The sequence below is a fragment of the Euprymna scolopes genome, chromosome 25 (assembly GCF_053919585.1).
Source record: "Euprymna scolopes isolate OS-2025 chromosome 25, ASM5391958v1, whole genome shotgun sequence".
NCBI lineage: Eukaryota > Metazoa > Mollusca > Cephalopoda > Sepiida > Sepiolidae > Euprymna > Euprymna scolopes.
Window position 1 is genome coordinate 79,344,859 of NC_136506.1, and position 144,179 is coordinate 79,489,037.

The window sequence follows — 144,179 nt, forward strand, 5'->3', positions numbered from 1 at the left end:
AGTATTTCTTCAAAACTTTGCAGATTAACGACTCACCTCTATTTGTGTTTCCTTTCCGAATAATAAATGTGTGTTGAACTCTTGCTAAAGTGTTTCTCGATATACTTTATTAAACTATATATATGTATATATATATGTGTGTGTGTGTGTGTGTGTGTGTGTGGTAGAATGGTAAAAGTTTCACCCTAAAGAAAACAACACTACAGCTTTATTTTAAAACTTTTATTGAAAAAATTAGTTCAGGTAACTTGGTTATGTAGTAGAACTGACATCTATTCAATGTAGCCGCCTTCAGACTCAATCACCATCTCGATACGGGTCCGGAACTAGGAGCATGCCTTTTCCACAAATACCAGAGGGAGCAATCAGGTCGGCTTTAGTGTTGTGGAAGTCGTGTTGGTGATGTTCTCAATGTATGACCAAACAAAGTTGTCCAGTGGGTTCAGGTGGAGGTAGGAGGGGGGCAGTGAGAGAAGGGTACAAAGTCGTAGCACTCCTTCTGAATCGAAGCCTGAGTCTCTTTGGACGTAGGCTGGCACCGAGTCCTGCTGCAATACCTAGAGTCTGCCAGCGGCCACCTGATTGCACCAGTGGATCATCCACTTTGGTGTTGACTTTCAAGCTGACTTTAAAGATGTGAGGTGGCATGATGTGGCCTTCACTTAAAACCACACCAAAGACCGTGACCAGAAACTTTGTTTTCATCACCCTGAGCACGTCCCTGTTACTCATGGCAATCCAGCGATGCATTTTGAGGGTGCTGGCAATGGTCCTGTTGTCGTAACTTGGATTGGTAGAAAGCATAAGTTGTACAGTGGTGCATCTCCGATATCGCTTGTTGAGCATTGCGTCACTTTCAGACATGATAGAAGGCTTCTATAGCTTTATCGTTCTACCCATACATATATATATATATATATATATATATATATATATATATATATCTATATAAAGCAAAAGTAAAGTTGAATACTTCATTATAATCAAATGTTTAAACAAGGAATAGAATATGAGAAAATCCTTTAAGCCATGGATTTTCAAAGAAATAAGTCTTATACTTAAAAAAAAAAACTATTTAAAGATTAAAGCTGACTACAACATGGTCGTCTTCAATTCCAATGTAAACAAATTCTTGCTGAGCCTTCTTTAATCAAATTCTACCCACTTTCCAACATTAACGTTTACTATACTGTTGTCCAGGTGGCTTCTGTAATCTCATTAATCCTTATCCACAAGTGGCCTTCGGGCCTTCATAAGTGATGACTATCATGTAATATATATATATATATATATATATATATATATATAACTTTTACACCGGCTTGATATCTAGGGTTTTTAATTGGTATCAACCAAATATCTTTCAATCTCTGGCCCCCCCCCCTTCGCCAATCTTTTACGAAAAACACCCATCTAGCTGAATCCACTGTCAAAAACTTTCCCCACTCTTTATCTATGCCTAAATCAAAACGTAGATTCCATGAACAAAGCTTCTTTCTTAGAACTGCACGCCTGTGGAACTCTGTTCCGTCTGCCTGCTTCCCTCCTGACTGCAACTTGGATGTCTTCAAGTCCAACGTAAACAAATTCCTGATAAACCGCCCCCTTAAGTAGACACTCTAAAATATCCACACTAACGTACTGTACTTACAATAACCCTTATCCATGAGTGGCTTCCGGGCCTTGATAAGTGGTGATCACCTTGCAAAAAAAAAAAAAAAAATGATAAGAATAATAATTCTTTAATGACCAATTTCTTTTTTCTTTTTTTTTTTCAGGACCCTCCTTCCAAAACGGTGGTTAATGGAGCAGAGAAAACAAATCATACAACGGCAGTGAAATCAGGAAGCAAAAACTATGGCGGAATTACAGCTGGCATCATTATTCCGTTGTTAATCATCTTTGTCATAGGAATGTCAATCTATATTTGGTACCGCAAAAAATATCCCGTCAGAATGATTGTGGGTAAAGAGTTCTCTAATTTTACCAACCCGCTTTATATCAAGAATTCAAACACAGTGTCTGTCGATATGAGCCCCAAACTTAAAAAGTCGAAACCTTCGTTGGCGCTTGTGATAGACAAACCGAATCCCCTACGACACAGCGGGAAGGACAATTTTGGCTTTGAAAACGAAACGGACGTTAAGGTTCCAGAAAATAAAGATGCGGATATATGTCCACCAGAAAGCGAACATATACCGCTAGAACTTGTGAAATCTTTAGACAAAAACGAGAAAAATGCTTCAGAAATGTCCGAAGAAAGCGAACGCAGAAATAGTACAAAGGATGACACGGTAGATATCGCGAAAACGAATGAAGCTGACCAAGTGTTAAGCACGAATGTTGAGGCAAATGAAGTCCCCGAGGCAGGGGTCGACAAAGAGCAGAGCAAAGAGGTCAAAGATGACAAAACGGACTGTGAAGTTGACGGTAAATTGAAAGGTGAAATGGATGAAAAAAATGGGGTATTACAAGTCGCAGATGACAAAATGGACGCCATGAATGATAATGTACAAAGTGATGTCAAGTCAGTAACAAAGAAAGACGATGTAGCGCAAAGCTGATGATCAAACAACGATCATGAAGCATAACTGGATGCAATTAACAAGAATCAGAACCCAATCGAGTCTCTAACTCAAAATCTGCAGCAAACGGTGTTGAATCAGATTTAGTTCCACAGACTTCCCGTTTTTGTTACTTTTCACGCTTGCCACGTTTTGTACTAGTTTTTATTTAATTAGTCTAATTGTCAGGTGCAAGTACAGAATAGGTAACAAAGCCACTCATTCTCCCTCCCCATGTTCAAGAATAGCTGTCTAAATAATCTTTGGCAGTTTACAGACCGTGCTGAAATAATAACGTATTTAGAAAGCCATTCTTAACATATGGAGGGCGTGAGTTTTATTAACTACTAGTAGAGAACAATACGCTTAAAAATAATATTTTAATTTATGCAGATTTAATATATATTATTATAGTGTCAATTCTCTACCGATTATTATATATCATATTGTACCCAATATATAATATTGATTAAAAAAAAAAAAAAAATGACTTGGATGCCATCAGCTAGAATTGAAGCTGAAACCAAAACTTATGAAGAATTTTTGGTAAAATTATTTATTACAAGATTCAAGCAAGCAAAAAAGGATGCCCGGACGGTTTTATGATTATTAAGATTCTGTACTTTCACCTAACAACTTACTGAATAAATTAAGAAATTTGTGAAACCGACTCTCTTGCCATAAGTTATATTACAAATGAAGGAACAGTATCTGACCGAACACTGTTTGCTGCTGAATTTGAGTCGGGTAATCTTTTAGTTTGCTGACAAAGCCTTATAACAAAAACTATTAGAGAAGAAAGAAAAAAAAACGTTTGTGTATTTTTTTTTTAAATGAATAAATATATATAAAAAAAGAAAAACCTAAATTGCAAATAAAACTCATATTTTGAATTATTTGGATTATTCAAACTGCTGTTCTCATCTTGAGTTTTATTTTCAAAATGTAATTTCCGAGGTTCTTTAGATGTATTTTGTTGAAATGTTTTTGTTAAACTCGAAAATCTGTTATGGACCCTTTATTTAATTCATATGGGTAGTTCCATCAGCCATGACCAGGCAGAAGTCATACATAATGCACAATTGCCTTTCTTAGTCATATTATTTGGACTCTTCGAACTGCTGTTTTCATCTTGAGTGTCATTTTCACAAAGTTTCAGTCGATGTAACCTTTGTCCTTCTTTAGGTGTACCTTGTTGAACTCGAGAATTTGGGCAAAATTTCCAACTGAACCTTTTATTTACTTCATGAGGGTAGCATGCTCTCAGCCAGGACTGGGTGGAAGTATTAAGTATCCAATCATGGCTGACAGAACGAGACTACTACTTTTGTAAAGTAAATAAAGGATTCCGTTTGAAATTCCATCCAAATTCCCGAGTTCAACAGTATTATGACTTACTCTATGAATTAAGTCTTTTATTTGTAAGCCGGAAAATATTCTTAAGTTTATACGTATAATTTAGTTTTCAGTCCGATTGTCTACTGGTGGCATGCGATGCCGCTGTTCTCCCAAGATGGCTGCTCAAGTGTGGTTTCATCTCGTGTGAAGACGTGATAACTTATCTCAGAGTTAAAGCAAGGGAGGCAACTTTGCCTTTACAGAAGAGAAAGTTATTTCCCTTTGACCATGTTAACGTCTTAACCGTACCAAGACCAAGTTACCGATGTACCGGTAATTTCCAAAAATGTTATATAACGAGTAACCACTAAACCGGTATTTTTCCAATCATGTGGTTTTGTGTTTTAAGGGAGCTAAAAATAGCTACCCAATCACTGCTTAGCCTCGATTTAGCGCAAGCCTAACGTTCTACAAATGGCTTTCTTTGTTTTGGCGATGTTGTGAGTTGTTTTGTAGACTAAAGTAGCCATGAAGCGAGCTAGTGACGAACCAAGCATTTCGACAGGTAAAAGAGCGAGACCAAGAAGTTTCACGGTGCAACAAGTGTTGGATAAAGTGACAAATTCTGATTCAGACGAAGGCGAATTTGAATGAGAGTATGTTTCTGAAACAACGCTAGTGATGATGAATATATCGATGAAGGTGAAAGTGATGATAATTCTGATGATGCAAGTAGCCTGTGCATCAAGGAGGGCTCCACCTGTTGGGTGGATTGGTACACAAAGGCTGAATGCTGGCGGCAAAAAATTACTAGCGCGTTTAAATTTTTTTTCACAATTTTGCCCAGGTGGTCAGGGCAAATTAGGTTCAGTAGCTCAGGTCTGGTGGGGTTAAGAGACAGAAACATTCCTGAGTTTGCTAAAGTACACCTGAAGAAGGTTGGAGGTTACATCAACCGAAACCTTGTGAAAATGACACTTAAGATTAGAACAGAAGCCAAATAATACGAATAACTGATCCTCATCTAAAAAATTCAGAAAAGAAATGCATTTTTTAGTATCGCCTACGTATAGGATTCATCCTTTGATAAGTGTTACTTAGAAATGTATTTTACTTAGTTTTTTTTATATGTTATGCTGTTGACACTCAAGATGAGAACAGTAGCCTGAATAATCCAGATAATACTATCGTACTAGAAGACTACTCACACCTGAGAGTATCCCGCACCTCTACCAGGCCACCATTCGCCCATGCATGGAATATTGTTGCCACATCTGTTGGTGCATCTACAACTAGCCTCTCCTTCTTGAATAGGATCCAAAAAAGAGTCTTCAATCTAATATATCCCACTTTGTTAACTAAGCTCCAATTGTTGTCCCATCGCCACAATGTTGCATCTCTGTGCCTGTTTTACAAGTATTTTAATGAAATGTGCTCTGATGAACTCGTTGCACTTGTGCCCCCTCGATCTACAAATCCCCGACAAACCCATTTAGCAACAAAACCACACCCCTTCACTGTTGAGATCCCTAAATGCCAGAAAGCTTTCTATTCTGATAGTTTCTTCCCTCGAACAGCTAGACTTTGGAATTCCTTCCCTGCTACCTGCTTCTCTGGCTGTACTGATATGCAGAAGTTTAAATGTAATGTAAACCAACATCATGTTATTCTTTCTTAGGCACGGCCCCAATTAGTAGTCCTTTACATCCAAGCGGCGATATGCCTTGTTAGGGGTGAACGTGAGTAAAAAAAAAAATCCTCATCTAAAAACTCAGAACGATAAAACGTTATTTAGATTGTTTGGACTACAATTCTTTTTTTGGTTACAATGTTTTTGCTGATGTAACCTTTGACCTTCTTCAAGCGCATCTTGTTAAACTCAGGAATATTCATGTATGGAATTTCAAATGGAATCCTTTATTTAATCCACAGGGGTAGTTCCATCTTGTTCCTTCAGCCATAACCAGGTATCAAATCTTAAATAATTAGTAATTGTATTCTCAGCATCGCCTGCACTGAGAATTGGACCTTCAACTTCCAGAAGATTGTCATTTAGAACTGAGTAGCCTGGGTGCCTGGTTTTGCCCGGCATTTCCCGAGTGTTTGGAGGTGTGTGTTGAGCAAAAAAAATAAAAATAAGTGGTAGTAAGCAGGCTGGCTCAAACTCGTTCCACAAAGGAGGAAAAGAACGTGAAAAAAAAAAAGTGACACATAAGCTGTTGTGCCCATCGCCAAACCGGAAGTGACATAGGTTTAAATTAAGGCTAAACAATAGAAAAAGGCGATGAGCTTCGAAAATATCGGCGAAAAAAAAAATGACCCGCATCCTATAGAAAAGTGCCAAGTTGAGAGTGAAGGAATTAATGTTTTTGGCCAATTTTTCAATACATGTCATCTGAAGAGTCGAGCTTCAAAATAATACCAATCTCGTGAAAATCCGTCACCTCTGTCAAAAGTTTTTGTGAGACATACATACATACATACATTTAAACAGACAGCTGAGATTTATATTATAATATTATAGACTAGCGGGGGTACCTGGCGTTGCCCAGGTGTTTGGAGGTGTGTGTGTTTTTGGGTAAATCAAAACAAAAGAATCGTTGCCCGGGTGTTTGTGTCGGGGGGGGGGGTTAAAAAAAGTTTTGGTAGGTAAGTAGGAAGGATCGAACCCGAAGCCTTGAGGCGAAGTTGGAAAATAAAGTGTGAAAAAAAACAACGTGCGACGCTAACAAGCTCATGATTCCATCTACCCACCTTCTGGTCCACACTCTCCGTCTTTAGCTGGGCGCACATATATGAGGCAGTAAAGAAAGAAACAGAAAATAAAAGCTTTTATATTTTGATACGAAGTGTACAAGTATTTTCTGGCTGATGAGAAATCGAGTGCACAACATACGTTTCAATCTTCCTAAACATATCCAAGTAACAATATGCCTTGTTTGGCATGAACATGAAACAATTAAAAATAACGTAAAATTCTATTCTGTCGTGTCTGATGGAACAAGAACGATCTACTCTAACTTTTCATTGGCACTTATCCTTGAGTGACTCTTGGCCTTGATAAGTGGTGATCCTCATAGTATATAAAAAACATGACTCATAGATTAAGTTAAGATTTCAATTCGAAATTCTGCATAGGTTTCTGGTTGATTTTTCAAAATAGGCAACAAAATAGGGGGGGGGGAGGTAAAAAAATAAATATACAACAAATAAATGTTACCAAAGGCAAGATAAGTTACTCTTCTACCTACAGGGATAATATTTTTGTCTTTTAACTTATTTTAAAGTATTTTTTTTTATTTGAAAATAAAAATAGTGTAAAGCCTGTTGAATTAGAACAAAAAAAAAAATACATTTGTGGTCTCATTCGAGCCATAGCAGAGCCTCGATAATTGCTTAAAAATCAAAAATTAAAACACTGAGAGAAACACATCCAACAAATGTCACCAATTGTGGAAAAAAATTTAATGTTCTACAAGTATTTTGTTTATGTTTTGATTTTTGAGCAATTATCGAGGCTTGACTATGGCTCTAAAGAGACCACAAATTTATTTTCCATTCTAGCTCAACAGGCTTTATATTATCTTTAGTTTTAATTAAAAAAAAACACTTTAAAATAAGTTAAAAAACAAAACAAACTTATTTAGGTAGGTAGAAAATAACTTAGCTTGCCTTTGGTAACATTTATTTATTGGGTATTTATTTATTTATTTTTTGTTGGATTTTCTGGAATATTACAGGTTTTTGAGTTCAACAAAAATAAGTTCCATATTCGAAAATATGTAACTGCAGAAGGTTGGAGATTGCATCGGCCGGAATGTTGTAGAAATAACATCCAAGATGAGAATAGTAGTCTGAATAATGAAAATAATCATCATCTAAAAAATTCTAAAGAAAAAAAAATTCTAAAGGGGGAAAAAAAAAAATTCCAATTCTTTCAAACTAAACATGTCAAAAATGACCCCCCCCTGCTTATCTATGGACATTATTGGGTGTTTTCAGGTGAGATTTTTTTTATAAAGAATCTGAACTTATACGAAGTTATACAAATGTGCTAATGAAAAGAGAGGTAAAAATGAAATAAAAATAAAAAATCGAAATAAATAAAACGAAACGATTCTTGTCCAGAATTTCACCTATATATATATAAAAAAAAAAAAAAATGAAAGAAAAATCTGTATAATGTACGATCTCATGAAGAAACGAAAACGTCATATTCCAAAAATCACATAAATTGATTAGGGTAGTTTAATTTTTATAAACAAAATCATTTTCAAGTGATTAATGGGAATTTGTAGGCATTACAACATAAATATCACAAGTTTGAATTATTGTTGAGTTATCTTTCTTTTTGTTTTTATAGATTGTCTTCTAAATGGTGGACGAGACACATGCTCTTCGGTTACTCATAAAATTTGATTTTCGTATTTAAAAATAAAACTACTTAACGTAAATTTTGGAATATGATAATTTCGTTTCATCATGGGTATGTACACTATACAAATTTTTCGTTATTTTTGTTTTTTAATATAGGGGCGATTCTGGACAGGAACCAATAAAACAAACCTTTTTAAGTATTGAAATTCGATTGTATGTTTCTTTTTTGCTTGATTTTTTTTTTTTTTTTAAATTTATTGAGATAGTAATGGAACTGTAAATATGTTGCATGTTTATAATGGATATGAATAATAACCTTGCTATGAGTGGGAGATATTTGACCGAGAGAAGAGATACCATGCCAAAAATTGGGAATATGTCTGATCTGGAGGTTCTGACCACCAAGAATTTTTTTTTTTTTTTTACACACGTTCACTCCTAACAAGGCATATCACCACTTGGACGTAAGGGGCTACTATTTGGAAACATTCCAAGGAAAGATTAAGAAGATGTTGGTTTACATTACATTTAAATTTCTGCATATCAGTACAGCCAGGAGAGCAGGTATCAGGAAGGGAATTCCAAAGTTTAGCTGTTCGAGGGAAGAAACTATTAGAGTAGAAAGCTTTCTGCCATTTAGGGATTTCAACAGTGATTTTGTTGCTAAGCGAGTTTGTTGGGGGTATGTACATCAAGGGGAGACTAGTGCACCAAGTTCATCAGAGCACATTCCATTAAAGAATTTGTAAAATAGATACAGAGATGCAACATTGCGGCAATAGGTCAGGGGTTGGAGCTTAGTTGACAAAGTGGGACCTATTAGATTGAAAACTCTTTATTGAACCCTATCGAAGAGGGAGAGACTAGTGATAAATACACCAGGAATTTCTGCTGATTTTCTTTTTCAAAAACAATGGCGGCCAGACATTGGATCTCTTAGGCATTAGGTTTTTTTATGTCCAAAGATTGGCAGCAGATTAGCCTTTTTAAATGAATATCTGGGTGTTTTTTCTGATGTTGTCTAAATGATCTATATTATATTTCTCTTTATTTGTCTGTCCATTTCATTTTGCTTGTAAACTAATAGGCTAAAATTTTGTATGGACCTTTGTTATCATAAGGTGCAGCAAACTATATGTTATGGTATCTTTTCGATGCACAGTTAGTGATTGAAAGGGATTAGTATTTGTCTTTTAACTTATTTTAAAGTATTTATAAGTTTCATATTCGAAAATATGTAACTGCAGAAGATTGGAGATTGCATCGGCCGGAATGTTGTAGAAATAACATCCAAGATGAGAATAGTAGTCTGAATAATGAAAATAATTGCATCACAATAAATCTCACCAATTTAAACTATGGTTGATTTACTTCCCTTTATTGTTAGATTGTTTTCAAAATGGTGGTCAAGCCAAATAAGTTTACTGCTTACTGTTTAAGGCGCACCTACTGGTGAATGCAGATGGGACACATATCTGTAGTCAGAGATTCAAATTTTACATTAAACCATCAATTTGGCATAAAGCACTAAAGACATTTGTTAAATGTAGCGATTTAGTGGTTTCAAAATCTAACGATTTGAATTGGAGAGTTAACAGGAGAGGTAATTAAGTTTTCAATTTCTCCCTAATTCAATAAGTTATTTCTTTTATTAAAAAATAAAATAAATAAAAATTCAAACAGTTAAAAAAAGTTATTTAAAAAAAAAAAACATTCACAAAGTATGTATGTTTTGTTTATTTTTGTTTTCTGAATAAATTCTGTCTTCTAGGTATTGTTCCAATGGAGTAACTTCCCCTTTTGCTTATGTCACATGACCCAAAGTGTCTTTCCAAGCGTCTAACCTTATCAGACTGTTTTTACTCTTATTGGAACATTTTTTTTTTATGGAAATTATTTTTCTACCTTATCATTTTTTGTAATTTTAGGATATGTTACTATTTGCGACATGACAATTACATAGGTACCATTCGTTCTACTTGAAATTCAATATTTTTTCCGTTATTATAATATTGAAGCACTGATTGTGGACTAGACTTTAGTAAAAGTAATAATGGACAATCTTATCCGTTTTAATGTATGTGATAACATACAAAATGGCTTACCATATTATGTATGGATATTTTATAGCTGTTAACTATGTCCTTTCCTGAGTAAGATATATTCATGTGATTTGATGACATGTCTTTGGCACAGTTTGACAGAGTCTTGGGCATTTTTAAGTAGAGAATGACCTAGCATCTGTCGGGCTTGGAGTATGGTTCTGTCTTTCAGATGGGGGGAAAAAATATCATGTTCCAAAAATGATGTAAATTGATCAAATAATTTTATTTTGAAATAAGAAAACTAAATTTTTTTTGAGTAACCAAAGACCGACTGTCTTCCATCACCATTTTGAAAAAGTTTTATTTTTATAAAGAAAATCATTAAGCGGTTAATGGGAATTGCAACACAATAAATCTCACCAGTTTAAACTATGGTTGAGTTACTTCTCTTTGTTTTTTAGATTGTTTTCAAAATGGTGGTCAAGCCAAATAAGTTTACTGCTTACTGCCTAAGGCACACCTACTGGGGAATGCAGATGGGACTCATATCTGTAGTCAGAGATTCAAAGAGTTCTTTTGTCTTTTTTTTTTTAATCTGATGAAGAATATGATATCTGAATTAAAAGAAATATTTCAATTTAACAAAAAGGAAAAAAATAATTTGTTTTTGCATCTTAACATGTTTCTAAAACAGTTTGTTAACTCAAAGATTTAAATTTAAATTCAAAGACGCTTCAAAGAGCTTACAAATTTCAATTTTATTACCATAGAGCATACAAGCGCCTTATAAATCCCACGGGAGAGCTCTCAAAAAATCTGTAGGCATCACCACAGCCACAACCTAGATAGAACAACACGAGGACAGGCATTTTTATAGCAAGAATTCTTTCAATCTCTAATGAAGAATAGGACATCCAAAATTAATAAGAAATATTTCAATTTGAAGAAAAAAAACAAAAAAACTTTTGCATTTGAACATATTTCTAAAACAGTTTGTTCAAAGATTTAACCTTAATTTAAAGATGCTTTAAATTAAAGAACTTGCAAATTTCAATTATATATATATATATATATATATATATATATATATATATATATATTCAGTAATGTGATTGATAATTTAAAATTCAAATATATATATATATGATTGAATAATTTTTTATACCTAAAGACAGTAGTCTTTCATTCTTTATATACACTTGTGCCCGATATTATTCATACCCCCTCTTGAAAATTGAGTTTATTAGGTGTAACTTTGTAAGAATTTATTGTTTACGTCCATATTGATACATATTCTTAATAAACCTCTTCTGATCATTTTCGTCATTTTAAAATCTCGGGATACTTGTAATAAAAGAAATATACAGCTATTTATAAAATCTGCAATGTTCAAAAATAATCATACCCCCTTATTTTTTCAGTATTAATCGAGTTTCTGACTGTTTGTTTCCTGTTTGATTCTTATTTTGAATGCTTTTATACAACCTTTGATTAATTTCATTTCGTTTTTTGCATTTTTCAGAAATTAAAATGATATCAACTGAAAACCAAAAAAAGAATAAAAATTATTAGAATGGGGAAGAAAAAAGAGCTTAGTAATGATCTTAGGACTAAAATTGTGAATTCACATAAGGATGGTTTAGGTTACAAGTCAATTTCCAAGAAATTTGAGGTCCCTACAGCAACAGTACAGAGCATCATCAAAAAATTCCAGAGCCACCACACAACAAACAACTTGATTGGTAGAGGAAGGAAAAGGAAACTGTCTGCTAGAGCCACCAGGAATATTGTAAGAAGTGTTAATGCAAATCCAACCACCACTACTAAGGACATTTTAGAAAATCTGGAGTCTTCTGGCATAAAAATATCAAGGCAAACATTGCAAAGGACTCTGCATGAAAATGGTCTGAAAGGAAGAAGACCAAGAAGGACTCCATTGCACACCGGAAAACGCCTTGCAGCACGTCTAAAGTTTGCTAGGACCCATGTGAATTCTCCAGAGTCCGTTTTCTCAAGTATTTTGTGGACTGACGAAACAAAAATTGAATTGTTTGGCCATATGGATGCTTCTTACGTTTGGAGGAAGAAAGGAGAAGCTTACAACCCAAAGAACACCATACCCACGGTGAAACATGGTGGTGGTAGCCTAATGTTTTGGGGCTCCTTTTCGGCTAGTGGTCCAGGTAGTTTGGTCAAGATAGATGGAACCATGAAGAAGGAGCAATATTTGGAGATACTCCAGAAAAACATTAGACAGGATGCGGAGAAGCTCCATTTAGGACCAAACTGGGTCCTTCAACAGGATAATGATCCAAAACATACTGCCAAAATAGTCAAGAAATGGTTTGAGGATAATCACATTAATGTTTTGGAATGGCCTAGCCAGAGTCCTGACCTGAACCCTATCGAAAACCTCTGGCACATATTGAAAACTGAGGTTAAAAAGCGGAAACCTAGAAATTTGAGGGATTAAGAGAACTACTGCATTGAAGAATGGTCAAAAATCAGTGTTGATGCTTGTAAAAACCTTGTTGATAAATATCCAAAACGGTTACAGGTAGTTATTAAGAATAAAGGGCATGCTATTGACTATTAGTAAGAGAGGTATGAATAATTTTGAACTAGTGCCATTATTGTTTTTCTTAGTATAATGCTTCAAACTTGCATAATTTATTTATTTGTTGAGTTTAAATTAAATGCTTATGCTTGATTTATTGTTTGAAATCCCTTTAATATTGTCTATCTTCTGGTTTGAGCAATATTCTTATAGAAATCTCAAAGATCCGAGGGGTATGAATAATATCGGGCACAAGTGTATATATTAGTATTAGGACGATTAATCAGAATCGGAAATGTTAGGGGAATTGGAAACATTTGTACCTATTTTCTGATGCCAAAAACGATTCTTTTAATTGTATTTTTTTATTTAATTTTGTTAAAAGCAAAATTTTCCACTGCTGGTAGTAATGATAAAATAATAAACATCCATTGATTTTTAACTAAACTCTATAGATCATCTCTTACAAGTGTATTTTTTTTTACGTTTGAGAAAATATCTCCACAATTAAAATGTATTTCGACAATAATTGGAAAAATAACTTCATAGTTAAATATTTAGAGATTTATAAAGAATCAGAATCGGTAATTGTATCGGAATCAGGAAAGATATTGGAATCGTCCCATCGCTAACATATATATACTTTATTTAATTTTATCATTTCAACGAAATCATTACAGTTGGCAAAGCATTTAAATATAAACGGTGCAATTTAAAGTAATGCTTATCTAAGGGAGATAACTGTTGTATTTAGTTACATCCTGATAAACGAGAGAAATTAATTCGATCGTTTGCAATCTTCGAAAAAAAAAAAAAAAAATCTAATAATAGTCATTAAAAACCTTATTGTACTTGGTACAGTTTTATTAAGACATAAAAAATTAAGATATCGAAAAAAAGTTATATTGTACGTATTGGTCATGGAACGAAGTTCTCCGGGGGGGGGGGAATCACTTAATTTCATCAAGTAGTTTTTTTTATTTTACAGCAAAAAACAATTTGTTATGATACCGAGCAAAAGGTTCGATATTTAGAAAGAAAAGCTAGTAATAAAGATGGGGAGGGAGTGTCGGCGCTTTAACTGGAGTTATCTCCCCATGGCGTGTTCAACAAATTTCATAATGGCTGACTTCAATGCGCTCTCATAAAAACGTGTTTTCCTGCTGTAAAATAAAAACTACTTGATCAAATTAAATGAAATTTTTTTTTTTTTCGGAGATCTTCAGTCTAAAACGGATACATAAAATATAACCTTTTTTTTTTTTTTTTTTCGATATTTTCATTTTGGAACGTCTTGATTAAACTGTACAAGTACCTAAATAAATTATTTAGTTTTTAACGAAAGATGAGCATCTAACCTTTTTTGTGTGTGAATTTAAATTTTTAAAAAGTATTCTACTTATTTCCTCCTTTTGTATTATTTCATTAAAAAATAAAAAAAATAATCTACAAAAAAGATTTTAATAACTGCATAACAAATAATGCTTTTTAGCAATTTGTTTTTCAAATACATAAGCGGTTTGAAGAGTAAAAATTTCATCTCCTTTTATCAGGTTTTGTTATCAAATACAAAAGTTATCTCCCTTAGATGAAGAATGTCAGTATAAATTGTGCTTCATTTACAAGTATTCAAATTTTTATTTATATTGTCATTATTACTCCGATTCATGATTTATCGGGAGAGAACTTTAATGCCTACTAGACATTATCCTCGAGTGTCTAAGGTCTCTCTGTACAGGGATTTGCCAGAACAACCTAGCATAAAAAATTTCCGATTCTGATTTCAATAGCCCCAAAAGTTATGATTTTTCTCTACCACCAATAGCAATGGCCAAAGACTCTTTATCTGAAAGTACATGTTTTAAACTCCTCAGCCTAACGTTCACAGAAAACATGAGTTGGAAAAATTACATTGAGAGCATTGCCAGGACCGCTGCGAAAAAGGTAGGTTCTCTCTACTATGCTAGAAAGCTAATAACACCCGAAAGTATCCTGTACCTCTATAAGGCCACCATTCGCCCATGTATGGAGTATTGTTGTCCTATTTTGGCTGGTGCATCTGCTACTAGTCTCTCACTCCTAGACAAGGTTCAAAAGAAAGTCATCAACCTGATAGGTCCTGAACTGTCATCTAAGTTTCAGCCTCTGTCCCATCGACGAAATGTAGCATCCCTCTGCCTGTTTTACAAGTACTTTAACGGTGAATGCTCCGACGAACTGCAAGCACTTGTACCCTCTCGGCGTAAATACCCCCAACAAACAGCAAAATCCCACCCCTTCACAGTTGAGATCCCAAGATGTAGTTTATTCCCCAGAACCTCTAGACTTTGGAATTCCCTTCTGGGTTCCTGCTTCCCCAACTGTACTGACATGCAGAAGTTCAAGTGTAACGTGAACCGACATCTTGCTGCCCAACTCCCCACATAGTAACCCTGTAGCTTATGTCCCTGATAGTAGCTCCCTACATCAAATTGGCAATGTGCCTTGTTTGGGGTGAAAATGTAAGAAAAAAAAGAGAAAGTCCTCATTCCAATTAATTTTCTCAACGCTAATAATAAGGCTTCAGATGCAAAGGTAACATTAAGAGGCGTTCTCGACACACTTATTCAGCAAATACAGCACACCATTGGTGGTAATCCTAGAAAATCTATGAGATCAATTGCCAAAAACACTGTCAGAAGAAATAATCTGAAATGTCCACAAGTTTTTGTGAGGAGTAAAAATCCCAATTTATTTGTCTCTCCCCACGAGGGCAGAATTAGACACAATATCGGTTTTACATGCAGAGAAAATCTAGTCTCCAAAACAGAATACTCTAGATTGGGAGAAAAATAAAAATGACCCCAGTCTAGAAGGATATCTCATTTACTGCCTGTCCTACGTTCCTATTCCTTTGCACTCTCTTCTGTCACATTCCGGTTCTTGTTCAGGATACCCCCCGCCTTATATTATAAAAACAAAGATAAAGAAAAATCTGTATGATGTAAATATCCATGATGAAATAAAACTATCATATTCCAAAAATCACATAAATTGATCATGTAATTTTTTTAAAATAAGAAATGAAAATTTTATGAGTAACTAAAGACCAGCTGCCACTATTTGGAAAACAACCTAAAAATCAGAAACAAAGGGAGATAACTCAACCCTAGTTTTAAACTGGTGAGATTCATTGTGTTGCAATTCCAATTAATCGCTTAATGATTTTCTTTATAAAAATAAAACTTTTTCAAAATGGCGGTGTAAGACCGTCGATCTTTTGGTTACTCTAAAAATTTAGTTTTCTTATTTCAAAATAAAATCATGGGATCAATTTACCTCATTTTTGGAACATGATATTTTCGTTGGTTCATGGGTAAACACATCATACAGATTTTTCATAATTTCTTTTTTTATTTTTAACTAGCGAGGGGTACCCGACGTTGCCCGGGTGTTTGTAGGTGTGTGTGAAAAAAACCCGAAGCCTAAAATGTGAAAAAAAAAAACAGGTGCCCGTGAAAAAAAAAAAACGAAGCCTTGACGACGCGCAGTTGGAAAATAGTAAAGTGTGAAAAAAAAAACAAAACAGGTGCGCGTTTTTGATTGACGTGACGGCGATAGGTATTCAGCAGTTAGCATTTTGTGCGGGACAGTTTCTAATGAGGTGAATAGATCGGTTTGTTTGTTTTTAAAAATCCGCTCCCTGTTTATTAGGGGGAGTGTCTCGTCTCGAAATGAAAGCTACCGTCAGATATGACGAAGTCGACATTGAACAAACGTTACTTAGCTCTCTAGAGACCACTGGCTTTCGGCCAGTGATTATAGTCGAGTTTCGCTTTTTTTTATACCGAAAACCGAATGTAACGCGTGCCGATGCGGGAAATGTGGAATAATTAACGTTTGGAAATCAATAAAATTAAATAGACAGGCGATCTCCGTGGTTAAGTGTGAGATATTACAATTTATAGATGATATAAAAAGTTTTAAGAAGTTGTGAAGCGAGCGAGCGCTTCTCTGAAAGAAGCCTTTTGTGGACATTGAGGAAAAGCGTACATACATACATACATACATACATTTTCGCTTTTATATATATAGATATAATAGGAATTCTGGACAAGGAAAAAAAAAAGTAATCACGTATGGACAACTGATAATATGGAAACATTTTTCATTGAAGAATGTAAAAATAGTTTTCTTCCTTACAACTAAAATTTTATTTCTTTTTTTTTTTTTTATACAAGTTTAAAAAATATACAAGCAAATACAAATTTTATGAATAACCGAAGTGTGGCTGATTGAGTTTTTCGTGTTTAAGATAAGAGTTGACAGATCGATTTTTTTTTTTTAAATATGTGGTTTTAAGCAAAAACAACAATATTAATTATCATGTCGAAAATTGTAATATATCCAAAAATAATGAAGTTTCATACCACAGCGATAGACTTTTTACTAAAAGCACGATAGCAGTTGTTCTACTCAATGGATTTGGGTAATTTTTGGATATATTACTATTTTCAACATGACAAGTAAGTACTGTTATTTTCGCTTAAAACCACATATTTAAAAAAAAAGAATCGATCTGTCAACTATCTTAACAAGCACTGAGTTTTGCAAAAAGATAAACTTTTAATGCAGTCATTTGAGTCAGGAAGCAGATATCTTCAGGCAGCCTGATCTGATAACACAACTAAAGGAGACGTTAATGAACAAAATTATAAAATATATTTTGAATCTCAAAAGAGTTTTCCAATAATAAAACATTATCTCTTTCTAGGAGTTATTTTCATGTAAATATGATTACAACAAACTGGTAATACCTAGTGTGGTAGTTAGTCCTTGTTGGATTAAGCCAGCTTCCTTCAAAGGATGGAAGTTTTAAGGGAATATCAAATTCACTAGCAGTCCGTGGTCAGATGTATATCCAGGAGATATGAAGATGACATACATTGCCTATCATTACTAATCACCCATCTGGTATAAGCCAGGATCTACATTGCTTAACTTTAACAAGAATCAATATATCAACATGATTATGTCATGGACATATAAATCTGTCGGTAAATTTTTACTTTAACAGCAACTCAACACTCACCTTTAAAATGACGTTTAATGAATTTCGGGTATGCTGAAAACGAATATCACATTCAAATTTGGGATAAACGAGTAATTTTCTGGATCCCATGTATTACTTAACAAATGTCAGTGGCCTTCACCATTCTTAACATGGTAAGGATGGAGTGTTTTGTAACACGTATGCATATTAGTACTTATTCAATTGGGAAAGAAACATGTTCGCTAATGAAAACATAAGGGATTACATTAGATAATAAGTCTTAATATTCAGAAAATTACTTGTCTGGACCAAATTTAAATATGATACTCGTTTTCAGCATACTTGAAAACCTATAAAAGTTGTCAATTTAACAACGAATGCTGATTTGCCATTAAGTTAAAAATACCAATCTGTCTTCAAATATGTTATGCATACTGTAATCTTTTTTTTTCTTTTACATAGGCGTCACCACTTATCAAGGCCGATAGGCCACTCAAGGATAAGGGTTAAAGAGTGTAGAGTAGTCAAAAAGACAATATAGTAATCGATAGTAATGGAAGTTCGGTAAATTTGTTAACTTAAGTGGAACGGCTCATCAGAAACTTGTTCACGTTGGACTTGAAGACAACCATATTATAGACAGCTGGAAAGCAGGAAAACGGAAGACAATTCCACAGGCGTGCAGTTCTAAGAAAGAAGCTTTGTTCATGGAATCTATGTTTAGGTTTAGGCACAGATAAAGAGTGGGGGGAATTATTGATAGTGTTTTCAGCTAGTCGAGTGTTTCTTGTGAAAGTTTGGCGAGGGGGGACCATAGATTGAAGCTCAGTCGAACACTTTCCATGAAAATAACGATAAAGCAGAGATAAACTCGCAACATCTCTTCTGTGAGATAGAGGTTGAAGGGAAGAGAAAAGGACATCTTCAAATATGTTATGCATACTGTAATAACTACTTAGTGTAATTTGAATATTTTTTATTTTTGTATCAGAGATTAGACCACACTATATTTTGCAAGTCATCAATTTTGAAAGATGTCCTTGGACAATTTTGGTGAAAATTAAAGTGAAATGGTTGGCAGGAGACAGAAAAATGTCTTTGATGGAGGTTTACACTTTCTCAGTGATCTTGTTAAATATGAAAACGATTTACAAATGGATTTCTTCTATGAGAAAAAACAAAAACAAATCAGAGAATGGAGTGACAAAAGAAAAAAAAAGTTTAATGAAATGATGGGAGCCAAATTGTCACATTATCAGCCGGATTGTCCGCTTCATAAAATTTCTAAGCCTTCAGAGTTGTCAGTTTGTCTGAAATAAGAATAAAAAATATGGTTAAGAAAATCTATTTTAATAATTAGCTCAATTTTATTTTTTGTTGTAATAGAATCATTTTAATTTTTCTTTTTTGAAATATTATTTAAAGTTGATTTATTTCATTTATTTTATCTTCAAATACTAGCAGTTCATCCCAGCTTTGCTTGGGCCCTATGTACTGTTCATAACTTTATGTGCATATATATATATATATATATATATATATACATACACACACGAGCAAACAGTTAATAAAACATGTTAAAAACACTTTGAAATGAGTTAAAAACATATTTAATCTGAAAAGGAAGCACTAGTAAGTGGATAGTCCTTAATCCGTGGAGTTTCGAAGAAATACTTTCCTTCTCATCAGAGGGTAGGAATTAGCAAAATGCGGGATCGGATTTTGCATGCAGAAGTATTTGATGAAACAACAAGTAAGTCAAAGATCTTACTTGATAACAAAAAAAGTGAAGCAGAGGGAATATGGTGAAGAAAAAAGTGATTACATATGAATGGATAGTCTGGTGGAAGATAAATAATCCAATGACGTTAAATCCAAATATATAACTTCAAGAAAGTTAATTGAATTTCCATTAGCACAAGTAAAATCCAAGGAAATCCCATAATTGGAAGAAGATGGTTCATAATAATCCAAAGGTAGAAATCCATGGTATAATTCACAAAAATGTGTATAAGGAAAAAATTCCAATAATATTAATAAAAGAAAAATAAGATATGCTTTTCACTCTATTGCCGAGACATAAATATAAATAAGAAAGACCAGAGAAGAAAAAGAGGAGAAAAAAAAATGCTGATAGAGTTAAATATAAAATAGAGAAACAAATGTCAAAATGACCCAGACAAGAAATGTTAAAGGCGCGAAAAAAATATATAGGACAAAATAATATAGGTCAACTGAAATGTACGAGTCATCACTTAAAAAAAAGGTCAGCAAGAGTTGTTAGAAGACACTAAATGGAAAATAAATTAATAAATTAATAGAAAATAAATAATAAATAAACAATAAATAAACAATAAATAAAAAAATAAAATAAAAAATAAAGAATAAAAAAAAATAAATAAAAATAAATAAAAAAATAAATAAATAATAAATAAATAAAAAATAAATAAATAAATAAAAAATAAATAAATGAATAAATAAAAAATAAATAAATAAAAAAAGATAAATAAAAAATAAATAAAAAATAAATAAAAATTAAGGGGAGATGATGGCCGGTATCTGCAAATTCAGGAAGAAGCAAGAAAAAAAGTAAATGAAAAAAAGTAAATGCATATAGTAAAATATAAGTAAATATACATACAAGATATGAAAGTGTGGGGAGATTGATGTATTAGATAGATAGGAAAGTTTTAAAATAAAGCAGAAAATGCAGATAAATAACCGGCCATGCAAAGAAGAGATAAACAATTAAAATAAAGGATTATTAAATTATAAAGTATTAAGAAGTATGTAGAAAAACGATAAAGTTAATTTTTTTTTATATCTGTATAAAAGGTAAAAGTAATAACTATATAATTTCAAAATTGCCATAATTAAATTTGGACTTATGTTTACAGAAAGAGATCAGTTCATTTTTAGAATTTATTATATTGTTACTTTGAGGGGAAGTAATTATAGTTATAGCTTCGGTTGTGCAGAGGCGACATGACTTAGAGCCTGGAGTATAAGACTTAATATATATATATATATATATATATATATATATATATATATATATAAAAAGTTTGACTCATGTCCAGGTAACCTACATCTAAAATTTCAAGTGTTTAGCCCCAAAATTGGTGGAGGAGTTTGGTAGAGTCTATAAAGGTCAACTCTTTCAACTTGGAAAACCAAATTTTTGACCCAAAACCGATTAAAAAGCTTGCCTTATGTCTGAATACATTTTATGTAAAAATTCAAATGTTTAGACCAAAAATTGTCCCTAATTTTAACCCCTTAACATTTATCGTTTTGGGCTCAAATCAAGTTAAAATGTTTGATCCATGTCCAAGGAACCTACATCTAAAATTTCAAGTGTTTAGACCCAAAATTGGCGAAGGAGTTTCGTAGAGTTGAACTTTGACCTCTTGAAAGCCACATTTCTGGCCGAAAACCAATTAAAAAGATTTTCCCAAATCTCAATACCCCTTATGTCTAATATTGAGTCTGTAGACTGAAAATTGACAGAGTAATTTGGTAGGGAAATGTACACACACATACAATTTCACTTTTATAGATATATAGATCAATAGCTGACAACAGAGTAATTAAGTTTATTTAAGCTATGAGAGTTACTTCATGTTTTCTATTGATGAATGTGTTTTATGCTTCTCTAAATCCAACATATGGTCACATTTTGTAACGAGTTAGAATATTTGATGTAGTTTAAATAGTATGCACTCCACCCGGCAATATGTTTCAACTTTGCAACACCGGGTATATACAGCTAGTTCTAAAATAAAAACAATTAATGAATTAGAAAGAAAAAAAAAAAAGAAAAAAAGACGAATAATGAATTAATAAGATGTCTTCTTTTGTTTTATGGAAATTGCTCCAGATAGGGCATAATGCCACTTGATGTAAGGACATAAACAAACAAACATTAAACTAAAATAAAAACATTAAGCTAAAATAAAAACATTAAGCTAAAAAAAAACATTAAGCTAAAAAAACATTAAGCTAAAATAAAAATATTAAACTAAAAAAAAACACTAAGCTAAAAAAAACATTAAATTAAAAAACACTAAACAAAAAGAAACAATGCTAAGCTTAATCTAAAATAAACAAAGCAAACACTAAGCTAAAAAACAGAAATACTAAAAACAACACAAAGCTAAAAAACAAAGAACACTAAACTAAAAAACACTAAGCTAAAAGACAAAGAAAAAACACACTAAGTTAAAACAACAAACAACAACAAAAAAACAACAAATAACAAAAAAAAAAAAAACAGGAAAAAACACTTCAAGATAAAAAAAACTAACAATGAAGGTTATATGGATAAATTCAAACCTGAAAAACAGCAATTTTTCCCTCTTTGTCAGAAATGTTACTCATGGAATGTGAGGACTGAAGGACAAAATAAGGAAAGCAAAAGTTACAGGTCTGCTGAAAGCAAACTCATGGTCCACTTTCTAATCTCCTGCACTTTCTTTGCTAAGTAACATGCAAATTAGTTAACTATAAAGTTAACGAATAGTGAATTAATAAAATGTCATTTTGCAAAGTAGTATGCAAATTAGCTAACTAGAAAGCTAAAGTAGATTTGGTGTTTATTCAGATTGACACTTATGGCGGCAATTAAAAGTAAAGAAAATCCATAGAAGTCTGTATGATGTATGTAGTAGTTATGGAACAAAGATGAAATATTCCAAAAATCACGTAATTTGATCAAATAGTTTTTTTTTTAATCATGACAATCTAGTTTTATTCTATGTCAATGTGGGGGGAAAAACAACGTTCACGAAGGAATCAATGGCAATGGCAGATGACTGGCTTTCATTTCAGGTTTTTGTTTTTGGATAATGTCAGAAAGACGACCAAAACATACGATTTAAAAACAAAACAGTAATTTATAAACATAATATGCATTGTTTTAAAAATTTACTTTTCAGAAAATAAAATTGTCAATTAATGAAAATATTTTAGAAAGGTCATTTTATATGATTTCAAAACAAAATTTGAAAAATATTAAAATGGCTTCAGCCTTCACTTATTGATAACAAACAGCAAATTTATTTTTTCTTTAAAATAAAAAAGAAAAAACTACTTGATCAATTTTTATTGATTTTTGGAATATGCAATCTTCATTTTGTGACAAGTATGTACACTATAAAAGTTTTTCTTCATTTTTTGTTTATTGCTATAAGTGCCAAATTTAAATAACCACTGTTTATTTTTACAAAATGTGAATTTGGCATTTTGATCTAACTGCAAGTATGCTAAACAACTCATTTTATGAACAAAAAAATAAAAAGTCTAAAGAGAAAAACAAAATTTTAATTTAAAAAAAATTTCTGACTCACAGTGAATATTCTGTTTGTCCATTTTGATTAGACTCGGGCATTTTCCGTTTTTTCTTCAGACTGGGTTCATAATCTTCATCAAGAAATTCCAAATTGGTGTATGTTAAATTCTCTTGAGGTATGCATCCTAGTGGACATTTTCTCCAATCGATGGCATCTTTTAGATAAAAATGTAACAAAAATAAATAAATAAATAAAAATGTAACAAAAAATAAATAAAAATGTAAAAATAAATAAATAAAATAAAAATGTAACAAAAAAAAATAAATAAAAATGTAATGAAAAAAAAAATAAATAAAAATGTAACAAAAAAAATTAAAAAAAATAAAAATGTAAATATTAAAAATAAAAAAAGGCAAAAATCACTTTAGCAAAATTGCTATAATTAATTTTTAAAAAAAGTGGATTATGCATTATAATTGGTTGGTTGGTTGTTTTACGGCATATCAACCCTTTTCGGGTTATTTAATGCCGAATCCAAAGATTTTGAAGAAAATTTTTTTTAATAGAATGTATTTGTTGTTTTCACGTTGGTTTCTATTTAACCCATAGTTGGGACCCTAACAGGTACTACCACTCCGGGTCAGAGTGGACCTGGGAGCAATGGTAATTAAAGGGTGGCTCTACACTCCCCAAAGCCCACAAGCTGGGGCCTCACCATTGGATATAGTTTAAGGTCATATCCAGGACCCCCATTGAGGGACTTTTACCCTCTGCAGGGGGGCAGTCGGCATATTCTAATGCCCCACCAACAGGGCTACATTATAACTGGATATAAAAAAATTATATATATATATATATATATATATATATATATATATATATATATATAAAAATATGGATGTTGAGTAAAAGTACTATTACGTGTGATGTTAAAATTAGTCCAAATTCCAAAAATCTTGAATAAATGACAGCATAGAAAAATAATTACAAATAAAATTTATTGAAATTTTATTTCATTTTTACTTGTAATTAATTTTCTATGCAATCATTTTTCATAATTTTGAGAATTTTAACTAATTTTAGTTAATTTTTAAATTTGAATAGCAGTTTTAGTGATTTAGTCTATTGCGACCAATTCTGTATGATAAAGTGACTTATCTCCCTTGTTTTCACTTAACTTTTGCTATTTCACATTAGAAAATGGTGAATCAATAATGCTTTTTTTTTGTAAACAATAGATCTAGCAGATGTTCTACTTGATAATTTTTTGTAATTTTTATAATATAATATATAAAAGGTTATATGTCTGTCTGTCTGTCTCCATATTTTCAAACTCTATCTCCTCTGAAACGAAAATGTGTCAAAATTGAAAAAATCGTTATACATTTTGTACATTCATCTTTGTTTATTTTTAATTTTTAATCAGTTCATATGTGTGTCACGTTGGTACAGTGGTAACGTCACCATCTTTGAATGCTGCAGTTTTGCTTTCGGTTTCGATTCTAGCTGATAGCCCCCCCAAATACATTTTTTCTTTTTTTACTTTTGAAATCATGAGTCTATAATACATACATACAAAATTTCAACAAATTAAAATATATTTAAACATTTTATGCCTGGGCAAATCTGCCCTTTTGCCTAATACATTTAAACAGCCTTTAAAAATGTATTCTTTATGACCTCAACAAGCGTAGTATAAACACCTCCAAACTCCGCATGTTAAGAATGGCTTTCTGGGTTAGGACGTAAAAAAATACCGCCTTTCCTTTTTTTTCCCGTCCGCTCACTCGCATCTTTTTTTTTTTTTTTTTGCTCATTCAGTATAATCCAGTGGTTTTCGTCGTTCACCGGGCATTGTTGAGCAAGATTCATGGAAAAACAGAATTTAAACTGTAGAAGTACTTTTAAACTAGACCCCTTTAATTCACAGTTGTAGAGTTTTCTCATTTTCACCAGCAATAACCAAGTCGATACATTAATGATGTTAGAGAATGGATCGAGAGAGAGAGAAGGAGGGAGGGAGGGAGGGAGGGAGGTGTGTAAATTATATTGAGACACGTTGACCGGAAGTCAGGATCAGCTGATCGGATTGCATGTGAGTAACGTGATCAGGTTAGCTGAATCGTGGAGATTTGGTTTGGACGTAGAAGGTGACGGACGGCTTTAGATGTCTCCTCCCCTTCACTGGGGGAGGGGCACTGACGTGTGTAGAAACGAGACCAAGAGTACCACACAGGCCAGAGATTCACTTTCCATCTTCTGCGAGACATCTGGGAAGTGAAATAAAAACTATAAAACAAATTATGTTGGAGTGAATGAACCGTCATCCAAAACAGGTATCGTCTCCCCTCCAAGACAAGAGATGTTTCCAGATGGACCAGCATCCAAGACGCAGAAGGTATGTTGAAAAATACATGTACCACACACACACACACAACGGCATATGAACATATCATTTAATAGACTGGACCACTAGACGATCACATGACATTAACTCTGACTAGACGATCACACATGATCCCCTTTATGATACGACAATGTAACAATGGTAGTGTTGAGAAGTATTAATCGGAATTGGTATCAGAAAATTTTTTTAGCCTAATTTCTGATTACAAAAACAATATTTTTAATCTATTTTTGGTTGAAAACTTAATGTTCTATTGTTGGTACAAGTAAAAAATATTGAAAAAATCAGCGCCAATTTATCGTCTCCACAGAATGCAACAGCAGATGCACCATTTTTTCTTAACTGAAAAAAAAAAAAAAAAAAGGCAGCTTTCTCTGTCTGCGTTTCTACTCCTGGAACAATCTCTAACAGACTGCTGATGTGCGTATAGCAGCAGCAGCTGTATGACAGCCAATGTATGCTAATACTGAGCCATGTGTGAGGTAACATCACGGGAAAGAAGAAGGAAAAAAAAGATAGAAATAGACATGTTAAACTGAGAGCAACAAGAAAAGACGTGTCTTAAATATGACGGGACAAAGAATATCACGTATTCAACATGGCAGAGTCCTGTTAAGCAAATTGGAGTACGAGAAGACTTGAACATGAGACAAAGTGTAATTCTGGAAGTACCCGTAAATAAATGTCTTTAAAAACAAAATCAACAAAAAAAAAGTGAGCCGAATTCTTTCACTGTCTTTGTCTCCTTGCACCTGTCTGCATACAATGTGTGAGTCTCAAAATTGACAGAGTAGTTTGGTAGGGAAATGTACAGACACAGAGACAGACAATTTCACTTTGTTTATTCTGTGCTAAGCATCACATTGACACACCGATTCCCGCTGGATCAGCGAAGTTAAGCAACATTGAACCTGGTCAGTACTAAATGGGTGACCATTTGAGACTTTCAGGTGCTGTATGTGCTCTCCGCTTATCTCGGCATTGTTTCCAGTCGTCCTGGTCTTCTCCTTGCCACTTGACTCAAACAGTGCCGATTCAGGAGAGGTTTGGTTGTGGATTGCGCAACCCTTGCCTCACAATTACATGTGCTACTGCCCCTAAGGGGTATCCTTTGTCTTTCAAGACTAAACGGGAGCATGGGGCTAAGCATCATCACTACGTCATGTGGTAGGCCTGTATCGTAGTTATCACATGTCAACATGTTGCAAAATGAAGAGACAAGAAAACGGAACATAATGAGAAGCAGTTAAACGGATGCTTCATAAAAAATGGTTCACGGAAACACACAAATATGTCGATGGAAAGGACACTGAATCAGAGAAATACAATATCTAATAACAGCGAGATGAAACAATGCGATCATAATGAACTATAGAAAAGCCAAGGTAGTGTCAAGACCTAGAAAAACAATAATTATAGACAAAGATAAAACAGTAAACCGCAGTATAAGTGAATGCAGGAACCAAGCCTGAAAAAAGTTCTTACCTGTGGAAATGTGCCAGGATTTGGGGAGAAATGAAGAGTTGTCTTTCTTTGGAGATTGCAGCTGTAGAATTTCTGGAAGAAGAAAAAATGTTTGTGGTAGTCAAAAAGAAAAATGTTTAGAAAAAGAGAGAGAGAGAGAGAGAGAGGGGGAGGGGCGGGGGAAGGAAAAAAAAAAGAAAAAGAAAGAGTATGTGACAACAGTCATAGAAACAAGCATCCAACAGTGGCGTGTGTTTATTGTAAAAAGTCACACTCGAACTCGAAACCTGACCGATAGGAAACGAAAAGGTGACATATGCACATTAAGACGCGGTCAAATTCTGGCGAATATAAAAAGCCGGTATATTTCTTTCATTGGCTAGAAGATTGTTTGTTGACTTAGAGTTGTTTGAACGTACGCTTAATTTGCGTGTCAGTGCGAAGACAGAAAGACGGATTTTCTACGAACGTCGAAACAGGAAGAGAAAAACAACTTTTTTTTTGTGTGTGCAGAAAACATTGCAAGCTGAAAAAACTTTTCTACATGAACATTTAACGGTATTTGGCAGTTAAAAGGAAAACTTGAATTTCAGCACTTCAGAGTAGTAAAAAGAGAAAATAAAGAAAAAATGAAAATAAAATAAAATATCACAAATAAAATAAAAGAAAGAAAAAAAAGAAAAACTGAGAAAAATAAAATAAAAACTAAAATCGATGAAAAAAGCAAAAAGTAAACAAAAAAAAAGAAAATTAAAAAACAAGGAAATGAAATAAAATAAAAATAAAATGAATAAAAAAGATAAAATAAAGATGAATAAAAAGAAGAAAGAAAAAGTAAACAAGAAAATAAAATAAAAATGAATTAAAAAGAAAAACTAAAAAAAATGAAATAAAGAAAATACAAAATGAAAATAAACAAAAATGAAAGAGACAAAAAGAGAAATTAAAACGTCAAAGGTAAAAAAAAAACAAAGAAAAAGAAAGTGTAAAAAAACAAAAAAAAAAAAAAATAAACAAAAAAGAACCAAAGAAAAAGAAAGCAAAAAAAAAAAAAACTCTAGAAAAAAAAATTGTGAGAGCTCCATTACCTTCAACTGTGTGAAATTTTATATTATTTTCATTTTGTTTTGTTTTGTCTTTGGAAAGACAATTTTCAAAAGAAGAATCTTGGGCTAAATAAATTGTGATTAAATCCTGCAAATTGTTCCGCTGAAGATCCATCAAATTGTCATTTTGTTCATTCAGCATCCTAAAATAGATACAAACAAAAACAAACATTAAAACCAATTATTTTACTAAAAAAGGAGTTAATCAACATTTGCTTCCTTAAGACATTTTTTGTATCATTCAAACATGATAGTGGCAGTTTTAGTTATTTTGAACTGTTTTGAAGCTTCACCGCTCACTCATTTTTCAACCAAATTTCAAACAATTATTACACCTCAGCTACATTGTGAAAAAATTTTTTAACAAAAAAAAAAAACAAAAAAAAAAAACAGTAAAATAAAAATTATGATGATTTTTCTGGTTTTTTAAAATCGTCAAAATATGTAAGGCCGTTAGCGACGCTTTTTATGACTGGTTTCCATAGCAACATCATCGCTTCAGCGACTACATTCACAAAAAGAGAAATAACTTGTGAAACTGAAAGCATGAAAGGGAGATAATTAGGGGGATTTTATTGAAAGCAGACGAGTGCCATACATTGTTATTACATGTGTTTATGGGAGCAAAAAAAATAACACTGAAATTAAACAAAGAACAAGTGAATTTATCGGAAACCTGAAAACCCATGGATTAATAATAAAAAATGCAAGTATGAAAAGTAATATGGTTAAGCTTAAACATGGAAATGTAAAGGAAATGTAAAGGACTAGTTGTTAAAACTGGGAAAGGAAAAGGTATTTTAGTAAAAAATATAATAAATTTATAACTTAAAATATTGCAGCATTAAGATTTTTTTTTTTTTTAATTTATAACATTATATAACCAATTCTTAATGCTGCGATATTTTAAGTTATAAATTTATTATATTTTTTACTAGAATATCTTGTCCTTTTCTTTTCCAGTTTTAACAACTAATCCTTTACTTTTCCATGTTTAAGCTTAACCATATTTTTCACGCTCACATTTTTCTATCAATATTTGGTAACACAAAATACATCTATACCATATCAGTAGAATCGATCGAATGTTATCTTGGATTTAATAAGGATCAATGTTTCACCCTCTCATATTTTATTGCCATTGAAATTGGCAAAATCTCCTATTTTTAAAATGCAAAAGTCAAGTATCAGGCTTCAACTGTGCTCTAAACAGAAATATTCATTTTGAATGCATCCCTGTCATATCAAAGAACCTACAGTATATTTTATATGCCTGGCCATTCTACTTCTGTGGTGATAATAGCTTAAATTAAAGTTTAAAATGCAATAATCAAGTACAATGGTTTAATTGTGCTCTAAACAGAAGCATTCATTTCTTGTGTGCCACTGTTATATAAAAGAACCTACTGTTGATTTTATACGTCGGACACATTTGTTTGTGCGGTGATAAAATTTCTCAGATGCACTTTTGATGTTAGACTGTGAAAAAGTGGTAACTTTGGTCCAAATCGGACTGTTCGATTTTTAATGTTTTTTTTTTCTTTTGATTTTCGATAATCATCAGAGGCATTCCGGTACAAAACTATCTAAGAACACTCCCAGACACATGAGGTATATTTGTGTGAAATTAAAAAAAAAAAAAATCGGCCCAGCAGTTTTGAAATCCATAGGGAACGAAGTCACAGACAAAGTTCCTTTTATGTATTAGTAGAGATTCTTTTGTCTGTCCATTCCACCTTTTCTCAAACTGTTTTTAACTGGGTTAAAAAGTCTAATGTTAAAATATTTAGTGTTTGGTTATGGTTAGACTACAGCAGTATTTTTTTTAAAATATGTCCTTTCAAGCAAAAACTATATCACTTAATTGTCATCTCCAAAATAACAATATATAAAAAAGATTAAAAGAAAAACAAAAAAACCCCAAAAAAAACAAAAAACAACCGAAGCATGCATGGTCCCCTGTGAGTGGACAGTGAACGAGGCAGAAAAAAATGACTAAGTTCAGCATTTTTTTTTAATAAGCACAAAAGTGTCAATTTTAGCTATTTTAACCTGAAAGGCACCTCGGGGAGGGGGGCGGGAACCAGAGTTTCCCCAGAAAATCCGTTCTGTTACTTTTTTTACTCATATCATGTTTAATGTTTGTGCAAAATTTCAAAAAATTCCAAGGCGTAGTTATTGAGAAAAGTGCGAACGGACGAGGGTGAATTTACAGATCTACCCTCTTTTTGTCGGGGGGGGAGGGACCAATAAATACAGGAAATATATTTCTGTGGATGAGATCAACCGAGAAACTACATTAAAAGATTTCAAACTGTCACATTGAACTTTCTCTGACTATATTCCTACTTTCTATGGTGTACCAGCTCTCAATCAACTATTTCCTATTTCAGGAAGAAACAACACCATGGCCCTGCTAACCATCTCCCATTCTCTCACTACAACTGTTACATAATCACTGTGGCCAGTTGTTCAAAATGCCTTTGTCCAGTCTATATAATGTTTACGTGTACTTTTGTGGCTGGCACAAAGTATATATACACACACACTGACAGTGAAGTAAAAATCACAACACAGCTGATCTACAAAAATATATTGATTTTATTTCATTAACAATCAGCTTTTCTGTGACAAATTATTATTCTTGTTTTGAAGTTTACTGAAAGGCACGGAATGTGGGTGTGTGCGTGGGGTTAGACAGTTGTCTGGTGGTGAGGAAATGTTGACGTGCTGCAGCTCTAGCAGTGTCAGAAATTTCGTGAAAATAGCGAATAATTCCACCCCATCTTTCCAAGCTTATAACTCCTCGAAAAATGCAATTCAAGCCCTAATTTTTTTTTCAATTAAAGGAGCAAGGACCAAGATTTCATTAAAAAAAAAAAAAAAAAAAAAAACATGTTTTTTTTTAAAAAGGGTTTAAACTTCGGACTTTACAGGTAAAATTCTACAAGAACAATATGTTTTTTTTTGTTTTAAATTTGAATATATTATGTATTGACCTTTTCTCTTCAATTTGTGAGTAAATAATTATGTACTTATGGGGGTCTAAATTAATTATTATTAGACATTTACAAAATGGGAGGCGTGAATTATTCGACCCCCTGTCTTTCCAAGCTTATAACTCCTCGAAAAATGTAATTCAAGCCCCAATTTTTTTTTCAATTAAAGGAGCAAGGACCAAGGTTCCATTAAAAAAAAAAAAAAAAGAAAAAACAAATAACGTGGTTTAAAAAAAAGGTTTTAAACTTCAAACTTTACAGGTAAAATTCTAAAAGAACACTATGTCTTTTTTTTTTTAAATTTGAATATATTATGTATTGACCTTTTCTCTTCAATTTGTGAGTAAATTAATTATTTACTTTCGGTTTACTAAATTAAGTATTTACTTTTTAATAGACACTTAAAAATTGGGATGGGGGGGGGGGTCGTGAATTTAAAAAAAAAAAAAAACGTTTGTCTACAATATTATATTCGATTTATTGGAAAGAACATAAAATTTCACACTGACCCTGAAAATATCGTAAAAATAGAATAAAAAAAAAAAAAAAAATATTGAGTTCGGAAAATTCATTACTGTTTAAAAAAAAAAAAAAAAAATATTTCTATTACTTTTAAAACAACTGTAATAGTTTATTTTGGAAGTATAATCCATAAAGAAAATAAATAACCCACTTTTAACAGAGAAATTCCGAGATTTTTATATTGTATTCGCAGTTTCGTGTTAGGGGTGTCAAAAATTCCTACAAAAATTCTGATACACCTACTGCAGCTCTCTCTGATCTGACTTTTCTCCGTGACGATTTTATTTATAAACACATTCTTTCCATTGGAATCTCTAATAATTCTTTTGTCTATCGTCTCAACCATTCACCGATATCTGCTCAAATATTTCCGGGTCGAATTATGCATTCTGTTAGACAATAGGTGGAAAGACCAAATTCTTAACATTTGAATCCATTTTGCGTGTGTGCAACCCATTGAATGGGTTTCTTTACGCTGCTGCCTGCCACACAACTACCACTATATGGTGACTTTGCAATTAAGTTTGAATTCTTCTACCTGCAGTAACTATCATTTCCTACACTGATGGTTGCATAAGCATGAAACACTAGTCTATGTAAGTATAGAAATAATTGTTAAAATAAAAAAAAACAAAAACATTCTTCTACAAGGATTGAGCTTGGCCTTCGTGTCAAGATCAAAGCGTAGTATCTGTTCTTCAGATCTACATTTCAATTTCTTGTTCTGTCAGTGGAGGAGAAATCCTTCACGACTGAGACAATTTTTATTTTTGTTCCTTTTCTCCACATTAAAAAACGACCCTAACTCTGTCCAGTGGGGAGGCATTGTAAACAGGAACAAGGATTGAGCCTCTATGGGAATATATAATAAGTTGTCAACTCACATGTAATGCAATACTCCAGCTGTTGCTTTTAGAAACGATGACTAAGCTTACTGTATATGTCCACCGATTTGACATAATGTAGAATTTAAAATTTCATTCAACTCATATTAGTTGACGATGGCCTAGGGATTGAATAACAAGCGCCAGAGGTGTATTTGCAACTGGGTTCCTTTCATCAGAAAAAATAACATTTACTACTAAACATTGCATAAACATGAAACACTAGTGTTTGTTGGTAAAAATATTTAAAATAAAAATTTATATATATATATGTATAATAGGACAACAAGAGTATGAAATGAAGACACAAAACTATATACTATTAGATACAGAATGGATCATTTATTGAATAATGGAATACAGGCAAAATTTGGGGGATAGAAGGGACTCTTTATGCCAGGGCATTTCGAAGCCTAATGCTTCTCATCAGAAGAGTAGAGAAGGTGCTAGGTAGCATGGGGAAGATGCGGCGTCTAGCGTAAGGTTCATTAGGGATGAAAAAGAAGCTATATATATATATATATATATATAGTCATTCACAGACAAATTGTTTTGCCGTATCACAACTCGACAGTGTGGCTAGACAAACAACTACCTCAAACCAGAATTGAAACTCAACTATTTGGCTGCTGCTAAGATGGGTATGCAAAATTATAATAATTAAACATTGTCCATAAAGAAGCTGTCATGTGAACGATTCGCGTATGCGCAGTCATGAAACAGTTTACAAATAGATAAAAATCTGATGACCTCTAAGTACAAAATTTTCAAATTTAACCCCTTAGTGGCCCCTTTTTTGCCGGATGAAAACTGATTTAAATTTTTTCCATATGTCTGAACACCCTATATACCAAATTTCAAGTATGTAGATAAAAAATTTGTTGTATATAATTTGTGAGTTGGCCTTAGTCACACACATTCTCACTTTTATAAATAGATAAGCAATAAGATCAGTGTTTTGTGCATTTTAGGTCAGGAAGCTGATGGGATATATCTTCAGGCAACCAGATCTAATAGCACCAGACAGAGTTCAACTTAAACGGTTGTTTCTGTTACTTACCATAAAACCAAGTTGAGGGTATATGCTTTAGGCACTTTGATTGCCTGTTCAATGAGCGTCTGCCATGGCATTGTGCAAGGTTTGTCATACAAAAGATCTTTATCAAATTTCATTTGATCTACAAAGAAATTTAAAGAGAAAAATCTTATAAGAAACTTAAAGATTATTTAGCAGATTTTAGCCAATTTTATATATGAAAAAAAAAAAAAAAACAGAAAAAAAAAAAAAAAACAGAAACAAAAAAAAACAAAAAAAACAAAACAAAAAACAAGCCGAGCATGAGGAGTCCTCCTCCACAAGCGAAAAATTTACTTTCACCATGACTAATGCTTGCGCAAAATTAAAGAAAAAAATCCAAGGCATGGTTATTGAGAAAAGTATGAATTAACGAATGGACGAATAATTTGGGGGTAATTTTACCCCTATAATGATTTCTAGGGGGCAACCAGAGTTATCCCGGAAAATCTGTTCTTGCAAAAATTTACTTTCATCACGACTAAAGTTTGTGCAAAATTTCCAAAAAATTCAAGGTGTGTTTATTGGAAAAAGTGCGAACAAACTAACGGATGAACAGGGGTGAATTACTAGGTTCTTTGTCGGGGGGACCAAAAATAAAGAAAAATCTATTTGATACACATACTTGTGATGGAAAGAAAACATTGTACATCAAAAATTATGTAAATTGTTTAAATAGTTTTATTTTTAAAAGAAGAAAATCAAAATTTTGTGGCCAAACAAAATGAGACGCCATCTTGAAAACAAGGGAAATAACTCCAAGCAATTCAAACTTGTGAGATTGTTTTAGAAAAACTCAAATTTGCTTAAAAATGATTTTCTTATATATGAAAATAAATCGACTTGATCAATTTATGTGATTTTTTTGGAATACAATATTTTCTTTCCATCACGGATACATACAAAAATTGTGTAACTTGATTTAGTTATATTTTTAAATAAGTAAATAACATTTTATGAGGATGTGTATTCATTTTATTGCGGACTGTTATCCTCATCTTCATAGTTGTTGTGTGATTAACTGCGATAGGATAGGAATGTTGAGTCTTGTAACTTGAACTGGCATCTAAGCTTCAGCCTCTGTCCCATTGACGAAACGCTGAATCCCTCTGGCTGTTCTACAAGTATTTTAATGGTGAATGCTCTGACGAACTGCAGACACTTGTGCCCCCACGACGTAGACACCCTCGACAAACCCGACAGGCAGCTTAATCCCACCCTCACACAGTAGAGATCCCTAGATGTAAAAGATCTTTCTACTCCAGTAGTTTCTTCCCCAAAACCGCTAGACTCTGGAATTCCATTCCAGGTCCCTGCTTCCCTAACTGCACTGACATGCAGAAGTTCAAGTGTAACATGAACCGACAGCTTGCTGCCCAAATCCCAACATAGTGCCCCAGTAGTTGCTGCCCCTGATAGTAGCCCCCTACACCAAAGTGGCAATATGTCTTGTTTGGGGGTGAAAATGTAATTAAAAAAAAAAAAATAATAAAAATATATATATCCCCAGTAATTACTGCCTTCCATAGTTGTTGTTTTCTCACCACGTTTTTGGCCCCTCTAGCTTGCTTTGGGTAGGATTGACACCGACAATGTGAGACCCGTGGCGCAGTGGATAGAGGCGTTGAGGGTATGGTTCCAGGTAAGCATTGTCTGAAGATGGTTTCAATCTTACCCAGAAGATTAGTTGGCCAAAAACGTGGTGAGACGACAACTATGGACAGCAGTAATTACTGGGGATACAGTTACAAGATTCAGCATTCTTATCCCGTCGCGGTTAACCATCTGAAAAAGGCTGGAGGATGAGTTAGCCGAAACGTGGTGAAAAAACAACTATGAAGATGAGGATAACAGTTTGCAAAAAAAAAAAAAAAATGAATACACAAATTATGAAGCTCCATCTCAAAGGATTCCAAGAAATAAAAATATATAATTTTATGAATTTTTCGCCCGGCTATTTTGAAAATAATCTTTAAAAAGGGGTGTGTGTGAAAAAGATAACAATAATTGGTGCTTTTTTGTTATTACAGCGAAATTCGAAATATTGAATTTCAAGCAAAACCATTTGCATCCACTTAATTGTTATGTCACAGTAATGAACATATCCAAAAATTAAGAAAAACTATAAAATAGAAACTTAATTATTAATGAAAATAGATTTTGAAGACAATTAGTGAAAATTAAGTTTTGCCTTTAAAAGAAAGAGTAGAGATTGAAGGCAGGTAATTTTGTTTTTGAAAACTTTGAAAATCTTGGGCCAATTTAGTAAAACTCAGTTTTCGCTAATTGTCTCTGAAAACTATTTTCATTAATAATTAATTTTCTGCTGTATCGTTTTTCATAATTTTTTTTTTATTACATTTTCACCCCAAACAAGGCAAATTGCCACTTTGGTGTAGGGGGCTACTATCAGGGGCAACAACTACTGGGGTACTATGTAGGGATTTGGGCAGCAAGGTGTCGGTTCACGTTACACTTGAACTTCTGCACGTCAGTACTGTTGGGGAAGCAGGGACCTTGGATGGAATTCCAGAGTCTAGCGGTTCTGGGGAAGAAACTATTGGAGTAAAAAGATCTTTTACATCTAGGGATCTCTACAGTGTGGGGGTGGGATTTAGTAGCCTGTCGGGTTTGTCGAGGGTGCACACGTCGTGGGGGCACAAGTGATTGCAGTTTGTCAGAGCATTCACCACTAAAATACTTGTAGAAAAGGCAGAGGGATGCAACATTTCGTCGATGGGACAGAGGCTGAAGCTTAGATGCCAGTTCAGGGCCTATCAGGTTTGCGACTCTCTTTTGAACCTTGTCAAGGAGCGAGAGACTAGTAGCAGATGCACCAGCCCAGATGTGGCAGCAATACTCCATACATGGGCGAATGGTGGCCTTATAGAGGTACAGGATTCTTTCGGGTGTTAGTAGATTTCTAGCATGGAAGAGAGAGCCCACCTTTCTTGCAGCGGCCCTGGCAATGCCTTCAATGTAATTGTTCCAACTCATGTTTCCTGTGAACGTTAGGCCAAGGAGTTTGAAAGATGGACTCTCAGATAAAGAGTCGTTGGCCATTGCTATGGGTGGTAGAGAGGGTTTCTTGTAATTATCGAATGAAACTAGTTTAGTCTTGGCAGCATTGAACGCGACCAACCACTTTTGTCCCCATTCCACTACAGATTGGAGGTCTTCCTCTAGTGTTTCTGCCATTTCTTTAGAAATGTGTTCATTCGTCTTCCTGTCGTGCCTGCCATAGAGTGTAGTGTCATCAGCATATATACCCATCTCAGAGGCAATGTTGTCGAGGAGGTCATTTATGAATATCAGGAACAATAGAGGTCCAAGGATAGAACCCTGGGGCACCCCCGCATTTATATCATATTGTTTAGATGTACGACCGTCGAGGACAACCTGGATTTTTCTCTTATCTAAGAAGGATTTAATTATGTTAAGTATTCTACCAGTGATACTGTATGATCTGATTTTACTGAGGAGACCCTCATGCCATACCCTGTCAAAAGCCTTAGATATATCTAGAGCTACCGCTCTGCCCTCCCCCGCGTTGTCCAGTGAATGGTATATACGTTCAGAGATCACAGTTAGGATGTCTGCTGTGGAACGGGCTTGTCTAAATCCATATTGTTTGTCAGTCAGTAGTTTAGCATCTGTAAGATGATGGACTAGAGCATGGTTAATTATGGTCTCAAATATTTTGGCAAAAAGTGGGAGGAGGCTAATGGGGCGATAATTTGATGGGTCTGTCCTTTCGCCAGAATTCTTGAATACTGGTACAACAGAAGCAGTTTTCCAACAGACCGGAAAGCAAGCTTCATTAAGGCATTTGTTGTAGAGTTTGGAGAGAACTGAAGCTACTTCGGCTGAGCACTTTTTTAATAGCACAGCTGGGATAAGATCAGGTCCACATGCTTTTGAGGTATCAAGGTTTTTTATGATAGCATGCACCTGAGCAGGGGTAGTTTTCAGATCGTCTAGTGTGGCGTCTGTCCGCTTAGGAAAGTCAGGTAATTTTTGGATATGTTCATTACTGCAACATGATAATTAAGTAGGTACGATTGGTTTTACGTGAAATTCAATATTTTGATTTTTTGAATTTCACTCTAGTAACAAAGAAGCACCCAATAATTCATACTAGATTCATATTGTAATTCTTATGAATTCTCATTAATCGCTTAAAAATGAATTTCTTTTGTAAAAATGAAACTACATGATCAATTTACATAATTTTTGGAATATGGTATTTTCATTGTGTCGCAGATATGTATGATGCAGATTTTTCTACTCGATCAATTTACACAATTTTTGTACGTATCCGTGATGGAAAGAAAATATTGTATCCCAAAAATCAAATTAATTAATCAAGATGATTTATTTTCATATAAGAAAATCATTTTTAAGCGAATTTGAGTTTTTCTAAAATCTCACAAGTTTGGAGTTATTTCCCTTGTTTTCAAGGTGGTGTCATCTTTGTTTTTTTTCTTTTGTTTTTCTTTTTACATGGGCATCACACCACTTATGAAGGCCTTGAGGTAACTCGAGGATAAGGGTTAAATAGTGTACAGTAGAAATTGGACAATATAGTAATCGTTAGTAATGGAAATTTGGTAAATTTGTTATATGGAACGGCTCATCAAAAACTTGTTTACGTTAGACTTGAAGACAAGCATATTGTAATCAGCTGGAAAGCAGGAAAACGGAAGACAATTCCACAGGTGTGCAATTCTAAGAAAGAAACTTTGCTCATGGAATCTACGTTTAGGTTTAGGTACAGATAAAGAGTGGGGGAAATTATTGACAGTGATTTCTGCTAGACGGGTGTTTCTTGTGAAAGTTTGGCGAGGGGGGACCATAGATTGGAGCTCAGCCGAGCACTTGCCATGAAAATAACGATAAAGCAGAGACAAACTCGCAAAATTTCTTCTGTGAGAAAGAGGTTGCAGGGAAGAGAAAAGGACATCCCCTACGAGGCTACGAAGTCTATTTTGAACTATCAAGGCAGGATAAGTCCTTTCTAGCAGCTCCTGCCCAGATGTGGCAACAGTACTCCATCCTTGGACGTATCTGGCTCTTATATAGATAGAGAATTGCATCAGCAGTGAGATATCTACTGGATCGATAGAAGGATTCCACCATTTTTCCAGCGGCCTTGGCAACAGATTTGATGTACGAGTTCCATTTAAGATCAGGAGTAAAATGCAAGCCCAGAAGCTTGTCAAAACATGAGGCCTCCCCAAGACGTGTGCCAATCATTTCAATTGATGCCAGATGGGGATCAGAGCGTTGATAATGTAAAGATAAAAGCTTGGTTTTAGATGCATTAAAAGTAACAAGCCACTCCTTTCCTCATTGTAGCAAATGCTCAAGATCAGAGGAGAGAGAATCAGAGAGAACTTGATCATTTACGGTCTTAGATGTGCTACCATAGATAGTAGTGTCATCAGCATAAATGTCTACGAATGATGTAAGGATGTGATTTGGAAGATCATTAATGTAGATCAGGAAGAGAGTTGGGCCAAGGATGGACCCTTGAGGGACTCGAGCATTAATACTGAGAGCTTCTGATTTCTGCCCATCAACCACTACTCTCATGAACCTATCAGAGAGAAATGATTTAATAATTGAGAAGACATTTCCAGCTATACTGTAGCTGGAGATCTTGTGAAGTAAACCTTTATGCCTCCAAATTTTGTTTTCTAATACAGAAAAAAATTCTTGAAAAAAAAAAAAACAACAAAAAACAACAGTTCTTACTTGCTTGATGAGCATTGAAAAGTATCGTCATTAACCATCCGGCAATCAAGCGAGCGGTTAAAGGGGTGAAGTCGTCACTGCATACGCAGTCCATCAAATGTGTAGCAAGAACAGGAGTAAAGTTCAGTCTATGTACGACTTGCAAAAACGGCATCCAAAATGTCACCAAATTCTCAGGTAACCATAAGCCATTCTGGGATAGCAGATCTGAAAAAAAAATCATAGAAAGAATTTAAGAAATATTTGTATTCTTCAAACTACTGTTCTCATCTGGAGTCTCATCTTCACGTTTCGGTTCGTGTAACCTCCGACCTTCTTCAGGTGTATCTTGTTGAACTCGGCATTCTATCTGTCGAACTTGGAATTTTGAACTGAACTGTTTATTTAATCCATGGGGGTAGCAAGCTCTTGCTCTGTCAGCCATTATTGGGTAGGAATCCTAATTCGCAGTTGTATTTGGAGTGTTGCCAGCACTTCTACCCAGTCATGGCTTACAGAACGAAAACATGTTACCCCCATGAATTAAGTAAAGGTTCTGTTAGAAATTCTGTGTAAATTTTGGAGTTCAACAAGATAAACTTGAAGGTCAGAGGTTACATCGACTAAAACGTGAAAATAACACTCAAAATGAGAACAGTAATCCAAATAATAAATCATCATCTAAAAAATTCAGAAATCTAAGGCGACACTAATTTTTTTTTATCAAAGTTAAAAACCATTCAAAGATAAGCATTACTAACTGATGAGGACATTTTATGACAAGGTTTTACTAAAATATCCAATACGGTTAATAAGCAGCTTTACATGTTGCGTGTCCTGAGTTACCAAATTCCTCATGAATGGCATTTGCTGACTAGGCTTTACAGGACAATGATTTATCCCCACTTGTGTTATATTAGTAATACCACACCATTTTTTTTTCTTTGGATTGAATAAACTAAAATCAAGCATTATTGAAAAGATACTGAAGCACAAGGAAATAATATCTTTAGTTTTTTTTAATCAGCCCTTTCGAACTGGAGTTATGACCATTCAAAGTAACAAAAAAAATGTGTGATCCACTGGACATTTTGCCTTAAGTCAATCCTATTCAAATGCATATAAACTTGTGACTGAAAATGGTAGGAAATTTGCACAATTTACAGACTAACCCATCTTTAAAAAGCTGTATCTTCAGATCTTTTTAAGATATTATGATGAAATTTTGAACATATTATAATACCATGCCTTTTTTACTGAATGTGATGTGTAAAAACAATCTACCACTGTATTACGACTTCAAATGTCTGCATTCACTAACTAATTTCAGGCCATTAGTCCAAGGAACAATAAATTTGGTAAGATCATCGAATCATTTTTGTTAAGGGAAACCATTTTAGTTAAAAATGAAGACAACGAAAGGAAGTCTTATTTTAACATTTAAAAAACAATTTTATTTGTCATCTTCGTTAGCAACGTGTACACAAGAGAAACGAGTTAGTATCTGGAAGTGTTAGATGGATTTAATACATTTCCGCTCAGTCCACACGTGCCTGCAGCCAGCAATTGTCGGGACAAAGGAGACAGAAAGAGTAAAGTCTTCAGTGTATTTGTGTTGTAGTGTGTGTGTATCGATGAGAGCAGTTCTGTAGCATGCTAAAGAATGTTCATGTGGATATACCCTCCCCCACCATAAAATCTTCAAACAGCTTTTTCATTAACTATTGGCCGTTCCAAGAAATTCAGCTATATGTAACAAGATAACGTTTTACGACATTTCGATTTCCTTAAAATAACCTCGATGCTTTTAAGGGATTTTTAGTTAATAATGAAGACAACGAAAGGCAGTCTCATTTTAAAATTTAATAAATAACTTTATTTGTTATTTTCGTTAGTAGATGAGTACAGAAGAGAAACGGGTTAGTAGGTTGAAATGTTCTTGTGTAGAGATAGATTTAATGTAATGCTGGCTTGTTGAAGGAGAGAATAGTTCAGTCCACGCCTGTTTATAGCTAGTATGAATATTAATACACACAAAAGAAAAAAGAATTCAGAGGAGTATATATAGATTGCTTTTCTGTGTTGCTGATGCTGTTGTTCTTGTTGAACATGATTCAAGATGTGGATTTTGCTGGCATTCATTTCCCTGATATCCTCGTTAGCAACGTGTACACGAGAGAAACAGGTTAGTAGGTCGAAATGCTCTTGTTTAAAGATAGATTTAATATATTTCCGGTTTGTTGAGGAGAGAACAGCTCAGTCTACACGTGCCTGCAGCCAGCAGTTGTCGGGACAAAGGAGGCTGGTTAAAGGAGAAAGAAAGAGCAAAGTCTTTAGTGTATTTACGTGCTGTAGTGTGTGTGTGTCAGTGAGAGCAGTTCTGCAGCATGATATAGTATGTTCATGTGGATACCACACGTGAAATTAGTGGGAGTTTAAAGAGAGCCATTGTTGGCTTGTTGTACTCATGTTAGGCCTAGGCAAAATCTGCTGCCCAGGAGGAAAGAGGAAGAAGGTTTGTGATTTCGCCTTTTATGTACTCGGTCACGTGATTGAGAGCTGGCTTGTGATTGGACAAGCCCGGGAGAAAATGGATTTCAAATCTCGAGCGTCCTTGTGTAAAGATAGATTTAATATAAAACGACCTTGTGTCACATTTTGCTCTCATGGGGAAACAAATAAATAGCTATAAATGTGACTTAGGACCTCTTGTGAATTTAATAACCTTAGAAACTTCCTTCTTTGAAGGGAGACGATTCAATTTATTATTAAGGCTTTGTAAATTATTGAATAAACAGAACAGAAAAAAAAAAATATCTTCTTCATACTCACCGTCTGGATTAATATCCAATGCTTTCAGTTGCTCGACATTCGAGATAAGGTAGCCTTCCTCCAAGAGTACTGATAAAATAACAGGGCTAAAAAATATTAAAAATAATGTTGTTGCTTTTATAGATGACAGGGAGACCCGATGTTGCCTGGAAATGAATGAGGATCAACGAATGTTTCATCCTCCCATATTTTATTGCCATCAAAATCTGTACAAATCACCCATTTTTCAATCCTCACCGAAGTCACTTAGTTCACAATACTTTGTAGACGACATTGCACATTAATCTGCTGTCTATTTTATCAAATTATTTTTATATATAAAGTCTTGGATTAAAGTTTAAAATGCAAATATCATATCATAGTTCAACTGTACTCTAAACAGAAACATTTATTTCGAATGTGCCTCTGTCATATCAAAGAACCTACTGTTGATTTTGTATGTCTGGTCTTTCTGCTTGTGCGGTAATAAAACTTTTCAAATGCATCTGTGATGTTAGGTTGTATAAGCCGTTAACTTTATTCAAAATCGCCTGTTCTTTCTTTCATTGAAATTTTTCGATTATCGATACTTACCAAAAAAGGTTCTGATACAAAACACTGCCAGACTCGTAAATTATGTTTGCGTGAAATTTAAAAAAAAAAAAATCAGCCTGATTGGATTGGATTGGATTGAATGGATCTAACGACTTTTTCAGCCCTTTTTTTTTGGCCATTAAAAGCCTGAAGAGTTTTTCAGAAGAGATTAATTGTGTGCATATTTCAGATGTTGTATTTAAACAGTTTAGGAGTCCATAGGGAACAAACTAACACACACACACACACAAAATTTCTTTTATGTAATAGTAGATATGACCACATCAATCTTCTATATAATAAAAGTTTACAATACATCATCAATTTATGGATTGATTATTTGGATCATTTGCACTACTGGTCTCATCTTGAGTGTTCTTTGTCTAATGTTTTGGCTGATGCAACCTCCGATCTTATTCTAGTGTATCTTGTCAAACTTGAGAATCTACACAGAATTTCAAATGGAACCTTTATTTAATAACTAGCCTGGGTGCCCGGTGTTGCCCGGGTGTTTGGAGGTGTGTGTTGAGCAAAAAAAAAAAAGTGGTACTAGGCAGGCGGGCTTGAACCCGTACCGCGAAGGAGGAAAAGAAAAAAAACAAAAAAAAAAAAAACATGACATCTTTGCTAGAAGTGCAGAAGGTTTAAATTAAGGCTAGTCAATCAAAACGACGAGGGGATGACTTTCAAAAATATCAGCGAAAAATTGAGGGTGAAGGAATTAATGTTTTTAGCCAATTTTTCGATATTTGTCGTCCGAAGGGGCGAGCTTCAAAACGATACAGATCTCGTGAAAATCTGTCGCCTCTGTCAAAAGTTTTAGGCAGACATACATACATACATACATACATTTAAACAGACAGGTGAGATTTATATAATAAAAGGGGGTGGCATTTTTTTTTTTTTTTACACTGATCACCACTTATCAAGGCCCGGAAGCCACTCAGGGATAAGGGTTATTGCAAGTACATTACGTTAGTGTGGAGATTTGATGAAGTGTTTACTTAAGGAGGCGGTTCATTAGGAATTTGTTAACATTGGACTTGAAGACATCCAAGTTGTAGTCCGGTGGGAAGCAGGCAGACGGAACAGAGTTCCACAGGCGTGCAGTTCTAAGAAAGAAGCTCTGTTCATGGAATCCGCGTTTTGATTTAGGCACAGATATAGAGTGGGGGAAATTTTTCACAGTGGATTCAGCTAGACGTGTGTTTTTCGTGAAAGATTGGCGAGGAGGGACCAGAGATTGGAGTTCAGACGAGCACCTGCCATGGAAATAACGATAAAACAAGGATAGGCTCGCAACGTCTCTTCTGTGGGAGAGAGGTTGCAGGGTAGAGAAAAGGGCATCCCCCACTAAGCCACGAAGTCTATTTTGTACTCTGTCAAGGCAGGATAGGCTGTTTTTAGCAGCTCCTGCCCAGATATGGCAACAGTATTCCATCCTTGGACGTACTTGGCTTTTATATAGATAGAGAATTGCACCAGTAGTGAGATATCTTCTGGAGCGGTAGAAGGATCCCACCATCTTTCCAGCGACCCTGGCAACAGACTTGATGTACGTGTTCCATTTCAGATCAGGAGTAAAGGTCAAACCCAGAAGCTTGTCAAAACACGGAGACTCATCCAGACGAGAGCCATCCATCACAATTGATGCCAGATGGCATGCTTGTGTTCCGTCAGTCATGCCCAGGCGGAAGTCTTAATTCGCAATGTATTTTTAGTATCGTCTGCATCGAAAATTGAACCTTCAACTTGCAGAAGAAGTCACTTATATAACTGAATTTTACTTACTCCTTTATCCATTATGCTACGAGTTTTTGGAGACAATTCTAGTATGAATTTTGGAAGCCTACTCTTGTTTTTTTAATTTCATCTTTAAAAATATTTAGATTCAGAGTTTAACAGAAGAAACATTCGTGAGTTTGGCGAAAGACGCATGAAGATCAGAGGTTCCAGTGGGCAAAACCTATTGAAAAAACATAAAAAACAAACCCAAGATGAGAACAGCAGTTCAAAGAATACAAATTATCAATCCTCATCTCAAAAATTCAAAAGCATAAAAAAAGAAACAATGTTGTTATTATAGATCTTTTCAAGATTAACTGATAGAAATGCTGAGTCTTAACTGTATCCTCAGAAATTACATGAATACACAAATTATAAAGCCTTGTCTCATAGGATTCCGAAAAAAAAAAAAAAAAATGGAAAAAAAAAAAAAAAAGAAGAAAAAGAAAAAATACACCAATTTATCGTCCCTTATTTACAGTAGAACCCCACGATACAATGACCCTAGGATATGTTTTTTTTTTCAGGTTATGATGTGGAATATGTTTTACCTGCCCCTGGTTACAGTATTTGCCCCACCTTACAATGTTATTTATAATGTCATTTGTTTATATACATGTGTATTATATACTGTACTGTATTTTGTTACTAATTTTTAATGCCGTATCCTGGGGCTCTACTGTATTTTGTTTATTCAAACATATCAAAGGAATATCTAACCATGCACTTCGTGCGATTAAAATATATAAGGATAGAAAAGCTTTAAGGAAACAAACGTTGATTAACTCAACTTTAATAGAATAATAAGCACAGACTTAATAGAAAGGACAAATATTGTTTTAAAATCATTTTTTCACAGTTTTTAAACATTAAACATTCCGAAAATATCGGCCACATTTCAGGCTATGTAATTTGAAGACCTGACCAGAGATCGGTTATTTATTTAGAAAAAAAACCTATTTCTAAAAGCTGTCAAATTGTTATTATTATGATGATGATGATGATGATAGGAAAGAAAAATTATTCTAAAGTCAGTGTTTTATTGCTTTTGGTCTAATACTATTATTTTAGCATTGGTGCAAGACCATATTTATGTTGCTTAAAAAAGACTAAGTCAGTGAGTATGTAATTAATAAAACATTACAAGGTGAAATGATAAAATTGTTGCCCTAGAAAAGACAACATGATTCCATATCCATTTGACGAAAACCGGGTTTCTTCTTTTGTTGCAGACCATCTACTAGTTGGCCAGTTGTGTACAAATCCCAAGAGCGATAGGAGCGTTCTATCAGAATGTGTTGATCCCTTGATACAATCAGGTGGCCGCTTGTAGACTCTGAATGTCACTGCAGAACTTGTTGCTGGCCTACAAATCCAAAGAGATCCAGGCTTATACCCTTCTCTCACTGACTCCCCTCCTCCCCAAGCTAAACCCGCTGGATTTCTTCATTTGGTCATAAATATCACCAACATGACCTCCCACAACACCAAATCTGATCACTGCTATCCAGTGGATACCCTATCCACTAACCTTGTGGAAAAGACATGCTCCCGATTCTGGACCCACATCGAGAGTGATTGAGGCTGAAGGCGGCTACATTGAATAGATGTCAGCTCTACTATATAGTCAAGTTACTTGAACTGATTGTTGTTGTTTTTCCACCCTGTAGTAAAACCAAATTATTTCCCCTTGATTAAGGAATTTTTTTAAGGTCGTTAAATCGAAGATTAATACAACAGTTATTTCCCTTTGATTTTAGAGGTGATTAAATTAATTCAATGAATATTCAATAAAAAAAATATTAGTAAAATCTAAAATTACAGAAAATTATTAACTAGAATTTTTACAAATAAAAAAAATGATTAAAATATATATATATATATATATATATATATATATATATATATATATGTCCGATTCTAGGTTGTCTACAAAATTAAATTTGTTAACGTATATTTTAGGAGAAATTAAAAGTATGATGAAAATGACAGACGGATTTATCTCCCCTCTTTTCCGATTTTTAAGTAACTCGTCTATAAAAACTAAGTGAGTTTGGTCCAAACTAAAATCGGACATATACGAGGGGGGGATGTACCCGTAATGAAATAAAAATATCATATTTAAAAAATCACGTAAAACTTATAAAACTCAAAAGATTCGCTTCGTTTTTTTTTGTTTTTTTTAGATTGTTTTCAAAATAGCGGAAAAAACAGTTGCTCTTCAAAATTTAATTTTCTAATAAAAAAAAAAAAAAAAAGAACTTTTTTTACAGGGGGAAGATCACCCCATTATCAAGGCCTGAAGGCCATTCGAGGGTTAATGGTGTTCGGTAGTCATTAAGACAACAGTTTAGTAATCGTTAATAGTGGATATTTGTTATGATTGGATTATTTAAGGGCACGCAGCAGAAAGTTGTTTACATTTTGTCAACTACTCAGACAGATTCACTTTTTTGATGGTTGATTGGTTGTTTTTGTTTTACGGCATATCAACCCTTTTCAGGTTATTTAATGCCGAATCCAAAGATTTTGAAGAAAATTTTTTTAATAGAATATATTTGTTGTTTTCAAGTCGGTTTCTATTTAACCCATAGTTGAGACCCTAACAGGTACTACCACTCCGGGATCAGAGTGGACCTGGGAGCAATGGTAATTAAAGGGTGGCTCCATACTCCCCAAAGCTCTCAAGCTGGGGCCTCACCATCGGATATAGTTTAAGGTCATATCCAGGACCTCACTTTTTTGAGTTTTTAGTTTAGACATGAGAAGAGTGCATGATAGAAGACAAATGCAATTTCAAGACCAAATCAAAATAATATTTTTTTTTAATACTTTTTTTTTTTGAGAAAGTTTTTTTAAAAATAAATACAAGAAACTTATAACAACACAAAATAGAGATTTTTTTTTTTTTTTTTTTTAAACAAAAAAGAAATTTTTAAAAATTTTTAATAAAACATAAACAAAAAGTTTTTGTAACACATTTCTGGAATTAAAACTTAGTTTTGTGTAACAAGTTTCTTAAATTTATTTCAATTCCAGAAATGTGTTACGAAAACTTTATGTTCATATTTTATTAAAAAAAAAATGTCTATTTTGTGTTATTATAAGTTTCTTATATTTGAAAAAAAAAAATTACCCCCCCCCAAAAAAAAACCCCAAACAAACCCAAAAATACATTAATAAAAAAAAAGGAAAATATTTTTGATGCGGTCCCCTGCTATGTACTCTTCCCATGTTCAAACCGAAAACCCCAAAAAGTGAATCCGTCCAAGCAGTGCACAAGCACCGAATATTTTTCACATAAATCAACATTTTCTGTGTTCAATATTTAGTATTGAAATCGGTTCTGTATTATTCAGTTTCGATGCTGAGTCCCAACACTTTAAAAACTCCTGATATTGCGATTCATAGTTCGATCAATAATATTAATATAAACCATAAGAAAAACTTGCCAATTAGTATGCATGAAATATTTAGATTTCATGAATTCAGCAATTTTCTAGTTGAGCAGTGTCATCATGACTAAGAATTTTTTTTTTTTTTTTTTTTATACAGGAATCACCACTTACGAAGGCCTGGAAGCCACTCGAGGATAAGGGTGAATGGGTACACATCAGACAATATGATTATAGCGCAGTAAACATTAGTAGCTTTTTTTTTTTTTTTTTTTTTTTTACATGGAAGTCACCATTTATCAAGGCTCGGAAGATAAGGGTTATTGCGTGTACAGTAATCAATGGGATAGTATCGTAGTAATCGTTAGTATTGGAGATTTGGTAGAGTGTCTTACTTAAGGGGGCGGTTCATCAGGAATTTGTTTATGTTGGACTTGAAGACATCTAGGTTGTAGTCAGGTGGGAAACAGGCAAACGGAAGAGAGTTCCACTGGCGTGCAATTCTAAGAAAGAAACTTTGTTCATGGAATCCACGTTTTGGTTTAGGCACAGTTAAAGAGTGGGGAAAATTTTTGACAGTGGTTTTAGCTAGACGTGTGTTAATCGTGAAAGATTGGAGAGGGGGACCAGGGATTTGAGCTCAGATGAGCACTTGTCATGGAAGTAATGATAAAATAAAGACAGGCTCGCAACGTCTCTCCTGTGGGTTGGTTGGTTGGTTGTTTTTGTTTTACGGCATATCAACCCTTTTCGGGTTATTTAATGCCGAATCCAAAGATTTTGAAGAAAAAATTTTTTTAATAGAATATATTTGTTGTTTTCACGTCGGTTTCTATTTAACCCATAGTTGGGACCCTAACAGGTACTACCACTCCGGGTCAGAGTGGACCTGGGAGCAATGGTAATTAAAGGGTGGCTCTACACTCCCCAAAGCCCATGAGCTGGGGCCTCACCACTGGATATAGTTTAAGGTCATATCCAGGACCCCCATTGAGGGACTTTTACCCTCTGCAGGGGGGCAATCAGCATATTCTAATGCCCCACCGACAGGGCCCTCCTGTGGGAGAGAGGTTGCAAGGAAGAGAAAAGAGCATCCCCCACTAAGCCATGAAGTCTATTTTGTACTCTGTCAAGGCAGGATAGGTTGTTTTTAGCAGCTCCTGCCCAGATGTGGCAGCAGTGTCTTTATTAAATAAAATAGGCTTCTATTATTTCTTTGCAGTATAACGTTGCCGTTACAAACAAGAGGAAAGAAATAAAAATCATTTTTTCCTTTTTAACAAAAGCATTTTTTACCGTTACTTCCCACATCTCGACACCACTTTAAAGTCTCTCGTCATCGTCCATCTTGCCCGACGTACACTTCTCTTCTTCCTCCGACTGCATAACTGCCCATTTTCGCCCTCAACTTTACACGTCCATTTTCTTCGACGTCTAATTTCTTTCCTCAAATCATGTGGTGCATTTTTGTCTTTTTCTTTTTGTGCACACTTCCTAATTTGCATATGTGCATTTTTCGGCTGCTGCTGTTAATCTCTTTGCAAGCCAGCCATCCTTCACTGCTGCTGCTATTTTCCCACGCGCTCAGATGCACTATGTTACAGCAGCACAGTGGTAATCGTGCCGCGGCACAATGATTGGAAACCACTTTATTATACAATACCCGTCACTCGTTTTTATTACTCTCTCTTTCTCTCCGAGTTTATCAACACTCAAAAGTAATAAAAGTAGCTATGGTGTTTTTAAAAATTAGTCTTGTTATGGCTACAATACACTATTAATAGGGAAAAATCATAAAAAAATGATTCTTTTTATCTAAAAAAAAAAAAAAAAAAAAAAAAAAAAAAAAAAAAAAAAAAACTTTATGAATTAATGTGACTTTTGGAATATGACATTTATATTCCGTTACATCAAAGATTTTTCTGAATTTTTGTTTTCTTTTAATAAGGTTGAATTCTGAATAAGAACCTTCGTATTACTTGGATTCTTCAGACTACTGTTCTTATTTTGAGTGTTATTTTAATGTTTCAGCTGATGTAACCTCTGACCTTCAGGTGTGCCCTGTTGAACTTAGGGAATCTGCAAGGAATTTCGAACGGAATCCATAATTTAATTCATGGAGGTAGCATGCTCTTGTTCTGTCACCCATGACTGGATAAAAGTCCTAAGTCATTTGCAATTGTATTTTCAGTCGCCCACCCTGAGGATTGAATCTTCAACCTTCAGAAGGTAATTTTGGTAACTGAATTTTCAAGTACTCACAAATACAGGGTGGAATGATGAAATTGTCGCCCTAAAGAAAACAACACTACAGATTTATTTTTAAACTTTTATTGAAAAAAAATCAATTCAGGTAACTTGTTTATGTAATAGAGCTAACATCTATTCAATGTAGCCGCTTTCAGCCTCAATCACTGCCTCGATACAGGTCTGGAACTGGGATCATGCCTTTTCCACAAGCGCCGGCGGGAGCTTGGCAAATACTCGGCGGATGGTGGTGATCAGGCGTGCTTGGGTGTTGTGGGAGGTCATGTTGGTGATGTTCTTGAGATATGACCAAACGAAGTAGTCCTGCAGGTTCAGGTTGGAGGAGGAGGGGGGGGGGCAATGAGATAAGGATACAAAGTCATAGCACTCCTTCTGAAGCCGTGTCTGGGTCTCTTTGGACTTGTGGGTTGGTGCTGAGTTCTGCTGCTACACCCAGGGTTTGCCAGCAGCCACCTGATTGCACTAGGGGATCAGCATACTCTTCAGCACATCCAGATACACTTTGGTGTTGACTTTTAAGCTGACTTTGAAGATTTGAGGTGGCATGATATAGCCCTCACTTGAAACCACATTAAAGACCATAACCGTAGTTGGAAATATTTTATTTCGCTCCTAATGAAACTATCGCTAGACGGCGCATCCCCATTATGTTTCCTAGCATCTTTTCTACTGTTTTGATGAGAAGCATTAGGATTCGAAATACCATGGCATAAAGAGTTCCATTTTACCCAACATCCCTAATTGATGTATACGCTTATGAAACAAATGTATAAATCCATATACATTACTATATAGTTTTTATACCTTCATTTTCTCTCTTTATTGATTTCTATATAAGCTCCAAAACAATTCGTTGGGCTTTATATTATCTCGATGAGTCTCCTCTTGGGCATGTCCTTGTTATTCGTGGCAATCCAGCGATGCATTTGAGGGTGCTGGCAATGGTCCTGTTGTCATAACTTGGATCGGTAGAGAGTATGCGTTGTACAGTGGTGTATCTCTGATTTAGCTTGTTGAACATTGTGTCACTTTCAGACATGATAGAAGGCTCCTATCGCTCTGGGGATTTGTACTGGCCAACTAGTAGGTGGTCTGCAACAAAAAAAAGAAACGTTGTGAAAATAACACTCAAGATGAGAATAGTAGTCCGACGAATCCAAATAAGAAAAACCAATCCTCATCTAAAAATTCAGAAACTGAGTCCCTACCTTAATCCAGTAATCCTTAACGTCTTATCCAATGATTCTAATACCATATTTTTATTTCTCTTATTTGATTTTGATGCTGCCGACATCTGTAACACCTGTCAACGAAAAAGAAAACGAAATTGAAAATCATATGTATTAACATTTGTTTGTTGTTTGTTCTACCAGAAAACACTGGAAAGTCGATTATTATAAGTCTTATAATGGTCGATTATTATAAGTCTTATAATGGTCGATTATTATAAGTCTTATAATGGTCGATTATTATAAGTCTTATAATGGTCGATTATTATAAGTATTATAATGGTCAATTATTATAAGTATTATAATGGTCGATTATTATAAGTATTATAATGGTCAATTATTATGATTGTAATTGTTAAATCAGAACAAGTGAAGCATGCATGGTCCCCCGTGACTGCACAGTGAAAGAGGCATAAAAACAATGAAAAAAGTTCTGCATTACCCCCCCCCCCCCCATTTTGCCCCAAAAGTCCCCAGGGACGTCAAATCCTGGTGAAAATGAACAAATGGTGCAGTTTAAAGCTTTTTAACATATGTAAAAAAGAAAAAAAAAAAAAAAAATGATCCGAAAAGTTAGGTTTGTTATGGAGAGGCAAAGTGCGAACGAACTCAAAATCCGGGCCGACAAAGACGTAACCCGGGAATTGTGATGACCTGGTCCTATGACGCAAATTGTTTTATGGGCCAGGCCGTTTTATGGAGCAAGGTGCGAATGAATTCATGTCCAGGCTACACAAAAATGTAACCCGAGAATTATGATAACATAATTCGGGTGGGGGTCAGACAAAAAGCAAATGCCAGGCTGGTCAAAATATGGATCAATGACGTCAATTGGTTTATGGGTTACCAGGTCGAAAGTCCATAAAAATGAGATGGTAAACATAAACAAAGCAGAGACGCGGAGACGGGGAAACGAGACACAGGCGACGAGGAACTGCCTGTCACGTTCGCAACCTACACCTCTCTCCACCGCCAATTGTGTATATATGAATGTTTGTTAAATAAACCAAGTTTGTTTATAACAAGTGTCTCGTTATTCATTGATAAATGAACAGCGGTCATTCCAATCACTAGACGATTTACAACAAACATATATGTATAAATGTCAAACACACTATCTCTCAGTCTATCTATCGATATATTCAAAAATCTCTTATAGTTGAATTACAGGTCGTGCTCATGCAGTAGAAGGTACCCTGTCTCTAGATGAAACACTAAGACTCTTCCTAAAACGAACAACAACAACACTACAGAATATACGTCATCTTAATACCACCAGTATATAACATGTTAAGTTGAAATATTTTCATTTAATAGTTCTCAGGAACAAACAACATTGTTCAAACATAAGAAATGGCATCAGGTGATCTTAATGTTATGTGGAGAAGTTTGGAATCAAGTCTCCCCTTGCTTTTATTTCCGATCATTTGAAACCATAGCAGCAAGTTTTAATCTTCCCTCCATCAAGGCAAGAGGTTTGGGGGAAATATCAGGTATTTTGTAATTCATATTCCAAACTAGGAAAACAAATGCCTATGATTAAAACATTAGTAAAGGTGCAGTATCTTTCCACCCTCAAAAAATCCTTTAAAATAACCACTATTAAAGGTTTTCTGGGGTGCTGAAAACGAAAATAACATTTAAAATTCCAGGAAACAGACAGTTTCCAAGATATGAAGAAATTATAGTTTTAAAAAAGTGGGGGATCACTTTTCTATATTAAATTAATGTAAAATAAACACCCACTTTATAGCCATCTATATGATTATAAGACTGTGGACCGTCATACCACCCTTGCTTGCATCTTGTCCATCAAAAACATTGTTGCCATGGAAACCAGCTTGTATTTAATAAAATTCACACTCCTTTCCGCAGTTCAACCCTATTAAATACAAATAAACCTCAGTCTTTGCTTAACTTGTAGACATATACTTTCAATCATGAAACTATGTTTGATTATGTTTTCGTTTTGGTTTCAGTTCTAGCTGATGGCACTAAAATCATTTTTTTTTAATTTTTAAAATCATGACTACATATTGGGTACAATATAATATGAAATAGTTGATTCTATAATAATAAATACAATATCTGTGTAAATTAAAATATCATATTTAAGCATATTTTACAACCGGGCAATGACGGGTTTCCCCGCTAGTATGTATTTTTATTAATATAAAGAAATTTACATGGACTTTCTAATGTTTTGGACAAATGGTCAGTTAAAACTAAAAGTCCTTGTTAGACGACTTAATAAATGGTTACTTTTGCACAGAAAAAAGTCCTCAAATAATATATATGAACAATTCAATATGGCGTAATGGAAAAATTTAAATGTAATTGCAGTTTCTCTTCCAATTTTCGGATTTTCACCATGTCAAATCACATTTTAATTCCTTTTGACGGATTGATTGTTGCTATTTCTTCTGATGAGTTAAGTGCATAATAGATTCACTGATTGATATAATAATTAAGTGATTGATTTTGCGCTACAAAACAGATATTGTCAAGGATTGTATAAATCAACTGATTTAAAGGAATAAATTATAAGATGGTCAACATCATGAATTTTGGAATATAACATTTTGTCATTTATTATATATATATATATATATATATATATATATATATATATATATATATGTGTCAGTTAGAAAGATATCCAAAAATTAAGAATTGAATTTCAACAAAGGTCGTTGATAGTGTTCAATCAAAGAGAGCAAATTATATATTTTTTTTATTATTATTTAAAAATTTTATATATATTTTTTTTTTTATTATTCTTTGTGTAAATACAGTCATATCTTGCTACGGTGTGCAGACCGTTTCAATCAAATTTGATCACATCAGGCAAGAAGAGTTAAAATACAAAAATTAAAAAGGTTCCAGACTTTTTCAAATTTTGAGGAGAGAAAATATGCCATGACTGGCGTGATGTAGTTAAACTTTAACTTTGTTTCACACCATCTCCCAGGCATTACAACCACCGTTCTAAAACACATTTCTAAGTATCTTGTCTCGACCCACTTTCTTGGTTGTTTTGGAAAACTCAATCTTCTCTCGTTGGCTCAAAAAAGTTTAGACTAAACTAAAACTGACCGCATATCCTCCTAAGATACACGTCAGATTGTTAAGCTATTATTAAATTGTTGGTATTTCAAAACCTATTGTTTATATTACTTATGTAAACATTGACTCTCCTAGTTTATTCCAATATAAACATATATCTCAACAACAATTTTTAATCTTAAACTAATCTATCCTAACTTGCATGGTCATCAGGCATTGTCCAGGATCGCTTTATGCAACACTATTTATTTTTTACATAGGCGCCATCACTTATCAAGACCAAGAGGCCACTCGAGGATAGGGGGTTAAGAGTGTACAGTATCAAAATCCTAGTAATTGTTAATAATGGAAATTAGTCAACTTAAGTAGAACGGCTCATCAAGAACTTGTTTACTTTGGACTTGAAGACGATCATATTGTAGTCAGCTGGGAAGCAGCCAAACAGAAGACAGTTCCACAGGTGTGCAATTCTAAGAAAGAAACTTTGTTCATGGAATCTATGTTTAGGTTTAGGCACAGATAAAGAGTAAGGGAAATTATTGATAGTGTTTTCAGTTAGATGAGTTTTTCTCGTGAAAGTTTGGCGAGGGGGACCATAGATTGGAGCTCAGATGAGCACTTGCCATGAAAATAACGATAAAGCAGAGACAAACTGGCAACATCTCTTCTGTGAGAAAGAGGTTGCAGGGAAGAGAAAAGGACATCCACTGCTATGCTATGAAGTCTATTTTGAACTCTATCAAGGCAGGATAATGTCTTTCTAGCAGCTCCTACCCAGATGTGGCAACAGTAATCCATTCTTGGATGTACCTGGTTCTTATATAGGTAGAGAATTGCATCGGCAGTGAGATATCTACTGGATCGATAGAAGGATCCCACCATTTTTCCAGTGAACTTGACAACGGATTTGATGTAGGTGTTCCATTTCAGATCGGGAGTAAAGGTCAAGCCCAGAATCTTGTCAAAACATGAAGCCTCCCCAAGATGAGAGCCATTCATTTCAATTAATGCTTCCAGATGGAGATCAGAGCGTTGATGATGTAAAGATAGAAGCTTGGTTTTAGATGCATTAAAAGTAACCAGCCACCTTTTTCTCCATTGTACAACATGCTCAAGATCAGAGGACAGAGAATCAGAGAGAACTTGGTCATTTACGGTATTTGATGTGCTGCCATAGATGGTAGCGTCGTTAGCATAAATATCTATGAATGATGTAAGGATGTGATTTGGAAGGTCACTGATGTAGATCAGGAAAAGAGTTTAGGCCCAAGATGGAACTCTGAGGGACTCCAGCATTAATACTGTGAGCTTCGGATTTCTGCCCATCAACCACTACCTTATGAATCTATCAGAGAGAAATGATTTAATAATTAAGACATTTCCAGCTACACTATAGGTGGAGATCTTGTGAAATAGACCTTTATGTCATACCCTATCAAAAACCTTTGATGTGTCAAGAGCAATTGTCCTAGAAAGGAAGCCTTCGCCGAGAGATTCACTAATCCTATGAGATATAACTGTAAGCACATCTGCTGTAGATCTAGCAATGGAAACCATATTGCATATCACTAAGGTTATTTTTCTGAGATGGTTAACTACTTTTCTATTTAACACAGATTCCAGCAACTTACTCATGATGCAGAGGAGACTTATTGACCTGTACTGAGAGGAAGATGACCCATCACCTGAAGTCTTAAATACAGGGCATACTGATGAGATTTTCCAAGGTGTTGGGAAGCATTTCTCCTTAAGACAACACTTAAATAGTTTTGTAAGTATGCGCACTATAATTGGAATGCCGTCAGGGCCAATTGCTTTACTGGAATCAAGGTTTTTGATTATGCCAACATCACGTACAAATATTTGTATGTCGCATGGCGTATTTTCTGATACAGGAGGAAATGGGTGTTGGCGTCCTTGGTCGCAAAGGGTAGAATTAGCTGCAAAGTTCTTGGCAGAGTTTGGCTTTGTCTGATGCTGACAAGATTATCTCGGGTCCATTGATGATAGTTGGGACAGAGCACATGCTTCTGTTTAGGATTCTGTTTGCTATTTGCCAAAACTGGTGGAAACCGAGCCACTGCTCAGTTACTTTGGACTTGACAGACTGAGCACACAACTCTCTTGCATTCTTTATTACTTTTTTTACAGCGGTTGTTGGCAGTCCAGAAAGCGGCTTTAGTCTCAGTACATCTATTACGTTGGAAGCAATGAAAAAAGTGATTTCTGTGTGCAATAGCAGCAGCACATTCTGGAGAGAACCATGGCTGGCTGTTAGGTTTTTGTTGGAACTTTTTTGAGGGTACGAAATGGCTATATCTACAATTAACCATTCTGTCAGGTCTGATACTGTAGAGGACACATTCTTTTTAAACATGAAATGCAGATGTAGCTCTGATATTAATGTACAGAAGCTACCCTAGTCAGCCATAGAGTATCAATATACTGCACGGTATGTCTGAGGACTTATTACATTTTGTTTTTATCTTAACTGATACAACAGTGGTTGGAAGATCCCAGTGGAGACAGAACAGAAGATGACCGTAGCTCAGGGAAAGTTGTGAGAAAAAGGTCTAGGAGACTTGCATACTGGCCATCAGTATTGGGCACACAGGTGGGTTTGTGAACAATCTGATTTAGGTCATAAGCAATGGAGAAATCGTGACAGAACCTCCCCTCATCATCGGTCTTGCTTAAGTGGGTTAACCATTCCACATTGTGAACATTGAAGTCTCCACATGTGAATGTTAGCTGAAGGATAAGCAGACAAGACGTGGTTAATTTTCTCAGATATGCTTTTAAAGACAGTAACTCCACTGTTGTGGGGGCGATAGAGAGAAAATATAAATGCAATAGTGTGAGCAAGTGCAACCCAGAAGCACATATAGGGTAAGTTAGGATCTTCTCTGGAGATGTCTCTGCCACATGGAAAGCTATATTTAATATAGGCACAAATTCCATGCCCATGGTGATCTTGGGGGTCAGATTTAGAAGTTAGTGTATCTTTTAATTATGAACTCATCTAGGGAAATAGTTGGTCCAATGTTAGTTTCGCTTAGGAATAATAGATCTGTTTTAGTTGTTGTAATTGAGTTTGAACCTCTGGAAGGTTGGAACATAGACCCCTGATGTTGGAGAAGGAGACATGGTAGTAGGGGTCTACGTTGGAAGTTGGAGATCTAGGTTTATTCGTGTATTTTTTCTGGAAACTTTTCATGATTGAGTTTTGGGATTTGTGGAATAGGTCGACGGACTTGCTTAGAGTAGGGCAGAGAGGGAAAGTAATAAAGAAAAAGAAAAGAAATATATTTTTTTGTAGCAAATGATAAGGTAAAGCCGTAACAATTACCCACTAATATGGCATCGAGAGGCCCCACCAGAAGCTACTGCATGGTATAGAATCCATTTACCAAATGGCAATACAGCAGCCCCAGTACTTTCCACCTACTGATAGGACCGGTTCCTTTGTGGTTAATCCCAGGTTTGGGTCTCTAACTATCAGACTGATTATCTTACTGCACTTGTATGACCTGAACCACCTAACAAGCAACAGAATCCCACCTCTTCACTGTAGACATCTCCAATTGCTCCTTTCCTTGGAATGCATGATTTCGAAAATTACCTTCTTACTCCATGTTTTTCAGACTGCATACAAATGCATAAATTTAAAGGTAATGTGAACAAATACCTTGCTTCACAACTTTCCACTTATGTCCTTAATCACAGTAGCTCCTTCACATTTTAGTGGCAATTTAGTGGCCTTGTTTAGGATTGAATTAAAGTAAAAAAAAATTATTACCATAACGTTTCTGTCATCAACATTAATAACAAAAAAAAAACAAACAAAATAAAACAAAAAAAGAAAGGTTCTTGTCCAGAATCCCCCCTATATTAAAAACAAAAATAAAGAAAAGTTAGTATGATGCACATATGTACATACCTGTGGCAAATATCACGTAAATTGATCAAATAGTTTTATTTTGAAATAAGAAAATCAAATTTTATGAGTATCCCAGAAACGATAATCTTACTCGCCACTTTGAAGAAAAAATAAATAAATAAAAAATAACAGAACAAAAACAAACGCAAAATACAAAGGGAGATAACTCAACAATAATTCATACTTAATAGATTCATGTTGTAATGCCCACAAATTCCCATTAATCGCTTAAAGATGATTTTCTTAATGAAAATCAAACTACTTGATCAAATTATATGATTTTCGGAATACAATATTTTCATTTCATCACAGCCACGTAAATCATACAGATTTTATTTTTAATATAGGGAAAATTCTGAACAAGAACCCAAACAAAATAATAAAAAACATAAATGAAATAAAAAAAAAAAAAAACATGACAAACCATGAATTGTTTTTGTTGATATTCAATTAGAGTTCTTCGAAAATACTTTGGAGAGTGTTGGTAGAAATCTGGGTTATCACAATTAAGTTGCTTCTCCCAACAATGTTCCTGTAAATAAAAGACAAAAAAAAAAAAATTCACTGGTTATGATCAGTAAGAACAGGTCAATTGTGTTGCAACAGAGTGCATATAGGTGAGTGCGAGAAAAGCTAGCAAAAATATTAGCAGCAGCAGCATCTGCCATTAAAGCATATATGCAAATTAGCAAGTGTGCACAGGCTTGCATCACGAGAAAAGGAGAAAAAAAAAACACACACAACGTAGTCAAGAAGAGAAGCAAGTTGCGTGCCAAACAAGATGGACGAGTAAATATGAAGGTGAGAAAGTGCTGGCTAACAACCAGTGCGAGGTATCGAGGAAAAAGACTTGAAAATCATGTGTGTGCGAAAAGACTTCTGAAAAGACACATAATTTACACGAATGATTTTACTGTGTGATTTTTAGACTGTGCATCATTTAATTAATTTGAGAGAACAAGATTATTCACATACAAGATTATGTTTAGCATGTGATATCTCATACGCTTCAATAAATGTGATTTATCATCTTTTCATTTTTGCAAATTTTTTAGTTCGTCATAGCAAATGTCAAACATTCATCCGATATCTTATATATTCCAATCGAGAAGTATTTTTTAAAGATTCTAACCGTCCTTTTAAGTGTTATTGTTTGTAACCCTTTCGTATTTTGTTTACCGGGTATATTTGTCAAGTATTTTTTTTAAATTCCTTTTCATGATTATGGTTGCTTCTATAATTAAGGAAATGAAACAGACCTTTTTAATATTTTATTTTCCTCCATGATACCTTCGTAGTTTGTTATCTTGTTCATCTCATTATTGTAGCCAAGATTGAACTCACGACGAGTTTGTAGTGTAATTCAAATCTTGTCGGTAGCAGAATACTTGATGCTTCGCCAGGGTATTTTTTATCATGTTATAATTACTAGATGGGATGCCTACCACAGCTTAAGAGAGTCCCATCTACTCTCAAGAGAAGGATAAACAGCGCCAGTTTTTCAACCTGGTATTTTTACCTCGCGGTAAAATAATGTGGCAAGAAAAAGAAATGCATTGTTTAAGAACCACGAATAAATCCTTTTCCATTTGCAATTTAAAAAAAAAAGGTGCAAAGTCGGATTTTTATTTCTTTCCTTTTTTAATTGTGTGCTCCTTTGTGACAGTGTCAGACGGTGTGCGGGTCCAAGAGGTTTGAAGTAGTGTTGGGACGATTAATCAGAATCTGGAATCGGAGAAATGGGGACATTTGATGGTATTTGGAATCTGTATTGGAACTGGAAACATTTGTGCCTATTTTCCAATGTCAAAAACGGTTTCTTTAATTATCTTTTTTTTTTTTTTTTTTGATTTTGTTTCAACACAAAATCTTCCACTGGAATTAATATTTATTGATTTTTAAACGATCAGTAAAACTAAAATCTACCGACAACCCCCCCCCCTCCCTCACACACGTGTGTTTTACATTTGAGAAAATATATGCTCATTGATTGTGTGTTTTACGGTAATCAAGAAAAAAAATAGTGACTTTATAGTTTAACTAGCTGGACACTCAACATTTCCTGGTTGTACTGATACGCTTAGATATGATATTTGAATTTATGCAGATTGTGTACGTATCATTATATAATCAATCCTCTATTGATCATTATATATTACGAGGAATAATTTGCCCGGAGGACTAATTCGCAAAAAAAAATAAAAAAAATAAAAAAAAATAATAATAATGATAATGTTGTTCATCAAATTCCGTCTGTATTTGTTTACAACATCACGATAGCTGATATTTGGGCTTGACGATCTTAAAAAATAATCTTTCTTCTCTTATAGATAAAAAAAAAAACTTTTACAGGGGAATATTTTACGTTACACCGGCCAAGGTTACACTGGTGTAACGTAAAATATTCCCTTGTAAAAACTAAACATTTATATTTCAGTTTTTTAGTTGAGGCAGAGTTTGTCAGTCAGTCGATGTCAGCTAATCTCAATTTGCAAAAGTCTTCCCAACATGGTCCGAGTCATGATCTGGCTTTGGGTCCAACTCTGTCGTTAACCATCACAGCTGTCAGTTGCGGTAAAACCCACCAACACTCTCATATGTCATTTTTCTTTTTTTACTTGGGAGTGTCCACTTATCAAGGCCTAAAGGCCACTTGAGGATAAGGGTTAATGAAGCGATTTCCATTAAAAAAAAGAAAAGACTAGTGTTGGGACGATCAATCAGAATTGAAATTGGAAATCAGAAAAATCCGAACTTCTTGCATTTAAACTGATTATCTGTTCTCAACCTACGAGTATTTCAACTGCATTTCTCGCGTACCCGTACGGCACAATCACGTTGACACACCGGTTCTCACCAGATCACCAAAGTTAAGAAACGTTGAGCCTGGCCAGTACCAGATGGGTGACCATTTGGGAAGGCTAGGTGCTGTATGTACCTTCTGGGAAGGTTGGGCGTGAGGCCAGCACCCTCACCCCGTAAAAAGAACTCAGGCGCTACAAAAGCATCTACAAAGTTGTAAATAGGGGCTCAAGGCTATGGATGGATCTCGTGTACCCAATGCGTGCATTAACATGTTAGTCTTTTCAGACAAGAATAAAACTCCTGAAAAATGTTGGGTATATACCAGAAGCCATTTGAAATAAGGGCATAAAACCTTTCTGCAGACATATTTATATTTTAGCGAAGGCATGTTAAGTGTTGGTATTGATGTGACAGATTCAACTAAAGTTTAACTGGGCTCAGGTACTCACATAGTCTGCGACGATATACATTAAAGCAATTGTGTGGAAAAAAAGGAAAAAAGAGAGAAAAGAAAAATGAAAAAAGAAAAAAATCTATAAATACCTTTAATCTCACTCACCTTAAGATATTTTAAACTACACTCGACGGCATCGGTGATCATGTCTAAAGACGGAAGTTCCCGATGAGTTGCATTGTGTCGCAACACGACAAGCCATTGTGGAAGGTTGAGCTGTCAAAGAACAAGAAAAAAAAAAAAAACAAAAACATTCAAAACATTAATGTCTGATCTAAGCATTTTTGCTTGTATTATTTGGTTTATTCAGACTACTTTTCTCATAGTAGATGCTATTTTTACAATGTTTTGGCCGATTTAGATGCTATTTTTTTTTTATGTAACCTCCATCCTTTTTCAGATACTTGTTGTCGAACTTGAGACTGAACAGAATTTTGAACAGAATCTGTAAAGGATAACTGACTTGTTCCGTCAGCCATAACAAGAGTAGAATTTTGAAGTAATTTGTAATTGAATTATTAGAATCGTCTGTACTAAAGATTGACCTTTTGACCTCCTATGTTCCGCAATACTACTATGTAATTTCAAAACAATGCATTTCGATTATATTTTCAATATTTTAAAAAAATATTTCAATGGTATTTTTATTTTATTAATACTTAAAAAATAATTTAATAGTATTTATTTCAATAAAAATTTTTACTGGACATAAAGAATACAATTTTCAAGACCTTTTCAAGAAATTTTCCATATTTTCAAGGATTTTTCAAGGGTAATAATAGAAATAAGGCCTTTTTAAGGCAAAAGTTAATTCAAGAACTTTTCAAGTCAGTGCGAACCCTGTAAATTAGAATCAGGCCAATAACATTGTGAAAGCAATTAAAAAAAAAAAAAATCTGAATCTAATATCAATATGTCAGACAGATAGCTATTTGGGTCTGACTTTGAAATTACAACAAAGTAAATTTATATATTAGATATGAATAATCCATCTCTTATTTGAAATGTACAAACCTTCTTAGCAATTGACATGAGGTTATTCCTTATAGGGCATTTTACTTTTCTCTCCTCCGTAATGTCATTAACAAATCTAAAAAAAACAAAACAAAAAACATCAGAAAATTATTTAAAATAAAAAATTAAATGTTGTGAGAGGATAATTACTACTACTACTACTACTACTACTACTACTACTACTACTTCACCATCAGTTTAACGCCTGTTTTAAAGGGTGTTTTTTTTTTTTTTTTTTTTGAGAAGGCAAATTTTACATTAAAACTAGCAAGAAACTGTGCGTTGCCCGGGGGGCGAAATAATTTCAGACTAAAAAGATCTGCGTTTTATTCCATACTAGCAGTGGCGCCTGACCTTACCTGATCATAAAAAAATGCTTAAATATGTTATTTTAATTCATGCACACTTATATTATTATAGTGTCAATACTCTAGCCATTAATATATATTATATTGTACTCAATATAATGTAGTGGTTTCAAAAGTTTAAAAAAAAAAAAAAAAATGACTTGAGTGCGATCAGCAAGAATCAAAACCGAAACCAGAACTTATATATAAAGAATTCTTGGTAAAATTATTTATTACAAGATCCAAGCAAGCAAGTCCAGAATTTTATAATTATTAGAATAAATCAGAGAAAAATATTTTTATTACACAAATATGTAGTTTATTCCAAAAATTAATTTTAATACAATTCCGGGCTTGCACATATATGGCATAAGGATCAATTGTCACAAACTTCACACATTAAATTAGGTTGTATTTTACCAATAACAATAAATTTTGGCAATGTTGTCTTCCAAGTAGTCTATTATGTCTGGTTTATCAGTGTAGATATGGGACTTTACATATCCCCAAAGAAAATAATCTAATAGGGGGTAAGTAGCACCAATGAGATGACCAGTTGACATGCCTATTTCGTGATGATCCTGGATATGACCTTAAACTATATCCGATAGTGAGGCCCCAGCTTGCAGGCTTTGTGGAGTGTGGAGCCACCCCTTAATTGCCACTGCTTCCAGGTTCACTCTGACCCGGAGTGGTAGTACCTGCTTAACTATGGGTTAAATAGAAACTGACTTGAAAAAAAACAAAAACAAAAAAAACAAAACATGTATTCTATTAAAAACTTTTCAAAATCACTGGATTCAGCATTAAATGGCCTTGATAATGAGTTGATACCTATGAAAAAAAAAAAAAAAAGAAAAAGTCCAATGTGAACAAGTTCTAATTGAACCGTCCTCCTAAGTAATCCAAGTTTCAAAATTCCCACTGTTTACTATGCTAAAATCACAATGACTAATGTATACCTATTAACCCTTATCCTCGAGTGGCCTCTGGGCCTTGATAAGTGGTGACTCCCTTGTAAAAAAAAAAAAAAAAAAAAAAAAAAAAAAAAAAATTAAATGACTGAAAAGGGTTGATATGCCGTAAAATCACCAACCATTTCGTGAAATTATTTGTTCATCAAATGTTTCTTTCAGTAAGTTGATCATATCATTTGCAATTTGCAAACGCTGCTCGGATGTCAATCTCTTCAGGATGAATTGATAAACCAAGCTGAACTCAAAATAAACGATAGTTGCTAAATATGAAAAAAAAAAAAAAAAATTGTACAAAATGTTTAATGGTTTTTTTTTCAACTTTGACCCATTTTCGACCCCTTAAAAACAATTTTTACCGGCTAAAGACCCATAAAAGAACGGCCTGTAAAAACTCCAATCATTTGAAGCCTCTAGCACTGCTCTGCGACTTTTAGTTTCGGAGGAGATAGAGTTTGAAAATATGGAGACAGGCAAACCAACAGACATATAGCCGTTTATATATTAGATTATTTTGATATTTTGTTGTATAACTTTGTTTCTTTTAGAAATTCTAAGAGACTTATGATCAAATTTGTTAAAAATGTCTTTCAGATTGTTTTCTTGATAGCATTTTATTTATGTTTTATTGAAATCTATGTAGGTTAGGATGTGTTTCACTGTGTACAGTTTCGTGTTTCTTCGCCTTTCAGTAGATATGAATGGGTATATGTTTTATTTGGAGTCTTGTTCTTATTATTACTTCTTTTCTTGCCATTTTCGTGTTGGAGAGTTTAACTTCCACCCATTCTTTAAAAGGTAGATTAAATTTGGTAAAGTTTACTATTTTTTCAAGAGTTCCATAGCTTTTGCCAGTTGGATATAAGAAAAGAATAATTAATACTTTGGATTCACCAAAATCGATAAACAAAGAGCCTGCCAGGGCAACGCCAAGTAACCTGGTCGATATATATATATATATATATATATATATATATATATATATATACAGGGTGTCCCAATAAAATTTATACACTCTTTAAATGACCATAAAACCAACATTTATTATCAGAAAGAAAAGTTTCATACATCAAAATACTGTGAACAAATATAGAAACCAGCTAATTATCAAATTATTGGCCATCGTGGTCCATGAACAGCTGACAACGCTCACTGATTGAATCGAAAACGTTTCTAATCAGTTCAATTGGTATGTTGACTCATCTTCTTTCAATGGTTGCTTTCAATTCATTCACTGTAGCTCGTTTTGTGGTGTGAACCCTGTGTTTAACATGCTCCCACCTACCCAATTCCATGCCTAAAAGAGAAAAATCCATGGAGGGGAGGGTCAAATCCGGTGAGCGAGGACAGTACTCAATACTTCCTCTTCGTCCTAACTATCTGTTTTGCAGGTGACTATGAAGATGTACTCTTATGTCATGATGATAATGGGGAAGTGCTCCATCCTGCTTTATTCCTAAACATGTCTTGGGAATGTAGCATAGCGTATTCATGTAGCAAGTTGAGATAATTTAAAGAGTGTATACATTTTATTGAGACACCCTATATATATATATATATATATATATATATATATATATATATATATATACACACACATTCATGTAGCAAGTTGAGATAATTTAAAGAGTGTGTACATTTTATTGGGACACCCTATATATATATATATATATATATATATATATATAAACTTTGTAGATCTTTGGTTAGTTGTTTTGGACTCAACATACAAATACACAGCCAACTACCCTTTATATAAGAAATGCAATATGTATTTATTATGCCTCTTTGGGCACCTCTTAGTTAAATTAATCTAATTTCAATTGTTAATATGTAGTATTATATTAGCATGGCGGGACAACGCCAAGTTGATTATTATTATTAGAAAAATAAAACAATTAGATTTTGGAAAATGCGGGGTTACAGCTTGGAATGTTTACTCAGAAATAAAATACACAAAGTCGATTTAGGAATTTTAAAGTCGATCGGAATTTGGTTAACAAACAGACGTGGGGATGGCTCTGTTGGAAGCAGAAAGGGAAATGAGTGAAACCATAGAAAAAGATCAACCTCTGACAAGGGAATCCATAAGATGAATGACACTTGTGTAAAGTATAACTCATTTTTATATAAGAAGGTATGTGCTTCTTTTGGTCTGAGACAGGCAGACATATTGTTATCGTTTGACTGTAAGAAAAGCTGTCTGTAAAAGTTAGTGCGTCATGTTTGTTAACTGTGTGAATTGGCCGCACACACAATGACCATTTTACATACATAAACAATAGAAGAACGTTTAAACCACTAGATGACACACACTGTTTATATCACAACGTTAAAGAGATATCTGTTTAATAGACACTGTTATATACACACCACTTGATGATTGAAACAAGTAAGAAATATATATATTTCTTACTTGTGTCAATATTTGAATTTGTCCGAATAGTCTTGAAACAATTATAACTAACGATGAAATACACTATTTGTTACTACCAACCGATTCTTTGATGTCTTGGTTTTTGTTAAAACAATATATATATATATATATATATATATATATATATTAGTGTTAGGATGATTAATCGGAATCGGAACTGAAAAAAATCGTAAGATTTGGTGGTATTGGAATCAGTATCGGAAAAATTCAAAAGTTATAAGAATTTAAAATGCAAAAAATTATTTTTCTGCACACATTTTTCTTTAATAATCCTCGGTTGTGAGCAACTAAGAGGGATACCTGGCATTACCAAGGACAAAAATTTCACATATTTCTATTAAAACTTTTATCTCGCCACTACCTCTCTCTCTCTCTCTGTCTACACACATGCGTACAACCCTTCTTTATATAATAGATTCCTTGAGGAAGTGGATTTATTTTTAAACAAGAAAATCAAATTTTATGGCTAAAGGACGAACGACAATCTCGTGATGCCAACTTGAAAACAGGCTGAAGGTACAAGGTAGAGAACTCCAAATAATTACAAATTTGAGATTTTAGAAAGTAATTCTTAACATGGGAAAAGGAAAGGGCATTGGAAAAACTCAAATTCGCTTAAAAATTATTTTCTTCATAAAAATAAAACTATTCAATCAATTTATGTAAGGCTTCCTTCAGTCTTGACAGACTATGGATGCCCACGGTAAGGGTGCCTGTGTGTAAAGTTGTTGTGCTAAGAGTTGCACAATCTTCAACCACACCTTTCCTGAGTTAACATTGTTGAATAGCAGTGGCAAGTGGAGGTTCAGAACGCCTGGAAACAATGCTGAGATAAGCGGAAAGCACATACAGCGCCTGGAATTCTCAAATGGTCACCCATCTGGTATTAGCCAGGCTCAACGTTGCTTAACTTCGGTGATCTGACGGGAACTGGTGTGTCAATGTGATTGTGCCATATAATCAATTTATGTAATGTTTGGTTTAAAATTTTTTTCCATCATAGGTATGCGCATTATACATATTTTTCTTTTCTTTTCTAAGGACGAGTGCCAATATTAATTTAGAAAAGAGAAGAAAAAAATATGCTCAATAACGAATCAAATAAGTATAAGGAAGTAAGTAATATTTTAAGTTTTCTTTTTAGTTTTTGGTTGAAAATAATATTCACTTGTTGGAAATTTAAATGTTGAAAAAAAAAAAAAAGTCCTGAGAACTATAAATATTAGCTGTCTTTAATCCCCTCCAACAGATTATCAGGGGTGGGGGAGGTTAAATGTTATGATCACCCCAGGTAGCAAAAATAGTTGCTATATCACTGGAGATAAGGTTACACACACCCACACGCACACATAAATTTATTAATAAATGAATACTGAAAAATGGGATAATTCTACGATTTTTAATGGATTTTTTGTTTTAATCAAAGCCGTTAATTTTTTTGGTTAAATTCACTTTCATTACTCTACCTGAAAAATGTGTTTTGTCTACAATTGAGAATGATCAAATACGGTGCCATGCTAAATTGTTCCCTTTCAACTGCCAGTGTAATTGCAGTGCTCAATGTATATTTGGTCCATAGGCTTAAAATAAGCCCTGTTATATCCCACTCTTCCTCTGCCAGAAACAACAACATAGCTCATTAGGAATGATTAAGGATACTTACCTGATAAGAGCTAGCCCATAAAGCTCGCAAAGTTTAAAATGAACACTCTTATATCCTTCCCTAGCTACCCACACAAATTAAATGGCCCAAGATCTTTAAATACTAGCTGCCTTAACCGCCTCCCCCCACCTACATGGTGTTATCTCTTTGAAAAGAGAATGCGTTTTATTCACATTTGAAAATGATCATATAAATCACCATGCTTTTGTCAACGTAATTACAGTGTCCAATGTACATTTGGTCCATAGGTTTAAAATTGATCGTTATATGTACCTCCCTCCACCGGAAGTAAAAACATTGCTCATCAGAAATGATTAAGGACACTTACCTGATAAGAGCTAGCCCATAAAGATTGCGGAGTTTCTGGTTTAATTCCCCATCCATTGGACCAGCAGTCATTTCTGTTCGATGTTCTAGCATAGCGCCAATTAGGGCTGCAGTGTTTTCAATGCCAGTTGGTAACCTGGGAATTCTAGAGGAAAAAAAAGACATAAATAAAAAAAAAATCAAAGACATTTCTTATTTTTTTTGAGATAACTATTCTTATCTGGGATGTTATTTTCACAACGCTTCGACTAATGTTAACTTCAACGGCCTTAAACTGAGTGCTGTAAAACTTGGGATTCCGTAACTTCTGGATTAAATTAAGGGATCAGTTCAAAATTCTGTACAGATTTGTAGATATGACAAAAAGTTCCGAGTTCTAGAACAGGGTCGGCAACCTATGGCACACATGCCACATTTGACACGCCAAGCAATTTCCAATAGCATGCAGATGCCTTAAGTATTCTTCCTTATGATAAAAATAAATCACTAATTGGATATTTTTTTGTAAATGCACAAAAAAAATATATATATATATATATATTTTTTTTCTAAAAAATTAGTCCTCGCGCGAAAGAGCAGGACACAAAATGTTTTAAATAATAATAATAGAATAACAATAACAAAGACTTTCGCTGGCGAGGACTACTATTGACCGTAACCAGTTATACAGTCCTTTTGAAATTTTCATCTCTATTTTTCTCGTTATGTACTGAATATTTATTAATGAAACCTATATGAAATATGTTTCTTCTTGAATTTTAAAGATTTTCTATTCTGAAAGAAGTTTAAAATATTTAATCTAAAAAAGTTATTTTAAAGTTTTTGTTAAAAAAAATCAGATTTTCTCATTATTCAGACCTGCATTACAAAGAGAGAGTTGCAAAAAATGAGTTGTGGTGTGAGGAGAAATACAAACTGAAACAGAGAGAATATTCAGACCTGTAATAATACAAAGACGGGGTTGCAAATAAGGAGTTGTGGTGTGAGGAGAAATACAAACTGAAATAGAGAGAAGGAGAGTTTTAAAATATAATCTTAAAAAGATAAGATACGAGTTAGAAAAGCACTTCATCCAAGGCATGAAAATTGCTAAACAAAATGTTTTTACTATAGGCTTTAAAAATAAAGGTACAAGATTCAATTTGAAATTTATTTATCTTCAAAGTGCACTTTTATAAATTTTACAAAGTAAGGTATAAAAATTTAATTTAAATTGGATCAAAAAATTACCATTGATTTATTTTATGTAGTGTACATTTTGTTGCAATTTAAAAACATTATCTTTCATCTAGCAATTAATGATATAGATATAAAATTTGTAATGATTTTTTTTTTAAGTGAAATAGAATGTACATTACATAAAATAAATCCAATGTAATTTTTTGATTCAATTTAAATTAAATTTTTATACCTTACTTTGTAAAATTTATAAAAGTGGACTTTGAAGTTAAATTTCAAATTGAATCTTGTACCTTTATTTTTAAAGCCTATAGTAAAAACATTTTGTTTAACAATTTTCATGCCTTGGATGAAATGTTTTTCTAACTTGTATATTGTAAAGTAAATATATTGGCCTTTACTTGTATAAGAATGTTTGTGTTGTTGGCACTCTAAATAATTTGAAAGCTTAAGTTGGCACACAGTTAGCAAAAGGTTACCTACCCCTAGACCAGGGTTTCCTAAACTTCAGGACACCATGGAACCTCTGAGCAGAGCAAAGGTTTTTCACAGAACACTTATGAGATAATTTCAAAAAGTAAATATGAAAAACATTAATTTCAAATTTTAACACTAACTAATAATAGTGTTTACAACCATTTATTTTTTTATTTTTTGATTAATCAAAAATTGTCGCATTTTTTGTTAATTTATTTTTTCCTTTTCATGAACCACCCTGAAACTTTTTACACCTGTAGTCATGTATCATATCGATTTCCAGTAAAAAAAGATCAATAATTAAATGTCTGTAGCCATTTAATTTTTCCATATAAAGCATTTAGTCCGCTTTAAGAAAGGGCTTCCCGAGCTCCTTGGCCTCACTCACGGGGCCCCAGGGCTCCATGGCGCCCACTTTGGGAAACCCTGGTGTAGATCATTGTTGAGCTGGCTTCTTCCTGATTGACTGAGGTATGTTTCTGGCCCTGTGCAATTCTAGGAGGTCTACCCTACCAGGATTTGTCTTTTCACTCCTTGAGAAGAGTGAAGTTTATTGCTAATTGCTTGAGGCGTCCCTACCAGGGAATGCTGACAGGGTTGTGAAGGCATTTTTTTTTTGCAGGCCAGAGTGTTCTCCCTCTATGGTGCTGGCTTACCCTATTCTAGAAGATACAGCTAAAATGTGAGGATAACATTTAAGATCTAAATATGAGATGATAACAATTAATACACAAGCCCCCTCCCCCCTCCACACATTTTTGCTTTGAAATATATACATGTAGATAATAGTCATTTACATAAAATGGGGCTGTAAATGGTGGGACCCTACACAAGTAAATAGAGATTAAGTTAACTAGTATAAATTCTGGCAAGGGTCACATTAGTACATGTCAGGATAATCTAGTGGCAAACGGAAATAGACCTAGCAGTAGCTAGTGAGATTGGCGAGAGTTTCAAAGATTAGCAGCCTAGATAAAACGTGCTAAAAAGTAAGGTGTTCAATGACTGGTTAGAAATGATCAAATGTTTGAGGGGAGGAGACAGAACAGAATTTCTGGACAGTTGGACTTTGAGAAGCGGGAGAAATCACGCGTTCAGAAAACAAAGAGAGAATCTAAATGAGTGTAATCCTTGACACCTGTCATATATGTCTCTCAATCCCCAAGTAGAAGAACAAATAAGAAAGAATTTTAGCCTCTTTTTTTAAACTGTTTGTCTGTTTAAACATTTATGTAAATTTTACTAATATTTTCATTTAATAGCCAAATAGAAAAGTTACTAGTCAAACCCACGTGATATTTGGAATATGACATCTTCGTTCTGTGACGATTATGTGCATAATAAACTTTTTTCTGTACATTTTTAATAAGTGTAATTCTAAATACACAACAAATTTTATATCGATACTTGAAGGTATAAACATTCTAATTTCTTCCGATGTTTTTTAGAACAGTCTTTGTTAAAAAAAAAGAGTACATTGTTCTATTAAACTTTTATTGTTTAAATAATTTAACTTTGTTCGTTTTATATAAAAAAAAAAGTTGAAAAGATATTTTTTCACTCAGTAGTGAGCTTTAGAAGATTGTCGGTGAAAGAAATACAATCGCCAAAAGATAAGCGTTTCATTATTTCTAGTCGCCACTTTAAAAAAAATCACTCGCCATGTAGAGCCCTGTTGTTTATGTTTTGAAGTCATCGTCGTGATAAGGAGACATGAATTACCCTAATCTGCAACGCCTCTATCTTGTCAAGTGACAGGATCGGGGAAGAAAAGAAAAATCTCAGTCTGTAAATGGATTATTTACATAGATACAGCTTTAATTTGAATATGAAGGGAGTGGTGGCTATAAGAAGGACGAAGCTGAGAGAAAGAGGGAAAATTGTCTTTCCAAAATTTATGTTCCTACATTTAAAAGATTTTATAATCTTGTAGTATGGTATACAAAGTCAAAATTAAGGAAAAAAAAAATCTGTAACAAATAGCTGTTATCAAATGTGTTAAAATTTAATTTTCTATCAACTATCATTTAAATTGCGCTTAAAGGGAACCATTCTTAATCGTCACTGAAAATAAAGGTATATTATTATATTTTTATATATCAATGTCGTAATTTTTTGAAATATAGCAGAAGAAGCAACGGCTCTAACACACCTGTACAGAAGCAAAATGTGTTACTTACCTGGATTTCCAAACAGAAATTCGTCTGAGAGCATGAAAATAAAGGTATGTTATTACGAAGTAAAAAAATTACCCACTTTAAGAAGATATTTATTTTGAATAGAATTTAAAGATAAATTAGAAAACTTTAAATATCAGGAAAATGATACCAACAAAATGCTGAAAAAAAAAAAACAACAAAAAACAACAACCCCCCCCAAAAAAAAAACTACGAACTGGATTTATTACCCTGATGAGGCTATTTTTAGCGAAATATTGGACCTTCAACGCCAACAAAAGTAAATAAATAAAAAAAAAATGATTTTATCATTTTCTTGATATTTAAAGTTTTCTAATTTATCTTTAAAGTATATTATATTTTTATATATCAATATGTTGTCATTTTTTTAAATATAGCAGAAGAAGCAACGGCTCTAACACCCCTGTACAAAACATGTTACTTACCTGGATTTCCAAACAGAAATTCGTCCGAGAGCATGTTTCTGCTTCTTCCAGTCGTTACTGTACAATTCCTGATAGACTTCTTCAAATTCTTTACTGAAGAATGTAAACAAAAGCAAAATAATGAGTTAAATAAACTAGAAAATATATACTTCCAACAGGTTAAGTAAGCAACTGAAAGATGCCGAAGCGATTGTCCAATCAGTTGTCAGAAAATGACAAGTTTCAATGAAAGTGTGAAAGTCATTAACCCTGCATTAGTAGGTGTGTTAGAAACTTTGTGAAAAATATTGAATAATTTCACTCCTGTCTTCCCAAGCTTATAACTACTTGAAAAATGTAATTCAAACCCTAATTCTTTTTTCAATTAAAGGAGCAAGGACCAAGGTTTCATTTAAAAATAATAAAAAAAAAAAAAGTGTTTTTTTAAAAAAAGGTTTTAAACTTTACAGGTATTTTCTAAAAAAACACTACTTTTTTTTGTTTTAAATTTGAATATATTATTTATTGATCTTTTATCTTCAATTTGTGATATATAACACTTTGGTGAGTAAATTAATTATTTACTTTTTAATAGACATTTGAAAATGGGGGGGGGGCGTGAATTTAAAAAAAACGTTTGTCTAAAATATTATATTCTGTTTATTGAAAAGAGCATAAAATTTCACATTGACCTGAAAATATCGTAAAAATAGAATCAATAGAAAAATTTTGATAGATTTTTAAAGTTTAAGAATTGAAAAATACTGAACTCGTAAAATTCAATTAATTTCATTATTGTTTTTCAAAAAATAAAAAAATAATATTTCTATTACTTTTCATACAACTTTAATAGTTTATTTTGGAAGTATAATCCATAAAGAAAATAAACAACCCACTTTTAAAAGAGAAATTGCGAGTTTTTTTTATATTTTATTTGCAGTTTCGTGTCAAAAATTCAGTGATCTCAAAAATTCCTACAAAAATTCTGATACACCTAATGAGGCACCTTAACAGTAAATAGGATTGCTCAGTACAAAACTACTACACATTTGCCCATTTTTTCTTGTTTTTCGGTAGTGCTCAATATTACTTGTTTATCGAACCGAATAAACATTTTACATAAAAGATAAGGGGTACTAGTGCACTTACTGATCCGCGCTTTTTTTAAAAATAGTATTTCCAAGTTTAATTGAAGTTTTATGTTTTTATTCAATTGTAAGGTTAAAGTACAGAATAATTACAAAACACCCTCCCCATGTTAAGAATGGCTTTTTTTTTTTTAAATAATAAAGTTATTTCAGCACGGATCAATAAGTGCACTAGTACCAAAAATACAACTGTAAACTTATTCAGTTAGGTAGAAAAAGTAACTTATTTTGCCTTTGATAACATTTGTTGGTGCTAGTGCAGAGAGTGATCCGCGCTATTTTTTTAAATCGTATTTCCAAGTTTAATTAAAGTTTTATGATATGTTTTTTTTATTCAATTGTAAGGTTGAAGTATAGAATAGGCACAAAACACCCTCCCCTCCCCATGTGTAGTCAATAATACATAGCTTACCTGGGTGTAGCTGCCGGAGGTGAGGATGCTCTTCCAACAGTCAAGAAAAACAATAGCCTTGCGGTTATTTATACTAATAGAGTAAGGTAATTGTTATAAAAACCTTCCTCCTTTATGAAGAGTTACTTAATTCCTTTATTTTTATGTTACTGTGGTTACAAGACCTGAGAAGAAGGTTGCGAAGAAGAATGTATTTTTTTCGCAACCTCACTTCAGGTTAGCTACTCTCAGTTATATGCTTTTTTTTCAACAATTTGCGAAAAAAATACACCAGTTCAACACAATTTCTAACGGAATTTTGAACGTCATTAGTAACAGCAATTAGTGACAATTCTGGAAATTGCTCAATTACCCATACAAGGATATGGAAACCCCTGATACTTCAGCTGTGGCAGATTCCAGGGAGCGACACTGTAACCAGATTTCCATTCTGAACATGAAAATCAAGGGTAGGCTTTGTTTGTCCCATGGCACGGAGATTACTCCCGCTATATTTTCTGTATTCCACAGGGAAATTTTGGACTATATCAACGAAATTGAAATCTCCATCTGCAAGTTGCAACTTTCCTGTGTTTCTGAAGAGGAAAGAAAGCTTATGGAGTCCGATTGATAAGTTTTTTTTATTTATTTTTTTATTTTTTTATTATTACATTTTCACCCCAAACAAGGCACATTGCCACTTTGGTGTAGGGGGCAACTATCAGGGGAAACATCTACTGGGGTATTATGTAGGGATTAGGGCAGCGAGATGTTGGTTCACGTTGCACTTGAACTTATGCATGTCAGTACAGTTGGGGAAGCAGTGACCTGGAATGGAATTCCAAAATCTAGCAGTTCTGGGGAAGAAACTACTGGAGTAGAAAGATCTTTTACATCTAGGGATCTCTACAGTGTGGGGGTGGGATTTTGCAGCTTGTCGGGTCTGTCGAGGGTGTTCACGTCGTGGGGGCACAAATGCTTGCAGTTCATCAGAGTATTCACCATTATAATACTTGCAGAACAGGCAGAGAGATGCAACGTTTCGACGATGGGACAGAGGCTGAAGCTTAGATGACAGTTTAGGGCCTATCAGATTTGCAACTCTCTTTTGAACCCTGTCAAGGAGCGAGAGACTAGTAGCCGATGCACCAGCCCAAATATGACAGCAATACTCCATACATGGGCGAATAGTGACCTTATAGAGGTACAGGATACTTTCGGGTGTTAGAAGTTTTCTAGCACAGTAGAGAGAGCCTACCTTCTTCGCAGCGGCTCTGGAATGCTTTCAATGTAATTGTTCCAACTCATGTTTCCTGTGAACGTTAGGCCAAGCAGTTTGAAAGATGTACTCTCAGACAGGGAGTCACTGGCCATTGCTATTGGTGGCAGAGAAGGTTTCTTGTAATTATTGAATGAAACCAGTTTAGTCTTGGCGGCATTGAACGTGACCATCCATTTTTGTCCCCATTCCACTACTGATTGGAGGTCATCCTCTAGTGTTTCTGCAATTACTTTAGATATATGTTCATTTGTTTTCCTGTCGTGCCTGCTATAGAGTGTGGTGTCATCAGCATATATACCCATCTCAGAGGCAATTTTGTCGGGGAGGTCATTTATGAATATCAGGAATAGCAGAGGTCCAAGGATAGATCCCTGGGGCACTCCCGCATTTATATCATATTGTTTAGATGTACGACCGTCGAGGACAACCTGGATTTTTCTCTTATCTAAGAAGGATTTAATTATGTTAAGTATTCTACCAGTGATACCGTATGATCTAATCTTCCTGAGGAGACCCTCATGCCATACCCTGTCAAAAGCCTTAGATATATCTAGAGCTACCGCTCTGCCCTCTCCCGCTTTGTCCAGTGAATGTTACCAGCTGAATATACGGAAGGAATTAGAGGATCTTTCTCTTCTGTTACATTCTCCAGAGGCTAGTGGGTATTTGGAGCGACCTTCCCTTCCTTATACGCCTGGACCTTCTATGGATAGAGCTCATTCATCATTCACTGTTAGACTTCCTCAAGTTCAAATCACTGGACCAACGTTCAGTGGTCGTGAAATGGAAAATGATAGAATGAGTTTTTACAATTTCTTATCAAGATTTGAAAATTGTGCGGCAGGCATGGCAAATGATGCAGAACAATTAAACTTTTTAAAATGCTCTCTTTGTCTGGGAGACCTCTGCTGCTGATTAATCACTTAAGTTGCGTCGATACAAATTATGAGAAAGCACTTGCAGTATTAAAACGAGAATATTTAGATGTTAGTGACATCATTGATAAGATATTCCAAGATATTATCGATTTCTCCCCCAAGGGGGAAAATTCTTATGAGGATCTTGGTAGTTTCATCTGCAGAATAGCTTCCATTCTGGAAGAACTGGCCAGCTCTCTCGATTGTGATTTCTCTGAGGATGGTTCTGCGGGTGCCCGATTAATGGCCAAAATACTTTTTTTGAAATTTCCGAGAGCATTGAAGGGAGAGCATATTCAGTTATGTGGCTCTAGAATTCCTTCTCTGTCAGTTTTGATGCGAGACACCAGTGAGGCTATTAAACGCTTGCTAATTAAAGGCGGCGGGTTGCCTGGTTCTTCGAATATCCATCGAAACAATTCTCGGGTAACCGTTTCAAAATCTAGAGCCACTACAACCCGAGATGTTTTTTTCTGCATAGATTCAGATTGTCAGTCTCCTTCTGGTTACTCGAGTAAACTATCTCCTCTGATTTGTGTTACCTTCGGTCGAGGAGGAAGAACTATCTCTGTAAACTGCTTATTGGATACTGGCAGTGGCAGAATGTATTTGTCTGGTGATGTCTTGCACTCCTTTGGTTCCTTGAGTTCTGACAGTTTGGATTGTCATTTGAGGATGACTACTTTTCTTGGAGAATGTGAGCAAATATACAGAGAGGTGAAATTGGATGTGGACTTAGGGTCTGGTCATGTGGGGCACTTTCAGGTTCTGGTTGCCAACTCATTGGACCTATCTTTATATTTAAAAAATTGGCATTTGCTGTTGGAAGAGTTCAAATGAACTGGATGTTCTCTGGCTGGGCAATTTGAGTCAGGCACTGATTTGGTGGCTATAAGTGGAATTATGGGTCTGGATCTGGTGCAACATTTGGGTCCCTTACAGTTGGTGCCTTGTTTGGGAGGGGGGGGGGTCAGGCTTTCTCTGTTCCTCCTGGTTTGATTCCCTTTGGTGAGGTAGACACTTTTTTTTCCTTCAAATCCTGCCCCTATTTCAAGAGATTCTACTTTGTTCAGTGCAGTAATGGAGAATACTCCCCAAGTGGAATCATCGCATGTTTGCTTCATCCTGGAAGCCGATCCTACCTATGCAGACCCCTGTGTGGATGTCTTTCCCTCTAGCAATGTGGAAAGAGGATTGGAGAAAATGTTCAGCATTGAGTCGTTGGGCATTCAGGACGGAGAAGAGATTTCAGGATATGATTTGGCAGTTCCAGGAATCTATAACATTCAGGGATGGGAAATATCATGTGCAGTTACCCTGGCATACAGATAAGCTGGCTCTGGTTCTTTCTAATCATGCTATTGCTTTGCACGTTTTGGATCGTGTCGTCAGGAGCCTGGAGAAAAAGGGACTGTACCAAGAGTATGTAAATGTATTCCTTCAGCAGCAACGAGAGTGCATCATTGAGGAAATACAGGTGGATCCTCAAAATTTTGTGGATTATGTATGGGTACCTCATCGGACCGTTTTCAAGATGGATCCGGCAGCTACTACTAAAATCAGGTCTGTATATAACTGTAGCTTGAAGGTCAGTGGCTCTGCTTCTCTTAACGAGGCTGCATAGTCTGGTGTGAATATGACAGGAGATATGTTGGACTTGTTGATGTCTTTTAGATCAAATAAGTTTGTCTTGACTGCAAACATCAGGAAAGCTTTCTTGATGGTTCGCCTTGCACTGGAGGCAGACAAGAACAGGTTCTGTTTTTTTGTGAAGGATGGTGATCGCCTTTGATGTTTCCGCTATGCCATGCTGATTTTTGGATTCACCTCGAGTCACTTTATATTGGGGAGTATCCTGAAGTTTCATGCAGCCCAGTATCCTTTTGACGAATGTCGAGTTGCGATGGAGAACCAATTCTATGTCGACAACCTGATGGTGACTCAGTCTGACTCAGCAAAGCTTGTAAGGCTGTATTCCCAGGTTAGGAGGCAGTTGCAGGAAGGTGGATTTGTGGTGTAGTCATGTAACTCAAACTGCGACAGCCTTAGGGAGGAGATGAGGAAAGATGGTACATTGAGTACTCATGAGGCTGGATGGGAGATGGTGCTCGGGTACCGGTATGATCCTATTTCAGAAAAGCTCCGCACTGCCCCCGTTAAGTGTGATCCGAGTGCATCTACTAAGAGGCAAATCCTTTTGGAATCGGCCAAGGTATTTGATCCCTTATCTCTTTGCCCGCCCGTGACTATAAGGAGTAGGATTTTGGTGGGAGAATTATGGAAGCGAGGTGTGCAATGGGATGTGGAAGTCTCTCCAGAGTTTCAGTCTTCTTGGAGGAACCTGGCAGAAGACTTATCTAAATTGAGCGACATGCATTTCTGCAAACAGGCCCATGACAGGAACCGAACTGGAGAGTTATACCTGTTTTGTGACGCTTCTAAAGAAGGATATGGATTTGCAGGGTGTCCGCCCTTCTAAGTTGTGTGTGGTAACAGATGCACAAGTAGTACTGTCATGGATTTTATCAGAAACGATGACTAGTAAAAATATCTTTGCTAGAAACAGGTTCAAGGATGTTCTGCTAATGAGCCTGGATTTGGAAACAAACTACGGCATCAAGCTGACCTTCAGGTATGTTTCTACAACCTAAAACCCGGCTGACTTAATCACTCGTGGATTAACGATAAGGAAGTTCCAGGACAACTTTGACTTTTGGTACCATGGCCCTTCTTGGTTGCGCGGTGGGGTCTTGACTTGGCCGCAGCAGGAGTTGCCCTGTCTTGATGATAGATGCCAGCAGATTGTTCATTTGTCAACAAATTTTGCTGCAATTGTGGATGAGGAGTGTGTTTCGATGATCTCCATGCGGCGGTTCTCTACATTTACCCGTTTGTTGAGGGTAACTTCTTTGGTCTTCCGATTCATCGGCTTGATGAGGAAAAGGGAAGACAACTACAACAAGAAAGCCGCAATTTACTTAATAAAATGTTCGCAACAGCAGGAATTTACGGCTGAATTGAATTATCTGCGGAATCCTATGGTAAAGCCTGCACCTAATCATGTTCAGGCACTAGATCTTTTTCTGGATGATGAAGGGTTGATCCGTTCGCATGGACGGCTGGACAGGTCTTCTCAGTTTTCTTATGAAGTTAAGAATCTCTTGTTGCTGGGCAAAAATCATCACCTGACCCGACTTGTGATATTAGACTGCCATCTTAAATGTTCCCATCTGGGTATAGGGTCAACCTTAACGAAATTGAGATATCGTGGATACTGGGTACCTCAAGGGAGGCAGGCAGTCAAAAATGCCCTGAATTCCTGCACAAGGTGTAAAAGATACAATTCTAGGCCGGTGCTGCCTGAGAACATGGCCAATCTACCAACTTCTCGTGTCGAATTTGAGGTTCCTTATAGGAACACTGGAGTGGACTTCACAGGACATTTTTGGGTGAAGGAGGGTAACAGTGAGAAAAAAATGTATCTGTTGTTGTTCACTTGTTTGAGTGTAAGAGCAGTGCATATAGAGGTGGTGCCAGACATGAGTATATTGTCCTTTTTTCAGGCACTAGTCAGATTTACTAATGCACATGGTGTTCCAGAGTCGATTCTCAACGACAACGCGAAAACTTTTCTGGGTAGTGGAAGACTGTTTAAGCGCCTTTGTCTTCTCCAGGACTACCAGGCCAAATTTGGGTCATGTAACATTAAGTGGGAGACAATTCCTCTATTTTCCCCTTGGATTGGAGGAGTATGGGAGCGTAGCATCAAGACTTTAAAATCTTGCCTGTACAAGGTTATTGGTAGGGGTAAAGTAGATTATTATACCTTCCTAACTATTGTCTCAGATATTCAGCGGGCTGTAAACAACAGGCCCCTTACTTATCAAGAGTCCGCTGACAGGCAACCAATGATTATCACACCCAATATGTTTAATAGACCCAATAAAAGCCCTGGTCCATTGTTACTATTGGGAAGAGATGATCTCTCCACCATGGTTCCTCCCAGCCGGAGAAGGTTGATCGAGACGATTGGATTACGAAATGAATGGTTGTCAAGATTTAGAGAACTGTGGTACAAGGAGTACCTCCTTGATCTTAGAGGAAGGATGCCAGGAAGATCTCAGATATCATTCCAGAATCGCATTAAAAGAAATGATGTAGTCTTGGTCAAGAGCCCTTTAAAACCACGACCCTTTTGGATGTTGGGTACTATACTTGAGGTTCTCCCAGGACAAGATGGAGTAGTGAGGACAGCTTGTGTCAGACAGGGCGATGGTTTGGTGAACGTCCAATGATTGTGCACCTCGAAAGAGACGAAGGGGTAGACCTAGTCTGTTACCTGCTCAATAGAAGTAGTCTTGGGTAGGACTATAAACTATAACCGACAGCGGAGCCTAGGCTAAGGGACAGAATGAGGGTACTCTGAACCACTGTTACCTCCAGGTGGCCCTTGACTGAGGCCTAGCACCTGTTAGTCTCCCTGCAGGGTCACACCAATTAAAAGTTTTTTTTTTCTATGAAGATATATATATATATATATATATATATATATATAAAATGCACTTTTTTTTTCTTCTTTTTCTTTTGTTGGGAGAGTGTAGTGAATAATACATAGCTTACCTGGGTGTAGCTGCCGGAGGTGAGGATGCTCTTCCAACAGTCAAGAAGAACATGTGGTTATTTATACTAATAGAGTAAGGTAATTGTTATAAAAACCTTCCTCCTTTGTGAAGAGTTACTTATTCCTTTATTTTTATGCTACTGTGGTTACAAGACCTGAGAAGAAGGTCGCGAAGTTGATTGTATTTTTTTCGCAACCTCACTTCAGGTCAGCTATTCCCAGTTATGATTTTTTTTCAACACATGTTAAGAATGGTTTTTAAAATAATAACGTTATTATTTACGTCCGGATCACTCTCTGCACTAGTACCCATTCGTTTTATATATATATATATATATATATATAGTAATTTATAAAATATATATGGCGATAGGAAGGGGCGCGGTGGATACTAGAAAGCTGATTGGCTAACTAGAAATCCTCAACATATATAAAAACAAGAAGCAACCACAGAATTCGCGCATAAGCCTGACGAATCCTATAGTGGATGAAACGCAGAATATTCAGTGTAGCTTAATCGCCATATATATTTTATAAATTACTAACTAGCTCTACCTACGTATTGAGCACTTTTGAAGTAAATACTTAAAGTTTACGCATAAATCTATACTTTCGTATATTAGGTTTATGTGAGTAAATGAAGTAGTTATATATATATATATATATATATATATATATGGGTTTGTATTACTGTACACATAGATTCGAAAAAGTTGTCAAAAAAAGAAATATATAACAAATAAATGTTATCAAAGGCAAGATAAGTTACTTTTCTACCTAACTGGATATATTTTTCGTGTTTTTATTCAATGTAACATGTTTATTCAGCTCGAAAAGCATACAGTGTTTACCGATGTATTGGAAAATTCAAAATGGCGCCCGACACTCTCTTTAACACGGTAAGTTCAGGAAAAATGTTATAAATAATAAACTAGACAAAATACTGTTAGAAATTCGCTCATTATATGTTACCGTGACATAAGTTGACATATATTCTGTGTTTTTTAAATAGTATTTTATCTAGTTTATTATTTATGACACTTTTTTCCAAACTTACCATGTTAAAGAGAGTGCCGGGCGCCATTTGGAATTTTCCAATACATCGGTAAACACTCTGCATGTTTTTCGAGCTGAATAAACATGTTACATTGAGTAAAAACAAAAAATTGTATCCAGTTTGGTAGAAAAGTAACTTATCTTGCCTTTGATAATATTTATTTGTTATATATTTGTTTTTTGACAACTTTTTCGAATCTATGTGTACAGTAATACAAACCCATATATATATATATATATATATATATATATATATATATATATATATATATATATATATAACTTTTTCATACCTCTGTGGATACAAACCCAACTTTCAAATAATTACATTTTTTTTTTAGAAGAGTCATTTTATGAGTTAAAAACAAAATGTGAAGAATATTAAAATAGCTTCGACTTTCACTTATCGGCAAAAAAATGAATTTGTTTTTCGAAAATTAAAAAAAAACCCAAAACTACTTAATTTTTATGATTTTTGGAATATGCCATCTTTAATCCGTGACAAGTAAATACACGATACAAGTTTTTTTTCAGTTTTGTTTATTACCGCCATATCTGAACAAGCACCGCCGGCGCCGGCCACGATAGCGATTGAATGATGGAAAAACAAAACAATTCCAAATAATACTTTACCGTTTTGTTTTAAAATGTCGTTAAAATCAAAAATTCTGTTAAAATCAAAAATTCTGCAAAATCGTAATTCGTTTAATTATTTGATTTATATATTAATTTATAATAATGCAGGTCTTCAAATCTAAACAGTTAAAAAACTAATGGTACTAGTGCAGAGGGTGCGGATCCGGACGTAAATAATAACGTTATCATTTAAAAAGCCATTATTAACATGGGGAGGGTGTTTTGTACCTATTCTATACTTCAACCTTACAATTGAATAATAAAAAAAAAACATATCATAAAACTTTAATCAAACTTGGAAATACGATTTAAAAAATAGCTCGGATCACTCTCTGCACTAGCACCAAAATAATATACGAACTTCCTTTTGTTAAAAGCTACACGCAAAGATACAGCATCGACAATTCATCGCGTACATTGCAGTTAATTTTAACAAAAATTATACGCAGTGAAAATAAACATTCAAGATAAATAATTGTGTACAAGTCTTTCATTGTTTATAACGAACATGAAATTAAAGAAAAATCTCGAGATAAACATGAACAAAAGCGAAAATAACTAACCGGGTTGACCACGCGGTTTGAGTAACAGCCATTTTGGTTTTGTACTACTATGGTATTCTCCAAACGGTGTCAAAGCAAAAAGTGTCCCTTCGATAAATGTATCTTTCGGTGTAATGGGAGACTTTACATCCGGCCATATCGGTGTCAGGTGAAAACCTCGAGTGGAATAAATAATAGTCCAGTTACTTTGTATTAGTATTTTCAAAATATGTATATTACTTTATTAAATATTAATTGATTTCTTTATAGCTATTATAAAAATATGGCTGGATTGTCGTAACGACAATCCAGCCATATTTTTATAGTAGCTAAACGGTTTAGTTGTATGAATAACTCTAACTCTATATGGAGCAAAAGGGAATAAAGTGAGTGGCACCGCACACCACACCGCACCGTCGCAGTGTCGCACCGATCAGACTTTTTGTAGGATTTTTGACACCCCTAACACGAAACTGCGAATAAAATATAAAAATCTCGTAATTTCTCTGTTAAAAGTGGGTTGTTTATTTTCTTTATGGATTATACTTCCAAAATAAACTATTAAAGTTGTTTTAAAAGTAATAGATTTTTTTTAAACAGTACTGAATTTTCCGAACTCAATACTTCTCAATTTTTAAACTTTAAAAATCTTTCAAAATTTTTCTATTGATTCTATTTTTACGATATTTTCAGGGTCAATGTGAAATTTTATGTTATTTCCAATAAATCGAATATAATATTTTAGACAAACGTTTTTTTTTTTTAATTCACGCCATTTTCAAGTGTCTATTAAAAGTAAATAATTAATTTACTCACCGAAAAGTAAATAATTAATTTACTCACAAATTGAAGAGAAAAGGTCAATAAATAATATATTCAAATTTAAAACAAAAAAAAAAAAACGTAGTGTTTTTTAGAATTTTACCTGTAAAGTTTGAAGTTTAAAACCTTTTTTTTAAACCACGTTATTTGTTTTTTCTTTTTCTTTTTTTTTTTAATGAAACCTTGGTCCTTGCTCCTTTAATTGAAAAAAAAAAAAATAGGGCTTGAATTACATTTTACATGATGAATGAAGCTTGGAAAGACAGGGGGTCGAATAATTCACGCCTCCCATTTTGAAATGTCTATTAAAAAGTAAATAATTAATTTATGTACCAAAGTCTTATATATCACAAATTGAAGAGAAAAGGTCAATAAATAATATATTCAAATTTAAAACAAAAAAAAGTAGTTTTTTAGAAATTTACCTGTAAAGTCTGAAGTTTTAAACCTTTTTTTAAAAAAAAAAAACCCACGTTTTTTTTTCTTTTTTTTTTTTTGTTAATGAAACCTTGGTCCTTGCTCCTTTAATTGAAAAAAAAAAATAAATAAAATTAGGGCTTGAATTACATTTTTCGAGGAGTTATAAGCTTGGAAAGATGGGGTGGAATTATTCACTATTTTCACGAAATTTCTGACACACCTACCGCACCGGCGCACCGCAGACCGCACCGCTATCTCACTCTAAACGTAAACAGAACGTTTTCACAAGTAAACAAATGAGAAGTTCGTGGATCCGGATGATCCAACAATACACACGCAAACAATAGAAGGATTGTGGGCCCATTCAAAGACCTCCCCCCCCCCCAAAAAAAAACGAGAAAAGGTGGTGGAAACAGACTTTTGAGATGCATATGATAGAATTTTTGTGGAGACGCAGGAAGAAGGGAGAAATATTTTCACGCATCCGTGAACAATATCCATTTCAAAATAAAACTCTGGTCATTGTTTATTTATGAAAAAGTATTTTATCCCTGATTTAAAAATGTTCCGCTTTTTTTGTTTATTTGTGAAAAAGTTTTATTTTAAAAATGAAAAAAATTATTTTTATTCAAAACTCTGGGTTAACCCAAAACTCTTAACTTATATTATTCATTTGATTAATTGTTTACGTTCAGTGAGATAGCCGTGTTACCTAGATAAGTAGGCCGCTAGGGTTTGTTTTACCGTACACATAGATTCGAAAAAGTTGTCAAAAAAACAAATATATAACAAATAAATATTATCAAAGGCAAGATAAGTTACTTTTCTACCTTACTGGATATATTTTTCGTGTTTTTATTCAATGTAACATGTTTATTCAGCTCGAAAAGCATACAGCGTTTACCGATGGGGTTTGTTTTACTGTACACATAGATTCGAAAAAGTTGTCAAAAAAACAAATATATAACAAATAAATATTATCAAAGGCAAGATAAGTTACTTTTCTACCTTACTGGATATATTTTTCGTGTTTTTATTCAATGTAACATGTCTATTCAGCTCGAAAAGCATACAGCGTTTACCGATGTATTGGAAAATTCAAAATGGCGCCCGACACGGTAAGTTCAGGAAAAGATGTTATAAATAATAAACAACACAAAATACTGTTAGAAACTCGCTCATTATATGTTACCGTGACATAAGTTGACATATATTCTGTGTTTTTTAAATAGTATTTTATCTAGTTTATTATTTATAACACCTTTTGCCAAACTTACCATGTTAAAGAGAGTGTCGGGCGCCATTTGGAATTTTCCAATACATCGGTAAACACTGCATGTTTTCGAGCTGAATAAACATGTTACATTGAATAAAAACAAAACAAAAAATATATATATCCAGTTTGGTAGAAAAGTAACTTATCTTGCCTTTGATAATATTTATTTCTAATATATTTGTTTTTTGACAACTTTTTCGAATCTATGTGTACAGTAATACAAACCCGGCCGCTACTATTTTCAGATAACTTTATTCATAACATAACAATTCGGATAAATCTAAGATGCACTTATGGATGGATTATGATTATGTAATACACGATCCTCTATTCCCTTTTGCTCGATATAGGGGTATAAAGTATTCATACAACTAAACGACAATCCTGCCAAAAATAGAATATGATGTTTTTATTTTTATTTATTTTTATTAAAATACGATGTTTTTCAATAGTTTGGACTTGTTTTAATATTATAAGTAGGGCTAGGACAACAGCATATTCTTTTCATTGTTTTGACTCTCGAGTGTATATCCATTTATATCTTATATGTTTTTATATAGAGTGATGTGGTTCTCTAGCAGTGTCAGAAATCGCCATTAAGAATGCGTGATAAAAGCTTGAATAATTCTACCTCCTATCTTTCGAAGCTTATAACTACTTGAAAAATGTAATTCAAACCCTAATTTTGTTTTCAATTAAAGGAGCAAAGACCAAATTAAAAAAAATAATAGGTTTAATAGCAAATTATGCAATATTTGTTTTGTTTTTTTAAAATCAGTTTTCTTTAAAAAAGATTTAAAGAAAATCAATGAATTTTAACTTACTTCGAATATAAAAATATATATGAATTCCAAAAAATCACTTACCTATAAAAAATTAAATGGGTACCTCAAGTCTTCATTGTTAAAAATTTATCCATATTTATATTTTATATTCCATGTCCTTTTAAAATAAAATACTTTTTTAAGCAAGTATAAAAAATACTGAGACATGAGATGTTTCACAACTGGAATAAAGGGAGACAAACGCCGCCTTTTCTTCCAGTTGAGAACTTTGGTGGCCTTAAGCGCCAGAATTAATCTTCTATTCTATTGCTCGCTGTAAACAAAAGTTAGTAAATATGGGCCACCTTAGTTGATAAATGGTCATATTTTACTTATCAGTTTTGCCTGTAAAAAAGAAAAACACTCGACGAATTTTGGATTTTTTTTTCTTTTCTCAAAGAAGTACATGAGTTTTTGATTTAATATATTTTAGTTCTTCTTTATGGAGTGAATTTAAAAAAAAAATATAAAAAAAAGTCATTGAATGAAATAGAAAAAATTGTCGTAATTCTACGAAATTTTCTGAACAATATAACAAGATTATAAGATTTCACTTAAAAAAAAAATCCAACGTTGTTTAAAAAAAAAAGGGTTTTAAACTTTGGGCTTTACAGGTAAATTTGCAAATAACTGTTCTTTTTTTTTGTTTTAAATTAGCTTATTTTATTTACTAATCTTTTATCTTCAATTTGTGATATATAAATTTGAGGCGAGAAAATTAATTATTTTCTTTTGAATAGACATTTCAAAATGGGGGGATGAATTTAAAAAAAACGCTTGTCTAGAATAATATATTCAGTTTATTGGAAATAGCATAAAATTTCACATTGAACCTGAAAATATCGTAAGAATTGAACTAATAGAAAAATTTTGATAGATTTTTAAATTTTAAAAATTGAAAAAAAATTAACTCGTAAAATTCAATTGATTTCATTACGTAAAAAACATGGTTGCATGAACGCGCGCCGACACTTTGTAAACACTGTTTTTTTAAAAAATAAAAAATAATATTTCTATTATTTTTTAAACAACTTTAATAGTTTATTTTGGAAGTATATTCCATAAAGAAAATAAACAACCCACTTTAAAAGGAGAAATTACGAGTTTTTTTTATATTTTATTCGAAGTTTTTTTGTTAGTGGTGTCAAAAATTCCCCCCAAATTCTAACACACCTAGTGGTTCTCGGTTGATTAACTGTGTCTAACTGTGTCGGACATATACTTGAGAGTCTAAACAATGATAAAAATATTCGGTTGTCATAGCCCTAATTATAAGATATTACTTAGAAAATAGGGTGCTTGTTTTAAGATAGAATTGATAGATCGATTTTTTTTAAAAATATGTCGGTTTGAGCAAAAACAATATTACATACTTGTATATAAAATATTACGAAAATTTATCGCGTAAAAAGTCATTTATAGTTAAAAAAAAACTTACATGCATTAATGGCAGAAAACTGGTAGGGGGGACATAGTTTTGGAAGTCAGTTTATCGTAATTTTTTTGTAGGTTTCCAATTACTTTTTTGATTGTATTTGAAAGATTAAAGCCTAAAGTTAATTTCTAAAAGGAAAAAAAAAATTTACACGTGAAAAAAAGAAAAAGTTATAATGAAAAATGCTTTCACGGTGACATTCGGAAACTGACAAGTTCATCTAAATTTTGAAATTATATAAATTCATTGTAAAAGTCCCTGGTTTTCTGGAACTATTTTAAAGATAGTTAATAAAGTCCTAAGGAATAGAATTAAAAAACACACACTTTATTTGTACAAAAATAAATAAATAAATAAATAAATAAATAAAATAGTTTAATTAGCCCCCAAGAGCAACAGATTCTGGCTTTGCACAATAAAAATAAATGAAAAGTCGTCTAGCATGAGTTTTACGGACGCTCAAAATGTCAGAAAGTAAAACGGCTACCTGAAAATGCCGTCGTGTGGTTAAAGTGAGGTCAGGGAGCAAAACCGACTGGTTTTCTTTTTTCCCCACCTGTGCACTCGTACATTCTTATTGTGAACGTTTGTATAATTTTTACCTTTTTTTTAATTTAATTATTTTTGTGTGTTCCTGCTATTAAACTTTTCAATTACTTTTTTTTATTTTTCAAGATTATATAAAAATTATGTGATGCCATACAAGGATGTTTTCACAGGAATAGATTTCTGCTATCACACCTTAAATGTAACTGACGCATAACTTTTTTACAACAATAAGGATCATCGGATGCTAGGATTAAATTTTAATGTAGAGTTAAATAGCTAGAATTGCTACAATCTAAATGAAGGATCCAAATCTAATAAGGGAATATAGCTTCTTAACCGGGTAAGAAATATAAATAAAGTACATAGCTCATCTAAGAATGGAATTCTTCTCCATAACGGTAAGCATTCTTGTATTCAGTCGTAGCAGTATTGACGGTGAAATAAGTGATACCCTCTTCAAATCAATAAAACAACTGTGGTTAGAAGCTAAGAAAAAACAAGTCTTACCGTGGGTGCTCAGCGAGTGAGCTCAGGCCGAGAAAAGGAAAAACAAAGATGGCGGCCAGCATTTTATTATGTGTGTTCTCGCATAATCTTGTGTGCGCGTGAAGCTGGAAACTACAAAATGAGCTTTATTTCTCGGTGCTGAGGAATTCCAGATCGGGCAGGAGAGTACACGCTTTAGCAGTACATAGGCTGAAATTGTAATCCTTTTTTGTGTGTAAGAAGTGACCCCCCCCCATTTCAGAGGTCCGCCTGTTCTGAGACTGCTTTATTCTTCAAGCTATTTCGGTGATGGCCAACGCTGGCTTAAGCAACATGATTAAACCTTTTAATGGCGACGGTGATGTGGTGGCGTGGCTTAAAAAAATGAACCTTGTGGCAAGAATTCAAACGTTGGACGATGTGGCCGCAGTAATACCACTGTTTCTAGAAGGGGATACGCTGGCCCTCTATTTGGAGCTCAGCGAGTGAGAACAGGGTGACGCAGACACCATCAAGGGTCGACTGATTGAAGCTTTTGCAGTGGGGCCTTTTGAGGCCTTTAATAAGTTGAAGGAGAAGAGGTGGACTGGTGAATCTGTTGATGTCTACATGAACGAGATAAGGAGATTGGTTGAGTTGTCGGGCATGTAGTTAAAATGACATTCGTTACCGGGTTCCTGGAAGAGATATCGAAACATTTGCAGCAGGTCTCGGGACTGGAGACGCTGGATATGAGTGAGCTGCTCAAAACTGCAAAGATCTTGGTGAGCACCCAGCCCACAGAGTCTGGAGAGACAACAGCAACAGTACAGCAGGATATGGGCAGGAGTCTGCCGAACCCGAGGGTGGCATGCTTCGAATGTGGGGGACCACACATGAGAAGAGACTGCAGGAAGTTCTTACAACAGACAGTATGTTACAAATGCAATTGGAGAGGTCATTTAGCGGTGAAATGCACGAGTTCGGGAAACTGGCAAGGGGAAGCCGACGCACCAGCGGATGCCCTGATTCGGGAATAGAGGCGCACTCGCAGCAGATGCCCAAGCAGAAGATCGTGGTGGAAGGACGGAGAGTTATGGCCCTGATCGACACTGGCTGTACCACTACCATGGTGCACACAACCCTGGTCGGAAGATGGAAAGGGAAGGGTGAAGTACTGGCATTCGATGGGTCGCGAGTGAAGTGTCGAGGGAGGAAGACTGTCACTATTGATATTGCTGAACACCAGATGAGGGTCCATGCAATTGTCACCAATCATCTGGTGCCTGGCGTCCAAGCCATCATTGGAATGGATGTGATATGCCGACTTGGAAGCGTTACCATCACATGCAACAATGTGAGGTTCGGACTAGCTGAGTGCGCAGTGACAGAGCAAGTTCCCAAAGGGACCAACATGGCTGGGAGGAAAGAAAAATGTCGACCAAAGATCAGGACTTCCGAGCCAAATTCGACGGAGAGCAGTGGACTGTGGAGTGGGCATGGAAACATCAAGTGCCATCGCTGACAAACAGGGTGGCGTGCTACACTAATTCGCTTAGAGGAGGGGCGGGAAAGGAGTTTGAACAAGAAGTGGATCGATGGATTGAGGAGGGTATACTGCTGCCTTGGACGAATGACGTTAAGTCCGGCATTTTGCCATTGATGGGCGTTCTGCAACCAACTAAAGGGAAAGTAAGACCGGTCCTGGATTTCTGAGAGCTGAACTAATATGTTGTGCCATACTGGAGGCGACACCGTAGATGTGTGCAGTGAGACGATTAGAGAATGGAGGCAGATGAATGGCGCGTCTATGTTGGTAGATCTAAAATCTGCCTATTTGCAACTCCATATCGTAAAGAAGCTCTGGAAATACCAGTTAGTCAGGTACAAAGGCAAAACCTACTACCTTACCCAAGATCATGTCAACTATCCTCAGGAAGATTCTGGAAACAATGGGAAAAGGAGATGGGGCAGTGAGTTCATACGTAGATGACATTCTTGTGAATGAGACTCTGGTAATTGCCAAGGAGGTGGTGGATCATTTGATGAGGTTTGGGTTGGTCGCCAAAGCGCCTGAAAAATTAGACGGAGGGGCTGCTTTGGGGCTAAGGCTGAAACGAGGTGCATCGGGCAGCTTAGAGTTTCGCAGGGGGAACGAGATTCCGCAACTGAAGCAAGAGCTCAACAGACGGGAACATTTTTTCCTATGTGGGAAGTTGATCGGACATTACCCCATCGCTAGCTGGCTTAGATCAGCATGCAGTTACATAAAGAGGCATGCCGAAGGAAGAGGATGGAATGATAAAGTGGGGGAAGAACAGTCGCCATGATGGAAGAGCTCCTGAAAGAAGCAGAACGGCAAGACCCAGCCCGGGGAACCTGGAACGTACCGCAAATATTAGATGGAGTTGTGTGGTGTGATGCAAGCAGCATTGCAACAGGGATCCTTTTAGAAGTTGGAGGAGTGGTTGCAGAAGATGCGGCCTGGTTAAGGAAGAAAAATGATGTCAGCCACATCAATGTAGTGGAATTAGATGCGGTAATCAAAGGGGTCAATCTGGCCTTGAAATGGAGACTGCGTGACATCTGCATCAAAACAGACTCTGCCACGGTGTTTGCTTGGCTAAAGTCCCTCATTTCAAGCGAAAAAAAGGATAAGAACGAAAGGGACAGTAGAGATGTTAGTGAAGCGCAGGCTTGGGATGCTAGCTGAGCTGATGCAGGAGTTTTGTTTGAAGCTTCGCGTAGACATGGTGGCTTCTGAAAAAAACCGAGCAGATGCTTTCACGAGAGTAAAGAACAGTTGGCTTTTGCCAAAGAAAGATGTTGCTGCATTGGATCTAGATGATGTTGGCGTGCGAGAGCTGCACAATCTGCACCATATGGGGGTAGAGAGGACATGGTACTTGGTAAAGAAAGTCGACCCGAGTGTCACCAAGGAGCAAGTGAGGCAAGTGGTCAGGACATGCGACAGATGTCAGTCGATTGATCCTGCTCCAAGCACGCATGAAGCTGGTCAATTGGGGTGAGTGGGACCTGGGAGAGTCTGGCATGCGATGTCACCCATTACAGGGGTGGACTTTACCTGACCATGATTGACTGGTGGCCCGGGCGATTTGCCCTATGGAAGAAGCTACATGGAGGAACAGGCAATGAAATAGCGGCAATCCTTGATGAGATGTTTTTGGAGCGAGGTCCCGTGGAAAGTTGTTAACCGACAATGGGACCGCATTCAAGTCAGTAGCAGTGACGGAAGTAATGAGGAGGTGGAATATCCAACAATTTTTCAGAGCTGCCTACAGACCCAGTGGCAACGGGATTGTGGAGAGAAACCACCGCACCATAAAAGCAGGTGCGGAGAGAGGAGGCACCTCACCTGAGCAAGCCGTTTACTGGTGTAATATGTCGCCTTGATTGGGACAAATGCCAGAGACGGTTCCGCAACTGTCAACGTTCGCATATTCCTGGAGACATCCCAGGGTTGAGCCGGCAAGCAGAGAAGCAGAGGCCACCGGGGGCACGCTGCACCACACAATGGAGTAGATGTTGCGTGACTGGGAAGAACACTAAAAACAACATCGTGGTAGACGGAGTACCGAGGCATATTCTCGACATCAGACCAGTGGAAGGCAAAGCAATGGAGGGGAATGTGCAGCAACAGGAAGAGGACGAGACACCTCAGAGGCCAAGTAGAGAGAGGCGACTGCCACAGTGGATGAGAGACTACGAAATATGATCTTGAGATCAGGGAGGCATGTGGTTAGAAGCTAAGAAAAAACAAGTCTTACCGTGGGTGTTCAGCAAGTGAGTTCAGGCCGAGAAAAGGAAAAACAAAGATGGCAACCAGCATTTTATTACGTGTGTTCTCACATAATCTTGTGTGCGCGTGAAGCTGGAAACTACAAAATGAGCTTCATTTCTCGGTGGTGAGGAATTCCAGATCGGACAGGAGAGTACACGCTTTGGCAGTACATAGACTGAAATTATAATCCTTTTTTGTGTGTAAGAAGTGACCCCCCCCATTTCAGAAGTCCGCCTGTTCTGAGACTGCTTTATTCTTCAACAACTTAGCAATTAAACTAGTAAGAAATATAAATAAAGTACATAGCTCATCTAAGAATGGAATTCTTCTCCATAACGGTGAGCATTCTTGTATTCAGTTGTAGCAGTATTGACAGTGAAATAAATGATACCCTCTCCAAATCAATAAAAAAACTTAGCAATTAAACTAGTTATTATTAAAATAGCATAAGTGATTAATAACAGATGCGGGTTAAACCCATGAGTGAAAAAACATTTTTTAAGATTAAAAACAAAATTTATATACTTAATTTGTTAAATAAACCATCGTAGCACGTTCTGGACCTGTCTGATTAAATTAATTATTAAATCATAGACGGCTTCTAGTAATCAATGAACCAAAAACATCAAACGGCCTGAATTACCTCCCTTTAACCGTTATAGGAAATAAAAAATCGACCCAGTTTCAAACAGAATTAACTAGCAGTACTTAACAACATAATTGGATTATCTCCCTTCATAATCATCCTAAATAACGATATGAAAACATTTTTCAAGGAGAATAACAATGAATCTTAAAACATTAAATAATAATAACTAGATTAGAATACTTCAACCGAAATGTTGTACAAGGATTTATGTATATTTTTAATACACCCATTTTATTTATTCTCATATTCAATTACACTTTAAACCTAAAAGGGTCTTAAATCCAAGTACAAATATAACGATAATCTATAAACATTACTTGCCACTAATACGAAACTAAAACTAACCGTAACGTTTTTGCAAGGTTGTTACGGCCATAATATAAATATAGAAACAAAATTTTTAAAAAATTCATTTTATAAAAAATTAATTATTGGGAAATAAAGAAATAGCAAGATCTAATTTAGGAACCCAACGAATGGGATGTATAAATTTTTTTTTAAATGGCTTAAGGTTCTCTGCAGAAACTTGTCATGACTCTGTTCTTAAATAATGATACGAAAATTAGGTGATATATTAATATTTAAATGGGTCTTTCCATAACCACAGCAAAGATAAATGTTTCTGGCATGCTTTTCTCGTTAGGGATTTTCCTCTTCTTTCTTTCTCTTCAAAAAATGCTCCATTGCCAAAAGTGTGTTTATTCATAAAGTCTGAAGAAATGCTGGTTTTTGAAAATTTTCAAACGATATAATGTTTGAAATTGTCGAACTGGACATGGAAACAATTGTAACGTAAATTGAAATACACTTTTTGTTGCCATCAACACCTTGTCTTGAAGTCTTGATTTTGCTTACACAGTATATTAATGCTCAATTATGAAATTTGATAATTTTGTAGCTTACTCTTTAAGTCAACCATTTTTGGATTAAAAATCATTTGTATATGAAAATTTACTGAATTTCATGAACTGTCGGACGGATGTTTATTTAAATAGACATTCGGACAGATTAGTTGCGGGCATGGCTTCCGTGGTCGAGGGGTAGAACTGCCGACTGCCAACACACTGGTTCTAGGTTTGATCCTCGGCTTGGGAGAGGTGCTAGTCTAGCGGCACTGATGAGTTGTTGTGATACAACGAAACAGGACTGTATGTCGATGACTACAAATATATATATATATATATATATATATATATATATATATATATATATATATATATATATATATATATAAGAGCCACAGCCACGTACGTCCAGGGATGGAGTATTGTTGCCACATCTGGGCAGGAGCTGCTAGAAAGACCTTATCCTGATTTGACAGAGTTCAGAATAGACTCTGTAACTTCGTAGAGGATGCCCTTTTCTCTTCCCTGCAACTTCTTTCTCACAGAAGAGACGTTGCGAGCCTGTCTATGCTTTATTGTTATTTTTATGGCAAGTGCTCATATGGGCTTCAGTCTATAGTCTCTTCCCCTTGCCAAACTTTCATGACAAACAGTCATCTAGCTGAAAACACTACCAATAATTTCTCCCACTCTTTATCTGTGCCTAAACCTAAACGTAGATTCCATGAACAAAGCTTCTTTCTTCGAACTGCATGCCTGTGGAACTGCCTTCCGTTTGCCTGCTTTCCAGCTGACTACAATATGGTCGTCTTCAAGTCCAAGGTAAACAAGTTCTTAATGAGCTGTTCCTCTTAAGTAATCTAATTTATCAAACTTACACTACTAACGATTACCATGATATTGTCCCATTAACAATACACTCTTTAACCCTGATCCTCAAGTGGTATCTGGGCCTTGATAATGGTGACTCCTATGCATAGGTAACGCGAGAATAACATCAAGGGTGTGAGTTTCATGTAGAAACGTTGATTTAATTTGAATAAAATAAAATACGCATCAAATGTGTTTGAAACCAAATCACAACATTTATATTAGGAAATAAACAAATATTTTACTTGTCTGAAATTTATAATAAACTAGCGAGGGGTATCCGGCGTTGCCTGGGTGTTTTTCGGGGTATGTGAAAAAAACAGGTGCCCGTGAAAAAAGAAATGAAGCCTTCACGACGTGCAGTTGGAAAATAGTAAAGTGTTTAAAAAAACAGGTGCGCGTTTTTGATTGACGTGACGGCGATAGGTATTCAGCAGTTGGCATTTTGTGCGGGACAGTTTTGAATGAGGTGAATAAATCGGTTTGTTTGTTTTTAAAAAACCCGCTCCCTGTTTATTAGGAGGAGCGAAATGAAAGCTACAGTCTGATATGACGAAATCGACATTGAAGAAACGTTACTTAACTCTCTTCTTTCGTGATTTGATTAGAGTCGAGTTTCGCTTTTTTTTATACCGAAAACCGAATGTAACGCGTGCCGATGCGGGAAATATCGAATGATTAACGTTTGAAAGTCAATAAAATTAAATAGACAGGCGAGCTCCGTGGGTAACTCTGAGATATTACAATTTATAGATGATATAAAAAGTTTTAAGAAGTTGTGAACCGAGCAAGCGCTTCTCTGAAAGAAGCCTTTTGTGGACATCGAGGAAAAGCGTACATACATACATACATACATACATACATACATACATACATACATACATTTTCGCTTTTATATATATAGATATATTTTCGGAGAAAACAAGACACCGAGGATGGAGCATTTGATGTGTATTTTATTTTATGTAAACCTTAATCTGAAGGGAATTATGTAAACATTAATATGAAACAAAAGAAACCAAATATTTGTTCAAAACAAAACGTATAATTCAAATTATTAAAAAAAATGTTAAATTAATTGGCTACACAAACAAATATGATAATAAATTTAAATGAGAACATTTGGACACCTGAAAATGTTATGAAATGATAAAATCATTTTTATTTACATTTTTGTTGTTGCTAAAGTCCGAATTTTCGCCAAATAGCATCGCTGTATCAAAGAGAGGAAAACCCGATGTAGTTTCTTTTCCTTTTCTTCATTTTGTTATTATTAAGAGGTCGAACATCTCGAAGAGAAAAACAACATCTTGCATCGGCACTTTTTGAAATCCTTATGTGTAATCGCTCGGTTTAAGCGCAAAATTTAAGGAATGGAAAGTCACACGTTTTAGAAAACATTTTTTTATAAATTTAAATGAGAATATTTGAAGTTTGAATTTATAAATTTAAATGAGAACATTTGAAAACATGAAAAGGTTAAGAAATGACAGAATAATTTTATTTACTTTTTAGTGTGGCTATTTTCGAATTTTCACAAAAAGATCATGGCTGTATCAATGAGAAGATAGTCCGATGTAGTTTTCTTTTCTTTTTCTTCATAATGTTATTATTAAGAGGTCGAGCTTCCCGAAGAGAAAAAAACGTCTTGTATCCGTGCTTTTTGAAGTCCGTGTGTGTAATCGCTCGGTTTAAGCGCGAAATTTAAGAAATTTGTTGTAATTAATAATGTTTCAATCATTTTGAAAATAGTTTAAATTTGTTTTCAACAAATGTATTTATGAATTGAAAATAAGGCTATAAATTTATGTTTTATAAGAGAACTATTGCAAGGCATCAAGTCAGTTGAAAATTTATAAATATACTTTTCGCTTTTATTACGGCAAAGTTATCAATAACTCTATCAAAATTCATTCTACCGACAAGTACCCTCGCTTTGGATAGGATTGCCAAGTCTGTAAGCCTTTTCTGGCTCATTTTTGATCGAAGGTAGTTTTTTATGATCTTCAGTTTCAAGAAAGAGCGCTCACAGATGGCAATGCTAATAGCTCGAGTAAGGAAAATGCGCAGTAAGATCACAATATAAGGGATGGAATCTCTGTATAAAGTTCAAAAGTTCAAGAGGTCAATTGATTTTGTCTTTTTCTGAAGCTTTCACAAAATACTATAATCTTTTCTTTCGGCAAAGAATTTATCTTTTTCTATATCTTCGTCAACTTCACCAAGCTGACAATCATAATTATCATCAAGCAGATTTGACGGTGTAAGAAAAGCGCATTTACTTGCAAGATTGTGAACTTGTTGAAATCTACAAGATATTTCTTCAGTCAACCTGTCTATGACAGACAGCAGTTCCCGTCTCAACTCAGTATCAACCCCCAGTGCTGCATCAGTCAATTGTTCATCACCTATTCGTTTCTGCTTGCGGATACTATGCTCCATGCTTATCCCCATTTCAGAACAGTTTTTTTTCTCGTCTATTGCAGTGCCCACCATCTTTTCTCTATTCTGAAGAAGGTAATCTCTCAACGCCTGACAGAACTTTGTTGCACAATCCAGCCCCTTTCTTGAAGATACTTCTGGGCATCATTGATTTCTGGGAGAATAATTTTCCAAATGCTCAGAAATAAAAGAAACGGAAACAACAATACCGAGTTGAGAATTAAAGATACATCTGATCTTATGGTTGCATTTTCTCCTTCTCCTATGAGCTGACGACCTCCAATGATTTTTTTTTACCACAACATTTACAGCATTTGCTCGACTACTTCATCTAGTTTCTACAGTCCGCTTGATACTTATACCAGTCAACTGAATCAAGACGTCACAGCGATGTGTAGATGCAGAAAAGAACGAGAATAACCGGTCAAGTATGCCAAAAAATGTAACAGAGTGAACCGCTACAGAAGTGGCATGTACACAAGCCAGATTTAATGAATGGTTAGTGCATGGAACGAATAGAGCTTTTGGGTTGGTTTCGGAGATTCGTTTCTGCACACAGGATCGGTGGGCTGCCATAATAGCAGCATTGTCAAATGCCTGGCCAATACAGTCACCAATCTGAATCGCATTCTTCTCCAGTTTCCACAAGATCAGTTGAGAAATGTCCTTCGCGCTTTTACCTTTTGTCTCAATGAAGCGGAGAAACGACTCCTCCACTGTTACTTTATTTTCATCAATTTTTAGGTAACGCAACACTTCACTCATCTGGTCCTTGTGAGATACATCAGAAGTGCTATAAAATATTTGCTTTCCTTGATCTGATCTATGATTTTCTTTCTCACCTGCTTTGCCAAAATGCAAATTGAATTTCTGGTGACAGATAAGAATAACGATTTTCTTTTCCAGGTTAACTTTCACCAAATGTTCACGGATCACAGGGTCATACTTGGCCAATAAATTTACCAATTCTAAAAAATTCCCTTTGTTTTCTTGATCTCTTTCATCATTATAGCTGTCTTCCCGGTGACCATGTAGTGCCAGATTCTGCTTGACGAGAAACCTGATGATGTCCAGAAATCTAGCTAGAATTTCCTACCATTTCTTAGTTTCCTTCTCAATAAGACGTTGTCCTACTTTGTCAACTACCTTTCCTTCAGTAAGTCGGATCTCTAGATCCTTCCAGTTGAGAAACACTTGAGCATGAGATGTGCTATCTTCATGTTCATATACTTTCGGGTTTAATTTCCATTAATTCGCAAAACCCACATCAGCAGAAAAATTGCACAGTCCAGTTGAAAACAGTTTGCAGCAGAAGCAAAATAAGGCTTCTCTGGAAGGAGAATACACCATCCATGTTCTCAAAATTTTCTCACCGTTGCACAATTCTCGATAGAACCATTTTTTACTTATCTTTCTAACGACACCTTTGGTTTTTGTTCCTGGTCGAACTACTTCCTTGAATTCATGGTCAAGGTGCTACATAGCGGCAGATCCCTGCCGAACAAGCATAGCGCGAATTTTACGATTAATCTCAACTGAGCATAAACCAACATCTGTAAAAATCGGTTGCAGAGTATGTTTTCGGGCCATGATTGTCTTTCCAATTCTTCAACTTCAGGCGCATTATCATCATTGACAGTTTTTGATGTATCAACACTATTAATGTCGACTTTCAAAGTAACAGTATCAACGTTAGTAATATCAACTTCATCTTCGGTTTCAGCATGATTTTCGACACTCGTTTCGGCCATTTCGGCCACAGAAATCTTTTCCATGAATTTCAACAGCGTACCTTTATTCTTTTTTGCTTCCTCTTCTTTTGTTTTTCGCTTTTTACGAATGCCGCATCACTCCCCCTCATTCTCTTCATTACGTTACCTTCTTTCAAAATTCACGGAAATATTCTGAAAAAATTAAAAATTCTATTTTTAAAAATAGCACGCCATTTCTCTGCATAAGCACCTTCTTGTGTTGTTCCGAACTAGTACCACAAAAGGTGAGATATCCCCCACCCATGAAATCATTTTTCTGAGATACCTAACCCTATATATATATATATATATATATATATATATATATATATATATATATATATATATATGTATATATATATATATATATATATATGTATATATATATATATATATATATATATATATATATATATATATATATATATATATATATAGAGAGAGAGAGAGAGAGAGAGAGAGAGAGAGAGAGAGAGACCGTCACTACCCCCCTAAAACAAGAAACTTACGGGGAAAGAGTCTTTCATTTTATTTTCTATTTTAAATGTTATTTTTTTTTTTTTTTTTACAAAGGCATCACCACATTATCAAGGCCCAGAGGCCACTCAAGGATAAGGGTTAAAGAGTGTACAGTAGAAATTGGTCAATATAGTAATCATTAGTAATGAAAATTTGGTAAATTTAATAACTTATATGGAACGGCTCATCAAGAACTTATTTACTTTAGACTTGAACACAACCATATTGTAGTCAGCCGGAAAGCAGGAAAACGGAAGACAATTCCACAGGCGTGCAGTTCTAAGAAAGAAGCTTTGTTCATGGAATCTACGTTTAGGTTTAGGCACAGATAAAGAGTGGGGGAAATTATTGATAGTGTTTACAGCTAGACGAGTGTTTCTTGTGAAAGTTTGGCGAGGGGGGACCATAGATTGAAGCTCAGTTGAACACTTTCCATGAAAATAACGATACATCAGAGACAAACTCGCAACATCTCTTCTGTGAGATAGAGGTTGCAAGGAGGAGAAAAGGACATCTCCTACGAGGCTACAAAGTCTATTTTGAACTCTATCAAGGCAGGACAAGTCCTTTCTAGCAGCTCCTGCCCAGATGTGGCAACAGTATTCCATCCTTGGACGTACCTGGCTCTTATATAGGTAGAGAATAGCATCAGCAGTGAGATATCTACTGGATCGATAGAAAGATCCCACCATTTTTCCAGCGGCCTTGGCCACAGATTTGATATACGTGTTCCATTTAAGATCAGGAGTAATGGTCAAGCCCAGAAGCTTGTCAAAACTTGAGGCCTCCTGAAGACAAGAGCCATTCATTTCAATTGATGACAAATGTGAATTAGAATGTTGATGATGTAAAGAGAGAAGCTTGGTTTTAGATGCATTAAAAGTAACCAGCCACTCCTTTCCCCATTGTACTACATGCTCAAGATCAGAGGAGAGAGAATTGGAGAGAACTTGGTCGTTTACTGTCTTAGATGTGGTACCATAAATGGTAGTGTCGTCAGCATAAATGTCTACAAATGATGTAAGGATATGATTTGGAAGATCATTAATGTAGATCAGGAAAAGAGTTGGGCCCAGGATGGATCCCTGAGGGACACCGGCATTAATACTGTGAGCTTCTGATTTTTGCCCCTCAACAACTACTCTTATGAACCTATCAGAAAGAAATGATTCAATAATTGAGAAGACTTTTCCAGCTATACCATAGCTAGCGATCTTATGAAGTAAACCTTTATGCCATACCCTATCAAAGGCTTTAGATATGTCAAGAGCAATTGCCCTAGAAAGATTGCCACCGTCGAGAGATTTGCTAATCCTATGCGATATAACTGTAAGGACATCTGCTGTAGATCTAGCAGAACGGAAACCATATTGAGTGTCACTAAGAAGGTTATTTTTGTTGAGATGTTTGATTACTTCTGTATTTAACACAGATTCTAGCAACTTACTCATGACGCACAGGAGACTTATTGGCCTGTACTGAGAGGGGGATGAGCGATCACCTGAATTCTTAAATACAGGGCATACTGATGAGATTTTCCAGGGAGATGGGAAACTATTCTCCTTAAGACAACGTTTAAACAGTTTTGTAAGTATGGGCGCTAATTCAGGTTGAAGTTTTTTGAGTACTATAATTGGAATACCATCAGGGCCAGTTGCTTTACTCGAATCAAGGTTTTTGATTAGCTTCGCAACATCACGTACAGATATACGTATATCACATAGCGTGTTTTCTGATACAGGAGGAAATATTGGGGGTTGGCGGTCTTGGTCGCAAAGGGTAGAATTAGCTGCAAAGTTCTTGACAAAGAGTTTGGCTTTGTCTGATGCTGACGAGATTACCTCAGGTCCATTGATAATAGTTGGGATGGAGTACACGCTTCTGTTCAGGATTCTGTTTGCTATTTGCCAAAACTGGTGGGAACCAAGCCGCTGCTCAGCTACTTTGGACTTAACAGATTGAGCATACAACTCTCTTGCGTTCCTTATTACTTTCTTACAATGGTTGCTGGCAGTCCTGAAAACGGCTTTAGTTTCCATACATCTATTACGTTTGAAGCAGTGGAAAAAGTGATTTCTGTGCGCAATGGCAGCAGCACATTCTGGAGAGAACCATGGCTGGCTGTTAGGTTTTTGCTGAAACTTTTTAGAGGGTATGAAATGGTCAATACCTACAATTAACCATTCAGTTAGGTCTAATACTATAGAGGACACATCCTTTTTAAACATGGAATGCAGAGGTAGATCAGATATAAATGTACGGAAGCTATCCCAGTCAGCCTTAGTGTATCGATATACTGTACGATGAAGAGGTACGTCTGGGGACTTATTACATTTCATTTTTATCTTAATTGATACAACAGAGTGGTCGGAAGATCCAAGAGGCGACAGAACAGAAACTGAACATAGTTCAGGGCAAGTTGTGAGAAAAAGGTCTAGTAGGCTCGCATACTGGCCGTCATTATCGGGCACACGGGTAGGTTCCTGAACAATCTGAGTGAGGTCATAGGCAATGGAGAAATCATGACAGAACCTCCCCTCATCATCGGTCTTGTTTGAGTGGGTCAACCATTCGACGTTGTGAACATTGAAGTCTCCACATACGTGAATGTTAGCTGAAGGATAAGTAGAAAGGACTTGGTCAATTTTCTCAGATATGCTTTGAAAGATAGTAACTCCGCTGTTGTGGGGGCGATAGAGAGTAAATATAAATGCAGTAGTGTGAGCTAAAGCAACCCGGAAGCACATATAGGGTAAGTTAGGATCTTCCCTGGAGATGTCCCTCCCACATGGAAAGCTATCTTTAATATAGGCACATATTCCATGCCCATGGCGATCTTGGGGGTCAGATTTAGAAGTTAAGTTAGAGTATCCTGAAATTGCAAACTCATCTAGGGAAATAGCCTGTCCAATGCCAGTTTCACTTAAAAATAGAAGGTCTGGTTTAGTCTCCTGTAATTGGGTTTCAACCTCTGGAAGGTTAGAACGAAGACCCCTGATGTTGGAGAAGGAGACATGGTAGTAGGGGTCTACGTTGGAAGTTGGAGAACCGGGTTTAATCGTGTATTTTTTCTTGAAACTTGTTATATGTTATATATGCTATATATGTTTTTGACCACTTTTCCATTCTGTTGAGTATTTTATTTTCTATTTTCGAGTGCTTCATGTGCACGAAAACAAATCTGAAAACGAAGCTCCTCGCGCCTACCTCACGAAGACGAAGAGGGGGGGCATGTAACATTTATTTGCTATATATTTGATTTTTTAAAATACTTTTTCGAATCTCTCTGTATTTAAATCAACCCCCAAAAATAATTAAAATCCTATTGCCAGAAATAATTCATCATAATAAACTTCGGTTTAATCATAAATACGTCAGTGATTATAAAATCTTATTAATAGTTTGAAAAAAAAATCAATTACTCCGTGATCGTTTGAAACTTGACAGAAATTCGGTAGTATTTAAACTATCAAATAGAAAGCCACTTAAATAGTATTTGAGGTGTAGCGCTTAACTCCCATTTAAAATTATATCCCCTTATATGACGATCATAAAATCTGTTTACAGTCGATTTTTATTCCATACTTGTTTAATGTTTCTACAATTCCAAAATTACGTAATTTCCTGTTGCTAATTTTTCGTTGTATCATTTAATTATCAGTGATGTTTGAAAGTATTTTTCTTGGCAAAAATGTTCTGTTTTAATTTTTCAACATTTTTTGCAACATGTAAATCAACTGCTTTCTTTGAAAAGTTACTTAGAGAATTCATGCTAGCTTTTTGGAGACTTTGTTTTACAAAGAAAATAAATTTACATCGTATTTTGATGTTATTATCATTTTAGTGTTAGTGATAATTTAAAAACAATACATATTTATCATTAGTACCAATAATAAAAAATTGAATTAAAAATTTTAAACAATCGGTTTTGGAATCGTAAACTATGAACACGTTTTTTTCCGATTCCGATACCTCAAAATGTTCCGATTTTTTACAACATATCCGGTATAAAATTTCAGATTTTTTGTTAGCTTTTATTTATTTTTTCTATTTTCTGTTTTTACCCTTTAAAAATGCCGCCCCTGACATGTGCCGCTCGTAAAACAGGGACACATTTTTCTGATTTTGATACCTCCAAAAGTTCAGATTTTTTTTACAACATTTTCGGTATAAAATTAAAGATATTTTGTTAGCTTTTATTTATTTTAGTTGTTTTTTTCTATTTTCTATTTTTACCCTCTCAAAATACCGCCCCACTTTACATGGGCCGCTCGTAAAATACGGACACATTTTTCTGATTCCGATACCTCCAAAAGTTCCGATTTTGTACAACTCTTTCTGTATAATATTTCAAATATATTTTGTTAGCTTTTATTCATCTTTATTCATTTTTTCTATTTTCTATTTTTACCCTCTCAAAATGCCGTTCCTGACATGTGCCACTCGTAAAATAGGGACGCATTTGTCCGATTCTGATACCTCCAAAAGTCCCAATTTTTTTCAACCTTTCGGTAAAAAATTTCAAATTTTTGTTACCTTTTAATTATTTTATTTATTTTTTCTATTTTCTATTTTTACCCTCTCAAAATGCCGTTCCTGACATGTGCCACTCGTAAAATAGGGACGCATTTGTCCGATTCTGATACCTCCAAAAGTCCCAATTTTTTTCAACCTTTCGGTAAAAAATTTCAAATTTTTGTTACCTTTTAATTATTTTATTTATTTTTTCTATTTTCTATTTTGACCCTTTCAAAATGCCGTTCCTGACATGTGCCACTCGTAAAATAGGGACGCATTTGTCCGATTCTGATACCTCCAAAAGTCCCAATTTTTTTCAACCTTTCGGTAAAAAATTTCAAATTTTTGTTACCTTTTAATTATTTTATTTATTTTTTCTATTTTCTATTTTTACCCTCTCAAAATGCCGTTCCTGACATGTGCCACTCGTAAAATAGGGACGCATTTGTCCGATTCTGATACCTCCAAAAGTCCCAATTTTTTTCAACCTTTCGGTAAAAAATTTCAAATTTTTGTTACCTTTTAATTATTTTATTTATTTTTTCTATTTTCTATTTTGACCCTTTCAAAATGCCGTTCCTGACATGTGCCACTCGTAAAATAGGGACGCATTTGTCCGATTCTGATACCTCCAAAAGTCCCAATTTTTTTCAACCTTTCGGTAAAAAATTTCAAACTTTTGTTACCTTTTAATTATTTTATTTATTTTTTCTATTTTCTATTTTTACCCTCTCAAAATGCCGTTCCTGACATGTGCCACTCGTAAAATAGGGACGCATTTGTCCGATTCTGATACCTCCAAAAGTCCCAATTTTTTTCAACCTTTCGGTAAAAAATTTCAAACTTTTGTTACCTTTTAATTATTTTATTTATTTTTTCTATTTTCTATTTTGACCCTTTCAAAATGCCGTTCCTGACATGTGCCACTCGTAAAATAGGGACGCATTTGTCCGATTCTGATACCTCCAAAAGTCCCAATTTTTTTCAACCTTTCGGTAAAAAATTTCAAATTTTTGTTACCTTTTAATTATTTTATTTATTTTTTCTATTTTCTATTTTTACCCTCTCAAAATGCCGTTCCTGACATGTGCCACTCGTAAAATAGGGACGCATTTGTCCGATTCTGATACCTCCAAAAGTCCCAATTTTTTTCAACCTTTCGGTAAAAAATTTCAAATTTTTGTTACCTTTTAATTATTTTATTTATTTTTTCTATTTTCTATTTTGACCCTTTCAAAATGCCGTTCCTGACATGTGCCACTCGTAAAATAGGGACGCATTTGTCCGATTCTGATACCTCCAAAAGTCCCAATTTTTTTCAACCTTTCGGTAAAAAATTTCAAATTTTTGTTACCTTTTAATTATTTTATTTATTTTTTCTATTTTCTATTTTTACCCTCTCAAAATGCCGTTCCTGACATGTGCCACTCGTAAAATAGGGACGCATTTGTCCGATTCTGATACCTCCAAAAGTCCCAATTTTTTTCAACCTTTCGGTAAAAAATTTCAAATTTTTGTTACCTTTTAATTATTTTATTTATTTTTTCTATTTTCTATTTTGACCCTTTCAAAATGCCGTTCCTGACATGTGCCACTCGTAAAATAGGGACGCATTTGTCCGATTCTGATACCTCCAAAAGTCCCAATTTTTTTCAACCTTTCGGTAAAAAATTTCAAACTTTTGTTACCTTTTAATTATTTTATTTATTTTTTCTATTTTCTATTTTTACCCTCTCAAAATGCCGTTCCTGACATGTGCCACTCGTAAAATAGGGACGCATTTGTCCGATTCTGATACCTCCAAAAGTCCCAATTTTTTTCAACCTTTCGGTAAAAAATTTCAAATTTTTGTTACCTTTTAATTATTTTATTTATTTTTTCTATTTTCTATTTTGACCCTTTCAAAATGCCGTTCCTGACATGTGCCACTCGTAAAATAGGGACGCATTTGTCCGATTCTGATACCTCCAAAAGTCCCAATTTTTTTCAACCTTTCGGTAAAAAATCTCAAATTTTTGTTACCTTTTAATTATTTTATTTATTTTTTCTATTTTCTATTTTTACCTTATCAAAATGCCGTTCCTGACATGTGCCACTCGTAAAATAGGGACACATTTTTCCGATTCCGATAATTTTTTTTATAATCTTTTCGGCATAAAATTTCAATTTTTTCGTTAGCTTTTATTTATTTTTTTACCTAATTTTTCTATTTTCTATTTTTATCCTCACAAAATGCCGCCCAATGATATGTGCCGCTCATAAAATAGGGACCCTTTTTTTCTGATTATGGTACATCCAAAAGTTCCAATAATTTTACAACCTTTTCGGTAAAAAATTAAAAATTTTTTTTTAGCTTTTATTTATTTTTATTTATTTATTTTTTCTATTTTCTATTTTTACCCTCTAAAATTGCCGCCCCCTTGACATGGGCCGCTCGTAAAATAGAGACACATTTTTTCGATCCCAGTACCTTCAAATGTTCCGATTTTTTTACAACCTTTCGGTATAAAATTGAATATATTTTGTTAGCTTTTATTTATTTTTAATTATGTTTCTATTTTCTATTTCCCCCCTCTCAAAATACCGCCCCTTACATGGGCCGCTCGTAAAATACGGACACATTTTTCTGATTCTGGTACCTCCAAAAGTTCCTATTTTTTTACAACATTTTCGGTATAACATTTCAAACATTTTGTTAGCTTTTATTTATTTTTTCTATTTTCTATTTTTACCCTCTCAAAATGCCGCCCCCTCCCTGAGATGGGTCGCACGTAAAATAGGGACACATTTTCTAAACCCGATACCTCCAAAAGTTCAAATTTTGACAACATTTTCGGTAAAAAAATTCTGATTTTTTGTTAGCTTTTGTTTATTTTTTCTATTTACTATTTTTAACTTTTCAAAACGCCGCCCCTGATATGTGCCGCTAATAAAATAGGGACACATTTTTCTGATTCCGATATCTCTAAAAGTCCCGATGTTTTACAACTTTTTCAGCATGAAATTTCATATTTTTTGTTAGCTTTCATTTATTTTTATTTATTTTTTTACCCTCTCAAAATGCCGCCTACTGACACGTGCCGCCCAGAGCGGACCGCCCCCCCGTTACTACACCACTGTGTATATATATATATATATATATATATATATATATATATATATATATATATATATGTATATATATATATATTATAATTTTTTTTTCTCTCACTGGTTTTCCAACTGAAACCAATTTCCCTCTTTCCTCATTCGATTCTTAGCTTTTAATTTATCATTATTACGTTTCCTCTTAGAGGGTCAGACGATAAGGCCTTAAGGAAATTTGAACAATTCCACCTGCCCGTTTTTTTTTTGTTTCTTTGATCTTTTTGATTTAAATTAAATTATGTTTCCTCTGAAATTTCTCCTTCCATTTTGCTGTACCAAGAATTTACTTATATATATATATATATATATATATATATATATATATATATATATATATATATATATATATATATATATATTAGCAAAAGTACCCGTCGTTGATTGGGTTCAAAAACAGCCTACAGAAAGTGGACTCTGATTTATGAAAGTATGATAGGTTATGAAAAGGAAGGGTTGTAAAGAGATAGCTTCGAATTTGGGGGTATCAAAACCAAAGCAAAATATGATGAAAGTAAAAATAAAATAGATAAACCTCATAATTTATTATACCATACCTGTTCACACTGAAACACTTATCACACAATATTCTGTGGATCTATATTAAAAAACTTTGTTAAACTTTGTAACATATTTCCATTCTATGGAGGTTAGGCGCGAACGAACACCTCATAATTTTGTTATACCCTATTTCTTTAAACTGAAACATAATTATCAAAGTATACTTACGCAGATAGATATGAAAAGTTTTTATTAAGGTTTGTGCCTATTTCCATTCTATGGAGGCCAGGCGCGAACGCAGACCCCAAAATTTTATTATACCATCTCTATTTAAGTTAAAACATACTTATCAAATTATCATTATGTATATCTATATCAAAACCACGTGTAAACGTTTTTTTTAATTTTAAATTTTTTTATTTCCATACTTTGTTGACCAGGCGCGAACGCAGACCCCACAATTTTAATGAATCATCATTATGCCAGATCAAACATACCCATTCCTGTGTCTCGATACATCTTCTATCATTATATGTAATCAGCTTTCTATAATAGTCAACCATATAGGAGCCTATTCGTGACCACACACACACACACACACACACACACACACACACACACACACACAAAGACACAGACACAGACGTTCAGCTTTATATATATATATATATATATATATATATATATATATATATATATATATATATATATATGTACTGTCACACGGATAATTTGCTTTTCCGTACTATGCTTTCACAGTGTTGCTACTAGACATGATGTGTGTTTCAAGCTAAAATTCGAAACCCGACCGCTTCTACAATAGTTACCAACAGTCTACCTTATACTTCATATCACCATAAAAGTACAAGAAATTATAATGGTTTTATAGTTGTTGACATTTTATGTCTCTAGGAGAAATCTATCAAGAAGAGTCACGCTTCACGCTAAGTTGAAACCGTTGCTAGAGAATTCAAACCACGGATTGAGTGCAAATGTAGTCATTGACAAATAGCTCTTTTGTCACTTCATCACTTTTCGATGTGACTACACATGGCGAGTATTTCAAGCTGAGTTTTAACATCTGACCGCTTCTACCACAGTCATCAATATTCCTCCTATATCATCTGGAACATCACGAAAGCAAGAGAAATCATAACGCGTTTGCATTTGTTTGCATAACCGGATACTGAGAAAACTCTATTATAATTACGAAAAATAATGCTTTACTCTAAATGGAAACCACTACTAGAGAGCTCATCTCACCAGTTGTAGTCATCCGCAGACAGTTGTATCGCCGTATCATGGTTCCGCGATCGATGTAGCCGGGGTGCTTTGAAACCCGACCGCTTGCACTTCCCTAAATACTATGTGTGTGTGTGTGTGTGTGTGTGTGTGTGTGTGTGTGTGTACACGCATGGGTGTGTATTTGTGATGTGTGTGCGCATGTGTGTTTAACGTATTTGACACTTGGGCAAAGCCGGGTATTTCGCTAGTAAATAAATGAAAATTAAGATGTGACTTGAACTTTTTTCTTCGTTATCATTGAGAGTGTCCATTTTAGACATTATCAACTCTGGTGTTTGATGCGAATTCATGTTTAAAATTGACAGGGCAGCTGGCGTAGTTCTCACCGGACAACTTAAGACAAGTATTTTTATTTCTTTATTAAAAAAAAAGATAGGTTTGATTTTTATTGAAGCCCTTCTTTTTCTATTTAAAACATATATTTAGGAATAAAAAAAAGAAGAAAGAATCGTATCCTTCTTCAATCTCGTCACTGAATGACAGATCGAGCCAGCACTTCCTGCCGTTCTGATGAAGAAACAGCCACCATGATGCCTTCATCTGAACTCTTCAAAAAAGTTGAGGCTTTTATTTCGCTTTTGATAGTTTTAATTACGGACCGAATCACTTATAAAAGATGACTTGATTCAACAATAACGCCACCAGTCAAAAAAAAAAAAAAAAAAAAAAAAGAAAAAAGATGATTTTTGATGGTCAGAAGCTCAATCCAGTTTGGTTTTATTTTCTGTTCCTCCTGCCTCGTTTTCAGTTTATAAAGAGGGGGGGGGGTGGAAGAAAGATGGCGGCATTTTATAGGTGTATTGTTTTCGCGGCACAATCTGATTAAGACGCCCCTATCTATTTTAACATGGACATGCCTCTATTTATTTAGGGGGCGGAGAGAGAGGGGGGGGGAGAGACAGGAAACTAATTTTTCAACAGTGATTTTTAGTAAATAAACCGAAAACAAACAAGCAGAATTAAAAAAAAAAAAAAGAACTTATCAAAAAAGACGCGGCGATAGTGAATAAAAGAACAACAAAAACAGATTTTCAATCGCACAATGGATTTATTTACAACAATCAAAAAATAACACACGAACAATTGATAAAAAAGAAACCAGGAACAATAAAAATAAATTATATGGGTTAAATTTCAAAAGTTAAGACACCGACTTTTCGATTGTGTAATTTTTAAATGTTTTCAATGATTGTGCAAGTTTCGTTCAAGCCAAAAATAAATGGGCGCCAATTGGAATAAAACGGACCTTCTTAAAATGCGCCCATTAAATCTGCGCGTTTATTGATGAAAGTGCCATTTCAAACTCAAGCATGACAGACGAACAAAAACGCCATTTCAAACTTAAGTGTGACAGACAAACAAAAATGCCATTTCAAACTTAAGTGTGACAGACAAACAAAAATGCCATTTCAAACTTAAGTGTGACAGACAAACAAAAATGCCATTTCAAACTCAAATGAAAGATATCAACGGACATACTATTTTGCCTTAAGCATGAAAAATAGACGAAAATGTTATTTCAACCTTAAGCTTGACAGACGAATGAAAATGTAATTACAAACGTAAGCATGACAGACGAACAAAAATTCTATTTCAAACTAATGGATGACAGACGAACAAAAATGCCATTTCAAACTCAAGTGGGTATACTATTTTATCTTTAAGCATGACGCACCAACGAAGATCCATTTTCAAACTTCAGCGTGACAGACAGACAAAAATGCTATTTCAAATTTAAGTGTGACAAACGAAACAAATGATACTTCAAACTTATGCATGATAGGCCAACACACATACTATTTGAAACTTATATGTGACATACTCAAGCATTATATAGCGACGATAATGATATTTCAAACTTAAGCGTGGCAAAAAGAAATACTATTTAAAATTGCAGCAAAAAGTTTATTTTCAACTTAAACATAAATGATATTTTAAGCTTATACGTGACTGAACCGACGATAATAATATTTGAAACTTAAGCGTGGCAGACCAACAAAATGTTGATTTAATAGTTACAGACCAATTAAAATTGCAACACAATAACGTGGATGATATTTCAAACTTAAGCGTTATAGATCGACGATAATTCTATTTCAAATTTGATAGTGTGATATATTAACGATGATGCTGTACCCATCGAGGACACGTCCTTGGCAATCAGACCGACAGTGATTTTGTTGCTGCCGGATTGGTGTAAGGGTCTGTTCAATCTTTAGGCGGTCCATTTCCCCAGGCGCTCCTTCTCTCTTTGAGAAGAAGTTAGCTTATTGCTAATCGCCTCGGGTGTTCCTAATAGGTAATGCCGACAGGCATGCGCAGGCATTTTTTGTATACCAGAGTGCGCTTATCATAATACACAAGCTTTTCAAAACCACACATGATATTGTGCCCAGAGGAGAGGAGTTAAATAATGCATTTTTAAACCTAAGCGTGGCAGACAAACGTAAACGTTATTTCAGAACCCAGCATGGCAAATTAAATGATGTTTCAAGCATGAACGGGACAGACCAAGGAAATTACAATTTGTAATGTAAGAGGGAATGGGCTAGCCGACGGAGAGGACGTATCTGAAATATTCTGCGTCAATTCAATCTTTTTTTTTTTATTTTTATTATTTTGTTTTGGTTGGGGATGGGTCATTCTGCCGGATGTGTTAAAAGTGTATATGTCTATATGTATGTTTTCTAGTGGCGTGTAAATGCGTATGACAGTGCGAGAGGATGTTGTTATTTTCACTTTTCTTTTTTCACTTTTCTTTTTTCACTTTTCTTTTTTTCTTTTGTTGGGAATGGAGCATCCTTATGGGTGCCTAACATTCACAGCCTATTTCAGACACGGCAACGGAGAGATTTTTTAAAAAAGATTCTAACCATCCTTTTAAGTGCAATTGTTTGGATCTCTCTTGCACCTGGTTCACCGGGTAGTTTTCGAAGTTCTTTTTCATAAGTCCGGTTGCTCACACACTTACTGGAACGATGGAGATCTTCCTAAGATTCCTGTCTATTTTCATGTTGTACATAACACTCAGATATTTCCCTCTTTGCTCTGTTTTAACCCAGCATCATTAAGGACACTAACTTCTACTGGGGTTGCTTCTTTCCATTTCTGGTTCCATATTACTGTGCCAGGTTTAACAGCTCAGTTTTCTAAGTATGTAGAAATTGCATATTCATAGTGGATGGTGTATGACTTATTGCCAACCGTTTTTTCCGGTAAACATGTTTCCAGGACTTACTGCTGCATTCAATATTCAACTTTTTACAGATCGTCCAGTGGAGATATTTACACAGTCCACTGTGTCATGTCGTATAGTAGCCGCTCCCCAGCAGAACCTCATGTGTATATATGTCTCGTATGCTTATTCTAAATTTGATGTCTTTTTAGACCCCCGACAAAAGGAGGGTGGACCTGTAAATTCACCCTCGTCTGTTACTGTGTTCGTCCGTTTGTCTGTCCGCACTTTTCTCATTAACTACGACTTGGCATTTTTTCATCCACTATCTCAGATATTCCAACCAGGAGATCTTTTTAAGATTTTAATCGTACTTTTAAGTAAAATTGTTTGAACCTTGCTTGCACTTAGTTCACCAGGTATATTTACAAAGGTAGTTTTTGAAATTCATTTTTATGAGTCCAATTGTTCCTATAATTACTGAAATGATAGCGATCTTCCCAAGATTCCAATTTCGTTTCATGCCATATATGAGACGTTGTTATTTCGTTATCTTTTTTCTCTCAGTTCTGTTTAACCCAGCATCAATGGGGACATTAACTTCTACTAAGGTTGCTTCTTTCTCCTATCACTATGTCAGGTTTTATGGCTATGTTTTCTAGGTCCATAGCTGTAGAAATTGAATAATCATAGTGGATGGTGTATGGCTTATTTCCAACTGTTCTTTCTGGTAAACATGTTCCCAGGACTTGTCACTGTATTCAATATTCAATGTTACAGATAGTTCAATGGAGATATTTATGCAATCCATCGTGTCGTCTAGTAGCCGTTCCCCACCAGAAACTTATGTGTACAGTGATGATCATATTTATTGGCACGGTAAAATAAAAGTTCAATTTTGTCTAATAAATTCTAAAAAAGGGATTAAATTAAAGAAAATAACGAAGTATATTATGTATTTTAACTGGCCTTTCCGATGCAGCAATCGGATTTTAGAAAAAAATAAATAACAAAGGAACAACAAACATAATTGCAAAAAACCCTTGTTCAAAATTATTGGCACGATTTATTTAATAATCAATTGTATAGCCTTTGGCCTTGATTACCTTCCTCAGTCGCTTTTCATAGTTTACAACCAAGTTGTTGCACTCTTCAGTAGTAATTTTAGCCCACTCTTCCTGACAATAATCCTCCAATTGAATAAGATTCTTAGGCTTCCTTTGCATTACCCTCAATTTTAATGTTCTCCATAAATTTTCAATTGGATTAAGGTCTGGGCTTTGTGATGGCCACTCCAAAACATTAATATGATTGTCCTCAAGCCATTTCTTAGTCAGTTTAGCCGAATGCTCTGGGTCATTATCTTGCATGAACCACCAACGACGACCAAGTGAGAGCTCTTTAGCAGAGTCTTTCAGGTTTTCATCCAATATTTTAACATAATCTTCCCTTTTTTATGCTACCTGTGACCTTAACAAGTCGCCCTGGTCCAGAGGCAGCAAAGGATCCCCAAAACATCAAACTGCCTCCACCGTGCTTCACTGTGGGTATGGTGTTCTTAGGCAGGAAAGCTTCGCCAGATTTTCTGTAAATATAAGACACTTTATTATGGCCAAATAACTCTAATTTCGTTTCGTCAGTCCATAGAACACGTTTCCAGAATGCAACATCTTTATCAATATGACGTTTTGCAAAGGCTAGCCTTGCTTTCAGGTGCATAGGCTTCAATAAGGGAGTCTTTCTCGGACGACATGCTTTTAAACCAGCTCTCTTCAAAACTCTACCAACTGTATGTCGAGATACATTCACTCCAGAGGTGCTCTGTTCATCAACAATCTCCCCAACAGAGATCCTTGGGTTTTGTTTTACTTGTCGAACAATTTTCCGTTCATCTCTTGGGGAAAGAATCCTTTTTCTCCCTCTACCCTCTAAACTCATAACGTGGCCTTGCGATTTGAACTTGTTTATTATGGCTCTAACAGTGGATTTGGGAAGGTTTAGCTTCTTTGAAATCTTATCATAGCCCTCCCCATTGGTATGGCATGCTACAACAAGCTTCCTGACGTCTTCACTGTGTTCCTTAGTTTTAACCATGGCGATTGAAAATTATAATTTAGTCACTTATAATAGTTTAAATAAATCGCTATCTAAAAATTATCTGAGAAAAATTATTCACTGAATTAGCGTTAAACAAGCATAATATGGCTATAAAGAAGTTCAGAAAGCACGTAAACCGGAAATTGATTGATATTATACTGATACTAAAAGAAAAACAAAGCCGTGCCAATAATTTTGAACAAGGGTTTTTTGCAATTATGTTTGTTGTTCCTTTGTTATTTATTTTTTCTAAAATCCGATTGCTGCATCGGAAAGGCCAGTTAAAAATACATAATATACTTTGTTATTTTCTTTAATTTAATCCCTTTTTTAGAATTTATTAGACAAAATTGAACTTTTATTTTACCGTGCCAATAAATATGATCATCACTGTATATATGTTTAGTATGCTTATTCTAAATTTGATGCTTCCCCCTATTTCCATGTTTGTTATATATTCTGTCGGATCTGTCATTCACTAAAATATACCACATACACACACATATGTTTTCAAAGTGTTTACAATATATAATTTTGTTTGTCTATACTTTGTGATAACTCTTGGGTGTGTCCCAGGGGCTGTTTTAGGGCTAATAAAAACCCTCCATTTTTGGGTCTACTTCATCATATTTGTCCAAAATATTCTGTGTACGTCTATTTAGATACAACTTTAAATACGTTGATGACTTGGAGACTTTTGGGGCTAAATGGGGGGGGGGCAAATGATGGACTTAATCATTTCTTTTTTTGCATGGTGAAGAACTCAAATTTACATATGTTAAGCCCTAAAACTGCACCGTTTGTTCATTTTCAGCAGGATTTGACGTCCCTTGGTGACTTTTGAGACTAAATGGGGGGGGGGAAGCAAATGCTGAACGTAGTCATTTTTTCCCCTATTTCCATGTTTGTTATATATTCTGTCGGATTATCATCCACTAAAATATACCACATACACACACATATAGTTTCAAAGTGTTCACAACCGAGGGTGGTAGTGGGGATAAGCTCCCTCTCCCTAAAAAATGCTCTCCCGGTGTGCGCCTCAAATAGCCTCTGACAATCAAGTCCACCTTCTGACCTTCTCGCGTGGTTTAACTACTAACTGCTCTTTCTGCTATATGTTCCCAGGACTTGTCGCTGTATTCATTATTTAAATTTTTACAAATGGTCCCGTGGGGATATGGAGATATTTACACACTGCATTATATCGAATTCTATAGTAGCCCCCCCCAGCAAAACCTTACATTTGGATGTCAGGTGGCTCACACTCTACTTCTGTGCAGCAGAACTTGCGCTCGTTGTAACTGTTGAGACCACTCATCTTCTTAAAGGCATTGGTCATCAAACCTTGATCTTGACCATAGTTGCGCGATCCTCTTTTTAGCCAGTCTATAAAACCTTCCTTATCTACATAGCCCCGAGTGAATGCATCCAGACACTACTTGGCACATTGTTGATTGATGCATTCTTCCTTTTTTCCTTTTTGCAATGGATGGTTTTGATGTATTTTGGGTGATTCTTTTGGGCTATTTCTGATTCTGTCTCATTTGTAAGACAGTCTTGTCTAAAATGCTTCACGAGTTTCATGATATTGATGTACCATCTGGAGGTTTAGATTTTTGGAGCTCATCAGATATTGCCTGGTGCTCACAATAGTGGCACGATATTAATGGTCAGTTTCTGAGAGACCAATACCACTTGCTCCTCTGGGCAGATACAGCCTAGTGTGACTTTCTCATGCAGCAGGACCCTGTCTGATCGTTCCTTTGGTCGCACCCGGCCAGTCTTCAATCGTGGTCGGGTGTTTCTCAGTCCTCCTTGTGTCAGGGGTTGATATGCCGTTCGCTCTGCAGGTCGATCGTACACTGAAAAAAAAAACAGTAGCTCAACAGATCGCCACCCGGCGGCAAAAGACATACAGTTCACAAAAAAAAAAAAAAAAAAAAAAAAAAAAAAAAACAACAACAACAACAAGAACAACAACAACAACAACAACAACAACAAAAAAACAAAAAAACAAAAAAACAAAAACAAACTTAGTTTTTCTTTCTATACTACTTAGTAAGTCCAAAAATACATAAAGGTTTTCCTTACAAATAGAGTGGTTAAACAAGTCCGTGCAATTCATGACTTGTCGTAAGTCTGTGATTAAATCTTACACTCTCTTTTATTTTTAGCGGTAGGATCGTGGTGAAACGGGGAGTCACGGAGAGGGGAGCGATTAATTCAACCGACTCTTAATCTCGAGAATTATACACACAGTCTGCTATTTTGCGGCCCCGCTCTCGTTTATATATAAAGGGGTGGGGTAGGCTGGGTAGTTTCTGCAACCAATCATCCACGATAGTGTCAGCTTCCGGCATATGTCGATTGGTTCTTTAAGAAAGTGGGGATTCTCCCATAAGTGGCACCTGTGAACCTGCAAGCGGTTTTCTCATGACGCTCCGGTTACGTCTGTAATCTCAAGTCGGGGTAACTGTACTCAAAATTCGAACATCTCTTCTCTAAACCTTGAGTCATCACTCATTTGCACCGACTCTCAATATGTTTTCGTATAGCTCTCAAAATGACATTGTTTGTCGAGTTATTAAATAAAATCGTATATTTTATTCTTTTTTTCAGCAGGATTTTTTTTGCTGTCACCTGGGCACACCAATATTTAATAAAAAGTCACATCTGCCCGTTTTTCTCCAGTGAATTTTGAGTGTTCGCCCCCTTTTTGGGGAGCTCACCCCCCTTCCTGGGACGGTCATGTCGCATAGACAGACACTGTTTTTTTTCTGTTATTCTGTACAGTGTCAACACTTTCATCGTTTTAATATCTAGCCTGTTTATATCTTTTTGTGGCCAGTCAACAATGCCAAAGCCGTATGATAGCACATGCATGGCAAGTTGGTTAATGGCTGTTACCTTGGTTTTATTTATCAGCCCTTGGGACAAACTTTGTGCAATTCTTTCCCATCTTCAGTTCCTTGCGAATAATTGTGTGTACAGTTCCCACACTAACATCAAATCGGATTTTTTAAAAAAATTAAAATTACCGACCTTGATTCCATTATCAAATTCGGCCTGATACAAATCATATGAGAATTCTCTTAATCCCAAGAGATAGCTTTCATACGACACCTGCTAAAACTGAAGAATTATGGTCTCTATAGACACACGACGGTCTGTAGCGATGGAATTCTTTATTTGGCCAATCAACTCTGGTGTTCTGACTTACTCCTGCCACATTTCTCATCATCCTTCACAGATTCTCTGTCTTCCTTGAATATCTGCCACTCAAACATTTATGCTCGATTCACGCAAGATCGCTCAAAAGCAGTCGGAAGTATTCCATACGTTTCTGTGTCATTTTTTTCCAAGTTTAAAACAGAATTTTATAGCATATCGTTCTTCTAAATTGTCCACAAGTCCAGATTGAATTTTTGAAATTTACCAGCTGTGACAATCAAACTTTAGTAGGGTGTATTCCAATTTCTGCTGCAGCTGTTCATTTGAATCTGGAATTATGAAAATTAGTCAGCCATCTCGTAAGATCTATAGCAATAATGTACTAAATTTTCAAGAGTATATGACAATTTTAAATGCCTTTACAATATAAGTGTGGAAACTTATATTAGGCATCTCGTATATATTGTACATAGATTTGCAGTATTTAATTTTTTTCTAATCTTGGCATCTAATAAAAATGCCACTTCAAACGTGACAGACCAACAGACTGATCTCACCAGTGTGCATAAATGACTCATGTACAAAAGAAATGCCACTTATAACAGGTTGACATCTGTCCCTTCCACCCATTTCGTCTCAAAGAAAAGTCCGATTACATCACTTTTAAACCCTTAGCTCCATAACCTTTGTGGTCGAAAACTCTTGTTAGACAAATGCTGTCACAATATTATATGGGCGCTAAAAGATTGTTACGTCAAATTTTCTGTTAAAAACGAACGCCATGTTGGAATGATCACACACACACACACACACACACACACACACACACACACACACACACACACACACACACACACACACACACACATACAGTTTAATTATAATTAGTTTTTCTGTATTTTATTATAATTGACATTTCATTTGTATTCCACATCAGCAGTCGCCAGCTTTTTTTGAATTAATAGACCACTAAATGTATAATTTTCGATTAAGTGGACCAGTGGACCACTAATATTAATTTAGAAAAAATTCTTCTTCTTCTTCTTCTTCTTCTTCTTCTTCTTCTTCTTACCCCAGACATCCCCCTGTCTGTCTGTCTGTCTGTCTGTCTGTCTCTGTCTGTCTGTCTGTCTGTCTGTCTCTCTCTCTCTCTCTCTCTATATATATATATATATATATATATATATATATATGTATGTATTTAAAAATTATTTAAAAAGTTGAAACATTAAAATAAATATTTTATTAGTATTTTTAAGACTCAAAATAAGTAAATATCGAATTACCCATTAAATTCATGAATACGCAACGTCTTGATTAAAAGAAATTTAATTTTCTGAGGCGATTCAGTGCAACTGCACTATAATAGCGAAATTCGGAAAACGAAAAAATCGATTAATAAAAACAAACACTGACTTTTTGTGTCAATTTTATCTAAAAGCAACGATATCTACTAAACTGGCATGTAAGAAGTACATAAATATAGCCGCATATAATAATATAATTATAATATATATAATAAAAAAATAACACGAGTTTTTTTTAAAAATCTCTATCGTAAAAAGATCGTCGTCAAATTTATTTGTGAAGATATGATATAATAATAAGGGAAGTAACCCAGTTATGCTAAAAAACACAAGGCAACTCATATTTATGATTTTTAAGGCAGAATTTATTTAAAAAAATGGCAATAGTTACTCGCTATTTACCTCCCTTTGATTCTTTCCGGTGTTTTTTTTTTTAGCCAAACATTTTATTTTCGGTAATTTTCGTAAAAAAATGTTTTCTTCAATAATTTTTCTACTTCATCATCTGTCGAAATTATTATCATCACTTCCAATGAACGTCACTTCGACGTATAAAAAACGTTACTAATACAAATATAAAGAAAAGCAAAACAAAAACAAAAAAAGAAAAGACTTGGTGGATATAAACAAACAAAAATCTTTATCAGGAAAAGAATAAAAAGAAACTTAGAGCAAAAGAAAATAGTTTACGAGCTACTTGCTGCTAAGATTTATCTCTCGCCTACAAAGAAAGTCCTTTTTTTGGTAACAATTACGAAAGATAGAAAGAAAGAAAGAAGGACTGAGAAGACCTTTTTTTTTACTTACTGCTGTGATATGAGATTTCAACCAACGTAGGATTTGTTTTAGAAAAGTCAAAATACTTTAGCAAAATCGAAAAGAGTTTGTTTCCTTTGTTTTCAATTTAATCTTACGTTTTGTAATATCTCCTATTTTAAAATAAAAATCCTCTCGAATATATTAGCTGAAATATCCGCAGACAAAGATGACTTATTATCTGAACTAGCGGGGGTACCCGGCGTTGCCCGGGTGTTTGGAGGTGTGTGTGTGTGTGTAAGAGGGGGGGGTAAAGTAAAGAATAAGCGAAGTAATAACCCCGTTTAAATATTAAAAAAAAGCGATGTTAAACTTCTTACAAAAACTGGAAAAACAAAAACAAAAAAAAACAAAAAAAGAGCGAACAAACGTAAAACTTCTTTAAAAAAGAAATCGGAAAAACAAAAAACAAAAATAAGGGGGGAAAATGATGAACGTGTTCGGCAAAGCAAAAACAAACAAACAAACACAGCGAAAAGCGAAAAAAATGGCATAAACAACCCTTCGATTCGGTTAAGTTCATGGTGCGTTTCACCCAGTAGAAAGCAGAGAACGAAAAGGCACGGTAAAATTCCATTCCAGTTTTTGTAAACAACTACAAAGTAAAGAAAACTCAAACCGGTGTTCCTTCGTAACTGTCCCTTGTGAACGATCCGGAAACAGTGTAAGTGGTGGCGGAGGAAGGAGGAATTAATTAGAGAGAAAAGATTTTACTACTTCCATTGATTTTAACCGATTGTGGCAGTTAACTCTTAGCAGAAAAAATATAGGAATCTACGATTATCAAGGAAGTGAAGAGGTAATATGCCTATAACACACCTCAGATATTGTGCTGCAGTTTGTGCATATTAAATTCGCATGAAATATCTTGATTTTTAATCATATTAAGGTCAAAATCATAGGGGAAACATGAGTTCATTTTATATATATATATAATATAATATAATATAATATATATATATATATATATATATATATATATATATATATATATATATATATATAGGGAGGGTAATGTTCCGAGAGTGTTCTTTTATAGCAAGGAATTTATTTCCTCATTTTCCTGAAGTAATAACCTGTAAAAAAATACACATAGTTCTTCGTATAATAACGTTCTCTGAAGAGCCAAGAAGTCCGGAAGAAAAAAAACAAAACAAAAAAACTTCCTAGTTCCTTCTTTGATTCCGGTCAGAATAGAAATGTTCTTTTCTTTTTGCTTAGAAAAAAACTGTAGCTTGAGACATCCATTTTCTCCTGACCCTAGAAAAGATCTGCTTAGAGTGATATTTCTCATGCGTATCTTCTCCCCTGCAAGCTGGTATTTTCCCGACATATTTAACTACCAAATCCTCGACAGATTTCTTGGATTTACTTGAAGTAGATTTCTCTCAGCGAGATACAAATTCGTCAGGTAACTTAGACGCAATCACTTTAACATTATAAACTCCGCCAGGTAACTTAGACGAGTTCACTTCAACATTTTAACGCCCCGTTTAGACGGAGTGAAGATAGCACGTGAACACATTTCAAATGTCAAGTCCTAACTGCCAACTTATCGTAGTTACTGAATTCATTTTCTACAATACCCATCGTTTCTAAACTATACAATAGGCACGGCCATAAACGGAAGGAAGAATCGATACCGAAAAAGAAAAAAAATCGATAAATAACTGCGTATTTTGCTAAAAATACGATAATTTCCTTCGGCAATTTGTTGTTACCTGATATTTCTTCACCTATGGTAGACCATAAAGGCCTACATACAGCTGTTCGTATTTACGAACAGTTGTTATCTCCCCTTTTTCTTTTTTTCTGTGACTTACGCTTGATTTAGTTTAATGTGTGGGGGACTTACATCTACTACACTCTCTCGTCTAGAAACATTTGATACTGATAACAAGACAGAGCCAAGACGACCAAGCATGATACTAGATGCAGGAGTTGTCTCCAACACATACGGCGCCTAGCATTCCCAAAATGGTCACCCATCTGGTACTGGCCAGCCGCATCGTTGCTTAACCTTGGGGGTTATGTAGGCAACAAATATGTATCGCTTATGAAAAGAAGAATTAAATTCTTATGAAGTTGATTCTTCACTTAATCGTCAAAACAAACGTAAACAACACATAGAAGTTTACATGAATAAATGACTTCATTTATTCATGTAAAGGCTATCGTAGTTTCTTCCAAACTACCATTAAAATTTGGATTTTTTAATTTCGTTAAGTGAAATCTATAGAGTGAGTTAAAAGATAAAATAATTTGAAATTCAGGTACTTATGGTATAATATTTTTGTATATTCTTATAACAGATCATCCTAAATCTTATTTAGACAAAAAAAAAAAAAAAAAAAAAAAAAATGTGTTATCCATCAAGATAAAAATAGCGGTGAATGGTGTTTCTGTTTTTTTTTGTTGAAAATTTTAAAATTTAAAATTCTATTAAAAATAGTAGAAAACGCTTTATATTATTCTGCTTTTCATATGATAAAATGCAGACTTTTATCTTTCTGGTAGAAAAAGTTGCTCAAGAATAATGGATTTTAATAGATTTTAATTCACGTTAAGATTTTGTTCCTTAGGAGCGCTAGTTGAATTTGAATTAAATAAGGTACGTATTATATACGTTGGAAGCCAAAACAACGCATTGTTATAAAATAAACAGATATTTATTTTGTTTGAAATTTATGTCAAAATTCATTAATATATTTCTAAGGAAACCTTCATCTTCAGTATGTCTTTCTTTTTGCCAATATTGTTGTTGGAACAGAGAATTAGCAAGTATAAGTCCACTTGTTGTTTCAACGGTAATTTTTTTAAAAGTCTCTGAATGATGGGTTTGGTCACGCGAGATTCACGTTAAGATTTTGTTCCTTAGAAGCGATGGTTGAGTTTTAATTAAATAAGATACGTATTATATACGTTGGAAGCCAAAACAACGCATTGTTAACAAATAAACAGATATTTATTTTGTTTGAAATTTATGTCAAAATTCAAGTTAAATAAATTTAGGTATATTTATATATTTGTATGTGCAATATTAACGCCTAAACTAATTAACCAATCATAATGAATTTGAAACAAAGATGCCACACAAAAATGTACAGATGTATAGTTACACACACACACACACACACACACACACACACACACACACACACACACACACACACACACACACACACACACACGCACGCACGCACGCACACACAATGTAACGTTGTTATTCTCTCTAATTGATCACTACGTCGGCCAGATATCTATAAATGGCACCAGACAGCAGCTAGTTCTCAGTACATGGCATCAGACAAACTTATGCCGTAAATTTCTCTGGTACGACGACGGCGACAATTTTCATAATGTTCGACTCTCGAAAAGGGTAGGAGGAGAGATAAGACGTTACATGCTCGTCAAGTGTAATTTGCCAATCGCCACGCGTTTTTTTCCTATTCTTCTCTTTGCTTCTGCTACCTTTCCTTTCGATCTTAATCCCTATATATGTATTCGAATCCGTGACGCCAGACTCAAGTCACGCTTACGGCACGCCCCAAAATGCTGGCGCAACTACATTATATACCTACTCATGCCAAAAAATTCTCTTAAAACACAGAAAACATTGTTCAAAAAGAAGAGAGAGAGAGAAAAAAACAAGGAATGAATGTATAAAAATATAATGTCTTGTATAGTTTGTTCGTCCTTTTTTCTTTACCTTGCGTCAGAATTTCTTTTTTAAAAGGAATTCTGACATTTATTTCTGAATATTTAAAAACAACATTTTAACACGCTGAAAGGAAAAAAAAAGTTAACTATTTAAATTGCGAGGACGTCGTTTCTGTACTTTCAGAACTGACGCTGAATAAGAACCGAAATGTTTCAGCTATGTTGACCAAGATTAAAGTTATTTTTTATATGTGAGTTTCTTCTTCTTTTTCTTGTGCATTCTTTTTCTTTTCATTTTCTACTAGAATTTTGGATGTTTCCTACTTACCACACCAGCCATATCTTATTATTTCTCTCCTCATGCTCGTTTGCTAGATTTTTACGCCTCCTGCTCAACTAGTTCTCTTTTGGCTAAAACTTCCCCTTCAAAATTCTTGTCCAAACTTTGCTTAGTCTTATGACCAATTTGCCTCTTAGCTGCTCAACCCCTTGTGGCGAGATCATTCGATACAATTACGGTTGACACTTGACACAAAATGCCAGAGGCATCATCCGTGATCCTGACTTATTCAGATATCAACAGACTATACAACAATTATTGCATTTTCCCTATGTTTTGTCACATTCGAATACTGGCTAGCGGTCGTAGAGTTGGACCTTATCAGTTATCTTCGGCTGTTCTTTTATTTAAGTCGAGCATTTTGGTTGTTCATTTACTGCTTCTCTAATTTCTGTCATCCCCTAACCTACTCTGTTCGTAAACCGAACCCTCAGAACCCCCATCACTAACTTCATTCTTTTCTTCATCTCTCACGATTAAGTGACGTTCCATCACAAGGATATCATTCGTTCTCTCAGCAACATTCCTACTGCTTACGGACACATTCGTCGCTATCTATCTATCTATCTATCTATCTATCTATCCCTATACCTATATATGTATCTACTTTTTTCATATTTTCTTCCTCCTCGCGCAAACGAAAAACGACTAAAAAAATAGGAGAAAAAAAAAATTCAAAAGCGAAGCGGAAAAGAAAAGAACGTTATATACATACACACAGACTGGTGTAATTTTATTTTTCCAATTTTTCTTTCTTCTTAGCTTGGTTCGTTTCTTCCTTTCTCTGCGACTGAATTCTCTCCGGTTTTTCGACCATTTTGGCCCCTTATTTGTAAAGAAAGGCCTAGTCTTAAACGTCACTAAATAAACTTATGTAATGCCGTTGCCCTCTCTAACTGACCGTCATATCGGCCGGATAAATGGTACAAATCTATAATTACATATACAAATAAATACACGTACAGGGTTGAACGATAAACTTGTCGCCCTAAAGAAAACAACACTGCAGCTTTATTTTAAAACTTTTATTGAAAAAAATCAATCCAGATAACTTTATTATGCAATAGAGCTGACATCTATTAAATGTAGCCACTTTCAGCCTCAATCACCACCTCTATAAGGGTCCGGAAGCTAGGCGGATGGCGGCGATCAGGCTGGTTTTGGTGTTGTGGGGACCTATGACCAAACGAAGTAATCCAGCGGGTTCAGGTCAGGGGGAGAGGTGGGGCTAGTGAGAGAAGGGTACAAAAATCGTAGCATTCTTTCTGAAACCAAACCTGGTTCTCTTGTGGGCCGGCGCCGAGCCATACTGCCACACCCAGGGTCTGTCAGAAGCCACCTGATTGCACCATAGGATCCCAACACTATTCAGCACATCCAGGTACACTTTGGTGTTGACTTTCAAGCTGACTTCGGAGATATGAGGTGGCATAATATAGACCTCACTTAAAGCCACACCAAAAATCCATAACCGTGGCCGGAAACTTCGTTGAGTTATGCCCTCAAGCGTTGAAACGTCCGGATTTGCATATTGATGACACTGTTTTCATAACTTAGATCAGTAGAGAGCATGAGTTGTACAGTGGCGCATCTCCGATCTCGATCGTTGAACATTGTGTCAGATCCAGACATGATGAGAAGACTCCTATCGCTCTTGGGATTTGTACACAACTGGCTAACTAGTAGATGGTCTGCAAAAAAAAAAACAAAAAAAACAAAAAAAAACGCAAACCGGTTTTCATCAAACGGAAATGGAATCATGCCATTTTTTCTAGGGCGACAATTTTATCGTTCAACCTTGTAGAATGGATCTGTACATATTATTATTATTATTATTATTATTATTATTATTATTATTATTATTATTATTATTATTTCAGCACGCTCTGCATTCTGCATAAATACTCGGGATCAACTGCATATGTTTCATTTGTTTTTTCTTGAGTCTGATCTTTATTACGATTCATATTTTGTTGCACACTCCTTTTTCACATGGGGGTTCATCGCTTATCAAAGCTCGAAGGTCACTCTAAAATAAGGGTTAATAAGTATTTAGTAGATGGTGAGAAAACATGATCTGTAATGGTGGAACTTGGGTAGGACTTAATTATGTAAGAGGACAGCTCAACAAGAATTTATTTACATTAGATTTGAAAATGACCATGCTATAATCAGCTGGGAAACAGCCTCGCAGTATTGTTTCACAGACGGATAGTTCTAGGAAAGAAACTCTGCTCATGGAATTTTCGTTTAGTTTTAGTTTTAGACATAGATAAATTGTTGACCGTGATTGTAGCTGGACGAGTATTTGTTGCAATCATTGTACAAGGGAAAGAGAATCATAAATTGGAGCTCTGTCGAGCACCCACCATAAACAGCACCAAATAACAGCTGGTTCTCAGTACACGGCATCAGGCAAATTTACATCTTAAATCTCTGTCACAACCACAATTTTCACAAAGTCCGACTCTCGAAAGAGGTGGTAAGAAAGAGAAGACATTGTGTGCTCGTGAAGCATAACTTGCCAATCGACACGCGTATTTTCTCTTTTTTCTTTTCCTCCCTTCCTTCCGATCTTAATTCCTATATATGCATTTGAGTCCGTAACGTCACGCTCACGCCACGCTCCAAAATGCTTACACGACGCCGTCATAAATAGAAGGCCGTTTAATTATAGTAACGTGACCTGATGACATCACAGAATAAAGTTCGACAACCACGGTATTAAGCGATAGACCACTATTACGAACGATGGTCATTTTCTGTTTCAAAGAGATTACCGAGAGATTCATAAAACTGTCCCCAAAGTGATTTTCTTTTCCGAAAGATAAAGAATTATTTTATATTTGGACACAGGAAAACTGAAATTTTATATTAAAAAATGTGTATTTGATTATTAATTTACTCGTCGCCTTAATTTTAAATTAAAAATGCACCAGTTTTCAAATAATTTTTAAATTAGATTTTTTAATCATGTTCACCCCTTACAAAGCATATCGCCACTTGGACGTAAGGGGCTACTATTTGAGGCCACGTCTAAGAAATATTAACAAGATATTTGTTTATGTTATATTTAAACTTCTGCATATCAGTACAGCCAGGAAAGCAGGCGACAGGAAGGGAATTCCAAAGTCTAGCTGTTCGAAGGAAGAAACTATTAGAATAGAAAGCTTTCTGGCATTTAGGGACAACAACAGTGAAGGGATGAGATCTTATTGCTAAGCGGTTTGTCGAGGATATGTACGTCGAGGGGGTACAAGTGAAACGAGTTCATCAGAACACATTCAATTAAAATATTTGTAAAACAGGCACAGTGATGCAACATTGCGGCGATGGAACAGGGGCTGGAGCTTAGTTGATAAAGTGGGACCGATTAGATTGAAAACTCTTTTTTGGATTATCTAAGAGGGAGAGACTAGTGGTAGATGCACCAGCCCAGATGTGGCAACAATACTCCATGTGTGGGCGAATGGTGGCCTTGTAAAGGTACAGGATACTCTCAGGCGGGAGTAGTCTTCTAGCTTGATAGAGGGAACCCACCTTCTTTGCAGCAGCTTTTGCAATGTCATCTATGTAGTTGTTCCAGTTCATATTGCCCGCAAATATTAAGCCGAGGAGTTTGAAGGTAGAACTCTCAGGTAGGGTGCTATTTGTCATGGATATAGGGGGTTGGAGAGGCGTCTTGTAATTGTTTAAGGAGAGCAGCACAGTTTTACTAGCATTAAATGTTACCATCCATTTGCGGCCCCATTCCACTATAGTATGGAGCTTATTTGCTAACGATTCTACCATTGTCTTAGATTTATGTACATCTGTTCTTCCCTCATGCATATTATATAGCGTTGTATCATCAGAAAATATACCCATCTCGAACACAATATAATCAGTGAGGTCGTTTATGAATATCAGGAATAATAATGGTCCAAGGATCGACCCCTGAGGCACTCCCGCATTAATGTTATACTGCTTGGATGTGTTCGAACATGTTTTCCTCACATATACACACCCACATGTACGCACGCACATACGCACACACACGCACGCATATACACATCCTCATACACACACACACATGTACGCACACATACGCGCACAAGTACGCACACATGCGAAACGTCACTTCCCCTAAAAGGTATTCTAGACATGCGCAGTCAGAACACTCGCCCCGATATAAAAGTCCACAACACTATCCAAATTCCTCTTTCTTTCCCCTTTGCCTGGTTTCGTCAACCAGGCAAGTTCGGCGTCCATAGCTCTTGGTTTGAAGACTTTTCCACGTGGACGACTGCTATCATGAACGCACGGTTTTGCTGAGGCAAACCCTCCCTTGCTATTTTCCTTTCTACGTGCGGGACGGCCATTTCTCGTCCTCGACTTCATCCCTTTCTTTTCCACGCATGTAGTCGTCAACGCCTGAATGAACACGTATTACACCTAAACCATTTTATTTTCAACAGAAAATAAACGATATGTTTATTCCATCGCGCAATTGAGTTATTGTTTACTTCATTCTATTCGTTTCATTATTTTATTTTGTAACGGGATTAGGATTTATATGTCCTAGTCCTATACAGATGACAACCTGTATGCTTCTATTGTCTAAGAAGAACTTAATTATATTTAGTATACGTCCAGTTATACCGTACGATTTAATTAATAATTTTGATTTAATTAGATTTTTACAACCCCTTTTCTTGTAACTTTTATTGTCATCGCAATATAGCGAAAATTTTGTTGAATTCTTTTTCTGTTAATTGCATATTTTCTTATAAGGACATAAAAAAGCGAATCTTTGGTAAGACAGTTGAAAATTAATGAAATTTTTTTTTTACTTATTAACAAATAATTCATATATGATATTTTTTCAATCTGTTCTGCTAATAGTACATAATTATTTTTCATAGAATATCATCCATATATTTTGAAGATATCTTTAGTTTCTGATATGGGACGGAATCAATAAACCTAAAAATTTAAACCCCAAATCGTGACTTTACGAGAAGAGTTTTAATTTCCTTATTTCTTTCTCTTAAATTTATTAAATTCTGTTAAAACTCTTTTTTGTTTTTTTTTGTGTATAAAAAAATGTTCCATTTTTGTCACGAAGGTTTTTTCCCCATTATATAATAATATTGAAAGAAGGGAAGTTGTGCATTGCTGTTATTTTGGACATTTTTGTTTTCAACTTTGAAGAACTCCATCGAAGGGGAGACAATTTGCTTAACTTCTATCTGAACGTTATTGAATTAAAAAGAAAATTAATAAAAATTCGTTTTCTCAAAAAATGTTCCACGCATTAAAAAAAAAGAAAAAAAAATGTCCCACACGTTCCAATAACGACTGCTCCAAACTATTTATAAAATTTAAAAGCTACACATTTTTATATAATAGGTACGGCAATAATGGCGGAAGAAAAGATAGGGGGCATAGTTTTGAAAACCGGTTTATCATAATTCTGCTGTAGGTTTCCGATTACATTTTTTTTTATTGTATTTGAAAGATTAACATCTAAAGTTAATTTTCAAAAAAAAAAAAAAAAAAAAAAAAAAAAAAAAAACTTTGCACACGTGACAAAATGAAGTTACCATGAAAAATGTTTTCACGGAAACGTTGGAAGCTGACAAATTCAGTTAAATTTTGAAGTTAAATAAATTCATTGTAAAATTTTTTTGTAAGATGAATATTAGTTTTCTGCATCTATTTCAAAGATAATAAGTAAAGTCTTCAGACACTGAATTAAATAAAAATAACACCTTGTTTGTATAAAAAATAGCCAAATTAGCCCCCCCCCCAGCGAAAAATTCCAGTTTCGCTTAAGCAAAAACAAACAAAAGTCGTTTAAGTGTGTATTTTACGGAAGCCCAGAATGTCAGAAAATCAAATGACTATGAAAATGAGGTCATATAGTTGGAGGGAGGAAAGGATTACTGCTTTTTTTCCCAGCCGTGCATCCGTATATTCTTATCGTGAACGTTTGTCTAATCTTTACTAGTTTTTAATTTAAGTTTTTTTCTGTATTCCTGCTTTTAAATAAAAAGTATTTTTCAAAATTATATAAAAATTATGTTATGCTGAAAGTTTCACGTTCATTCAAGCAAGGAAAATATTAAAATCTTACATATGAAAATTATGCGAAACATCTAATCTAAAAAAAGTAGAAATATTTTTTGCAATTATTTTTTTGTGGGAAAATATTAAATAAACAATGTTTAATTTAATGATAATATCGGTAGTCTGAGAAATTAATTTTTTTCGAGTTATACAGAATTCATTAATAATGACTTTAGTGGCTTTTTTTTGTAATTTTCCTAAAAAAAATATTTTTTTCTTTTTTATTGCTACAATTTACGAGGGTGTATTTTTTCTTATAAACAAAAGCAAAAAAAAAAAAAAAATTGATTCATTTTTTTTACTACTTAAAACCATAACTTTAGTAAAGATGTTTTTTGTTTAAACAAAATAATTCATTTCCACAAAGATTGAAATAAAAATAAAAGGTTCATTATATTCCGTGATCATTATTTGATAAATGCTCAAAAATTGAATAAAAATTGGTCAGTTTCCTGATTCATGGTGAATTTTTAAGTAAAGGTGTTGTGGTGGCACACATTCATTTGCATATGTGGATAGTAATTACACATAAATAGGAAGACTCAGTTAGTCTGAGTGTGTGTTCACCAGAAGCCACCGAAGGCCACCGAGAGCAGATACGTTTCTCCAGCAAAGACTCTCTTATTTGACACCATTATGTAAATATCCTGTAAATATACCTTTTCCTAATACACTTCTTATTTGATCTACCTTTGTTTGTTGAGTCGTCATTTGTATTGCTTTCTACGTTACTTGTTTCAACCTGCAAACTTAACAAAAGGGATGGGTCAAAATGTTTATACATTTTAGGCATCGGCTATTCATTTTGCACGTACATATCATATAATGAAAGCTGTCATTTATTTAAGAATTTCCTTAATTTTATTTTAAATTTAATAAATGTTAAAATAATTAATGCTTTATTTTATGTTATTGTATTACTTTAGTTTATTTGATTTTTTTTTTTAATAAAAATTACGCGAAACTTTAACGTTTTAGGAAAGGGTCTTCTTGAATTTTTTCGTCCTCAAATGAGTTATTCAAAAATGAAAACTAAAATTGTCCCTCCAAAAATAAAAGTAATACAAAAGGGCTAAAAAGTAATTAAAAACATTTAAGTAAGACATACATATTTTCATAAAAAAGACAAACTTCGATCCTATCATGTCTTTATAAATTTAATTCTAAATAGTTTCGAATTTTTATAACACTTACAAAATTTATTAATTAACCAGTTTTTGATAGTTATGCAGAATACGGACCGTACGGAAACAATAACGTTATTCTCTAGGAACCTATTCTTCAGTAAATTATCCAACATATTTTTCTATAAAATTGATTTAATAAGAAATTTTTTACACTAGTAACTTTATATTTAAAGTATTTGTTTGAATTTAAATTATTTTTTTTTTTAGACATTTATTGTTTGTTTTCTTTAAGAAAGCCACACATTAAAAAACCCATACATTTTTATATAACTTTAATTTCATGATTTCCTTAATTTTATTTTGGTTTAATAATCATCCGTTTTCATTTTTTAAAAAAAATTATTTATCGTCCGTTTTCAATTTTATAAAATATTTATTGTTAAATTTCATTAAAAAAAGTTATCAATCCTTCTATTTTAATTTGTTTGTTTATTTCCTAACTTCATTTTTTTTACAGTATCGGACTGTCTCTTACTACAAACATAAGTAATTTTACATGCATAATTCTGTTTTTTTTTTGTTTTCTTTTTAAAAATTTTATTAAATAAAATTCAGTTACAAATTAAATTGTATTTCTTTTTCTTTTTTAATGCAATTTTTAAAGTAAATAATAAACAAATTGTAATCTTTAAAATAAATGAAACAAGGAAACGTCTATTTACTTTCAAGGCAGAAAAAACACAACTTTTCATTTTGAATTAATTCTTCTTTCCTGTTTTATTTTTTATTAATATCGAATAAGTTCAGTTCCAGTATAAATCGCGTTCCTAATTTTTCTCCTTTTCAATGCCTTAAAAAAAAACAGTTTCCTATCGCTTTTTGTAAAAATCTCTTATTCATAGTTGTCACTGACTGTTCGGCGGATCTTGCCTGCTCGTACCTCATGGATGATGTCAGTTTTCAGTGAACAGGCCTACTTTAAAATGGCCGTGGTAATACGCGCCTGCTCAGCGTTTATCGACAGGTGATCCGGAAGCAGGTGATCATTTAAAGTTAAGTTTAATTTTCATGCAAAAGCAATCCTCTAATAGCAGAGAGACCCGACTTTGTCCGGGATTGAATGATGATCAACGAATGTTTCACCCTCCCATATTTTTATTGTTATCAAAACCGATGAAATTGCATTAAAAAAAAAAAAAAATCAAATCGATTAATTGCCTGCTCTAGTTAGAGACCCTCCCTCGCAGTGTACCCGGAGAAATCTTTAGATGCCTTCCCGCAATAACTTAGCCCACAAACATCGTAGTTTACATTGCGCTGTAGAGAATCTACTGTTAATTTTATAAAATTGTCTGTAAATAATGACTTCACTAAAAGTTTTAAATACAACAGTTAAGTATCATGGTTCAATTGTTCTCTAAGCAGGTACATTCATTTCGAACGCGCTCCTGTATTATAAAAGAACCAACTGTTGATTTTATGAGATTATTTTTTCATAATCATTTGAATTAAAGTTAAACGTACATCAATCAAGTACGATGGTTTAGTTGTGCTCTAAAAAGAAACATTCATTCCGAATGCGACCCTGTCTTATAAAAGAATATACAGTTGATTTTAAAGGCCGCGCCGTTCTGTTTGTCAGATTATTAACATTCTTGCCCTTGTAATGTAAGGTTGTATAAAAGTGTTAACAATGTTCAAAATTGGACCTTCCTCTTTTAATCGGTTTATCGATGCCCAATATTTACCAGATGTATTCCGATATCAGTGGTTTTATCATTCTGACCAGGTGAAAATGTTTATTTTTTAAAAAATAATTATTAGATAAGGATTAAGGTTTCGAATGAAGCAGATTTCATTTTTTCCATCATATTTTCCCTTTTGGCAATGGTTTCAACCATTTGTTTGATGAAAAATGCGATAATATGCGTAAACGCTTACTTTCTTAAGTGGTCTTATGATTTTGACCAGGACTATATATATATATATATATATATATATATATATATATATATATATATATATATTGTTTGTTTTCATTAAGAAAGCCACACATTACAAACAATAAATTAAAAAAAAAAAAAATTTAAATTCAAACAAACACTTTAAATATAAAGTTACTAGTGTATTAAATCACTTTAATATAAAAATATGTTGGATAATTTACTCAAGAATAGGTTCCTAAAGAATAACGTTATTGTTTACGTACGGTCTGTATTTTGCATAACTATCATAATATATATATATATATATATATATATATATATATATATATATATATATATATATATATATATATACTAGCATTTCAGCCCGCCGTTGCCCGGGTGTTTGGAGGTATATGTTGAGCAAAAAAAACAAAAAAGCGGCCAATTGTTTTAAAATTTGACCCCTATTATGACCCCTTAACATTTATTGTTTTGGGCACAAATCAATTTATTAAGTTAGGTCCATGTTCAAGGAACCTATATCTAAAATTTCAAGTGTTTAGACCCAAAAATGTCGGATGAGTTGGGCAGAGTTCTCAAAGGTCAAATCGTTGAACTTTGACTCCTTAACAGCAAAGTTTCTGGTCAAAAACCGATCACAAAGATTTTCCCAAATCTCAGTACCCTGTATATCAAATTTCGAGTCTGTAGACTGAAAATTGACAGAATTATTGCGTAGGGAAATGTACACACACAGACACGCAAACACACAGAGATACACAGACACGTTCACTTGTGTGTGTGTGTATATATATATATATATATATATATATATATATATATATAGAGAGAGAGAGAGAGAGAGAGAGAGAGAGAGAGCATAACATACGAGGTTCCAGTTTTACCATAAAGCCATTTAAACTACGTTTAAATTTTCCTTATATGGCACAAGCAATATGGAGCCTCCTCATTGGGTTCACTTACAATACATAGATTCTGTCGAGAAACAGTTTTGAATTGCAATCACATGTTCGGCTCATTACTGTTGTCTTCATAAATTGGAACGTTTTGTAAATCTGTAACGTATCACATTTATTATAGGAATCGAAACAGGTTGTCGTCTACAGCGCGTGCGTGCGTGCGTGAGTGTGTGTTTTAATCTGACAGTTTTCAACTCCGAAAAAATAACAGAAAATTGAAACGTTTAGCAAGGCCAGTAACTCATGAACAGTCGTTATTTTTTTTAAGCAATTATTCCCCTTACATAAGCTTGACTTTATTTCTGGCATTACGAGTTTTAAATTAAGTCAAATTAATTAGAATAAGTAAAAAAATAACGGTTTAAAGTGCTTTCCGTTTTATAGACTCTTGTTTATTTGATACCAATAAATATTCGTTTGTTTAGGTATTATTATAAATGCTATTTTAAATACGCTTTTTAGACCTTTTCATTTCATGAGATAAATTTATCGTCTTTGCAAATGGGATAAAATAATTAATTATCTCCCTTGATGATTCTTGATATCTTCAGGATAACTCACTTGGCTTTTTGGACAGGAGCAAAGTGTAGTATCTGTTGTGATACAATACTTAATCGTTTCTATCTTCGATCATCGTTTTCGTCATCATCGTGATCATAATATTTTTAACATCCGTTTTACATGCTGGCATGTTTTGGATGACTTTTGGAAATTGATTTGCAACTATATTTCTGGTCCGGTCCGGTTTCTCTGGAATTCATTTCCTGAATTGAAGCATTTTTTAATAGACCAAATGCGCTTTTTGGTAGAATATATATATATATATATATATATATATATATATATATATATATATATATATACACACACACACACACAATAGTGTCCAAAACTAAGGGACAAAATTTAAACACCTAATATTTGTTAGAAATAACAACTGTGAAAAGCCGAGATTTTGACAACTGGCAGTCGTTCTCATCCATAATAACATACTAAAATTTAAATCATTTGCAAAGGATAGAAAAAGAATTATAACAATTTTTTTTTTCAAAATAGGAACGCCCAACGACATTTTTTATGACTAGCTTCAGCGACTAGTGTTGTTAATAATTCACTGGTGTCGCAAAAAGAGAAGTAACAAGTGAAACAGAGAAAATGAAAGAATGAAAGGGAGATAATAATTTTATTGAAGCAGACAAGTACCGTACATTGTTATACAGATGTGTATGTTATGTTCATAGGGGTAAAAAAAAAAAAAAAAAAAAAAAAAAAAATAAGACTGGATATAAATAAAGTAAAAGTGAATTTACTCGAAGCCTGCAAAAATCATGGATTACAATAGGAAAATGCAGGCATGAAATGTAATATGGTTAAGATTTAAACATGGAAAAGTAAAAAGGGCTAGTTGTTAAAACTGGAAAAGAAAAGGACATATATATATATTTGTAGTCATCGACATACAGTCCTGTTTCGTTGTATCACAACTCATCAGTGCCGCTAGACTAGCATCTCTCCCAAGCCAAGGATTGAACCTAGAACCGCCGCGTCGACAGTTCTCCCACTCGACCATGGAAGCGACGTCCGTAAATGACTCGTCGGAATGTCTATTTAAATAGACACTCGCCACCACTTTTATAGTGCCCAAATCGCCTGTTTGTAAACAAACAAACAACGAACTTCGCATTTTTCAGCCAATTAAGTAGCGGGTGAGATTATTTACGACAGTGCTCTACCCAAAGAGGGGGAGGGGCTTAATATATATATATATATATATATATATATATATATATATATATATATATATATATATATATATATATATATATATATATATATAACCCGGGGTTATTGTTATCCAGAGTTTAAGCAACCTATGAAGTGTAACGAGGTTAATACAAAGGTGCTCAATACTGAAGTAGAGCAGTAATATGTTGCTGCACAGTCATGAGCATGTTTCGGTCAGCTAGTTACAAGTAACTAAAGATCTTTTCAGGCGATACAGCTTATACGAATCAAAGCTTGCAACATGCTTATGACTGTGTAGTAATATATTACTGCTTATGTAAAAACAAATAAAGAGTATACCCTGCTTCGGTATTGAGCACTCTTGTATTAACTTCGTTAAACTTCATAGATTACTTAACCTCTTGAAAAACAATAACCTCGGATTATATATATATATATATATATATATATATATATATATATATATATATGTATATATATGTATATGTATATGTATATATATGTATATGTATATATATATGAAATTTATTTATTTATACAAACAATGTTTGTATAAATAAATAAATTTCATATACCTGCTATGTTTACTCATTGAGCACTCTTTGGTAGACACATGTTGTTTCATTGGATGTACTTCTAGGAAACTAAACTCTACTGGCTATATATATATATATATATATATATATATATATATATATATATATATATATATATATATATATATATTATGGGTGACCATTTGGAAATTCTAAGTGCTGTATGCGCTCCCCGCTTGTGTCGGCATTTGTTTCCACCCATCCTGTACAGACACATCACTTGCCACTGGTATTTAACAATGTCGACTCAGGAGAGGTGTGGTTGGAGATTGCGCACTTCCTGTCACAAAAAATTTCACGCGCAGGCACCCCTTCGTGGTTATCCATAGTCTGTCAAAGACTGAAGGAGCTCTTTTATATATAGATTCAGCCCCTCTGATGAGTCGTAGACGACGAAACACGTGTCAGTGGATAATTATATTTTTAAAATAATATATATGTCGCTCCAAAGGCGGTACCAAATTGGTCAAAGGGAAAATTATTCCCAACCTGCATTTAGGTAAAAATGCTATTTCGTATGAAATTCATTGAATATTGAATTCATTCAAAAAGTATCGCTCATGAAAACATCGATATATATATATTTAAATTTTTATTTATTAAAGATTTGAATATTTTATTTAGATATTTATGTAAAACAAATAAAGAGTATATATATATATATATATATATATATATATATATATATATATATATATAACTACTTCATTTACTCACATAAATTTAATATACGAAAGTATAGATTTATGCGTAAACTTTAAGTATTTACTTCAAAAGTGCTCAATACGTAGGTAGAGCTAGTTAGTAATCTATAAAATATATATGGCGATTAAGCTACACTGAATATTCTGCGTTTCATCCACTATAGGATTCGTCAGGCTTATGCGCGCATTCTGTAGTTGCTTCTTGTTTTTATATATGTTGAGGATTTCTAGTTAGCCAACCAGCTTTCTAGTATCCACCGCGCCCCTTCCTATCAGCCAATGGGCATGCATTTTGTCGAACAAAGGATCTGTTTTAGAACTAGGTTAGTGGTTTAAGGTAGACGTTTTCCTTTCTTTCTTTTTTTTATATATATATATATATATAAATATACCTATGTGTACACACACACACGCACACACACACACACACACACACACACACGCACACACGCACACACACACACACACACACACACACACACACACATATATATACATATATGTGTGATCGTTTATGTATATTCATGTTTATTTAATTTATTTATTTATGTTATTTATGTTATTCTTGTTATTCTTCTCATCAGAGGACATAAAGAAATTTGCTGATTTCTTTACGTCCTCTGATTTGGATTCTTCGGACTATTGTTCTCATCTTGAATGTTATTTTCATAACGTTTCAGTCTATGTAACCTCTGACCTTCTTCATGTGTATCCTATCGATACTGTCGAACACGGGAATCTACTCAGAATTTCGAATGAAACCGTTTATTTTATTCACTAGTGGTAGCATGCCCTCGTTCCGTCAGCCTTGAGTAAATAGAATCGCGAAATATTTCGCGATTGTATTTTTGGGTCTTAGGATTAAACCTTCAATCTTCAGGGATGTCACTTTTACAATTGAATTTTACCAAGTACTTTATCCATTGCGCCATGAGTACTTGCGGACAATTGAGAGAGAGAGAGAGAGAGAGAGAGAGAGAGAGAGAGAGAGAGAGAGAGAGAGAGAGAGAGAGAGATCGTTACGTCATTAGCTCATCACCTTTCATCCTTGTTCGATACGTCCGGCGACCACTGCAGGCAAAATTATACTCCTATAATATATACTCCTATAAATTTTATTTTTTGCGTATTGATTTTCATATTAAAAAACATTTTTTTCTGTTGGTATTTATTTGCTACCCCACGAAAGCAAAATACGACACAAGGTCGTTTTTAATGTGTGTGTGTGTGTGGGGGGGGAAACCAGCTACCCAAGAGAAGGGTAAAAAAGGCCACTCTGGCAATAACCCCAAAAAATAATTGCATAGAGGGTTTCTTCTCCATTGATAAAGGACAATAAACTTAAGTGTAGCATCAGAACAGATACTACACTTTGAGATATCAAATCTTTTATTCAGCTTAAAATATAAAGAATACAAAAATAATGAACAATTTGATCCCGGCCCGGAGGCCAAGGAACTTATTCTATTTCTTTAAAAAGAAAATACAACTTTGTAATATTTGGGTCGTTGAATTGCATTCACTTGAAAAAGATCTAGCTGATTTTCATACTCTTTTAAACATTTATTTTAATTAATTCCCTATTAGTTTTATTTTTCGCTTTTCTTATCAGATGATCATGTTTAGTTAACTATTACGTGTAATTATATTCATGCAGATATTCTACATGATTTATACTTGCGTAATATTTGCGTAAAAAGGTTATAGTAAACACAATGCTCTTCCTATATATATTTATGTATGCGTATATATTTTTATTTAAAAAATTTGGCCTACCAAACTCCTCCGTCAGTTTTTTTGTCTACAGACATGAAACTTAATATATAGGGTATTCGAACCAATGTGAAACTTTATATTTGGGTTTCATCCGGGGAAAATCGGTGCAAAAGTGAACATTTAAAAAAAAATGGAATTTTCCAGGAGAAGGTCGAACGACGGCATTATGAATATGCATGCGTAACGTAATAGGTATTTGTTCATCTTTTAATTTTTTGCCTTGCAGCAAACATATCTTCATAGATCAGGCATTAACGTCAAAGGAAAAAGTAAATCATAAGCTAAACGTTTTGGTTTCGATTCCTGGTGGTGGTGCACAGGTCATTTAAAAACAAAACTTTTTAAATCATTACTATATATTGAGTTCAATATAATATAATAATAAATACGAAATGTGCATTAATCAAAATATTTTATTCAAGCGTATTTTACGACCGGACAATGCCGGGCGGCGTGTTATCTTTTCTTCTTCTCTATCTTTCTTTCTTCTATCTCCTATCTATCTATCTATCTTCTGTCTATCTATCTATTCTATATAAATAAAATGAACTCATTTTTCCCTTCTGAGTTTGACCTTAATAAAATTAAAAATCAAGACATTTCATGCGAATGTATTATGCACGAATTGCAGCACGATATATCTGGTGTTTTATAGGCCTATTACTTATCCACTTCCTCGATAATCTTAGATCCCTATATTTTTTCTGCTGGGAGTTCACGGCCAAAATCTGTTACAATCAATGGAAGTGGTAAAATCTTTTCTCTCTATTAGATTTATACTCCCCCCGCGACCACTTAACAACGTTGTGGATACGTCCATAGGGGAATTTACGAGGAAACACCGGTTAGATTTCTTAGTTGCTTACAAAAAAATGGATTGGCATTTTACCGTCGGGTGAAACGCAACTTTCGATTGCAGCTATTCTGTGGATTACTTATGTCATTTTTTATATTTCTTTTTATTTTATTTTTTTTCTTTCCCTCACCCCCTTTTCCCCCTTTTTCGTTGGGGGAGTGGAGCGGCGAGTCGAGGGGTTACTGAAAAGAAAAGAAGTAACCTTCGATTCCAGGTTTAAGAACAAACTTTACCAGTCAGCCGCGAGCGTTTTTCACATGTTAAAACGATTACCCGATTTAATATTTTATTTAGTTTTTTTCCTTCTGTTATGTTTGCAGTTTTTGTTTCTTTTTTTTATTTTTGGCTTACTTACTCATTTTTTATTTCTATACATTGAATTTCTGGGAGTTTCATTAGCCCAATTACTACTACGCTATCGATATGGAATCAGACATAAAACAATACAAAAATGAAAACAAAACTAAACACATAACAAACCGTTGTACTTACACCTAACAATTATACGGTTAAAAAATACTTTTTTTTGAAGAAAACAAACCAACATTAAAAAAAAATTAAAATCTATTAAACATATTTTCATTATACAGTTTTCTGGTTTTATTTATTTATTTTTTTCCATTTGTATTTTTTGCAGTTTGTTTTGTTTATTGGATTTTATTGTAGAAAACAAATCAATAATAAATAAATAAAAAAAATAATAAAATACCCTAAACATTTTTGCATTTTACACGTTAACTTTCTTGGGATTTTCCTTTTTTTTCACCATTTGTATTCTTTCCAGTTCGGTTTGTTTGTTTGTTTGTTTTGTTCCGGTAGTCTGCGGCTGACACCGATGATTGCCGGTCGCGCACGATCAATGCTTGACGGGAATTCACGCGAATTCGGGTCCAATTATGCAGGACTACCTTAATTTTTTTCCTATTTTTCCCCCTTTCTTGGGCCCTAATCACCTACAAATGATTTTTAAACACCCTTTCTTGCATCCCCCCCCCCAGTTTTTGCCATTAATTCTTTCAATTTTACGCGCATAAAACAGACAGATAAAAATAACATTATACATATTTGGGTCCTTTTACTTGCCAGTGGGGAGACAAATAAAGTTTCATTTCTTCGCAAGATTGAACACTAATAGAACAAATTCAACATAAATCATTACCGGTTTATTTCGTTTACAAAATAAAGCCCGCTGTTTGCATTTACAGAAAATTTACTCCCGTCATATATTAGCTAAACAAGGGGGGCGTCTATATATATATATATAAAAGCGAAAGTGTGCGCGCGCGTGTGTATGTGTGTGTGTGTGTGTGTTCGCTTGCTTTTTCTTGTGTATGTCCGCGAATGTTTTGGTTTGCAAAACTAGGTCTGACTTCCTTGCACCTGTTTATTTCGCTTCATAAACATTCATATAACCCCCTTATGAGTTCCTCTCCGTCGTGGCCCAGATGGTTAGGTGACTGGGTTTTTTTTCCCCTTTCGTTTCAACCTTTGCGTCAAGGCTTCAGGGTTCAATCCGACCTTCCGACCAAAACTTTCTTTTCTTTCTTTTACACCTATTTTTAGCACACACACACACACACACACACACACACACACCTCCAAACACCCAGGAAACGCCGGGTACCCCCTGCTAGTTAATTAAATAAAAAGCAGTTTTGTTTGGAAATAGTCTCTGTGTTTGATTGTCCAACGGTTGGAACAAGCAAAAGTATATATATTTATTAGCAACACACATCATAATAGAAGTGCAACAAACACGATTATACATACGTGAACGATAAACAGATACATCGTTACAGAGTGACAGACAATACAACATATAAACTGTCCGGAAAATTCCGATGCTAGCACGATCCCTATTCTGAATAAGCACCGTTTCCTTTTCCTGTTTAGAATTCAGATATTTGTTTACTCCAACAAAATGGACGATGAACAATGCGTTAATTTATAGTTATGATAAAAAAGAGGTCTCGTTTTAGTTTTATTACCTAAATCTCACGTCAGCAAAGATAGGCGCAAATTTCTACCAACATTTTAAACGCGAGTAAATAACTTGTCCGGTGCCCGGAGTAAAAATGTCTTTTAAAAAATTTCAGATTTCATATATTTGTGCATGTATGCGTTTGATAGTTTTATTAAATAATTCCAAACACAATTTTGAGATTTTCATTTAAGAATTATTTATGATAATTAGTTAAAATTAAACTATAATTAACCTTAATTGATTTCAATGATTTTACAGTGTGAGTCAAAGGAAATGTTGTTTAAAGGAAAAAAAAGAACATTGTATCAGCACCAAGTTTCATAGATCTTTTAAATACAACGATTGACAAAACCACTTCTAAACGGATGTTCTAAAAACATCCGTTTTCCGTGATTCACTCTGTAGAAACAGTTTCAACTGAAAAAGTCCGAAAAATTATCTCCTCCTCCTTCTCCTCCTTCTTCTACTTGTTGTTGTTGCTGTTGTTGTTCTTCTTCTTTTTCTATTTTATATTAGAGACTCTACGCAAGTAAGAAGCAATTAAGTTAACTAGTGTGAATTTTGATAAGGGTCAGTTTTAGTGTATATCAGGATAACCCAGATCTGTAAAAATGTATCGTTCTCAAGGTCGAATGAAAGAATCGACATGGAAGTTTTCCGTGACTCACTCTGTATAAACAGTTTCAACAGAAAACGCCCGAAAAATTATCTTCTTCTTCCTCTTCTTCTTTTTTATATTAGAGACCCTACGCTAGTAAGTAATTTATTAAGTTTACTAGTGTGAATTTTGACAAGGGACACTTTTAGTGCATGTCAGGATAACCCAGATCTGTAAAAAAGTATCGTCCTCAGGGTCGAATGAAAGAAGTGACAAAGAAGGGTGGAGTAAAACATTCGAACGAGATGAGGATATGACGAATGAGTCACGTTTTAGATCGAGAAAAACTAAGGTTTTCAAATCAGTCTCTCCGCTGGAAGCCGTGTCAACAGGACTCGTCAATGATGTAGTAAACTGATAATCACAACGAATCTTATCGATGTCTCTATCTAGTTTCTGCGTCGCTCATTTCTTGTTAGAAAGAATAAGTTAAAAAGAGAAAAACGATTTAGTTATTTAGTCTCTCTTTTCATTTGTGAATTCATCTCAAATAAAACCCTGAAGAAAACTCAGCGAACGTCTCCGCATGTATTTATAAAGATTTTATTTGGATTATTGACAACTCATTATTGAAACCGTTTTACTACTACTACTACTACTACTACTACTACTACTACTACTACTACTACTACTAAAGGATTAATAATAATAATAATAATAATAATAATAATATATACAATAAAAGACAACGAACAACAATCATGAAAACAGCTGAAATATTAAGAAAAATCCTTGAATGTGGAAACTAACACACAGGAGCAACAAGCGCGGGCCAGACAAACTGCTGCAAAGGCAAAACATGAAACACTACATGGAACCAAGAACACTGAAACCGCATATCTATAAGTTCTCTAACCCAACCCTACACCCATTGCCATATCACTGCCCCCCCCAAAAAAAAGAGGGAGACCAAATAACCAAGTAGAGTCAAGAAGGAAGGAAAGACCTATGAACTGACCAGACCTCAGCCGAATAAGTGCGAAGAGAACTGGGTCCTTGAGGAGGCTTATTGCCACTCAAATCCCAGCAAAGACCAATAGTTGCCGCCAACGAGAAATCAATGGAAAGCAGCTGTTGCGATAATGCAAATTTATTTACAAATCTAATCGAAAGAGGTGGAGAGTACTGGAAAACTGGGGAGACTTTTTGTCACTCAACTCCCAGGGAACACCACAGACTGTTTCCAGGGAGAGATCTTTGAAGACCTGTGTGAAAGCTCCTTGTGAGCCAATAATAATAGTAACAATTTTTTATCAAGGCCTGAAGGCTACTCGGGGATAAGGGTTATTGTGTATACAGTAATCAATGGAATAATATCGTAGTAATCGTTAGTAATGGAGATTTGATAAAGTGTCTTACTTAAGGGGGCGGTTTATCAGAATGCCAACTTTTAATAAGGTAAAAAGTTTTTATTATTTTTATTTTTATCATTATTTCATGTATTATTTTATCTCTACGAAATTCCCTAAGTATAAACATCATTCAGAAACTTTGCACAACGCAAAAAAAAAACAAAAAAAAAAACACGTAATGGTCTAGCCCCCCCCCCCAGCTGCCTCTGATTTTTACGTATATAACGCTAAGAACTTGTTAAAATAGCAGGGCTTACGAGTTTAAATGATGTGGACGAAGCCAATTCAAGGTTGGTTC

At 34.5% G+C, this 144,179-nt stretch overlaps 2 protein-coding genes and 2 pseudogenes across 3 annotated transcripts in view; 2 read left to right on the plus strand and 2 right to left on the minus strand.

Annotated features, from left to right (window-relative positions):
- The window catches only part of LOC145247457 (uncharacterized), a 76,943-nt gene extending 70,905 nt beyond the window's left edge, over window positions 1-6,038 (plus strand). Inside the window, exon 3 of the mRNA XM_080109240.1 lies at window positions 1,779-6,038. Within this exon, the coding sequence (XP_079965366.1) occupies window positions 1,779-2,564 (786 nt within the window). The 3' untranslated portion in view covers window positions 2,565-6,038. The remainder of the gene's footprint in view (window positions 1-1,778) is intronic.
- Window positions 6,039-18,872: 12,834 nt separating this feature from the next.
- LOC145247458 (ribosomal biogenesis protein LAS1L-like) lies at window positions 18,873-83,525 on the minus strand. Of its 2 annotated transcripts, XM_080109242.1 has the most exons (15): window positions 83,379-83,525; window positions 72,786-72,878; window positions 68,508-68,651; window positions 62,759-62,834; window positions 61,850-61,960; window positions 58,910-59,017; window positions 51,459-51,553; window positions 42,230-42,315; window positions 39,419-39,625; window positions 33,647-33,764; window positions 28,164-28,324; window positions 27,097-27,168; window positions 23,262-23,418; window positions 22,249-22,305; window positions 18,873-19,223 (listed from the first exon to the last, which is right to left on the minus strand). In XM_080109242.1, the coding sequence occupies exons 1-14, from the start codon at window positions 83,408-83,410 to the stop codon at window positions 22,290-22,292; spliced, it is 1,476 nt and encodes a 491-aa protein (XP_079965368.1). In that variant the 5' UTR covers window positions 83,411-83,525; the 3' UTR covers window positions 18,873-19,223; window positions 22,249-22,289. The 2 variants fall into 2 exon arrangements, with proteins under 2 accessions (XP_079965368.1, XP_079965367.1); XM_080109241.1 differs by lacking the exon at window positions 22,249-22,305.
- On the plus strand, window positions 61,306-61,422 carry LOC145247602 (5S ribosomal RNA; annotated as a pseudogene).
- On the minus strand, window positions 67,360-67,476 carry LOC145247596 (5S ribosomal RNA; annotated as a pseudogene).
- Window positions 83,526-144,179: the final 60,654 nt, after the last annotated feature.

Bases quoted from the DNA above. Each gene is read 5' to 3' on its own strand.
- LOC145247458 (XM_080109241.1), bottom strand. From the start codon at position 83,410: ATGGCTGTTACTCAAACCGCGTGGTCAACCCG. The intron at 62,835-68,507 runs GTAAGTGTCCTT...TGTTTTTTTTAG, and splicing joins TATGGGCTAGCTCTTATCAG to ATTTGTTAATGACATTACGG. The intron at 61,961-62,758 runs GTTTGTACATTT...GTTCTTTGACAG, and splicing joins TCATGTCAATTGCTAAGAAG to CTCAACCTTCCACAATGGCT.